The sequence below is a fragment of the Bombina bombina genome, chromosome 5 (assembly GCF_027579735.1).
Source record: "Bombina bombina isolate aBomBom1 chromosome 5, aBomBom1.pri, whole genome shotgun sequence".
NCBI lineage: Eukaryota > Metazoa > Chordata > Amphibia > Anura > Bombinatoridae > Bombina > Bombina bombina.
The window spans coordinates 663873314-664017492 of record NC_069503.1 but is presented as its reverse complement, the minus strand read 5'-3'; the positions used below and the strand labels follow the sequence as shown (position 1 = coordinate 664017492).

The following is a 144179-nucleotide window of genomic DNA, read 5'->3' as shown; positions in this document are numbered from 1 at the left end:
AAAATATTATGTAAGTTCCGCTTAACAGATTTATCTCCAAAAAAAGATACAAATAATTTAAAAGATAATAGGGAGATTATTTATTGCGCTAACCTCTGCTAAATTCCAAAGAAATTCATTAATACATTTATATGTGCCCAGATAAATACTGTTTACCAGATATCCTGCAGGATTAGAGTTACAGATCCAAACCCAGCCATTTCTGCAATAGTATACCCTTCTTATACATTGATCCCACTAATGAGTAGTCCACTTGTGATATTTAGTTGCTTACTAAACTCTATATAAAGAATATTTATCTAAAAGTATATGAAGGACCCTTGCCTTAGAATCTTAGTAACATTAGCAATAAAAGCTGCAGAGTTTTAGCTTAGGGTGGAGCAGAGACTCCCTAACTCTGCCTAGGGTTGTGAGGGGCATTAGTCACCCCTGTCCACACAATTTCCCTATAAAAAATGGGGGGGGGGGGACAGTATATGGAAAAGTTACCACAAATACTATTACAGGAGATGAGACTTAAGATATATGGGTCACTTTTGGGCCTCTAGATTATAAAGTATATATTTGAAAAGCATTTAGTAGGAAGACCAGAGCTTAATAGAAATGAATGAGAAGAGGATCTCTGTCCAAAGTTCACAGGCCAATTGACAGACACACACACTACTATCCCATAATAAAATAAATACTATGACCTCAATGGAGCTCCACATCCCACGACCACATAACACTGTAATAGAAATGTATCTTAGGCTGCTCATCGAGGTCCCTCTTATGTATAGTGTCAAAGCCAGCTGTGAAAAAATAGTAACAACAAGAACGTGCACACTGTTATAGCGTTTAGTAAACCTGCCAAATAGAGGTACAACCTATGTGTCAAAAAAAACAGCCACATACACCTGGGGAGATTGTGGAAATTGTAGGAAGTCAGAGCTGAGAGGCAACAATACCTCATCCATAGGTAACAGTCTTTGGGTGTGTGGCTGCCAAAGTCCTGGTATACTGCAAGCAGGGTTAAATTTTTAGGCGCCGAGGGGACAAATCCAATTGAGCAGCACCTACAGCAAATGCGTCCCTAGAGCTCAACCCTCACCTCTACGCCAAGACAGGATATCGTGGAATGCAGTCTGTGGGTTGTGTAACACATCGTTGTTGCGCACTTGGGAGCCGGCCGCACTCCCAGGCGTCATCCCCCAGGTCTCACTCCAGGACTCCATCAGTAGATATACACTCGTGAACCCACCAAAGTGGTAAAAACACAGCCTTCTGGTCACATCTTCACACGGGAGGGGGCTGAGCAGGGTTACCGCTTTAGGAGAGATAGGCGTATTTTGCTTTGGTCCAGCATTTGTGTCCGGCTCCAAGATGGCCCTCTGCCCCAAGTCAATCTCTAAGACCGCAGGCTTGTCAGGCGCCGCCATCTTTGGCGGGAAGTAAGCATTTGGTTCCCTCATGGGCTGTAGAATCAGGATCAGTTTGTCAATCCTGTTGCAAAGCGACCTTTCAAATTCCTCCATCATTGCTTGAAAGTAAAGATGTATCTCCTCCATGGTCTACGATCTGTAGTACGCTTGGTATCTTAAGATCTGTATGCAAACGTTGCTTCCGAGTATCTTGCCACCAGTTGCAGAGCTTCTTATTCTTAGTCGGCTCTCTTCCTGAAGCCCAGTGCCCCTCCGGACCACCAAAACACTCCAGGAAGGTTATGTATCCCAAAAAAAAAAAATAACTTTAGTGCCTAAATTCAACTTTTATGGTGTATAATGCACGGAGCTCACACATAGTACGTCTGTTTAGTGTGGCAGCTTAACTCCGCCCCCCATGTTTTGCTTTTTTAAAAACAAAATTAGGATTTTATGGTAATTTCTCTCCTATAATGGTATCCTCCTTAAGCAAATGCAGTGCTTATTAATCATTCTTTTAATAGTAACAAAATCAGCACTATAGTCAGTTATAAATGGCACCTTAATTGTGTCTGTTTCATCTTTATCTTTCATTTTGTATTTCAGAAGGGTTTCCCTCTCTACATTTTTGGCTTTCTTTATGGCTTTAATAATGTGTCCTTCATCATACATACATACATTAAATTTATCTGCTAATATAGTTACTTGACTCTCAAAATCGTCTAGTCTATCTAGAACAGTTTTTACGTATGCGTAAGCTCTGGCCAACTGGAATATTATCCTTCCATGCCTTTAAATGACAACTATCAGCATGTATAAAGTTGTTGCAATCCACTTTATTAAAATTTGTTTTGTTCTCCAATCTTTTATTAATCGCCATTATCTCAAGATCCAAAAATATAGCCTGGTCCTTACTATGACTACAAGTAAAATGAAGCCCATAATCATTTTTATTCATACTCTCAAACATTTGTATGAGTTCATGTTCAGGCTCCTTCCAGACCATTAGTAGATCATCTATAGAGCGCTTATAGAGTACAAGGTTTGCACTGTAGCCGCTATCACTGAGAAAAGCTTCTTCCCAGACACCCATAAAAAGATTGGCATAGCTCGGTGCAAACCTCATACCCATAGCATTCCCTTCTACCTGTAAGAAGAATTTCTTATTGAATGAGAAATAATTGTATTCCAATATATTTTAAATACTAGTGAGAATTAATTTCTTATGTTTTTGTTTCATTTCCAGATCTCTCTGTAAAAAGTGATTTATTGCTTGGATTCTCTGTTTGTGATTAATCACAGTATATAAAGATGACACATTGCATGTCGCCAGAATCATGTCCTCTTACCATTCCAATGAGTTCAGAATGTTTAAGACCTGAGAAGAGTCTTTAAGGTGTGAATCTAAGTTCAATACATGTGGCTGTAGTTATCTATCCACATACTGGGATAGATTTGCAGAAATGGAATTGATACCTGAAATTATTGGCGTGCAAGGGGATTAATGAGGCATTTATGGACTTTAGGGAGAAATTAAAAGATGGGAATTTTGGAGAAACTAGGTGTCAAATAGGCAAATTCTTTATCGTTAAGGATTCACTATTTCTTACCATCAATAAGGATTTTATTCAGTATACTCATGAATCTGTTGGTGGGATTATGTTGTAATACTTGTAATATATGTCTTGTTATCATTTAACAGTCTATATGCTTTACACATATACTTATCTGTGTCCATTAGAACAATTCCTCCCCCCTTGTCCACTGGCTTTATAGTGATCTGAGCATTTATTTGTAGTTCACTTAGAATTTTCCTTTCCTTTCTATTTACATTTTGACTCCTAAGTTTAGGGGGATCGCATCTTTTTATTTCTTTCAAAACAATTTTCTCAAATGTTTCTAGATAGTTACTCTTGGAGTGGATGGGATAGAATTTGGATTTAGGTTTAAGATTTGTATGTTGTCCAGTATCTGTTAGTTCAGGTGGGGGTGTCAATTGTCTCTCTAGGGGAATCTTCATAAAAAAATCTTTTTAATATTAGATTTCTAACAAATTTCTTTATTTTTTTTTTATAATTTTCTCTTTATTATGAAACGAGCAAAACATTACATATACAGGAGTATAGACGTAAAACATCAATGGGTATCCATGACAATACATAGCCACATTTGCTTCATTTAACTGCTCAGAATACCTTAAAGTAAGATCCATTGAATAGATATAAGAAAATACTTGTTGTGTCAATGGGTGTGTAAGATGGTGAGGATGAAAAGTAAAACTTAACTGATGTTGGGTGATGAGTGGTAATGACGAGAGAAGAAAAGCAGGGGGTGAAGGAGAGAGGGGGAGAAAAAAAAAGGGGGGGAGAGGAAATCCATCCAGAAGCTAGGCCTACAGCCTCTCAGTGACGCAGTCCCTTCCTCCTAAGCGATCTGTTTCCATTTGTCCCAGATTTGGGCATGCAGGTACAATTTATTGTTTTGTGCAAAAATTGGACTCTCCATAGATTCTAGGTAACTCATAATTTTGGTGACTTCACCCCACGTGGGGGTACCTTTTGTTTCCACAGTCTGGCAATGGACAGCTTTACTGCCATGAACAAATAGACACTAAGGAGGTCTGTGTAAGGTGAGGAGAGTTTGATATATAGGTTAAATAGAATAGTTTGTGGTTTGCCCCTAAGCAGTGGGTCCAGTATGGAGCACCTGTCCGTGAGCAAGTCCTTGAAAGGTTTCAACACTTGGCATTCCCACAATATATGAGCTGGCATCCCCACCATCCCACAATCCCTCCAGCACATAGGGGAATTGATGGGCGAAATTTTGAAGAGTCTTAGAGGTGTGAGGTGCCACTGGATACAGACTTTAATGTATAATTCTAACATAGTGATGCAATAAAGAGCCAGCCTGGTGAGCGCAATGGCCCCTGACCACTCATCCTGGCCCGCGTGAAACTTGAGTGCCCTTTCCCAAGAAATAATGTAGGAAGACTTATAAAATACCGGAGGATTAAGCATGTTCCTATAAGAGACCGAGAGTGCTCCTGGGACTCTCTTCATGAGTGTCCACCTTTTTTCCCAGTTGGTAGGTTGACGTAGGGGTTGTTCAAGGAATCCCCATGATCTTAGACTACAAAATCTCTAGAACTCCAGGTTTCCATTGGGAAAAAGGTCAGCAGTACAATTGATCCCATAGTCACGCCACAAAGATGGATGTGAGTCTTTCAGAGCTTTAAGTAAGCCCAATAGGGAATGGATGGACGAGGGATGTGGGGCAATCTGCGGTAATGATCTAACTTTATCCCAAAAGCGGAGGGCCAACAGGATAATAATGTTTTGGATGTCATAGCAGGACGCCTTTGCCTCCACTTAAGAGTGGCTGTTACATAATTATCATGGCCACCCGCGGGTGTTTATACCTCCAAACATGCCTGTTACTTACTTGCTGAAATTTACCTAATAGAGATTTGTGTATTGGGATGGGGAGGGTCCAGAAGAGGTAAGTGAGCTTTGGAAGCAATACCATCTTAAATGCCGCTATTCTACCTAACCAACAGATACAGGGGACATTCCATCCTTCTGCACTCTTTTGAAATTGCTGTAGAAGTGGGTGAAAGTTGGACTCAATAATGGTGGAAATATTACAAGATAAGAAAACTCCTAAGTGCTTTATTCGCTGTTGTGACCAATTAAAGGGGTATATTTTTCTAAGTTCTGCAAGCTCCCTATAAGAAATATTAATGGTGTAGGCATCAGTTTTGTAAAAACGTATTTGGCTAAACTCATGTAACAGCCTAAAGAGGGCAGGGAGGGACTGGGAGGAATAATCTAGAAATATAGTTAAATCATCAGCGAACAGAGCTGTTTTTTGTGTGGTACCCGCAATTTCAACACCCTTAATAGCCGTACTCATCCTTATTGCCTCTGCTAACGACTCCATGACCAGCGCAAAAATAAGTGGTGACAGGGGGCACCCCTGTCTCATCCCATTTGTGATAGGAAAGGTGGGAAATTGAAACCCCAGACCTCTCACTGACAATGAAGGGGAGGAGTACAGTGCTTTGATACAAGTATGGAAATGTGTGGGAAAGCCAAATTTAGATAAAACCTCAAATAAGTAAGCCCAATTTACGTGGTTGAAGGCTTTTTCTGCGTCTAGTGCTAGTGTTGTGCAGGGGGAGCCAGTTCTTTTAACTTCAAAATAGATATCAAGTATGAGTCACGTATTTTCCAGCCCTTCTCTGCCGGGTGTGAAGCAAACCTGATCCCAGTCTGGCAGCTAAAAGTTTAGCCAGGATCTTCATGTCAGTGTTAATTAGTGATATGGGAAGGAAATGTTCACATACAATAGCTATTTTACCTGGCTTCCAAAAGTTCAGTGGGGAGAGCTCCAGTATGTCTGGCTAATGTGAATACTTGAGTTAGTAAGGGGGAGAGATAGGAACTGAATTTTTGTTAGTAGTATAACCATCAGGCACTGGTGCCTTATGAGGTTTAAGGATTTTAATGGCTAAGTTCACCTCATCTACACCAAAAGGAGAGTCCAAGAATTCCTTTTGGTCCTCTAATAAGGCGGGTAAGGAGAGGGAGTCCATACATTTTTTATGTGCTCTACAGGTGGGGCAGGAGTATCTGGAGAATTTTTTAAATTATACAAGGAGGAGTAGTATTTGGCAAATGCTCTGCCAATGTCAGCAGATAAGCGAACCACGCCCTCTGGGGTTTTAATATATGGGATGCGACCTGCTGCAGTGCGTTGTCTTAATTTGTTAGCTAGCAATCGGTCAGCCTTGTTTCCTTTATCATAATAGGTTTGTTTGAACAGTTGCATCTGCCATTGAAATCTTTTGGTTTCGAGAGATTCTATTTGTGCCTTAACATACTCAATTCAAGTCAGTGTGGTGGGATCTAGTGAATTCATGTGCGCAGAGGTTAAATCACAAAGTTTCACGTGTAGTTGGGCTAAAGTTCCCCCCGCTTGCATCCTATGTTCAGAGTTAATTTTTATAAATTAGCCTCTTACATATGCCTTAAGAGTGCCCCATAAACAATAGTCACTAACAGAGCCATCGTCATTTATTTCTAGGAAGTGCCCAATCTCTTTTTGCATGTGAGTGACATTAGCTGGTAAGGTGAGGAGAAATTTGGGCATCTTCCAAGACGGCCCTGAGGTCAGTGCATTGGGAACATTAATGGTCATCTGAACAGGGGAGTGGTCCGACCATGCACAGCTAGGCATACTCGTGGATTGTATGCCATCTAGCAGATGGGGTTCACAGAAAATATAATCAATTCTAGTGTATGTGTTGTGAGCTGTGGAATAATATGAGTAGTCCCTGGAGGAGGGGTGGTAAGAACGCCAGACATCAAACAGGTTATACTGTGCAATAAGATCATTAAATTGCTTAGCAGTTCTAGCAATAAGGGGATCACATGATTTAAGTTTGGGGGATCGTCTATCTAGTGCAGTATCAAGTATCATATTAAAGTCCCCTGCCAGGAGCAAGTTTTTTGTTTTGTGTGCGGACAATAGCCGTAAAAACTTTCTTAGTGCCCTGATTTGTCCTGAATTAGGGCCATAATAGCATGCCAGAGTAAATGAGACGTCATCTAACTTACAGTTTACTATTAGGAACCTGCCTTTGGGGTCGCCATAGACGTCTAGTCTCTCATACACAAGATTCTTGTGTATTAATATTGCAACTCCTCTAGATTTCCCGGAGAAGGAGGCTGTTTCTACTACTGGGTAAGTTTTAGATTTCAGGGGTATGGGTGAGCCCTCTATCCAGTGAGTCTCTTGGAGAAAAGCTATTTGGGATTTGGCATATAATAAGTATCGCATAAGCCTGCTTCTTTTATTAGGGGTATTGAGGCCCCTAGTATTATGAGATGTGCAAGTCAATGGCATGATTTAGGAGGGGAGAGAAAAGGGGAAGCAAAAGAAAAAAAAAAGGGGGGGGAATAAAAGAAGGGGTGGCAGAGGAGGATTATTCAGTCGACAATATTTTATATAATTAAAGTTAGAACGAGGAGGGTATCTAAAGTTGCGATATTGCCAAGAAAAACAGCTTAGGTAACCCCCCTAGGAAAGGAGGCTAATTACATGGGAGGGGAAGATGTAAGTAGATGTAGGGGTAGACACTGCTCTCTGATGGTATGTTCACAGGAAAGAGAATGGTCGCACAGGAGAGGGGGGAAGGGGAGTGAGGAGGATAAGGACAGAAGGAAATAACTTAGGATGGCCATTTTGCCTCTCTATTGGAGTTGTGGAGTAACGTGAGTAAGTGAGCAATTGTCAGTGTTCAGATGAAGACATCAACAGTAAAAGAAGATTAAATCCAAGAGTATACATATAAAACCAGCTTATCTCAAAACTGAGTTAGCCTGAGTAACATTTTTCAGTCAAACAATAACATACATAAAGAAAAAAGGGTTAGTTTCAGCAACTTTATCTGCATCATATATACACAACATTAAAACAAGGAAAAGAGAGGAAACAGTGCCTGTAAGTATGGACCTCTGAAGGTTTACTAGGAGGCCCCTGGTAACTAACCTGATTTTTAATCTATTAGTGACAAATGTGCTCTCAGTATTCTGAGTTGGAGGAGGCTGTGAAATAGTGGGCTTAGATGCCAGTCCCTATGGTTGTTCTGGACCTCCCCCACTCACTATAACCCTAAGTGGAGCTAGGTTGTGCAATCTATTCTGGGGAAGAAGCACCATTATCTTTCAATGGCATATGTATTATGGGCTCTAGTTTTCAGAACTCAGGGGACAAAGTTCAATTTTCACCTATGTGTATGTATCCAGAGAATCCCCGTGTTCTCGTTTCATCTAATAAAATTATGGGAGGGATCACCAAGATTATAATCTGTGCACCCTTTCAAGACACAGAAAAATTGTTGAAACAATTGAGAATAGTCAATACAACAATATACCAAGTTGTTTTTAATTATTAAGTGTAAGTGGGTTTCATGGAGATCCACGAACATTGCAGCAGAAAATTAAGTAAACAGTAAATGATTGTTAAGCCCTGAGAGTTACACCTAGAACCGGGCTGTCTCAGAACTGGGTTAACCTAAATAACATTAAACATTCAACCCAATGTTAGAGCTAGTAAAAAGAAAAAAAAGTGGTCTCTGCAGCAGGAAATTAAATAATCAGCAGTGAAAGATTGTTTAACCCTGGGATATACAGATAAAACTAGTTTGTCTTGAAACTGAATTAAACTGGATAACATTTCACAAAAAGAACATTTCACACACAAAAAAACTGTAAAAAAAAACAAAACAAAAACAAACAAAGGTATAAGGGTTAGTTTCAGCATATACTTATCAGACCAGTCTCAGTCAAATTGGAGCAGTCCCTTCAAGCATCCCAAAGGACTAGGAGTCCAGAGAGACGAGAAAAAGTTACAGTATGATAAACTGATTCTCCCCTTAGGAATCCGGAGAGCTGGATCTATGTCTTGGAGGTAAGGCTGTCCATCCTCTATTTGCAGCCTGTCTGTGTTGGGTGCGTCGTGGGTTGGCTGATGACCATTCAGAAGTTGAGACTCTAGGATGTGCAGATGAAGCTTGCTGCACATCTGGCTGGGCACCAGACATCCATTCTGAAGCTGTAGCTTTTAGTTGACGGCTTTGCGCGTGCGGGTTGGCACCCTGGGCAGGTAGTAAGTTCCAAGCTTGTAGCAGTTCATACCCTTTGGAAACCTTTAGTATTGTGTGCATTTGATTGTCCTTAAAAATTAACAGCTTGACAGGGTAGCCCCATCTGTATCTGATGTTACTTTTCCTTAGTGTAGAAGTGATTTCTGTTGTAAAGTCTGCATCGATAAATCAGGGAATATCTGTAAATTTTTTAATTTGTCAGGGAGAGCTGGTCTCTGGAAATGGGCTCTCTGGAGTCTCTCTTTGTAGGTAAAGTAATGCAATCAAACTATCACATTACATGGTTGATCATCTGGCAAACCCCTAGGTTTAAGCGAGCAGTGCACTATATCCATCAGATCCTCAGAGTCAGTGGTTGTTGGAGCTAGACAATTAAATAGTTCTTTCAGGAATGGCTGTAGAGCAGACGAGGAGACAGATTCGGGCACACCCCGGATCCTGAGGTTGTTGCGCCGAGATCTATCCTCAATGCCAGCTATCTTATCTTCTACCACGTCAAAGTAATCTGAGAGTTGTTGCATGAAGTTCAGCATGTTTGTTTGCTCAGCAGATAGATCTTCATGATGCCTCTCCAAAGTGTCAATGCGCTAATTCGTGGAAGAAATTTATTTTTTCAATTCAGCAGTTGAAGCCGCCAATTTAGCTGTAAAGGAATCATGATGCTTATCTAGCAGCAACTTTAGGGAGTCTAGAATAAATGTAGGAGTGACTGCTGCACTTGGAGATTAGTGTAGGTCTTGCATGGTGGAAAGTGTAAGCTCAGGTGTAAGCTCAGAAGCTTCTGATCTGGGTGAGTCTGGAATTTCCATTACGTTATGCTGCTCAGCAGTGATGGAGTTAAAATGATCCATTACAGTCTTTTTTGGCACGTACTGTTGCCTGTTTTTCTTTCTAGTAGATTGTGACATATTGCTACAGACAGAGGAGATGAGTAGTTATAGAGTGTTCAATAATAAACCCAGGTAAAATGAAACCCCTAACTGAGGCACCTCTTATATGAGTTGAGAGACCAAGGACTTCTTGTGGAACACTGAGTTGAAGACAAGCAAATGAGGCCTAAAAATGCTTATTCCATTGTAAGTAAATAAGGTCCTTTGAGATGGAAAGAGGAGAAAAGCAAAGTAAAATAAAATAAGATAAGATGAGGGCTGATCTATACACCACCCAGACTTGGTCTTCTTAGGGGCTATGCAATTTTATTCACCCTGTTCTATGGTGCCTATTGAGGCCCTGATCCAGCAACAGAGGATATTTATTTATTTATTTTATTTTAGATCCATTTTCATTGACAGGGAAAAAAAATAATAAAAAAAAAATATATAAATCATAACATTAATACAAAACTTTACTAGTAAATTCCTCATAGAACCTTCTTAAAAGTATTTTTCAAATCGAAAAGAAAAACAAAGTTGTACCACTTAACCATTTATCTTAATGTATAATCTATCATACTATACGATGTCCCCAAAAAAACTGAAAATGGATAATTTTCTATACATATATCTTCATGATTAAAATAAAAACAAATCTAAACAATTCAAAATAAAACGAATCAAGGAAAAATAAAAATTAAAAACTATCCACACCCACAGGGAAAAAAAGGAAAGAAAGGGAGGGAGGGGGAACCCCCACCCCTCTTATACAATGATTAATTTAACCATTTTTCTTAAACAGCCTAAGCAAAGTTTTAAAAGTCAGCCATATGGTTACATTCTTGTATTCCAAAATGCACAGTGTTTTAGTAAGAAAAGATAAAATAGTGAGAGAATTACATTGAAAACAAATAAGCCTATACTCTTCCTTAAGTTATACTTGATTTATCTTAAAGTTGAGCACTGAAAATAGCCTTGTCACTGGAGGGATAATAATGAGCCATTATCTGTGCCATCCCTGGCCCTGTATGCTAAATCTTCCAATCTCTATCACAAATTTAAATAATTTCTTGTTAGAGACCCAGCATCAGGAGAAGAAATTCAGGATGACCAATCCTACCGACCATACATATCACCCCCAAGGAGAAACGGAACCCCCACCAAAGAGGGAAGTGAAGAGGGAAAAAAAAAAACAGTGAAAAGAAATAACTAAGTTTAATCTTGAACAAGGAAGATAACCAGACCCCCCAATAGCACTATCTCTGAATTCCTGAATGGGTAGGTCAGATATTCTATCTCATTAACTGACAGCGTTTCAATAAATACTGACCATTTTTTAAAAAAAAACCTTGAGTATCTACTTCCTTATTCATATTAGTATCCCTTTGTTCAAGCATACACTTCTTCTTTAAACAATTTTTAAGCTCATTTATACTGGGACTCGCACTTCCTTTCCATTTCTTAAAAATTAAATATCCTGCCACTAAAATAATCATGTTAAAAAACCAGTCAACACACTCGATTTGCATGATCAACAAATGCAAGATAACAAGACAATGCAATAGCACTTAGTATGAACTTCAAATTATTCCAAAAATATATAGAAGGTTTGCAGGCTGCACAGTGGAGTAAATGTAAAATTCAAGACTTTATTTCATCCAGTAAAAAACTATTTCCAAGAACACTTCATGGTGAATACACCCTAGCACACATACTATTGACTTTTTCAATATCCTTCCTCTTGAGTATTATTGAGGTATTCTGAAAGACATATAGTAATTTCGGAAGAAGAATCATTTTAAACACAGCAATACGACCTGAAATCGAAAGCGGGAGGTTCTGACATATTTTCAAGCTGTCCCTTATTTCTCTCAAGACTGGCAATATATTGAGCTCATAACAGTTATCAGGATTAGACAAAATCATAATGCCAAGATATCTAAAAGATTATGAGACTCTAAAAGGTATTTCGAGTAAAGAATCTGGATTCTTCCTGACCCAGAGGAGTTCAGATTTTGAAGCATTGATCCGATAGCCAGAGAAGGACCCACATTGATTTATAATTGAAATAAGTATAGGTATGTTAATTCGAGTATTAGAGATATATAGGAGAATATCGTCAGCATATAGCACAATTTTAAGCTCCTTTTTACCTACTTTTATACCTTCCATTTGATATCTAATCATAATTGCCAAGGGTTCAATGGAAATATCAAAGAGAAGAGGAGAGAGAGGGTACCCGTGTCGTGTTCCTCTTTCGAGTAAAATTTTCTTTGTATATGGCTTGTTATAGAAATTATCCACAAGTTTAAGCAGATTCCCTCTAAAGCCAAATTTAAAGACAGAAAATAACAAATGATAAGGGTGAACTGAATCAAATGCTTTTTCGGCATCAATTGAAATAATTGATAGATCTGGAGTATGCCCCCCTCTCCTCTGCTCTGTCCTTTTGATGGACTTGAAATAATCTATTGTGACTAAAACTTCCCTGATTTTAGCTGACGAGTTCCATTTCTGCAGAAACCCTGCTTGATCTTTATGAATTACTTCAAAGAGTACTGATTGTAGTCTCTTAGCTATGATAGAGGTGAGAATCTTATAGTCTGAATTTAACAATGCTATAGGTCTATATGACTCTTTTTTAGTAGGATCCTTCCCTGGTTTAAGAATCAAAGTGGTGTAGGATGCACTAAAATGAGGGAAGACTGCCATTGACATTGCCATTGACATATATATATATATATATATATATATATATATATATATATATATATATATATATATATATATATATATATATATATATATATAATTGAAAAGCTTACTCAAAGATGGGACAATAAGTGGTGTAAGAATTTTAAAAAATTCATTAGGGAGTGCATCTGGTCCTGATGCTTTATTTAATGGGATCCTGAATAACTTTTAAAATTTCTGTCTCAGAGATTTGGGAGTTCACAACTGCAGCTTGTTCACTATTAAGCATAGGATGAGTAATTTTGCTCCAGAATTCATCAGACTGAGATTTGTCTGAGTTTTTAAAAGAATAGATCTCTTGGAAATAATCTGAAAAAAAATATTTGAGATGGCTTCTGAGTTTGTATGGGTTTTCTCTTCAAGGTACAGCTTATCTATCACTGGGGATCTTCTCTCCATTTTTACCAGATTTGCCAGTAACTTCCCAGCCTTATTACCATAACAATATAGTCTCGCCTGGAGTTTTAACTCCTTCTGTGTCTCTCTGTAAACTTTCATTTTTTGATTTAGAATACTTAGCCCAGTTTTCAGAGGAACTATCAAGCAAATAGAGATTATATGAATTAATTATGGATTGTAACACTTCTGTTTCTCTTGTTTTAAGTGTTTTAATTCTATTAGCAGAGTATGCAATTATTCCTCCCCTAAGGACTGCCTTTGCAGCTTCCCAGAAGGTATCCGGATGATTGATGTAAGCTTCATAAAACTCAGCATATTCTTCAAATTTAGATTTTAGCCAATTTTTAAATTTTAGGTCATTTGCAAGCCACGTGGGGAAGAAGAAGCGAAAAGCCCTGGGTCTAAGCTCACTAAATTGAAATTCTACTGTGATAGGGCTATGATCTGATATACAGATGGGGAGAATTCCAGCTTTAACTCACATTTTACAGAGTCTTTCGTCAATAAGAAATAAATCTATCCTGGATAATGTTTTATGGGCTCTGGATAAACAAGTGAAATCTCTTGTATCCGGATTCTGTAATCTCCATATATCCCTGATCATCAGATTTTGAAAAATCTTTTTGAACATCTTAGTCTCCAGACTATCTTGCTTATTTTTCCCCAGCATAGGCTTCTGTCTTAGCCTATCTAAGGGATAATGTGGAGCCATATTGCAAGCCCCGCCTAGGATTACGTACCCTACTGACTCTGTAAGAATTTTTGATTGTAATGTGTCCCAAAATATTGGGTCAAACACATTAGGAGTGTATATATTACAGAGTATGTATAAAATTCCCACTATTTTTAATTTTAAAATGAATTATCTTCCCTCTGGGTCTGTGATAGAGTGCAAGATTTCATAGTTAGTTATTTTCCCTAACAAGATTTCCACACCTCTCTTCCTTTCCACACCTGAGGAAGCAAAAACTTCCTTTACCCAGGAAAATTTTAGTTTTAAGACCTCATCTAAATTTAAATGAGTTTCCTGCAAAAATACTATATTGGTGTCTATTTTTCGGAAGTGAGCTATGATTGAATTTCGTTTGATAGGAGAAGTGAACCCTTCAATGTTCCAGGAAGTTATTTTACATTTATCTACCTTGCTCATTTTTTTAAAAAGGGAACAACCATTAATAAAAAAAAAAAAAAAAGGGAATACCCATGTGAGCCCGCATAAACCCATATTGACCCCCAAGATGTGAATCAAAACTTAGAAGGAGATCTAGAGAATAGGAGATTACTGATTCTTAAATCAACTATTTTCCAGTTCAGCAGCAAATTTTTCTGCTTCCTTAGCAGATTCAAAAAAGTACACTTCACCATTATCTATAACCTTTAATTTAGCAGGGTAAATTAAGGTAGCGCGATAACCCCATTTAATAAGTTTTGTGCAAATTGGAGACAATTCTTTCCTTTTTCCTGCAGTTTCCACGGAAAAGTCTTGAAATAAAAGTATATTTGATGCCCCCAGTGAAATAGGTTGATTCTTACTGTAATATTGAAAGATGACGACTTTATCTTGAAAATGTAGCAGTTTTGGTCTCATATTCCCTTTACCATTGCTTACTTGCCTACCCAGCCTGTTTGCCCTTTCTACCAAGACTGGTGGATAAGAAGGAGGGAGTCCTAGGAGTTGAACTAGAGTTCCAGAGATACATTTTTCTAAATATTCATACTGCTTTCCCTCTGGAAATTGAATTTTGGGTAGTGTTATTTCTGTGGCCTCAAGTTTAGAACTATGAATTGTAATAATATCTTCTAAGTCCAACACTCTCTGTTCAGCTTCTTGGAGCCTATTCGAAAATTGTCTGAATTCATTGGTTAAAGATAAAATATCTTGTTTGATCTCAAGTTTAAGAGAGTCGAATCTAGGAGCCATGGCCTCTGATATGCTATCTACCAGTGTTGGGGTGTCCGGTATTTCCTTGGTATGAGAGAGGTTAATAGAGGCTGGATGAATATCCACCTGACTCTCTATGCTGTTCTTGTTCTTCCTATCTCTATGTCTAGCCTCCATTGCTGTTGAAGGGGTTTTAGTGTGCATGCTAAGAAATTTATTCATGTGATAGGTACACTTGAGGAGGATGGGGGGTAAAAATCCCCAACCATAAAGTGCAAAAGTGACAATAAGGTAGAGGAATTAACCCCTGCCTTAGTGGTAATAAGTGCAAAAAAAATAATTTAGTGAGGGATGAGAAAAAAAAAAGTGGAGGAGGGAAGGAAGGAAGGAGAGAGTGGGGGTGCGAATACTTAAGGTGAAGGTGTAATAATAAAGGGAAAAGGTGATTTATAATAGTTTTACGACCAGCTGTGGAAAATGAATTACCTATATCCTTGAGATAGGATTTATTCTTATGAGTCTAGCACTCGTAACCCTTTATAAGGGCTTAAAAAAGGTTTATTACCAAAATTAGTTCTTCCTAGATGGGACCCTCTATCCCATTAAGGAACTTATCTAAGACCTAAGTGATTAGGCCATATTATTCAGACTTAAACTCCTGATCTCACTGCTGCGCAGTTATTTCTTATAACCTGTGCCTAAGTGTGTATTCTTATAGGAGTTACCTCATAGTAGGGTTAATGGCACCTATATTCATTCAGTTTCCCTTCCCTACTATCCCCTTTAACTTAATTTGACATATGTACAGCTATATGGGGGAAACAAGAATGTTTAATTGCAAACAGCAGACAAGACACAGTGTCCCTAGTTCCTAAAAAGTTAGGGTGTGATTTAGCAAAGTATACTCTATGTATTAGCTCCACTAATACCTGTGTGCCTATACCTTTAGACAAGACAATGCTTTGCATATAAGACAGCAAGAAGTTAATTTGCTAATATGAGTAAGCACGAGCAAAATATCCTTCTGATTTTTTAGATTTTTGCATAAAAAAGCAGAAAATAGACAGGATCAGACAAAAAGGCAAAACAGATAACGTCTGAGAGAGTTAATGGCATATGCAGTAATTCAAAAGAATATAGTTCTTTCCTATTCCAACTGCCTTTTTCCAGGATATGTAAGAGAATTAGTATATGAAGCTCGGCATGGAAGTACCGCTCCCCTTAGAGCAACCTGAGCTCCTCCAGCCCGTGAAATGTGAGAGCCCTGTCTTGCGGAAGCCTTTTTAATTTATTTCCCCTGATGGAAAAATATATTTAGTATTCTAAGGGTTGTACAAGTCTGGCCAATTACACCTTTGCAATAACAGTGCCTTATACCATGCAGCTCAGTGCTCTAGATATATCAGGGCTTAAGATTCCACAATCCCCTTTAACTTAATTTGACATACATACAGATACATGGGAAGAAAATGGTTAGTTACAAACAACAGGCAAGACACAGTGTTCTTAGTTCCTAAAAAGTTAGGATATGATTTAGGAAATTATACTCTATGTATTAGCTCCCCTAGGACCTATGTGTCTATACCTTAAACAAGACAATACTTTGCATATAAAACAACAAGAGTTTAATTTGCCAGTATGAGTAAGCAAGAGCAATATCCCTCTGATTTTTTAAGTTTTTGAACAAAAAGCAGAGAATAGCCATGGTCAGAAAAAAAGGCAAAGCAAATAACAAAGTCTGAGAGAGTTAATGGCACGTGCAGTTAGTGAAAAGCATATAGTTCTCTCCTATTCTAACTGTCTTTCTCCAAGATATGTAAGGGAATTAGAATATGAAGCTCAGCATGGAAATATCGATCTCCTTAGGGTAACCTGAGCTCCTCCCGCCCTTGAACTATGTCTTGCAGGGGCCTTTTAACGTATTTTCCCTGAAGAAAAAATATATTTAGTAGTGTAAGGGCTGTACAACGACTCTTCCCCAGAGTCTGGGCAATTACACCTTTGCAATAACAGAACCTTATACCACGCAGCTCAGTGTGCTAGATATGTCAGTGCTTCAGATTCCACAAGACGTTTTTATCTTGACTGAGTATTTATTTTTTTTTTTTCCAGGGGGCCAGGCCCTATGACAGCTTTCAGTTGCAGGGTAGCTAGTCGACTCTTGCCTGAAATACAAGCCAAGCTTCCACAAACAGCACTGGTGTGCGGAAGATTACGGCTATGCAGCTGTTCCCTACTCTGTGTCAGCAGGCAGCACAACCCCGGAAAGTAAGCATCACTGAACAGCGTCCCATCCACCCCCTCGCGCAGCACCGGTGGGAGGGGTGAGGGAGGGCAGCCGGACTCTCGTTCCTTCACTCCAACAGTGGAGGCATGGTAAGGCTAAGGGGGCCAAAACAATGCGGTGCACTGTAATTGCACCGTTGTGGTACCGGAATCAAGTTTGCCTTCAGATAATCAGCCACCCAGGACAAGGGTTTCGGTGCAGAATTGCCACCAATGGCTAGTATGGGAGTTTAAGAGAGAGAGTTCTCACAGCATGTCCTGCTACCAGTCTCCTCCCCCAGAACCACTCCTCTAGGTTCAACAGGGGATATTTTAATGTATTATTTGGCTAAGAGTATCGTAGAGAGGCTTGATGCTGTCTGTTGTTAGCCCATATAATGATTATAGAGTGAAATGTAGCCTCATCGGGCTCCCCATGTCAGGCAGGATGATTTAATGGTGTCAAGATAAATATTGGGGCCTACAGATACTGGTATAAGTGGGGAGCCCACACTAAGACTTACATTTAGTCTGTCCAACTCAGATCTAAGAGTGGTGCCTCCGGCTAGAAAGAGTGAAAGATGCGGTCTACCGGACCACCGGATACACTGGGTCCTATTGGAGTTAACCGCCACTTAGGCTTCGGCCTTGTCAAGATGGCGCCTCTCACCCAGACACTGAAGCTGTGTAGCGCTCTGCAATCCACTCCGTGTTCTGGGCCAAGGAGAGCTCTGGTGAAGGAGCTCTGATTAGGGAGTCTCCGATGGTGCTCCTTGAGGTGACGACTTCACTGGTCAGTAGTCGGTTCAGTCGCGATCTGCAGCACATGGAAATTGCCTTATGCAGTGTGGGTGTGGAAATGTAGCGGCTACTCAGCTCAGGTTGTCCGCAAGTATCAGCCAGGCTATTGTAAGGTGAGGGGAGTTTGGGGAATGACCTGGTGTAAACTTTTAAGTCCTAAATGCGGGTATGAAGGATAATTTGTTGAGATCTTTGAGGAGCTCTCCCAAAGTGTGACCTGCTTCCTCCCGTGTTGGCTCCGCCCCTCTAACACATTTCTTGACATGGATGTGGGTATGTGTTCATCCTATCTGTAGGAGCAAAGGACAAACCTAAGTTAAGTAATTTCTCTTGCTCATTATTTAGTTGTACTTTGCTCAGGTTAAAGATTCCTTGGCTTGATTTACTCATCTCCATCTTTTTTGCATCCTTTTGAGGTTCCCCCACCCCTCTTTCCTCTAAGCCACATTTTCATCTTAGATTCTGTTTGAGTTCTGGTCTTAGTAGCTCTCTTGATGTGCCCTCCTTTAGAGGGATGTACTCTAAAAATGTTTTCTCTTCTATTGTCAGTGAATAGTCTACAACTGGATTATCTCTTTATGGTTGTATTGCCTAATAAAATGCATACTTTAATGCATATGCTAAAAGCAATAATTGAACTCTTTGCTATTCTTAATAGGTATAATAGTTTATTCACAAAAGAAAATAACAATCTTAAACAATAATGTATAATAACAACATGTTAATATAAAAATAAAGTACTACATCACCAGATTAATGCATCATATATGTTCCACTTTGGCTGGTGATTCCCATCAACTTCAGCCCGAATGATATAGAGGATCTGGGAGTTTCAATATTATTTATAATATATTATGTCCAATGAATCTAAGGTCCCAGATCCTCTAATAATACTAATTTTTACATTAGTTTTTGCAAAACTGTCTATGTGTCTCTTATTCCTGTCCAGATGTATCTGTTGCAACAAATGTCTCAACCCACAGATGAGTCATTTGTTCTTTTAAAATACGTATTGTTTTGGTCAGCATTTATTCAATTTGTTCCTCTGTTTTGGGTATTACCATTCATTAAATCGTTAATCAAGTTCTCTAGGGAAATTATTTTATATCTGTTATGCTGATAGTCATTTCTTTCATTAAATGTTGGGTATCTGTCCCTACCCTGATTAGTATAGAAATAGTTCCTATTGGGATTGTAGTTATATCCATAATTTGATCTTTCATTTTAAAAACTTGCGTCTAGAATAGATTACGAGTCTTGCGTTAGCCTTAAAAAGCAGCGTTAAGGGGTCCTAATGCTGCTTTTTAACGCTGTTGATATTACGAGTCAGGCAGGTACAGCTGTGCCGCTCACTTTTTTTCCGCGATTTTAGCATACCGCAAATCCCCTTACGTCAATTGCATATCCTATCTTTTAAATGGGATTTTCCTAATGCCGTTATTACGATCGCTGGAAAAAGTGAGAGGTAGACCCTCTCCAGACTCCTAACGCATTTAAAAGTCAGTAGTTAAGAGTTTTATGGGCTAATGCCGTAACATAAAGCTCTTAACTAAAGTGCTAAAAAGTACACTAACACCCATGAACTACCTATTAACCCCTAAACCGAGCTCCCCCCTACATCACAAACACTATAATAAAATTATTTAACCCCGAATCTGCCGACCGGACATCGGCGTCACTTTAATAAATGTATTAAACCCGAAACCGCCACACTCCCGCCTCGCAAACACTAGTTAAATTTTATTAACCCCTAATCTGCCATCCCTAACATCGCCGACACCTACCTACATTTATTAACCCCTAATCAGCCGCCCCCAACGTCGCTGCTACTATATTAAATTTATTAACCCCTAAATCTAAATCTAACCCTAACTTAAATATAATTTAAATAAAACAAAATTAAATTACTACAATTAAATAAATGAATCCTATTTAAAACTAAATACTTACCTATAAAATAAACCATAAGATAGCTACAATATAACTAATAGATTCATTTGTATCTATCTTAGGGCCTATTTTTATTTTACAGGCAACTTTCTATTTTTTCAACTAGGTACAATAGTTATTAAATAGTTATTAACTATTTAATAACTACCTAGCTAAAATAAATACAAAAGTACCTGTAAAATAAATCCTAACCTAAGTTACAATTACACCTAACACTACACTATAATTAAACCAACTACCTAAACTACCTACAATTAATTACAATTAAATTAAATAAACTAAATTACGAAAAAAACAAACTCTAAATTACAGAAAATAAAAAAAGAATTACAATTTTTTAAAACTAATTACACCTAATCTAATCCCCCTAATAAAATAAAAAAGCCCCCCAAAATAATAAAATTCCCTACCCTGTAATAAATTACAAATAGCCCTTAAAAGGGCCTTTTGCGGGGCATTGTCAGAAAGTAATCAGCTCTTTCATCTGTAAAAAAAAATACAATACCCCCCAACATTAAAATCCACCACCCACACACCCAACCCTACTCTAAAACCCACCCAATCTCCCCTTAAAAAAACCTACACTACCCCCTTGAAGATCACCCTACCTTGAGATGACTTCACCCATCCGGGCACAAGTGGTCCTTCAGAGGGTCCAAAGTCTTCATCCTATCTGGCCAGAAGAGGACCTCCAGACTGGCAGAAAGACGGCATCTTCAATCTTCATCCTTCCGGAGTGGAGTGGGTCCATCTTCAAGAAATCCGACGTGGAGCATCCTCTTCATCCGACGGCCGACGACTGAATGACTGGTCCTTTAAGTGACGTCATCCAAGATGGCGTCCCTTGAATTCCGATTGGCTTATAGAATCCTATCAGCCAATCGGAATTAAGGTAGGAAAAATCCTATTGGCTGACGCAATCAGCCAATAGGATTGAAATTCAATCCGATTGGTTGATCCAATCAGCCAATAGGATTGAGCTTGCATTCTATTGGCTGTTCCAATCAGCCAATAGAATGCAAGGTCAATTCTATTGGCTGATTGCATCAGCCAATAGGATTTTTCCTACCTTAATTCCGATTGGCTGATAGGATTCTATCAGCCAATCGGAAATTAAGGGACGCCATCTTGGGTGACGTCACTTAAAGGACCAGTCATTCAGTCATCGGCCGTCGGATGAAGAGGATGCTCTGTGTCGGATGTCTTGAAGATGGACCTCTTCTGGCTGGATAGGATGAAGACTTCTGACCCTCTGGAGGACCACTTGTGCCCGGCTGGGTGAAGACGTCTCAAGGTAGGGTGATCTTCAAGGGGGTAGTGTAGGTTTTTTTAAGGGGGATTGGGTGGGTTTTAGAGTAGGGTTGGGTGTGTGGGTGGTGGGTTTTAATGTTGGGGGGTATTGTATTTTTTTTTTTACAGGTGAAAGAGCTGATTACTTTGGGGCAATGCCCAGCAAAAGGCCCTTTTAAGGGCTATTTGTAATTTAATATAGGGTAGGGAATTTTATTATGTTGGGGGGGCTTTTTTATTTTATTAGGGGGATTAGATTAGGTGTAATTAGTTTAAAAAAATTGTAATTCTTTTTTTATTTTCGTAATTTAGTTTATTTAATTTAATTGTAATTAATTGTAGGTAGTTTAGGTAATTAGTTTAATTATAGTGTAGTGTTAGGTGTAAGGGTTTATTTTACAGGTACTTTTGTATTTATTTTAGCTAGGTAGTTATTAAATAGTTAATCACTATTTAATAACTATTCTCCCTAGTTAAAATAAATACAAAGTTGCCTGTAAAATAAAAATAAACCCTAAGGTGGCTACAATGTAACTATTAGTTATATTGTAGCTATCTTATGGTTTATTTTATAGGTAAGTATTTAATTTTAAATAGGATTAATTTATTTAATTATAGTAATTTAATTTTGTTTTATTTAAATTATATTTAAGTTAGGGGGGTTAGGTTTAGAGTTAGGGGTTAATAAATTTATTACAGTGGCGGCGACATTGGCGGCGGCAGATTAGGGGTTAATAAATGTAATATATTTCCGGCAACATTGGGGGGGCAGATTAGGGGTTAATAAATATAATGTAGGTGTCGGCGATGTTGGGGGCATCAGATTAGGGGTTAATAATATAATGTAGGTGTCGGCGATGTTGGGGGAAGCAGATTAGGGGTTAATTAGTGCAAGATTAGGTGTGTTTAGACTCGGGGTTCATGTTAAGGTGTTAGGTGTAGACATAGATTTATTTTCCCATAGGAAATAATGGGGCTGGGTTAGGAGCTGAATGCTGCTTTTTTGCAGGTGTTAGGTTGTTTTCAGCCAGCTCAGCCCCATTGTTTCCTAAGGGGAAATTGTGCACAAGCACGTTCAGCCAGCTTACCGCTGACTTAAGCAACGCTGGTATTGAGGTGAGATGTGGAGCTAAATTTTGCTCAACGCTCACTCAACTCAACTCGTAATACCAGCGTTGTCTTAAGTGAGTGGTGAGAAAAAACTGAGCGTTAGAACCGCACACCATTACCAACAAAAACTCGTAATCTAGCCGTTGGTTTGTAATTATTCCTATTATAAATACTTGAATTGTAGTTATCCCTGTTATAATTATATCCATAGTCATTATGATATCTATAATTACTTTGATATCTCTTATTCTTATTTAGGACATTAGTTTCAGCTCTCTGAGTGTTTTCAGATAGGGGTTTGTTATTCCTAATTTCCCTGTTTTTGCTTGTTCTATATCGTTGATGTCTCTTCCCATCTTTCCCCATTTAGACCTTAATAAGTCTTCTTTTAAATTATCAAGTTTGTTTATTACTTTTTGTCGTTTTTTGTATTCGGTTTCATTTTTCATTACCTTTAGTTTTTCTTTAAGGCTTAACATTTCTGCTTCTATGGTGGTTAGAGTCTCCCTAAGGGACCTTTTTAAGATATCAATTTATTTGAGGCTTTTTTCAGGGTTTCAGACCATTCTTTTTTTAGTTTGCTACTTAAAACAAAGGAACAATTTTTTATTTAAATGAAGCCCCCTTGGGATAATCCCTTTAGATGTATACCTGTTTAGAAAGATCAGTTCCATCTTTTGTTTAAGTTATTTAGTCATAGCCAGCTCTAAATTGGATATTAAATCAGAGGTATTTGCTGAACTTCCAATATAATTACCATTTTGCATGTTCTCCTCCCCCATGTCTAAAAATATCTTATCTCTGAACTCAAATAAATATTCCATACTATAAATAGGTATAAAAGAAATGTAAATCTAAAAAAATAACAGAGAAGTTGGCCCAGCTGCAGCAACTAAATGAAGGAAAAAAATGCAAAGAAGATTTATAAAAAGATAGTGAGATATTAGAGAGATCAGGAAATGAAATACATAAGAAATTAATTCTCACTAGTATTAAATATATATTGGAACTAGTGATGTCGTGAACCTAAAATTTTGTGTTTGCGAACGGCGGACGCGAACTTCAACCACTGTTCGTGAACGGGCGAACCGCCATAGACTTCAAAAGGCAGCCGAATTTTAAAACCCATAGGGACTCTTTCTGGCTACAATAGTGATGGAAAAATTGTTTCAAGGGTACTAACACCTGGGCTGTGGCATGACGGAGGGGGTTCCATGGCAAAACTCCCATGGAAAATTACATAGTTGATACAGAGTCTGGTTTTAATCCATAAAGGGCATAAATCACCTAACATTGCTAAATTGTTTGGAACAACGTGCTTTAAAATATCAGGCAGGCACTTAAACGCACACGTGTGAAGGAAACTGACTGCTATTATTTAAAACAGTCAAAAAAGTTTTGTTTTGTTTTTTTTAAATCTACACTACTGTTACACCAGATATGAGTTGCACTGGGGTGACACTGTGCTCTGGCAGGCAGGCACTTAAACGCACACGTGTGAAGGAAACTGACTGCTATTATTTAACACAGTCAAAAAAGTTTTTTTTTTTTTTTTAAATCTACACTACTGTTACACCAGATATGAGTTGCACTGGGGTGATACTGTTCCCTGACAGACAGGCACTTAAATGCACACGTGTGAAGGAAACTGACTGCTATTATTTAACACAGTCAAGAAAGTGTTGTTTTTTTTAAATCTACACTACTGTTACACCAGATATGAGTTGCACTGGGGTGATACTGTGCCCTGGCAGGCAGGCACCTAAACGCACATGTGTGAAGGAAACTGACTGCTATTATTTAACACAGTCAAAAAAGTGTTGTTTTTTTTAAATCTACACTACTGTTACACCAGATATGAGTTGCACTGGGGTGACACTGTGCCCTGGCAGGCAGGCATTTAAACGCACATGTGTGAAGGAAACTGACTGCTATTATTTAACACAGTCAAAAAAGTGTTGTTTTTTTAAATCTACACTACTGTTACACCAGATATGAGTGGTGGCACTGGGCAAGTGGGAACAGTATACGCTGTGAGCCTGACACACACGCTGGCAGGCAGGCAACTGCAATTATATTACACAGGAAAAAAAAGTAGCCCTAAAAAGGTATTTTGGGGTGCTGTCCTTACAGCAGAGATCAGATGAGTCCTTCAGGACTGTAGTGGACACTGAATACACTAGCCTAGCTATAGATTCCCCAACTAAATCAGCAGCAGCTACACTGTCCCTCCTCTCACTAACAATGCAGCTTCCAAATGAATCTAAAATGGATGCTGTCCAGGAGGTAGGAGGGTCTGGGAGGGAGGGTCTGCTGCTGATTGGCTGGAATGTGCCTGCTGACTGTGAGGTACAGGGTCAAAGTATTACTCAATGATGATGAATAGGGGGCGGATCGAACATCACATATGTTCGCCCGTCGCGGCGAACACGAACATGCTATGTTTGCCGGGAACTATTCGCCGGCGAACAATTCGCGACATCACTAATGGAACACATATTTCTCATTCAATAAGAAATTCTCCTTACAGGTAGAAGGGACCACTATGGGTACGAGGTTTGCACCGAGCTATGCCAATCTTTTTATGGGTGTCTGGGAAAAAGCTTTTTTCAGAGATGGCAGCTACGGTGCAAACCTCATACTCTATAAGCGCTATATAGATGATCTACTAATGGTCTGGAAGGGGCCTGAACATGAACTCATACAAATATTTGAGAGTATGAATAAAAATGAGTATGGGCATAATTTTACTTGTAGTCATAGTAAGGACCAGGCTATATTTTTGGATCTTGAGATAATGGTGATTAATAAAAGATTGGAGACTAAAATACATTTCAAAAAAGTGGATTGCAACAATTTTATACATGCTGATAGTTGTCATTTAAGGTCATGGAAGGATAATATTCCAGTTGGTATTATAGTAGGTAATATATTTGCTTTACTTTTGGATGCTATCCAAAGACTTACTAGGCATATCTAATTCCCAAAGAATCTACAATGTGTCATAGTATGTCCTATGTATACCACCTTAAATTAAGAAATGTCAATACCACCTTTACTCTGAGAAATTGGAAAATCCACCAATAACCTCTCCGCCAATAAAAACTAAGAGAACCATTTAAAAGGAAGCTTTACACTTGCCACTAACACCTTGATAAAGCCCTGATTTGGGTGAAATGCGTTGTTTTTGTGGCATCCAGCATTGTGTGTTAACACAATTATTTGTTTTATCCTAACTTGTTTTAACCCGGGTTATTTACTAACGACTTTGTTATTATCATCCAGCTATACTATAGCCAAAAAACACAGCTATCCACAAGGCCTATCCTGAATGCAGAGCATTAAGTGCAGGAATAAAGGTACACCATTATTATCTGATAGTTCACAGTCAGCCAACGTCTACTACATCGCTACTTGTGAGAATCCCCCATGACGTCAGACGCCATCGGTCATGTAGGGTGAACTCATCTGTGCAAGACCCCTCTCGAGGAAACAGCAGATCACACTTCTGTGTGAGCTAAGAGCCAAATACACTCCAGAAATCACATGGGAACAACAGGAGCACAGGTACCTTTGTTTTTTACAGAGACTGTATCAGCAATCTAATTAAGAGGGATCAAAACCACCTGGAAGGTATTTACTCACAGTAGGATTCAGGAACCAACTGCCAAGAGAGGTAATGACTTTCGTTTACAAATCACAAGATTGGTGGTATACGCCTCAGAGACTATGATTTAAAGAGGCACTTGCAATCATCACTTTTAAATTATTATAATTATTATAATTCAAATAATTATTTGAAAATATTATGTTTACCATGTAGCTCTTTATATATTTTTTGTTTGTTACCAAATAGCTACTATTGTTTTGGCACTTCTGATACTTTATATCTGGGAATTGGTTAGCTTACATCGTATTGTCATATTATATAATAACCGGTACCTTTTCATCCTATGCACTGCATTTTTATATGTTTTATTTATGGCTAAGAGAGACATCCCAGGTTTTTTTATATATTGTTAGAATAACTGTTAGAATTTTTAATACATTGTTATATAACTCACATGAGTAGTTGTTGATATCTTTAGCTATCTTAGCGCCCTCACTTAACTGTTTGTAACCACTTTGTACTGTTTCTTTAAGTGCCCCATTTTGCTAAAAAGGTTGACGATGACTAGTATGGTGTTGTTTTTTTCTGACCTTGGTAGTTCCACTATGATGTCCATAGCTATGTCCTTCCATGGTCTATCTGGAGTTTGTAAAGGTAGAAGTAAGCCGAAAAGGTTTGTAACCACTTCGTACTGTTCCTTTAAGAAAACTAGATCCAACTGCTGAACTGCAGTAGATCCAACTGCTGAACTTACAATTTAGAATTTTAGTGCATAAAGTAATAAGTAATAAAAGCCTTTTAATACTGTGACTCTGTGTATTTCTTTACAGCAAGTAAATTGTTGGTATGTATTCCTGATTTTACACAAACACACTATCATAAGGAAGGTTAACTGGCAACATCCTAGCAGTGTGCTGTACTGTGATCAGGAAAGTTATTCTGATAATAGAGCTTGCTTACTTGTTTTACTGCAACAACAGTACAAACTCGAATCAGTCTGTGAAATCAGTGTGTGACCTGGGTACACACTGGAAGGTTGCAGAGAGACTGCTGCTGTGAGTGACAAGCTGAGCAGGGAACTCCTCCTCCTGGAAGTGTGCTGAATTCCTTAAGCCCCAGTTAAAAAACACAGTGGACAAGTAATATCAGGCAGTCTTAAGCTTAGAAAGGCTTGAGGCAAGTTAGGGAACCTGTAGAAAAACAAGATGAGCAACTGGTTCTGCAGAAAATAAAGTTCCTTTGCAATAATCACAAATTAGGCTTGACAGAGCTGGAGTCCTGTTCTGAGTACAATGAAGACAACAATTAATCAAGCAATGAGATTCAGCAGGTAAGGCATTAAATAGGCATCAGAGACACAACTCCCTCCTCTTAAAGGTACAGACATCACACTGTTTCTGTGTAAATTCTAGCTCTTAAACAACTTGAAGGAGTTGTTTATAGTGAGGAGTGTGGTATTATTTGTCCTAGAGCAACATTATTTTTTTATACACTTTATACTTCCTAGGTATCTTATTAGCCTTAGAAGCCACTGCCCTGCATTGTGCACCCATCTTTAGACTGTTATATACAAGTACTCCCAAATACAATTTCTCATCTTTTTTGCTAAGTTTAGTTTCATTTTAATAGGTTGACTGCTTATTTTTACTTCTAAAATGTAGAACCTTACATTTCCAGTATTAAATCAAATATACCTGCTCATTCTTCTAATTTTTGTAAATCCCACTGTAAAGCAATTTTATCCTGCATTGACCTAATGGCCTTTAACAGCTTTGTATCATCTGCAAAAGTAGAGATGATGGTATTTAATCCTTGCTCCAAGTAATCAATACAAATATTAAGAAGAACAGAGCCCAGCACTGGTCCCTTGGAGACTCCACTGATTACCTTTGTCCAATCTCAGTATTATGCCTTTAAAAGTACTCATTGCTCCCTGTATTTTAACTACTTATTTATACATGAGCTAAAAATTTCAGTTATTCACAGTCCCTTAATTTTGTACATGAATATCAATAGCAAAATCCAAATATATCACATCAACGGATTCCCCTTTATCTGTATTTTTACTTACTTCCTCATAGAATCAAATTAGATTAGTTTGATATGATCTATTTGTCATAAAGCCATGCTGATTTGAACTCAAAATTGTATTTGTATGAATATATCATGAATATATATTCCCTGATAATCCCTCCAAGTATTTTCCCCACTATTGATGTCAGACTGTTTTATAGCTTCCTATACCAGCCCTGCTTCCCTTTTTAAAAAGTGGCATAATACAAGCTTTACGCCAATCTTGGGGTACTATGCCTGAGGATAATGGGTCTTGAAAAATTAGGAGTAAACGTTTCACTTTAATAGTGCTAAATTCCCATAAAACCCTTTGGTGTATTCCATCTGGGCCTGGAGTTTTATATACCTTAATATTATCCATTTTATTTCCCTGATATCCTTTAGAGATAACCTAGGTAATGGTATTGGCTTCTATTTTATAGTTTGTTTCAAAGTATCTCCCATTGGATCCTCTTCAGTGTATACTGAAGAAAATAACTGGTTTAGTACCTCAGAGTTTTTCCTGTAAATCATGCCACCCTTCTCACATTTTAATGTACCTATATTTTTATTCTTAGATTTTTTGCCATTTATGTACTTATAAAACCTTTTAAGGATTTTACTTAGAATCCTTTGCAATTAATCTTTCATTTTCATTAACATTTGGAATGTTGAGTCTGTACTATTTTCTTTGAGTAATTTAAATGTCCTTGGCTGGGATTATTTACTTTTGTGTTGATGTGTATATTTATTTAACAACATTTTAAATGTTATCCATTTATCCTCTGTATTTTTATTAGAGAATACTTTGTCCCAATTTATATTATTTAATGATTTACTTATTTTTCTTCAAATTAAAAGTCTTAGCTGAACCCTTATTACACTGCTTATGGAAAGTGATTTCAAACGTGACCATGTTATGATCACAGTTACTGAAACGTTGTTTGACTTCTATGTTTGATATTATTTCTGTATTGTTTGATAGCACTAAATCTTATATAATTTAATTCCTAGTTGGCTCTTCTACTAATTGTGACATGAAGTTATCTTTGAGAACATTTAAAAGTCTATGGCCTAGATTTGGAGTTTGGCGGTAGCCGTGAAACCAGTGTTAGAGGCTCCTAACGCTGGTTTTAGGCTACCTCCGGTATTTGGAGTCATTAACAAAAGGGTCTAACGCTCACTTTTCAGCCGCGACTTTTCCATACCGCAGATCCCCTTACGTCAATTGCGTATCCTATCTTTTCAATGGGATTTTTCTAACTCCGGTATTTAGAGTCGTGTCTGAAGTGAGCGTTAGAAATCTAACGACAAAACTCCAGCCGCAGAAAAAAGTCAGTAGTTAAGAGCTTTCTGGGCTAACGCCGGTTCATAAAGCTCTTAACTACTGTACTCTAAAGTACACTAACACCCATAAACTACCTATGTACCCCTAAACCGAGGTCCCCCCACATCGCCGCCACTCGATTAAATTTTTTTAACCCCTAATCTGCCGACCGCCACCTACGTTATACTTATGTACCCCTAATCTGCTGCCCCTAACACCGCCGACCCCTATATTATATTTATTAACCCCTAACCTGCCCCCCACAACGTCGCAGCCAGCTACCTACAATAATTAACCCCTAATCTGCCGACCGCAAAGCGCCGCCACCTACGTTATACTTATGTACCCCTAATCTGCTGCCCCTAACACCGCCGACCCCTATATTATATTTATTAACCCCTAATCTGCCCCCCTCAACGTCGCCTCCACCTGCCTACACTTATTAACCCCTAATCTGCCGAGCGGACCGCACCGCTATTATTATAAAGTTATTAACCCCTAATCCGCCTCACTAACCCTATAATAAATAGTATTAACCCCTAATCTGCCCTCCCTAACATCGCCGACACCTAACTTCAATTATTAACCCCTAATCTGCCGACCGGAGCTCACCGCTATTCTAATAAATGTATTAACCCCTAAAGCTAAGTCTAACCCTAACACTAACACCCCCCTAAGTTAAATATAATTTTAATTTAACGAAATTAATTAACTCTTATTAAATAAATTATTCCTATTTAAAGATAAATACTTACCTGTAAAATAAATCCTAATATAGCTACAATATAAATTATAATTATATTATAGCTATTTTAGGATTAATATTTATTTTACAGGTAACTTTGTATTTATTTTAACCAGGTACAATAGCTATTAAATAGTTAAGAACTATTTAATAGCTAAAATAGTTAAAATAATTACAAAATTACCTGTAAAATAAATCCTAACCTAAGTTACAATTAAACCTAACACTATACTATCATTAAATTAATTAAATAAAATACCTACAATTACCTACAATTAAACCTAACACTACACTATCAATACATTAATTAAATACAATACCTACAAATAACTACAATGAAATAAACTAACTAAAGTACAAAAAATAAAAAAGAACTAAGTTACAAAAAATAAAAAAATATTTACAAACATAAGAAAAATATTACAACAATTTTAAACTAATTACACCTACTCTAAGCCCCCCAAAATAAAAAAATGCCCTACCCTATTCTAGATTACTAAAGTTCAAAGCTCTTTTACCTTACCAGCCCTGAACAGGGCCCTTTGCGGGGCATGCCCCAAGAAGTTCAGCTCTTTTGCCTGTAAAAAAAAACATACAATACCCCCCCCCTAACATTACAACCCACCACCCACATACCCCTAATCTAACCCAAACCCCCCTTAAATAAACCTAACACTAAGCCCCTGAAGATCTCCCTACCTTGAGTCGTCTTCACCCAGCCGAGCCAAATTCTTCATCCAAGCGGAGCAAGAAGAGGTCCTCCATCCGGTAGAAGTCTTCACCCAAGCGGGGCAGAAGAGGTCTTCCATCCAATTGAAGTCTTCATCCAAGCGGGATCTTCTATCGTCATCCATCCGGAGCGGAGCGGCAGGATCCTGAAGACCTCCGACGCGGAACATCCATCCTGGCCGACGACTGAACGACGAATGACGGTTCCTTTAAATGACGTCATCCAAGATGGCGTCCCTCGAATTCCGATTGGCTGATAGGATTCTATCAGCCAATCGGAATTAAGGTAGGAATATTCTGATTGGCTGATGGAATCAGCCAATCAGAATCAAGTTAAATCCGATTGAACTTGATTCTGATTGGCTGATTCCATCAGCCAATCAGAATATTCCTACCTTAATTCCGATTGGCTGATAGAATCCTATCAGCCAATCGGAATTCGAGGGACGCCATCTTGGATGACGTCATTTAAAGGAACCGTCATTCGGCTAGTAGGCGTCGGGAGAAGAGGCTGTTCCGCGTTGGATGGAAGATGATGGCTCCCGAAGAAAGAAGATTGAAGATGCTGTTGACAGAAGACTTCATCCGGATCATGGACCTCTTCAGCTCCCGCTTGGATGAAGACTTCAGCCGGATCATGGACCTCTTCAGCTCCCGCTTGGATGATGACTTCAGCTGGATCATGGACCTCTTCAGCCCCCCACTTGGGCTTGGATCAGGACATCGGAGGAGCTCTTCTGGATCGATCAGTGAACCTGGTATGGTGAAGATAAGGTAGGAAGATCTTCAGGGGCTTAGTGTTAGGTTTATTTAAGGGGGGTTTGGGTTAGATTAGGGGTATGTGGGTGGTGGGTTGTAATGTTGGGGGGGTATTGTATGTTTTTTTTTACAGGCAAAAGAGCTGAACTTCTTGGGGCATGCCCCGCAAAGGGCCCTGTTCAGGGCTGGTAAGGTAAAAGAGCTTTGAACTTTAGTAATTTAGAATAGGGTAGGGCATTTTTTTATTTTGGGGGGCTTTGTTATTTTATTAGGGAGCTTAGAGTAGGTGTAATTAGTTTAAAATTGTTGTAATATTTTTCTTATGTTTGTAAATATTTTTTTATTTTTTGTAACTTAGTTCTTTTTTATTTTTTGTACTTTAGAAAGTTTATTTCATTGTAGTTATTTGTAGGTATTGTATTTAATTAATTTATTGATAGTGTAGTGTTAGGTTTAATTGTAGATAATTATAGGTAGTTTATTTAATTAATTTATTGATAGTGTAGTGTTAGGTTTAATTGTAACTTAGGTTAGGATTTATTTTACAGGTAATTTTGTAATTATTTTAACTATTTTAGCTATTAAATAGTTCTTAACTATTTAATAGCTATTGTACCTGGTTAAAATAAATACAAAGTTACCTGTAAAATAAATATTAATCCTAAAATAGCTATAATATAATTATAATTTATATTGTAGCTATATTAGGATTTATTTTACAGGTAAGTATTTATCTTTAAATAGGAATAATTTATTTAATAAGAGTTAATTAATTTCGTTAGATTAAAATTATATTTAATTTAGGGGGGTGTTAGTGTTAGGGTTAGACTTAGCTTTAGGGGTTAATACATTTATTAGAATAGCGGTGAGCTCCGGTCGGCAGATTAGGGGTTAATAATTGAAGTTAGGTGTCGGCGATGTTAGGGAGGGCAGATTAGGGGTTAATACTATTTATTATAGGGTTAGTGAGGCGGATTAGGGGTTAATAACTTTATAATAATAGCGGTGCGGTCCGGTCGGCAGATTAGGGGTTAATAAGTGTAGGCAGGTGGAGGCGACGTTGTGGGGGGCAGATTAGGGGTTAATAAATATAATATAGGGGTCGGCGATGTTAGGGCAGCAGATTAGGGGTACATAGGGATAATGTAAGTAGCGGCGGTTTACGGAGCGGCAGATTAGGGGTTAATAATAATATGCAGGGGTCAGCGATAGCGGGGGCGGCAGATTATGGGTTAATAAGTGTAAGGTTAGGGGTGTTTAGACTCGGGTACATGTTAAAGTGTTAGGTGCAGACGTAGGAAGTGTTTCCCCATAGCAAACAATGGGGCTGCATTAGGAGCTGAACGCGGCTTTTTTGCAGGTTTTAGTTTTTCTTTCAGCTCAAACAGCCCCATTGTTTCCTATGGGGGAATCGTGCACAAGCACATTTTTGAGGCTGGCCGCGTCCGTAAGCAACTCTGGTATCGAGAGTTGCAGTTGCGTTAAATATGCTCTACGCTCCTTTTTTGGAGCCTAACGCTGACATTCTGTGGACTCTCAATACCAGAGTTATTTTTATGGTGCGGCCAGAAAAAAGCCAGCGTTAGCTACGCGGGTCCTTACCAACAAACTCTAAATCTAGCCGTATCTTCCTTAGCCGTATTACCAGTTTTCATCGGCCCAGTTTATGTCGGTGTCAGGGTGCCAGGAATCAGACTGAGACAAGAAGTGCAAAAATAATCACACCTTTATTAATAGCAAAAAATAATAAAAAGTCCAAAAGTCAAATAACAAGCCAGGAATCAAAACCAGAACTGGTAGTCAGACAAGCCAAGTCAGGAGCCATAGCGATTAGTCAGACGAGCCGGAATCAGGATCAAGGAGAACAGCAGAGTCAGGAACAAGCCAGGGATCAGGAACCAGGAGGGACGTCAGACAGCCAGGTAATACACAGGAGCTCTCACAAACAGGTCTGAGACAACGCAAGGGCAAAGCATACTGAACAGAGGCCCTTTAAATAATGTGATGACATCACAATTCTGAGACTGCATCCTGTCTCACACGGATGATGACACCAGTCTGGTCAAAAAAGGAAGTGCAGGAAATGAGCAGCATCACACAGTATGCACCAGGGTCAGCAAGAGAGGTGAGTAAAATGGCTGCCAGCAGCACATGGCAAACTGATCAGTGAAAAACCCTTACAGTACCCTCCCCTCCATGACCCCTCCCCCATGGGAGGACAAAAGGCTTATTGGGTAAATGGGCATGCAAGGCACAGAGGAGGGCGGGAGTATGAACATCAGAGGAGGCTACCCATGAACGCTCCTCTGGACCGTAGCCCCTCCAGTGAACCAAATACTGTACATGGCCCCTGGACATATGAGAGTCAATAATGCTGCTGACCTCATACTCCTCATGGTTGTCAACAAAGATAGGGCGGGGACGAGGCAACACAGTGGTAAACTGATTACAAACCAATGGTTTCAAGAGGGAGACATGAAAAATATTGAATATGCGCATTGCAGGAGGAAGGTCAAGAGCGTAGGCCACAGGATTGACCCATCAGAGTATTTGAAAAGGACAAACATAATGGGGAGCCAGTTTATTGGAAGGCACACAAAGGTTCAAGTTGCGGGAGGACAGTCAAACTCTCTCACCAACCGGGTAGGAAGGCAAGGACAGATGCCTACGATCAGCCTGGAACTGCATAGAACAATGGTGCAGATTCAGGCAATCCTGAATCTGCACCCACGTGGAACGGAGTTGCCGGAGATGCTCCTCCAAAGCCGGAATACCCTGAGACATGAATGAATCGGGCAACAAGGATGGTTGAAACCCATAATTCGCCATGAACGGGGAAAACTTGGAGGAAGCATTAATAGCACTATTATGAGCAAACTCTGCCCAAGGTAACAGTTCAGACCAATTATTGTGGTGATCTGAGACATAGCAATGGAGGAACTGTTCCAGAGCTTGATTAGACCATTCCGCAGCCCCATTGGATTGAGGGTGATATTCCGAGGAGAAGGAAAGCTGGATGCTAGTGATGTCACGAATAGTTCCCCGGCGAATAGTTCCCGGCAAACATAGCTTGTTCGCGTTTGCCGTGGCGGGCGAACATATGCGATGTTCAATCCACCCCCTATTCATCATCATTGAGTAAACTTTGACCCTGTATCTCACAGTCTGCAGACACATTTCAGCCAATCAGCAGCAGACCCTCCCTCCCAGAACCTCCCAGCTCCTGGACAGCAGCCATTTTAGATTCATTCTGATCCTGCATTCTTAGTGAGAGGAGGGATAGTGTAGCTGCTGCTGATTTTATAGGGAAATTGATAGCTAGGCTAGTGTATTCAGTGTCCACTACAGTCCTGAAGGACTCATCTGATCTCTGCTGTAAGGACAGCACCCCAAAAAGCACTTTTTAGGGCTAGAACATCTTTTTTTTTTGCCTCTGTAATTTTGACTGTGAAACATCAGTCTGCTAGTGTAATCTAATTGCAGTTGCCTGCCTGCAGTGCCACCACTCATATCTGTTGTAACAGTAGTGTAAATTTTGTAAAAAAAAAACTTTTTTGACTGTGAAACATCAGTCTGCTAGTGTAATCTATAAGCAGTTGCCTGCCTGCCTGCAAGCGTGTGTGCCAGGCCCACTTGCCAACTAGTGCCACCACACATATCTGTTGTAACAGTAGTGTAAATTTTTTTAAAAAAAACTTTTTTGACTGTGAAACATCAGTCTGCTAGTGTAATCTAATTGCAGTTGCCTGCCTGCCAGCATGTGTGCCAGGCCCACGTGCTAAGTGCCACCACTCATATCTGTTGTAACAGTAGTGTAAATTTTGTAAAAAAAAACTTTTTGGACTGTGAAACATCAGTCTGCTAGTGTAATCTAATTTCAGTTGCCTGCCTGCCAGCGTGTGTGCCAGGCCCACTTGCCAACTAGTGCCACCACTCATATCTGTTGTAACAGTAGTGTAAATTTAAAAAACAAAAAAAATGTTTTCACTGTGAAACATCAGTCTGCTAGTGTAATCTAATTGCAGTTGCCTGCCTGCCAGCGTGTGTGCCAGGCCCACTTGCCAACTAGTGCCACCACTCATATCTGTTGTAACAGTAGTGTAAATTTTTTTAAAAAAAACTTTTTTGACTGTGAAACATCAGTCTGCTAGTGTAATCTAATTGCAGTTGCCTGCCTGCCAGCATGTGTGCCAGGCCCACTTGCTAAGTGCCACCACTCATATCTGTTGTAACAGTAGTGTAAATTTTGTAAAAAAAAACTTTTTGGACTGTGAAACATCAGTCTTCTAGTGTAATCTAATTGCAGTTGCCTGCCTGTCAGCGTGTGTGCCAGGCCCACTTGCCAACTAGTGCCACCACTCATATCTGTTGTAACAGTAGTGTAAATTTAAAAAAAACAAAACTTTTTTGACTGTGAAACATCAGTCTGCTAGTGTAATCTAATTGCAGTTGCCTGCCTGCCAGCGTGTGTCCCAGGCCCACTTGCCAACTAGTGCCACCACTCATATCTGTTGTAACAGTAGTGTAAATTTAAAAAAAACAAAACTTTTTTGACTGTGAAACATCAGTCTGCTAGTGTAATCTAATAGCAGTTGCCTGCCTGCCAGTGTGTGTGCCAGGCCCACTTGCCACCACTCATATCTGTTGTGACAGTAGTGTAAATTTAAAAAAAAAAAAACCTTTTTTGACTGTGAAACATCAGTCTGCTAGTGTAATCTAATAGCAGTTGCCTGCCTGCCAGCGTGTGTGCCAGGCCCACTTGCCCAATGCCACCACTCATATCTGGCCACTTGGTATCCAACCTTGTGCAAATGGGGAATTTGCGGTTGTGCTAATGGAATGTTTGCAGTTGTTTGCGGTGCGTTAAACGGGGAGTTTGGTCTGTCACTGTGAAGCAGGCGTAACCATTACACTATCTGAACGATACAACATCATACCTGATGTTATAAAGCACGTTATTCCAAACAATTTAGGAATTTTTTGTGATTTATGCCCTTTATAGATTAAAAACAGACTCTGCATCAACTATGTAATTTTTCATGGGAGTTTTGCCATGGATCCCCCTCCGTCATGCCACAGTCCAAGTGTTAGTCCCCTTGAAACAACTTTTACATCACTTTTGTGGCCAGAAAGAGTCCCCATGGGTTTTAAAATTTGCCTGCCTATTGAAGTCAATGGCGGTTCGCCCAGTTTGCCCGTTCGCAAACTTTTGCGGAAGCTCACGTTCGCTGTTTGCAAACGCAAAATTTTAGGTTCGCGACATCACTACTGGATGCCCATTTGAGCACAAAAGGAACTCCAAAATCTGGAGACTAACTGGCTACCCCAGTCTGACACTATCTCCTTGGGTAACCCATGTAAATGGAAGACCTCCCGGGCAAAAATTGAAGCAAGCTCCTGAGCGGTAGGCAACTTCTTCAAGAGAATGCAATGTGACATTTTACAAAAACGGTCAACCACCTTAAAGATAACATTATTGCCATTGGAAACATGGAACTTGACAAAAAAGTCCATGGAAAGATGTGTCCAAGGACGCTCACCATTAGCAATAGGTTGAAGAAGACCCACAGGAAGACGTTGAGGAGTCTTATTCTGTGCACAAACTGAGCAGGAGGCAACATATGCAGCAACATCAGAACGAAGAGCTGGCCACCAGAATTGTCGAGTGACAGACCAAATCATTTGGTTCTTGCCTGGGTGACCTGCGGCTTTAGGATAGTGGTAAGTGTGCAAAAGTTTAATTCGAAGACTCTCAAGAACACAACACTTACCACTAGGTTTCTCAGGAGGTGCATAGGTTTGTACAGCCAGGATCTACTCCCCAAGGGAGAAGTCAAATTAGTACGTATATTAGCCAAAATATGGTCAGGAGATATAACTGGAGTAGGTACAGACTCCTCCTTGGGCAGAGGCGAAAATTGTTGAGAGAGCCCTAACATTCTTACTACCAGGCAGATAGGAGACCACATAGTTAAACCAAGACAAAAATAGCACCCATCTGGCCTGTCGGTATGACAAACATTTTGCTTCAGATTTATAAGTTAAATTCTTGTGGTCAGTGAGAATGAGCACTGGCACGCTAGTACCCTCGAGAAGATGCCTCCATTCCTTGAGTGCAAAAATTATGGCCAGTAATTCCCTGTTGCCAATTTCATAATTGCACTCTGCTGGAGACAATTTCTTAGAGAAGAAACCACACGGATGCAAGGAACCATCAGGTGTAGGACGTTGAGACAAGAAGGCACCTACTCCAGTCTCAGACGCATCGACCTCAAGAACGAAAGGCAGGACAGGGTTAGGATGAGCCAGAACTGGAGCGGCAGCAAAGGCAAGACTATCAAAGGCCTTAATGGCAGTAGGTGACCAATGAAGTGGGTCATTCTCTTTACGGGTCATGTCTGTGATAGGTTTGACCAAGGAAGAAAAGTTTTTAATAAACTTTCTATAGTAATTGGCGAACCCCAAAAAACATTGAATAGACCGAAGACCAACTGGGCGAGGCCACTGCAGAACTGCAGATTACGTGTCAGGATCCATGGAGAACCCTGCAACAGAGATAACATAACCTAGGAAGGTTACTTGAGACCGATGGAACTCACATTTCTCAAAACAGGCCATTTGCACGTAGTCTCTGAAGAACCGTGTAACATCAGAATGATGAACCTCAAGTGTGGGTGAGTGTATGAGGATGTCTTCTAAGTACACCACAACACACTGTTGCAATATATCTCGTAGAACATCATTAATAAATTCCTGGAAAACAGCAGGAGCATTACATAGGCCAAAGGGCATTACAAGATATTCATAATGCCCGCTCCTGGTGTTAAATGCTGTTTTACATTCATGGCCCTCCTTGATCCTAACGAGATTGTACGCTCCTTATGCTCCTCTCAAATCAAGTTTAGTAAAGACCGTAGCTCCCTTGAGGCGGCCAAAGAGTTCCGTAATGAGCGGAATAGGGTAAGCATTATTAATGGTAAGACAATTAAGACCCCCTATAATCGATGCATGGTGTTAAGAAGCCAGCCCCTGCAGGAGAGAAGGATTTACGTATGATCCCCGCAACAGAGCATCAACAACATACTCCTCCATAGCACAATTCTCTGCAACAGACAGAGGGTAAACCCGGCCCGAGGAGGAATGGCTCCGGGTTGCAGGTCTATGGCACAACCGTAAGACTGGTGAGGAGGCAACGTACTGGCACGCACCTTGTCAAAAACATCTAGGAACTCTCGGTACTCCTCTGGCAACAGGTCTGAGACAACGCAAGGGCAAAGCATACGGACCAGAGGCCCTTTAAATAATAAGTGATGACATCACAATTCTGAGACTGCATCCTGTCTCACACGGATGATGACACCAGTCTGGCCAATAAAGGAAGTGCAGGAAATGAGCAGCATCACACAGTATGCACCAGGGTCAGCAAGAGAGGTGAGTAAAATGGCTGCCAGCAGCACATGGCAAACAGATCAGGGAAAAAACCCTGACAGTCGGGTTAGTTAAAATTTCCCATTATTACAGCACTGGTATTATTAGCAGCCTATTTCCTATTTGCATTAATAGTTGAGTTTCTTCCATGTCTCTAATGTTGGAGGGCTTCTAGCACTTCCCCCCTCTCTTTTTTTCAACCCACAGCGCCTCTACATTATCACTTGTATCATCCTAAATATATTCCCTTATTGTAGGTTTAAGGTGAAGTTTAATATGCATGCGAATTCCTCCAGCTATTTTATTACTCCTGTCCCTCCTTAATAAAGTATAACCCTCTAAGTTAACTGCACAGTCATTTGAATCATCCCACATGTGAATCATCCTAGGTTTCAGTTATACTGATAATATCATAGTCCTCTTCTGCAACTATGAGCCCAGCTCCCTATTTTACCCATCATGCTTCTTACATTTGCTATCATACATTTTATTTTATATGCATTCTGCTGCTTCTTGGTGCGCTTTCCTCCAAACTTTCTAATTTGACATTTCCTTTGTGCACCCATTCCTTGAGATATTCTAGGTGTTTCATACTCACAGACTGATCTGTCTGTTCTATTATGTTTGGACCGATCCTCCCTCACTTTGACTAATTTAAAAGGTTCTCTAAGCATGCTACCATCCTCACCCTCAAATTTACACCTGCATCCATTCAATTCAGGCGCAATCTATCCTTACTGTACAAATTGTACCCAAGTGAAAAGTTAGCCCAGTGCCCTAAAAATTCAAACCCCTCAATTTTACAATTTTTTGTGTTTTTTTTTTAACAGAAAGAAACTGCCTTTAGCTTATTCTGCCTTACTGGCTTAGCACATGGCACTGGTAACATTTCTGCAAATATTAACTTAGAGGTGCTTGCTTGAAGCTTGCTACCTAATTTCTTAAATAGTTTTTTTAGGACACTCCAGCTCCTGCTGATTCCTTCATTAGTGTCAATTTTCAGTTGCACCATGATTGCAGGATCAGAATCAGATCCTTCTAACAATTTATCAATACATTCTACAATATGCCTAAAACGCACCCCTGGAAGACAGCAAACTGTTCTATTTAAGGGATCTGGATAACAAATTACCTTATCAACCTTTCTAATAATAGAGTCTTCTACAACCAACATCTGCCTCAGGCTCAGGCTAGTAAGCCCCTCTTCTATAACTGACATAACTGAAGGACTGTTCCCTATAGTGTGCTCCTCTTCTATGACTGAAGGACTGTTCACTTTACTAGGCAGAACAGTCCTCTCTGACATTACCACTCCTGAACTGATATTCCCAACATGTTCACTCTATCTGACAAATCTGTTTGGGCGTACCAGCTCAGAAATGGTCTGTCTCCTTACTTTTATTTGCCCTTCTAACTGTGACCCAGCTACTCACCTGAGTCTCCCCATCTGAATTATCTCTATTCACATTGCTAGAACCATGAATAACCTCAGTCATATCTAAAGTATTTCCCTTTCAAGTGTCTGAATATCATGCAGTGTTGCAATTCGTTCCACCAAAACCCTAATACAAGCTTAAAAGAAACCATATGCTCACACTTGGCACAGATATATGATCCCTGAAGTGGCTGCTCAGGTAATGCAAACATATTTATATTCACCCTTGTTTATTCTACTCCCTTAGTGGTCAAACTCTAAACTTAAACAGTGAAACTTACTTTAACATGAAACTTATTATAGCAAGCCTCTCAGAGCGAGGCACACAGAGTAAATGAGATAGATTTATAGGGCAAGATTATATATGCGGCGTTGCCCGTAAAAGCCAGCGACGCAGTTTTTTACGCGGTTTTGGTATCACATATACGGCGTGTATATTTCACCCATCGCCCACAATTTTTACTCCCATAAGCTAACATAGAACCGTGTCGCAAATTGGTATCACATTTTCAACGCAAGGACTTACGCTGCAAAAATTTATACATTTTACTCCATTTTAACCTCACCACACATAGGCAGGCACAGCAAGCCTTATGCTGAAAATTTGACTCCCCGTAACTGCCTGAAAATATTAACTTACACCTAACGCATGCGCAATATCTATCTACCTGTTAACCGCCAACCCCCACAGCAATAACTAATAAAGTATATTAAACCCTAATCCGCCATTAACCCATATTGCAAAAAAACCTAATAAATGTATTAACCCTAATCTGCCATTAACCCACATCGCAATAAACCTAATAAATGTATTAACCTCTAATCCGCTATTAACCCACATCGCAATAAACCTAATAAAGCTATTAATCCTAATCCACCATTAACCCACAACGCAATAAACCTAAAAAAACTATAAACCCCTAATCCGCCGACCGCCAAACCCCCACAATGCAAATAACTATCTAAATTACTAAGCCCCCTAACCTAACACCCCCTAAATTAACCCTAATTACCTAAATTTAAAAATACTAAATTATTATTAAAATTAAAAAAATAAGATTAAATTACTCTAAGATTACAAAAATAAAAAAAGTCTAACATTACATAAAATAATAAACCAAATTATCAAAAATAAAAAAAATAAAACTAATCGCTATGAAAATAAAAAAGAACCCCCAAAATAAAAACACCCCCTAATCTAATACTAAACTACCAACAGCCCTTAAAAGGGCCTTTTGTAGTGAATTGCCCTAAGTAAAACAGCTCTTTTACCTTAAAAAATACTAAGACCCCCTCTAACAGTAACCCCCCACCAAACACAAAAAAATCCTAAACTACCCATTGCCCCTAAAGGGGCATTTGTATGGGCATTGCTCTTAAAAGGGCATTCAGCTCTTTTAATAGTGCCCAATAAATCCCTAATCTAAAAAAATACAAACCCACAAAAAATAAAAAAAAGCCTGTCTAACCCCCAAATAGGTACTCACGGTTCCTGAAGTCCAGAGGAGAAGGTTCTGTTCCAGGAGGTGCAGTCTTTTTCTAAGCGGCCTACATCTTCTTCCAAGCGGGGACCTCTTCCTTCCCTATCCAGTACCAAGCCAGCGCGGAGATAAGCGCAGAGCAGGACCGGCGACCACGGAGATATACCGGAGACCATGGAGCTATGGAGTGTGGAGGATCCTCTTCGTATGATCGCCGCCGTACACTGAATCGTGAATTCAAGGTACGCGTTTAAATATGGCCTCCCTTGCAATCCTATTGGCTGATTTGATTCTTCAAATTCAAATCAGCCAATTTGCTGCAATATTTATCTTAGATCAATAAAAAAAAACATACAAAAAAACTCTGTCAAATGTTTGTGAATGCAATAGTTCTTATTCTCACTTAAACACACCCACACACATACACAAAATCTATTTTACAACGTACACAACATACACACAAATATTAATACTGGGAAAGTTAATGTTGAATTATGCTCTTAATTTTAAATTGCTAGGGCAGTGTTTTTACTTAAAGTAATAATTGCTCAGTTAATTAAAAAAATATTTCATAATATATAGCATTACAGAACTAATTTAATTAAACACATTAATTGCATTACTGCTGAAATCTAATCCTAAATGAGTTGTCGCTGATGTTCTTAAAAGGGATATGATATTAAATTTATAAAAAAAACATAATATAATTTCTACATATTTAAACATGGCAACTAATGTGTCTATAAAAATAAAAACATGCATTAGTATCTGTGTACAATTTGTAATCTTAACTTGATTTCCCTAATTAATTATTTGCTTTGCAACATTAAATGTATTCTCTAATAAACAAGTAATTTCTTCAACAGTGTTATGAATACAGATATCATAATTATGTATAATAAAAACATGCAACATAAGACTCAAAATTATCTTGACAGTAGAATAATATTTTACACTTCTAAAACGTTCAAAGAAAATCCTGTTAGATTGCTGTGTAATTGATTGTCATGTTATTTTTGCACTATATTGCATATATCATAACATGCATAACCATAAAAGATCTGACACAATTAAATAATAATATCTGAGACTATTTTATGTTTGAATGCTGATTTATTTTGCAGATATAAAAAGTTGTTTTGAAATTGGAGTCTTTGAGGGGCACTCAGCAGGAATTAATGTATAACGTTTAATGTAACATACAAGTGCAAAAAGAAAATGATCTAATGTTTAAGAACATTTCTTTATTGTATTATTGCTCATATATAAATATGCAAATAAATTCTGCACTTAAAGTCAGTTCCAGAGCAGCAATGCACTACTGGGAGCTAACTAAACACACCTGGTGAGCCATCAATCACCGGCTAGCTACAATTTGGGCAAAGCTAATCCTGAGCTGATCTGGGTGTGCAACAAAGGATACTAACATATAGAAAAAAACACACAGCAGTAAGCACAGACAAACTAAACTAATCATTAACTAAAAGTACACCACTATAGCCAACCTAAGCAAGCAACAACCACAAAGTATACACCACAATAAACAAAACAAACAGCCAAAAAGAATACAACGTTGTGGTGGTTGTTTGCTTTCAAATCAGTGAATAGAAGGATTTCCATTTTATTCCCTATTGGCTGATTTAAAAAATAGAAATTCTTCTACTTTCTGATTATATATATATATATATATATATATATATATATATATATATATATATATATATATATATATATATATATATCCTGGTCACCCCTTTAAAATGGGGAAACTAACACAAAACAATAGTGTGCAGCTGGACACCATGAAGAGCTAATGCAAGAAGAAGATAAGCTTTTGGCTTTTTGGTTTAAACACTGGACTTTAACACCGTTATGCCGGCATGGAATGTTATTACTGTTATGGCATGCACCTTCTTTCCCATTGCTTCCTGAGTGCTGGATTCGGTTGGGGATATGCCTAGCAATTCAGGCAGACCCCCAGGATCCAATCAGCACTCAGTAGCAGTGACGATCCGTGATTGCAACAATGTAACAACCAATGAGTGGAATCTGCTTCCTCTCTTTCCTCACTGCTATCTCAGTGTGTCTAGCAATACTTTTTCTGCTCTTCAATCTTTTCACTGCTGATCACAGTGGTATTACTGTGATCAGCATGATCAGTACAATAATATTGTTTAGTAGGTTTGGTTTGTTATTTTTTAATTTATTTTTTTATTTGCGGTTTAAACCTTTCCTTCAATTTTAAGTTGTTACCCCTTTCCTGCTTTTCTTGCTTTCCCTGATCACTGCCCTTTGTCTAAGATCCTTCCCTGTTTTTTTTTTTCCTATTCATAGAAGAGGCTTACACCATCCTTGCACAAGATTAAGGGAGCAAAACCCTTTCTGCCTTGTCTGATAGTTAAAGAAACTCTTACAGCATCTGATATAGAAACCCTGAGTGATGCATCTAGTGATTGTACTGCCAGACTTCCACCAACTAAAAGGAGGCGTCCAGCAACATTCGTTCAAAATTGGCTACCCCCAAATTTAACTGCCCCTGAAATACCTCCATTTACTGCAACTCTTGGCATGACAACCAACAGTTTGTGAACCAATTAAGAGCTAGATTACAAGTAGAAAGTAAACGTGATCGCGTAAGCGCAATCCCATTTTACGCTTGAATGATTACCCCCGTCCTTAACATTTTGATTAAAAAAGTGTCACAAAACACAATCAAAAATACATTTAACAGTACAGTTATATTCATAATAATAAAATTTATTCAAAAAAATATTGCACACAAAAGTTATAAGGGTTTAAAGATATGAGGTATCAGGTGTTAGAAAAAAAAGGTAGACAGAGGGAATAAAGGCATGTACAGGTGTGGATATGGTCCTTGCATCCTGTGTAGTTGCATTGATAAAAAAGATAGCTTCACTTGTTCAACTACTGGTAAGCAATTTTCTGTTAGGTCATGTGTGACCTGCAGGATCAAAAATGTTGTGTACCTTATTTGTTGTAGTTGCAACAATAAGCAATATGTAGGATGTACCACCTGTGAGGTAAGGGAGCGGATCAGACAACATTTCTCAGATATTAATAGATCAAAACTAAGCTCTGATTTAGCTAAGCATTTTGTAAAGGTTCACCACAATGACATTTCTTTGCTTAAATGGATGGTTATTGAACAAGTTAAGACCCCAAAATGGGGAGGAGATACTACAAAGCTATTACACAAGAGGGAGGCATTCTGGATCTTCACCCTGGGGACAAGGGTACCACATGGTTTCAATAGCATATATGATGTGATTAACTATTGGGAATAAGAGCCTTCCCCACTAGTTATAATACCCAAAAGATACTCAAAAAGGCCCAAGTCAAAATCCTGATTATATAGTGCCTTAAGTATATGGTGGTTATGATGATGGCAAAGATTAAAGGTACAGTCAAGTCCAATAAAAACTTTCATGGTTTAAACAGGGCATGCAATTTTAAACAACTTCCCAATTTACTTTTATCACCAATTTTGCTTTGTTCTCTTGGTATTCTTATTTGAAAGCTAAACCTAGGAGGTTCATATGCTAATTTCTTAGACCTTGAAGACTGTCTCTAATCTGAATACATTTTGACCACAAGAGGGCATTAGTTCACATGTTTCATATAGATAACATTGAGCTCATGCACGTACAGTGACCTAGCAGTGAGCACTGATTGGCTAAACTGCATGTCTGTCAAAAGAACTGAAATAAGGGGGCAGTTAGCAGAGGCTTAGATACAAGATAATTACAGAGGTAAAACGTGTATTATTCTAACTGTATGGATATGCAAAACTGGGGAATGGGTAATAAAGGGATTATCTTTCTTTTTAAACAACAACAAATCTGGTGTTGACTGTCCCTTTAAGATTATTTCCCACTTTCACTTGAAGCAACCATTCATGGTTAGAACTTTGTCATGTTTTATTTTGCACTTTATGCTCTGATTAGCATTTAATGTTAATTTATTTTATTTTACACTCTGGTTTCTATGATGACTGGTGTTCATTATGACAATCAAAGATAAGAACAGCACAACAGACTGAAAGGTGCAACTCTGTCAAGGGCTCCACACCAGGTCCCAAGTACAATTTCAAACATGTGTGTGTGTGTGTCTATATATGTGTACTTATGTATTTATGTATTTATATGTGTATATATGTATTTACAGACATATATACACATATAAACGCATAAATACATAAGTATACATACTGTATATAGACATATCAAATTTTCATTGGAGCCCTTTGCGTTGAAGTAGATAAAAAAATAAAAAAGCATATTTATGCAATATTCATATTTTCATGTTGGGTTTGTTCATATTAGAATATGCAATTGGGTTTGCGCATATGGAAATATGTGACTGGGTTAGGGCAAATGTGAATGTGTGATCGTGTTTGCGCGAATGTGGGGTGTTAGGCTTTTTTAATTTTTTTTGTCTTCATTTACTTCTATGGGGGTATAAGTGAACATGCACGAAATATTCTAAGTTCTGATTTTTGCACTTGTCAGGTTACAGCTAGAGCGAAAAAACTTTACTTTCAACTCATAATATGAGTGCAACCTGACAAGCACAAAAATCTTAATTCTAGCACAATTAATGCTCTACCATAAGTGCAAAATACCGCTCCACTTGTAATCTGGCCCTAATTATTTAAACCTGTCTGTGACAGATACTATGTTGCTCATTCAAATGTATATGCCAGCCAGTATCTGTTAGAAAATCCACAGTTTCATTATGTCAGAATAAATACGTGGCACCCCACTGACCTATCTGAGATTAAAAGCTTTTGGTTATTGACTTTTTTTAATGGGCATAGTGAAGAAACCCAGCATTTGTTCTTACTCCAACCAGAACCCCATCCTTGCTACCCCTCTTTTTTTCCTCAGGGATTATGAAGAGGGATAAATAAGAATAGTTGTTGCAGTTTCTTCATTTTAACAATAATGCCCAGTGCCCCCAAGAAATGACCCCTTGCATGACAGATTATATAAAATAAGACCCCTTATAAATTACCTGTTCAGAAAATTACACCCCTGTTCAGGACATTTGTATAGATTAATTCCTCATGAAATTTAATGGAAGATTGTTTTTCAAGCAATATATTCCAACTAAGCAGTCATGCTTTATAAACTGTGTAAATGCAGTAAAGAATATACCTGGGCATTTCATAGTTATGAGGGAAAAGATAGCCACCTGATCCACTTGGTTGCCCAGATTCAATTGTCACAAATGTGTGTGGGATCTCATTCCCTTGCTGAACAAAGGGTACCATCTATGGCTTGGTAACTTCTATACCAGCACAGAGCTATTTAAAATATATATTTTATTTTAAAACCCTGGCCTGTGGCACAGTGCAAAAAAAAAAAATCATAAAGGTTTCCCTGAGAAGCTGACACAAAAAAACATAGGGGCACAATTTCAGCTTTGCTCAATGATGAGCTACTGGCCCTTTGGTACACTGACAAAAAAGAAGTGTACATGCTCACCACAATGAACAATAAAACTGCATTGCTATTGTATGTGAAAAAAAAGGAGGCAAAGATCCAAAAAACAAAGTTCATTATGGAGTACAGCAAAAATATGGGTGGAGTAGATATATGCATACAGCCATATCTACTTCAGCGAAAGAACAAAATCTGGTAAAAAAAAAGTAGCCTTTTATGTCATACAGTTTGCAGTGTATAAGGCATATGGCCTCTACAAAAAAGCAGGCACAGGAAAATCAATACACTTTTTTGAAATTTTTGTTAAATATTATATCTATTTTTTTTTAACCAGACCCCCCTCCCACATTTTAGTCAGAAAATATCCAGCAAATCTTCGGCAGGAATTTTCCATCTGGGATCCCACGCCCAGAAAAGCAATGTGCCGAATTTCAATGTAAATGAGCAGGTCCCATATTTTGCCCTGTAACTTCCCGAAACACCATAAAACCTGTACATAGGGGGTAAAGTTATACTCGTGAGACATTGCTGAATACAAATATATGTGTATTATAGCAGTAAAACATGTAAGGATGATGATAAAAACAAGCAAAGTGTTGTATTTGTGTGGAAAAAAAAATACAAAAAAATATATGACCATTAAATTTGGCTACCTGTTATGACTAAGTGGCTAAAAAAGTCTAAACATAACCCTTCTGAAATAACCTGTGTTGTCTACTTTTACAAATGGTATGCCATGATGGGGTAATTTTCATTCCTTGGCTGTCATAATGACTCAAAGGCGACATTGGCTCAGAAAATCAATGGGCCTACTTTTCATGTACATGGGAAGGCCTCATATTTGGCACTGTAACTCCTGAAACACCATAAAACCTGCACATGGGGGTATTGTTGTACCTGTGGTACATCACTGAAAATAAATATGGGTGTGTTATAGAAGTAAAACTTAAAATAATGATATAAACAGCAAAAGGGCAGTGTTAACAGGATTTGATCAACTAAATAAAAAATTATGACCACTGAATTTGGCCAAGAGTTGTGACTAGGTGGCTACAAAAAAACCTAATAAAACAAAGCTCTTTTGGAATACCCTGGATTATCTACTTTTGCAAATGGTTTGCCATGATGGGGTAATTTTCATGACTGGGCTACCATTAAGGGCACCATTTATGAAGCAGCAGATGCTGCTTTGGAGGCCCATCATTTCAGGCTTGCCTGAAATGGAAGTTAAGAAGCAGCGGTCATAAGACCTTTTAGGTGGTGGAGTTAAATCATCCCGATGTGATTGGGATGAATGACAGCCCCTGCTAATAGTCAATTGGCCGCAAGTGAGCAGGGGCCGATTATGCACAAGTATTTCTAGTGAAATGTTAAATGCTGATAGCATAGCTATAGCAAATTATGTCCGCTCAACTTTAAATAAATTTAGCCCAAAATCTCATAAGCCCAGAAAATCAATGTCCAAAATGTATGAAGACTGAAATGGGCAGGCCTCATATTTGGCCCTTTCTTCCCATAACCCCTATAAAGCCTGTTCATGGGGGATATTGTTGTAATTGTAGGATATCACTGAACACACATATGGGTGTTTTATAGCAGTAAAATATATGATAATAAAAATAAACAAAATGCAGTGTTTGTGTTAAAAAACGGAAACAAATATATATATATATGACTAATGAATTTGGCCAGGTGTTGTGACTAAATGACAAAAAAGAATAGACATAGCTCTTCTGGGATACCCTGGGTTGCTTGTTTTACAAATGGTATGCCATAATGAGGTACTTTCCATTCCTGGGCTTCCATAATGTCTCAAAGGCAACATAACTTACATAAGTAAGAAAATCAATGTGCCAAATTTCCATGTAAATGGGCAGGCCCCATGTTTGACCCTGTAACTTTATACATAAATATTTGATTTTAAAGAAATGCCCTATTTGTCCTCTAAAAACCTATATAAAATTAGTGTGAGTGCACTTAATTTTAAAGAGGTAAATTATGGTTGAATAAACACATAGCTCAAATTCTAGGTTTTGTTTACATTCAGAACTTGGACAATTGACATGGTTTGTGTCACACTGCGCAGCTCTAGCTATTGCTAGGGACACAGCGCCTGCTGTTCTGCTCGTTGCCTAGGGTAGAGTCGGCTCCTGTGTGCGTGCGGCAGTGACATCATCACAGCATGCTCCTTTCATTCTGAAGCCGGTCAGGATCTCCTGTTGTGCAAATCTTGCGCCTATGTAAGTTGATAATTTTCTATCTATCACTGCCCAAATATAGGTGTTACTTAGTGTGCTCCTGGGTGTGATTGTTACTCTATACTGGATTGTCATAACGTTATTGAACTCTGCCTGTCTGACTTCTCTGCTTGCTTAACCCCTAAAGTACTGGATTGACATTCTGATATTGAGCTCTGCCTGTCTGACTACTCTGCTTGCTTAACCCCTAAAGTACTGGATTGCCATTCTGTTATTGAACTCTGCCTGTTTGACTACTCTGCTTGCTTAACCCCTAAAGTACTGGTTTGCCATAACATTTTTGAGTACTGCATGTTTGACTACTCTGTTTGCTTAACCCCTAAAGTACTGGATTGCCATACTGTTATTGAACTCTGCCTGTCTGACTACTCTGCTTGCTTAACCCTAAAATACTGGATTGCAATACAGTTGCTGAACTCTGCCTGTCTGACCACTCTGCCTGTTTAACCCTTGAACCATTGGATTGCTTTTCTGTTACCCAACTCTGCCTACCTGGTCATTCTATTGGTTTATTTCTGAACTGTAATTATTGGATTCCATTTGCTGCCGATTCATGCCTGTTTCTGGACCTTCTATTGGTTTCCCTTGAACTGCCATACCACTAGATTCCCTACCTGTTGCCGCCAAAGACTACCCTGCCTATTGTGAGTACCACCTACCTCATTTTGCGAACTTTCTCTACTCTGGGATATTCCCTATCATTTCAGCTTGATGCCGGGATAAGAAGACTACTGGCCAAGTTTGGTCTAATAGTGGAATATCCCACAAGCATTACAGTTTGTTTCTTGTTAGCATTTTGTTTAATGTTTGTTTACTTTGTGGTATTTTTTTTTTTTTAATCTTTGTTTACTTAGTGGTTGTTGTTTGCTTATGTTGGCATTGTCTAATTTTCTTTAATGTTTGTTTAATTTGTGGTAATTTTGTGTAATGTTTACGTTGTGGATGTTGTTTGCTTTGTTTATTGTGGTTTTCTTTTGTTTATTGTGTTGTATACATTATGGTTGTTGTTTTCTTTGGTTGGTTATTGTGGTTTATTTTTGCTTAATGGTTAGTTAATTTGTTCATGTGTTTTTATATGTTAATCTTGTGACATGTTGCTTTATGTTTTTTGGTTTTTTTTTTTTTGCTTTTTTTAGAATGAAGATGTATTTTTAGTGATAATAGTATGTCACAGAAGACAGTATCTGGGAATTTAGGCCTAGATTTGGAGTTTGGCGGTAGCCGTGAAAACCAGCGTTAGAGGCTCCTAACGCTGGTTTTAGGCTGCCTCCGGTATTTGGAGTCACTCAAAAAAGGGTCTAACGCTCACTTTTCAGCCGCGACTTTTCCATACCGCAGATCCCCTTACGTCAATTGCGTATCCTATCTTTTCCGGTATTTAGAGTCATGTCTGAAGTGAGCGTTAGAATTCTAACGACAAAACTCCAGCCGCAGAAAAAAGTCAGTAGTTAAGAGCTTTCTGGGCTAACGCCGGTTCATAAAACTCTTAACTACTGTACTCTAAAGTACACTAACACCCATAAACTACCTATGTACCCCTAAACCGAGGCACCCCCACATCGCCGCCACTCGATTAATTTTTTTTAACCCCTAATCTGCCGACCGCCACCTACGTTATCCTTATGTAACCCTAATCTGCTGCCCCTAACACCGCCGACCCCTATATTATATTTATTAACCCCTAACTTGCCCCCCACAACGTCGCAGCCAGCTACCTACAATTATTAACCCCTAATCTGCCGACCGCAAAGCGCCGCTACTTAAGTTATCCTTTTGTACCCCTAATCTGCTGCCCCTAACACCGCCGACCCCTATATTATATTTATTAACCCCTAATCTGCTCCCCTCAACGTCGCCTCCACCTGCCTACACTTATTAACCCCTAATCTGCCGACCGGAGCTCACCGCTATTCTAATAAATGTATTAACCCCTAAAGCTAAGTCTAACCCTAACACTAACACCCCCTAACTTAAATATAATTTAAATCTAACAAAATTAATTAACTCTTATTAAATAAATTATTCCTATTTAAAGCTAAATACTTACCTGTAAAATAAATCCTAATATAGCTACAATATAAATTATAATTATATTATAGCTATTTTAGGATTAATATTTATTTTACAGGTAACTTTGTATTTATTTTAACCAGGTACAATAGCTATTAAATAGTTAAGAACTATTTAATAGCTAAAATAGTTAAAATAATTACAAAATTACCTGTAAAATAAATCCTAACCTAAGTTACAATTAAACCTAACACTATACTATCATTAAATTAATTAAATAAAATACCTACAATTACCTACAATTAAACCTAACACTACACTATCAATACATTAATTAAATACAATACCTACAAATAACTACAATGAAATAACTACAATGATTGGCTCATTCTGATCAGCCAATCAGAATCAAGTTCAATCCGATTGGCTGATCAATCAGCCAATCAGATTGAGCTCGCATTCTATTGGCTGTTCTGATCAGCCAATAGAATGCGAGCTCAATCTGATTGGCTGATTGGATCAGCCAATTGGATTGATCTTGATTCTGATTGCCTGATTCTATCAGCCAATCAGAATTTTCCTACCTTAATTCCGATTGGCTGATAGAATCCTATCAGCCAATCGGAATTCGAGGGACGCCATCTTGGATGACGTCCCTTAAAGGAACCGTCATTCTTCAGTTGGACGTCGCCGGATGAAGATGGGTCCGCGGTGGAGGTCTTCAGGATGGAGCCGGTCCTCATCGGATGAAGATAGAAGATGCCGCTTGGAAGATGATGGTTGCCGGTCCGGATCTACTCTTCTTCCCGGATAGGATGAAGACTTTGGAGCCTCTTCTGGACCTCTTCAGCCACCGGATGATGGATCGCCAGCCCCCGCTTGGGTTGGATGAAGATTTTGGAGCCAGGACCAATCAGTGATACCCGGTGAGGTGAAGACAAGGTAGGATGATCTTCAGGGGCTTAGTGTTAGGTTTATTTAAAGGGGGTTTGGGTTAGATTAGGGATATGTGGGAGGTGGGTTGTAATGTTGGGGGGGGGTATTGTATGTTTTTTTTTACAGGCAAAAGAGCTGAACTTCTTGGGGCATGCCCCGCAAAGGGCCCTGTTCAGGGCTGGTAAGGTAAAAGAGCTTTGAACTTTAGTAATTTAGAATAGGGTAGGGCATGTTTTATTTTGGGGGTCTTTGTTATTTTATTAGGGGGCTTAGAGTAGGTGTAATTAGTTTAAAATTGTTGTAATATTTTTCTTATGTTTGTAAATATTTTTTTATTTTTTGTAACTTAGTTCTTTTTTATTTTTTTGTACTTTAGTTAGTTTATTTCATTGTAGTTATTTGTAGGTATTGTATTTAATTAATGTATTGATAGTGTAGTGTTAGGTTTAATTGTAGGTAATTGTAGGTATTTTATTTAATTAATTTAATGATAGTATAGTGTTAGGTTTAATTGTAACTTAGGTTAGGATTTATTTTACAGGTAATTTTGTAATTATTTTAACTATTTTAGCTATTAAATAGTTCTTAACTATTTAATAGCTATTGTACCTGGTTAAAATAAATACAAAGTTACCTGTAAAATAAATATTAATCCTAAAATAGCTATAATATAATTATAATTTATATTGTAGCTATATTATGATTTATTTTACAGGTAAGTATTTAGCTTTAAATAGGAATAATTTATTTAATAAGAGTTAATTAATTTCGTTAGATTTAAATTATATTTAAGTTAGGGGGGTGTTAGTGTTAGGGTTAGACTTAGCTTTAGGGGTTAATACATTTATTAGAATAGCTGTGAGCTCCGGTCGGCAGATTAGGGGTTAATAATTGAAGTTAGGTGTCGGCGATGTTAGGGAGGGCAGATTAGGGGTTAATACTATTTATTATAGGGTTAGTGAGGCGGATTAGGGGTTAATAACTTTATTATGATAGTGGTGTGGTCCGCTCGGCAGATTAGGGGTTAATAAGTGTAGGCAGGTGGAGGCGACGTTGTTGGGGGCAGATTAGGGGTTAATAAATATAATATAGGGGTCGGCGGTGTTAGGGGCAGCAGATTAGGGGTACATAAGGATAATGTAAGTAGCTGCGGTTTACGGAGCGGCAGATTAGGGGTTAAAAATAATATGCAGGGGTCAGCGATAGCGGGGGCGGCAGAATATGGGTTAATAAGTGTAAGGTTAGGGGTGTTTAGACTTGGGGTACATGTTAGGGTGTTAGGTACAGACGTAGGAAGTGTTTCCCCATAGCAAACAATGGGGCTGCGTTAGGCGCTGAACACGGCTTTTTTGCAGGTGTTAGGTTTTTTTTTCAGCTCAAACAGCCCCATTGTTTCCTATGGGGGAATCGTGCACGAGCACGTTTTTGAGGCTGGCCGCGTCCGTAAGCAACTCTGGTATCGAGAGTTGAAGCTGCGTTAAATATGCTCTACGCTCCTTTTTTGGAGCCTAACGCAGCCTTTATGTGGACTCTCAATACCAGAGTTATTTTTATGGTGCGGCCAGAAAAAAGCACGCGTTAGCTACGCGGGTCCTTACCGACAAAACTCTAAATCTAGTCGTTAGAGTTTTACATAACTGGCTTTATTTAACTTTGCAATGTTAAAAATAGTGCAGTTATATAAAACTATAAACTGTCTTCTATGACATATTAATATCACTAAGCATAAATCTTCATCCTAAAAAAAACATGCAGAAAGAAAAATAACACCTTTTTAAATTCACAACACTTAAAATACATATGATTACATTATACAATACATGTATATACATGTTTCCCACAGCTCCTATAGGTTTGATAGGTAGTTTTTTTTCTCTTTATTAGCAAGCTAGATTGCAGACATGCAATTTATAGTTTCTCTATTGGCGTTTAAAGGGACAGTCAAGTCCAAAAAACTGTCATTTTTCAAATAGGGCATGTCATTTTAAACAAATTTCCAATTTATTTGTATCAACAATTTTGCTTTGTTCTCTTGGTATTCTAGTTGAAAGCAAACCTAGGAAGGCTCATATGATAATTTCTAAGCCCTTGAAGGCCGCCTCTATTTTATTTACTTTTCACAGCAGGGGAGAGCAAGCTCATGCAGGCCATATAGATAGTATTGTGATCACGCTCGTGGCTAATGGCAGACACTGCACTAATTGGCTAAAATGCAAGTCAATAAATAATAACTAAAAGTCATGTGATTAGGGGCTGTCAGATGATGCTTAGATACAAGTTAGTCACAGAAGTATAAAGTGTATTAATATAACAGTAAATTGCAAAAGAAATCCAGCAAACCTCCCAGGCGTGAGTTCAAATTTTAAATTTTATTTGAAAGACCGTGCAAAATAAAAAAGTAAAATACAAAAATAGTCCCTGCAACCTGGAACAAAATAAGGAATCGTTTCCTTATTTTGTTCCAGGTTGCTGGGACTTTTTTAGTATTTTACTTTTTTTGTATTTTGCACGGTCTTTCCAATAAAATGTAAAATATGAACTCACGCCTGGGAGGTTTGCTGGATTTCTTTTGCTATTTATTGTTGTCTAAAAACCAGCTTAAACCTCGGCGTATCCAGGACCAGAGGCACACAGTACCCGGCTTACTGACCGGCTGATGACGTCATTGCAGAACGGCTGAGCGTGTAAACAGGATCTCACAAGGCAGTTCAGACTGACCTTACCACTTGGATTTGCAGCAGCAGTCAAAGGTGCTTCGTACCGGCCCGGGGACCCACGAAGTGGTGAACGATCCGGCGGCTGAATGGGCTGCTCAGATAATGCAAAGAATAATAAGCGCTGGTGAGTTTTGACGATACCATCTTACCTTTCTCTAAGGATTGAAGCTGCTGGGTTTACACCGTATTAGTCTTGAGCTGTCTAAAGGGGGATTGATTGTATTTTAATATAACAGCGTTGGTTATGCAAAACTGGGGAATGGGTAATAAAGGGATTATCTATCTTTTTAAACAACAAAAATTCTGGTGTTGACTGTCCCTTTAAGGGTGTTCCATGGGAGTAACTTGTATTGTAATGGGGACACATCATTGTGAGTTTGTAATATTCAAAGCACTTCCCTCCATATTACATACACATTTCAGCCATACTAGTCATGCCAGCTATTCAGTGGCAAGAATTTCCAGTGTTTGAAATCAAGTGACTGTATAGTGAAAATTAGTTTACTTATGCATTATCTAAAGTGTTTCTACACAGAAACCGTTTTTTTGTTTACACAAACACTGAGTCTATGGGCTAGATAATGAGTGGAGCACTATTTATCGCTCCCACTTGCGCAGAGTTAGTGCACAAGCGGGAGTGATAAATAGTGCTCCACTCGTGATCTAGCGGGTACCAAGTAATACAAGTTGAAAGTAAAAATGTTTTGTTTGCACAAGGCCCCATGAGAGCCAAAAGCCAAAGTTAGAATATTGTGACCACATTAACGTATTCCCCATTAGTCTTCAGTGGAGTGCAAAAAGTGGAAAAGAACACCCTTACTCACATTCAAACTTGATCGCATTTTGTCAAGTGCGTTAACCAATATTAATATTTAACATTCCAATGTTCTTCGCATAGAAGTATATGTTTTATTTATTTATAAACTCATATTTCTATCTATCTATCTATCTATCTATCTATCTATCTATCCTGTATATATATATATATATATATATATATATATATATCCTATATAATAAAAGTCCAAGTGTGTTTGTCCGAAGCTGTCATGCGCAGTAGAGACATCATGTGGACAAACACACCTGGCCTTTGAGTCCCTAGCTGATCTGCGGCAGAAGTGGGCGTGCGGAGGAGGCATGGTTGACGTGAAGGGGGCATGGCCGGGCATTAAGGGGGCATGGCCGGGCACAGTCGAGCGATAGAAGGGAGAGAGATAGAGAGCGGGAGAGATAGAGAGGGGAGAGAGATAAAGAGGGGGAGGAGAGAGAAGGGGGAGAGAGAGGAGAGAGAAGGGGGAGAGAGAGGGGAGAGAGAGGGGAAGGGAGAGAGAGGAGGGGAGAGAAAGAGCTCAAAAGAGAGGGGGAGAGAGAACAGAAGAGGGTGAATAGAGAGAGCAAAAGAGGGGGATAGAGAGAGGGAGAGAGAGACAGCAAAAGAGAGAGGGGGAGAGAGACAGCAAAAGAGAGGGGGGAGAGAGAGTGCAAAAGAGAGGGGTGGAAAGAGCGCAAAAGCGAGGGGGGAGAGAGTGCAAAAGAGAGGGGTGGAGAGAGCGCAAAAGAGAGGGGGGAGAGAGAGCGCAAAAGAGAGGGGAGAGAAAGAGCGCAAAAGAGAGGGGGGAGAGAGAGCGTAAATGAGGGGGGGAGAGAGAGAGCGCAAAAGAGAGGGGGAAGAGCACAAAAGAGAGGGGAAAGAGAAAGCGCAAAAGAGAGGGGTGGAGAGAGCGCAAAAGAGAGGGGGGAGAAAGAGCGCAAAAGAGAGGGGGAGAGAGAGCACAAAAGAGAGGGGAGAGAGAGCGCAAAAGAGAGGGGAGAGAGAGAGTGCAAAAGAGAGGGGAGAGAGAGCACAAAAGAGAGGGGAGAGAGAGAGCACAAAAGAGAAGGGGAGAGCACAAAAGAGATGGGGGAGAGAGAGAGCGCAAAAGAGATGGGGAGAGAGCTTGCAAAAGAGAGGGGGAGAGAGCACAAAAGAGAGGGGAGAGAGAGCGCAAAAGAGAGCGGGAGAGGGAGAGCATAAAAGAGAGAGGGAGAGAGAGAGCGCAAAAGAGAGGGGGGAGAAAGAGCGCAAAAGAGAGAGGGAGAGAGCGCAAAAGAGCGGGGGAGAGAGAGAGCTCAAAAGAGAGGGGGAGAGTGAGAGAGAGCAAAAGAGAGGGGGGAGAGAGAGCGTAAAAGAGAGGGGGGACAGAGAGAGTGCAAAAGAGAGGGGGAGAGAGAGTGCAAAAGAGAGGGGGGACAGAGAGAGTGCAAAAGAGAGGGGAGAGAGCGCAAAAGAAAGGGGGGAGAGAGAGAGCTTAAAAGAGAGGGAGGAGAGAGAAAGCTCAAAAGAGAGGGGGAGAGAGAGAGCAAAAGCGAGGAGAGAGAGAGCAAAAGAGAGGGGGAGGGAGAGAGCGCAAGGGGTGGGATCGCTGTACTGCAAAAAATGGCCCATGTGAATGGGCTTTAGGACTGGTATATATATATATATATATATATATATATATATATATATATATATATATGATTTTTTTGGTAAAACATATATTTATACCTCTATATAGATGGTGTTATATATATATATATTTATTTATATATATATATATATATATATATACATACAGTATATATACGTTGGTTGAATTAGCCGTGTTAGTCCAGAGATTTAGATATCAAAATAACAAGAGTATTGCATTGAGCAATAGTACTTTCTTTATTGGACTAACTATACATTTATAAGTAGACATGCTTTCGGAAGGAAAAGTCCAATAAAAAAAGTATTATTGCTCAATGCAATTATTTTGTTATTTTGATATATATATATATATATATATATATATATATATATATATATATATATATATATATATATATATGTGAATGTGTCAGAAAAGAAAGGGTTTTTGTGATGTGAGCTGTATCTAAGTACAGGTCACACTGGAGGCGCAAAGATAATATTAACACCTAAACGAGATAAGCAGCTGGGGTGAACAGAGCAGTATGGTCACACTACCCTTATAAATGAACAAACTGAATTTTATGAGCAAAGAAAGAGTTGTTCACTTCACAGCGCTAATCTAACCAAATCTCGTGTACTATTACGGTACACCTAATGTATCAAATGTAATTGCATTAATGTATTCAAACAGTGATTCCGTAAACAGTGTACATCGCTATAATATATATATATATACACACTAGGAAAATGATCCTGCTAATTAAATATTAGCTATTGTTGTTTCAATATTAAGTGGATAATACAAGGAGAAAATCTATAGTTCTCAAATATGTTGATCGAGTCTATAAAATGCAGGATTGTTCTATCTTCAGAAAGTGAACGATCAACCTTGCAAGCATGAAATTACAGCAACCCCCAGAATGGTTTAACAGGCTACTCACAATAGGTGACCTCAATCAAATGAGGTAAGGAGCGGGCGTTGTTAATGTGTCAGGTCCCAGCACTGATTCACAAGTAGCGGGCTTAGAGTCCTAAGCGCTGTCCCTTGAAGATTCTCTGTTTGTCCGGTACTCCAATATTGTTGTCCGCAACCGGTCAGGGTGTCTTTGATAACTCCAACGTGTTTATGTAAAGGGAACAAACACGGCACATAGCATAATACTGTTTTAAAAGTAGTACGAATTTATTGCAACATAAGAATGGTACTCACAAACGAGACCTCAGTTTATATGAGGTATCAATACAGCATCACAATAAAAAGGACAGTCGTCCCACACTATGATAAAAGATTCCACTTCGATCGTAAGTGTTATGTATAAAAAATCTTTAAGGATGAGCAGCCAGATTCAACACTCAGCCTATATATATATATATATATATAGAGAGAGAGAGAGAGAGAGAGAGAGAGAGAGATGTACAGTTTAAAAAATATCTATTTAAAAATACTTAAAACATATTCATGTGAAGAACATTGAAATGTGAAATATTTACAGTACAAACACAGTTAAACACTATTAAATGTGACAATTACATAAATCTATCTGTAAATACATATATACACATATAAATACATATGTACACATATATAAACATATATGTGTACATACATATAAATATGTAGACGTATATGTATGTATCTCCAGGATAAAGTGAAGGTAAACTTTGATAAATGAAAGCCCATTTTTTTAAAAATACTATTAAAAACAGGGGCACTTTCATTCATCAAAGTTTAGAAGGCAGCCGTTTTGATTAAAAACTTACCTTTGTTTTTTTTTTTTTCACAGCCAGAGCAGCTTCCCTCACCCGGAGATCCTCTTTTCACATGTCATCAATGACTAATCCAGCTTCCTCCAATCACGGCATGGCATCAGGCAATGACTACCCTGGGGGGTAAGCCGTGATTGGAGGAAGCTGTATTAGTCATTGATGACATCTGATGAGAGGATCTCCGGGTGGGGGAAGCTGCTCTGGCTGTACAAAAAAGAGAGGTAAGTTTTTAATCAAAACGGCTGCTTTGTAAACTATGATGAATGAAAGTGCCCCTGTTTTTAATAGTATTTTTAAAAAAACGGGCTTTCCTTCATCAAAGTTTACCTTCACTTTAAAGTAATTTGCAGGCTTTTTTTTCTAACTCCTGACACCTCATATCTTTGAGCCCTTATATCTTTTTATTGCAATTTTTTTTAAAATATTATTATTAGTGTAACTGTACTTTTTATTCCAAGTTCTTTTTATTGAGAATAAATTATGCATATTACAAGCCATGGAAATTGGTTCATATGGAAAAAAGCATACAAGAAAAAGAATAAATAACATGATCCAATTTGGCATAAACAAGTAAAGTAGATGAAGTTTCACAAGTAATTCTCGTATCTTATATTAAGTAAGTGAAATGAATTGTGCCTTCAAGCCCCTTCAGGGGTTGCATATTATTCTAGGATTTGCCAAACAGCATACCCAATACAAGCAAAATGTATAAAAACTCTAAATTTAACATAAAAGTAGTTCTAACTCTTCCCATTAATTGTTCACCAAGGGTCATCTCAACTGCGGCATGTCCGCTCCGGGTCTCTAGTCTATGTCTAGTCTCTTATTTATATGCAATAAGTAGAGGTCCCAGAGAGCTTGGGCCTCTATAAATGGTTCTCTCTTGTTGTTTTTGTATGAGCTAAACTCCTCAAGTTCAATTAAGTCTGATACTTTATCTCTCCATCTCTGAGGGTCTGGGGATGTGTGTAGTTTCCAATGTTTGGCTATAATGGACTTATCAACACCTATCTGGGAGCGACGGATTTAGTCTGTGTAAGCGTTTGGGAGTGAGATACCAGTTATGTAGTATTTTATAATTTAGTTCAACCAGGTATGCTGAAGAGGAAGAGGACTTGGTATTTCTGAAAATATCGACTGCTATATGAGGGAGGATTATAGTTCCCAGTTCTCTTTCCCACGATTCAATTGAAGGGGGAAGGTCGCCTGGTGGCGGTTGTGTCAGGATAGAATGTATCCTGGATAGTGTGTTTCTTTGTGTGTTTTGCCGTGTATAGTTTCTCAAGGTTCGTGAGGGGTCTTAACATGTTATTGCTGCTTTTATGGGTCAGTATGTAATGACGTGTCCGTCTGTAATTGAACCAGTTCTGAAATATCAAAAGTCCCTGTTCCTGTAGCTGTGTTTGGGATAGTAATTGGTCATGATTAGACACCTGGTGCAATTCTATTTCTACAATATCTCCATCCTGCTCTCGGGCCCCACCAATATAAGTAACTGAAAATTCATTGTTATAGGTCAGTGATGTCAGAGGTGAAGGGTTGGATGAAAGAAATGGGTTTATTTTGTTTGCAGAATACCACTGCTCTAATGTTTCTCTGGTTATCGGATTAACTGTGTTCCTGACCATGGAGTGGAAGCTAGGATGCCAGCAGATGGCTGAAAGAGGTGTCCCTGGGTTTAGGGTTTGTTCTATCTCTATCCATCTCTTTTGTGTTTTATGGATCCTCCAATCCAATATGCGTTGGAGGAAAATAGCTGTCCTATAAAGTGCTATGTCTGTAACTCCCAACCCTCCCTGTTCTCTAGAGCGCATTATTGTCTTTTTATATATTCTAGGTTGCTTACCTTTCCAAATAAAGGAATGGAATAGCTGTTGAATCTGAGCAATATATCTAGTTGGGAGTGGTATAGGTAAAGTCTGCAGGATGCAGAGTAATCTAGGAAAGGCATTCATTTTGATAGTGTTAATCCTCCCCAGCCACGTCAGTCTCCTAGAGTTCCAAGAGGAGAGGTCCCTAGCCAGGGCCACCCTGATTGGAATATAATTTAATTTGTATATCTTGTCCATGTCCTCTGCCAAGTGGATTCCCAAGTATTTTATGGATTTCTCACACCATCTAAATGAGCAATTTTGTGCGATCTGGAGTGCCATCCGTTCTGGGAGAGAGACTCCAAGAATTTCAGATTTAGTATGGTTAATAAGGAAGTTTGTGAGTTTGTTGAATGTCTTTAACTCTCCCATCAACGGAGACATGGACCGAACAGGGCTAGTAAGGGAGAATAGGATATCGTCAGCGAACAGGGACAGTTTGTACTCCCTTTCTCCAACAAAGGGAGGAGAGGTCCCTAGCCAGGGCCACCCTGATTGGAATATAATTTAATTTGTATATCTTGTCCATGTCCTCTGCCAAGTGGATTCCCAAGTATTTTATGGATTTCTCACACCATCTAAATGGGCAATTTTGTGCGATCTGGAGTGCCATCCGTTCTGGGAGAGAGACTCCAAGAATTTCAGATTTAGTATGGTTAATAAGGAAGTTTGTGAGTTTGTTGAATGTCTTTAACTCTCCCATCAACGGAGACATGGACCGAACAGGGCTAGTAAGGGAGAATAGGATATCGTCAGCGAACAGGGACAGTTTGTACTCCCTTTCTCCAACAATAATACCTGTGATGTCTTTATTAAGTCTAATTCTGGTAGCTAGGGTCTCCAGCAGGCAGACAAATAGCAAGGGGGAGAGGGGGCATCCCTGACGTGTACCATTAGATATCCGGAAGGGCTGCAAGAGAATGCCATTTTAGCACTAGGGCTCGAGTACAGAGCAAAAATTCTCTGTAACATAATATCTCTAATTCCAAATGACCGCAGTGTCATGTTGAGGAATAGCCAACTTACTTGGTCGAAGGCCTTCTCCGCATCTGTGGATAACCACACCGCGGGAATGCCCTCGACTTTAGCATGCCAAATTAAGTGCATATTGCAGACCTTATTGTCCTTGGCTTCTCTGTTTAGTATGAAACCAATGGTGTATTATGGAGGGAAGGATTCGGTTTAGTCTGGTGGCCAGTACTTTAGCGTAAATTTTAATGTCGCAATTTAATAGCGATATTGGCCTATAGTTGGGAATGAAGTCTGGTGATTTGCCTGGTTTTGGGATAACCGTAATGTGGGCTTGTAGAGCTAAGGGAGAAAAGGGCTTTTTTATCATCTATGTCCTGGATATAGGACAATAGATGGGGGGCCAGAGTGTTTTTGAATTTATTGTAGTATGCAGTTCCAAAACCGTTCGGTCCTGGGGCTTTACCTATCGGAAATGAGGATATGGCATCTTTGACCTCTTTAAGGGTAATTGGCAAGTCAAGGTCTGTCTGTTGTTCTGTGGTGAGGGATGGGAGGTGTAGTTGGGATAGGTAGGTGGATATTTCCTGCTCAGTAGAACTGGGCCTTTCGTCCTCTAGGTTGTATAACCCTTCATAATATTTTCTAAATTGGTCAGCTATGTCCCTTGACGTCGACCAGGTCTTCCCTTTGTGGTCTTTTATTGTCATTATTTGACGTTTGTTGTTGCCCTGTTTATTGTATCCTTCATAAAACATTTTTTTTTAGAAACAGCGCTGCACGTTTGGTTTCTTGACCAAGGAGCAGGTTGAGCTGGTCTCTTTTGTGTTGTAGGCTAGCAAGGAGGGATAAGTTACCCGGAAATTTTTTATGTATTTCTTGCAGTTTGCCCAAATCTTCTAGTAGGACAGTCAAGAGTCAGGTTCTTTGTTTTTTTCTTGCTGCTTTTAGTGCAATAATCTCCCCTCTAATCACGCACTTATGTGCCTCCCATATAATTTGCGTGTTAATATTGTGTGTGCAGTTTGTGGTAAAATAGTCAGTCAGTGCTTTATTAATCTGTGTGCATATGATCGGGTCATTAAGTAGGGTCTCGTCAAGTTTCCAAGTCTTGTCATGTCTCTGTGAGGTGGGCCACCTAAGGGAGCAAATGGCCATGGCGTGGTCTGACCATGTTATGGGGGAGATGTCTGTATGAATGACTAGTTCTAAGCCAGTTACATCTATGAATATGTAATCTATTCATGTGTAGACCCGGTGAGAGTGAGAGTAGAATGTGTAGTCTTTTGTGGAGGGGTAGGACAATCTCCACGCGTCGTGTACTGCCAAGTCGGCTAAGTGGGACCTGAATGATCGTAAGATTTTCTGTGAGACTGAGGAAACTCCTCTAGAACAATCTAAATCCGGGTCAATTGCTAAATTAAAATCCCCACCCATAATTAAGCTACCTTTGGCGCAATCCAAAATGGCTTTTTTGATGGTGGAGTAAAATTGCAGTGTGGCGACATTAGGGGCATATATACTCATGAACGTCACCATTTTATTATATAGCCTGCCCGTCAATACAAGGAACCTCCCTCCCTTATCTTTATGCACCTTTATTGGGTGAAAGGGGATATTCTTTTTGATAATAATGCCTACTCCGTTGTGTTTAGTGGAGTTTGATGCTAGAAACACCTGCCCAAATATATCGAGTGACATTGTGGGTTCTCTTCCTCTTCTAAAATGAGTCTCCTGTATAAGGACTATATCACATTGGAGTCTCCTATATTCTCTAATTGCCATGGACCTTTTTTGGGGGGAGTTCAAACCCTTAACATTGTGAGAGATTATTTTAATTTGCAATGGGTCATATGTCATAGTGCATGAGTGAAGTTAGTTTGTGCATAATGTGTACTGTGAAAGACCCAGAGCATGAAATACCTTGCATCAAGACTTCCCAGAGCGGACATTACTGAATTAGGCCATTTGGTATAAGAAGAGCGAGCATTATTCCTTTGAGAATCATTACCTGAAGAGAGATAACAACAACATCTTAAAAACACATATCTATCTTGTGAACTACTTTTAACTAATACTATAAGGGTTATATCTGTAACATTGTAAACACTTATTTTCATACTTAGAAAAGAACATATTCCTAAACATATTCCTGAATTGTATTTGTTTAACATCTGATACACCATTTGCTAGGGGGACGAATGGTGTCAGTTAACCATCAGAGTTTGTCTATAGTAGTCTCTGATTTTTGTGCAAAAACTGGGGAGGTTATAATACGGAACATAAGTAACATTTAGAACAGAGTTTAAGGGGTAGACCACCATAAATTTTGTAAATACCTGAGATTAACTCATTTGTCCGCAGGTGTGCTCCTAAGGAGCACTTTAAAATTGTTTTGACCCTACTGAAGGGACCTGCGGTTACAAAGCAATAAAATAAGTTAAGACAGATTTTAAATAATACGAGCATAAATTATCTTGCCACCTTTAGTAAATATATCACAGTCCACAAAAGTCCCCTCTTATATTTAGGTCTCAAGTCCCCTGTGGGGGAGCTGGGCCAGTTTTCATTCTTTTTTCGGGAACTTTAGACCAGGTAGGCCGCTGCTCCTTAGGTCTTTCTTCGATCTTCAAGTGGTACCTGGATGTCCAGAACTTTTTCTGAAGGAACCTCAAAGGTTATATTAAGCTTTTTGGATAGTGTGTCTAGGTCGTTGAAGCTTTTATAAACTATTTGGGACCCATTATGGTGGATGATGAGGCTAAAGGGGTAGCCCCACCTATATCTAATATTATTCTCCTGAAGTTTTGAGGTGATGAATCTAACTTCTCTCCTTCTCTAGATGGTTTGAGGGCATAAGTCCTGGAAAATTTGTAATGAATGGTTGTGAAAGGAGATAGAATGCCTGGTTCTGGTTGCCTGCCATATTTCTTCCCTTGAGGTGAATTTCAGCAGTCGAAGAATAACATCCCTAGGTGGTGCTGGGGGTTTCTGGGGGGGCCTCAGTGCCCAATGTATCCTTTTGATGTCTTCAGAAGCCAGCGGGGTGGATCTAGGAAGTAAAAACTGGAACAGTTCTTTAACGTAAGATTTTAGGTGCTCTTGGGGAATCTCCTCAGGGATGCCTCTTATTCTTAAGTTATTCCTCCTCCCTCTGTTATCTAGGTCCTCCAGTTTATCCTGTAAGGTTTGAATAATGGAATCTTATATAGAAAGCTGTTGGATGTTTGAGCTGACCAGATAGTTTAGATTGTCTTGGCCATCTTCTAGGTAGTCAATCCTAGATCCCATTTCGTTTAGATCTTTTTTGAGATCTCTTATTTCCTCTTTAATAAAGTATTTGAGTGACTCGATATCCGTCTTGGAGGGTAAACTTGCTATCTGAGACTGAATGGAAAGCAGGGAGTCTCTCTGTATTCCTGCACTGTCTGTAGATATATCTGCTGAGTTGACCTCTGGATTCTGCTGTGTTTCTGGTCCATGGCCTTCCTGTGTCTGAAAAAATGTGGAGACCGAAGGAGTCAGGGCAGGGGTTTTATTTGATTTTTCTGGCTTGCTGCCTTTCTTGGAAGTAATATTCTTTATTTGTAATGGGCTGTGTAGTGATGGAGAGCCGAAGTGGTAGATCTTTAAATAGGATAGCCTCTTTTCTGACTCTTTAGTAAAAGTGCTGCGCTTGTACTTGGATTAGGTTGGTTCAAACCGTGTTTCAGCAAATCTCAGTCACATATAAAGTTATCAGTTCCGGAGCAGCAAGATAAATAGGTGAGCCTGATCTGATCTGAGTTTCACCCCAGACCTCCAGCCACAATCCCAGCTGCTATTTGTATTTTTTGTTGGTTTAATTCAGGATGCTATGGTATGCAGCTTCCAAACATCCATTCTAGTTTAAGTGCAATGTCTCTTTTGCTCATATTTGTTTCCCCTGTGCTGCGAGCTGTGTAGGTGGGCCAGGAAAACTGTGTGTGTCGTATTTGACTATATGGGCCTAATTCATCTGTAGATCAGCCTTCCGAAATAAAACCATGTGGGTATTATTAGTGTGAAATGCACGAAAGCTATGTAAGGCTTCTAATTTTCAGGGTTAATGTCCTCATTCAGGGTACGCTCCCTTATCTCTTTTGAGGCCTAAAGTGAAAGCAGCACTATACTGTGGCGGCGACACCCACGATGGCCGTTATGGCTTAATGACAGTGGGCTTTCCCGGGCCTGTTGATTAACTTGATGACTAAAGTCAAGAGCGTGGCCTCCCCCAGAACACCCCAATTGTATTATCCAAGTTTTAGGACATGTCCCGCAGGCTCATATGCATATCCCTTGTTACCTTCGTTGCCGGGCAGTACCTGTGGCCTCTAGCTGCGGCTACCCCTCCGATCCGACTGCCTGCAGATCACCTCCTCAACACTCGGTTCCCACTTCAGGGCAAACCAAGATTTCGATAACGCTGTGGGCCGTATAATTGTGTAGCGGTGCTATGGCTGTGGTGCCTTGTTATAGACTGCTTGCGGAGCGGGTTTTCAAGATGGCGCCCGCTTCAATTATGCCTCTTTATTTCTCTCTGTGCAGGGACTGTTAAGTTCACCTCCATGCCCCATAACATGACCGGTAGTGTTCCCGGGCTCTCCCACACTCAGTGTGATGTAATTTGTCCCCAGATTTCGCTTGTCCTTAGGCTCTGATGGACTGACAGCAACGGAGCACTCTCACTCTGCTGCCATGTCCCAGCACGGCGTAGCTCCGCCCTGTAACTGTACTTTTTAATGTATTTTTTATGTAATCTGAGCATTTTTTAATTTAAGCTTAACAGTTAACCAGAGCACTGAAGTTGCACTAACCGGATGCGCATTAAATTCAATTGCACTCGAGGTAAGCTGTTTACTTTTAACTTGTAATACGTGCGGTACATCCATCACACGCTAACTTCCTGCGATAAACCCCTTATCACTCATGCACAACTGTTAACGTGCCACTTCTAATCTAGTCCTATGATGTATAGGAAAATTCAAATACAGCCCGGGCTGAGAACGCAGATGTGGGTGGACTCTTGCTGTAGCTGCGATCCCTATTGTTTCCTATGGGATATACATCACAACTCCTTAGAACAGAGGCTTCCAGACCACTTTTTTTAATATTTCACCAGACCCACGGATTCCAAGACAGACAGGGCAAAAAGGCAATTTCTTGTGGGTCTGACGATGTATTGATTACCAGGGCCAGAGAGAGAGTGAGATGCATCTGCATCCCCATTTTTTCCATTTAGTTTTATTTACACTTTTTTTAAAATAGAAGATTATCTGACTCTAAATTTATACCAGGTCAGCTAGACAAAACAAATGTTCAGTGTTATAAATGTAATTCACACTCATTAGAAACAGTAATATAAATTATAGGGATATAGTTTTCTGCCTGGTTATATAAATAAACTATGGTATCAAAGTTCAACAGAAAGAATTAATCTACAAATAAGCTACAGACAAGAATAAGCATTCAAACATTCAAATATGATACAAATTAAAGGTACGCAGCTTAGTTTAGTTTAAGAATTTGCTATTATATGTATAAAATATGTGGATGTGTGTATATGTGGAGTTTATATGTGGAGTTTATGTGGTGTCCACTGCCATTTTATGTAACTGTGAGTATTATTTTTATGTGTTTAGTGTGTGTGTGGTATGTGTAGTGTGAGTGTGTTTTTTTACCCCTTAAATTAGTTTTATTAGTTATAAGATATTTCTCTCAAATTTGATTTATCTTTTTGGGAGATAAGCAATTGATATCAAGTAGAAATAGATAGAAGTCTGTTTTTAGCCAGCACAATCCAATCCTCAATTTTACCCCAGTGCCAACTCCAGCCATACTCCACATCTACTTTAGAGGTATAATGTCTGACTTGAAAATATGCAAAGAAGTCTTTATTCGGGAGGTTAAATTTATGACTCAAGGTGTTAAACATTTTAACTGCTTGGTTCTCTGTTTCTAATAACTGAAAGATCCTACTTAACCCAGAGTTATTCCATCTCTGAAACACGGTTGACTGGGTACCTTGTTGAAATTCTGGGTTTCCAAGAATAGTTTGGAATTTGGAAATATTAGCCCTAATTGCTAAAATTGCAAGAATCTTACGCCAGGCTAATATAGGGGTATATTTGGATTTAAGTTGTTATACATGTTTAGGTATTTTATTAGGTCCTCAGTGTATCAGAGATACCAGGAAAAATAGATAGATCATATTTTTTTCAAAAGCATTATTAGTAAAGTAATCTAAGTTCAAGATCCAATCCACCGCTATCCGAGCCAAAAATACTAAGTTATATGAACGAACATCAGGTAGTGCTAAAACCTCCGGATTTTTTTGGATAGAAAAAGTTTTTTAAGTGAGAATTTTGATTTACTATTTTGCCAAATAAACCTTATAAGTGAGGCTAAAAAAACTGGGGTGTTTTGCAAAATATATAAGTTTTTTGGTAAAAGAACCATTTTAAACAAAGCTGTCCATTCTGATATGGAAAGTGGAAAATGTTGACAATTTTTCATGTATTCTTTAACTCTATCAAGTATCATGTATTCTTTAACTCTATCAAGTAAAGGGAGTATATAAAGACTTGTAACAGTTCTTTGGATAAAGAGATATAACAATACCTAAGTATTTAATGGAGTTAGATACCACTTTAAAATGAGTTACACCAACTGAATCCCTATATTCCCTAATCCATAAAATCTCAGATTTTGAAGCATTAACTTTCTAGCCAGAAAAAGACCCAAATACCTCAATAATGGATATAACTTTTGGAATATTTTTCTTAGTATTTGACATGTATAAGAAAATATCATCTGCATACAAAGCAATCTTTAATTTCTTGTGTCCAACTTTAATACCCATCTGATATTGTCTTATCATGCTAGCCAAGGATTCAATTGAAATATTGAAGAGAAAAGGAGATAAAGGGCATCCTTGGCACGTGCCTCTTTTAAGAGTTATGTCAGATGATACAATATAATTCACTATTACTTTTGTGATGGAGATGCTATATTGGTTATGAATAAATTTAACAAAGCTTTATTTAAATCTGAATTTAAGTAAAGAAAATATCAGATGATTATTGTGGACCGAATCAAAAGCTTTTTCAGCATCAATCGATATTATCGCTAAGTCAGAAGAGATTATCTTTTCCTGCATAGAAGGTCCCTTTAAGAAATTATAATAATCAATAGTTAAAAAAGTCTCCCTAACCTTAGCAGCAGAGTTTTTTTAATACATAAACCCTGCCTGATCTTTATGTATAATATTAGGCGATATGGTTTGTATGGCTGGCAAGAATAAAAGTAAGTAATTTAAAATCGGAATTAAGGAGTTAATGAGTGATATAGGTCTATAAGATTCTTTTTTTGCAGGATCCTTTCCTGGCTTCAAAATCAACGTGGTCATAAACGCAGATAAATTAGGGGGATATGTTTATTTTCAATATAAAAATAATTCAAAAGATTTTCCAAGAAAGGTGTAATATTTTGGGCTAAGATTTTATAAAAATTCATTGGGGATTGCATCTGGCCCAGGTGCTTTATCCATTGTTTAATTTTTTTATAGCTTTTTTTATTTCATTTTCAGTAATGGGGGCACTCATATTCATACTTAATTCAGAGGATAGGGTAGGATTCTTAACCTTCCCCCAAAATTCATCCCTATTTTGCATGTTAGATTCCTGAGAGGAGTATAAATTATTATATATTATTTTGTAAAGAATTGCAACACCTCTTCTGGAGTTGTAGCAAATGTTCCTTCATTTTGAATTCTTTTAATTACTGGGGGTTTATTAATATTCTTAACTAGAACAGCTAACAAGTTTCTCGATGTATTTCCATGTTTATAGAACTTAGCTTGTGATCTTATTTCATATTGTGTTGCCTTGTGGATTAGAAAAGTATCCCTTTCTTTTTTTCTCTCTATTATAGGTATCCCAGTTTTCTGTGAATCTCTCTAACAAGTATTGATTATATGGCTTGGTTAAAAAGTTTAAAACTTCATGTTCTCTTTTTCCTATTTTTTTCTGTAATGCTAAATTGTATGCTATAATTTCCCCCTTAACACCGCCTTGGCCGTTTCCCAAAATACCACTGGTTTCACCCTATAGTCCCAGTTAAACTGTAAGAATTCATCAAACTTCTTTTTAACATACTTTGGGATAAGGAGGTGTAGGACTACGGCTTGAGGTGTCAACTAGGAGAGAGATTGGAGCATGATCTGAAAGGCAAATAGTTTGTATATCTTCTTTCATTTGAAACTTAGTTTTTTTTTGTCTAATAAAAATTAATCGATTCTGAAAAGTGATTTATATACTTTGGACAGGCACGTGGATTCTCTAATATCCAAATTCTGTGTCCTTCAAATATCCCTAACTGCCAGGTTTAGAAAAATATTTCTAAACAATTTAGTCTCTAAAGCATCTCTTTTAGTTTTGACTAAAGGGACTTTTTTTCTGTCCCTGTCCAAAGGATATTGAGGAACTATATTGAAGTTTCCTCCAATAATAACATAACCCTCCGAACATTGTAATATCTTCACCTGGACAGAATCCCAAAAGTTTGAACTGATAGCATTTGGGGCATAGATATTACAGAATGTATAGATAAAGTTGGCTATTTTTTATTTCAGGAGAAGATATCTGCCCTCTGGGTCTGTATACGCATGTAATATCTGATTATTAATAATCTAAGTGCTCAGAGCAGGCAGACAGGTTATGGAGCAGCGGTCTGCAGGCTCGCCAGAATCACGGGGCATCAAGCTCCATTCGGAGCTTGATACATATGCCCCTATACATTTATTTTATGTATATATCATGACACGTGGGAAATCATGTTGTTTTTTTGTTTTTTTTTAAGTATATTTTTATTCAAATTTTAATAAACCAGGTTGTAAAAAATAGTGTGTGTGTGTGTGTGTTTTTCTAAACTCTGTTGTAAAAAGAAGTAGGGGTTATCCACATATAATTCAGCACAAATCGTGGGAATAAAGAGAAGATTTCCATTAAAGAATGCGATTCAGCACTCACTGCCATGACTACTAGTCAGAGATAAAGGTCAACTAAATTAAAACATAACTTTTAATAATACACTATAAAATTAGGTAAAGAATTTTAAACAGCAAGAGAAAAAAGACCAATGTACTCCTGGCTAAAAATCTATTGATAATGAAACATACAGTCTTGGTGTTAATTGGAGTTAGAGAGTACCTCTGTGTTAGTGGAACACATTCAAGTATGTTGTCTTTTCTCTGGTCCACTGGCCCTCTTGCCTCCTTACCAGAATTTCAAGACATGGGCAGCGCTTAAGCTGACTCCAAATGCCTCTGGTGTGGCTGGCGTCCTTGTGGATCCTAGTTAGATGACTCCTCCTTCCAACACATGGTTGCCATGGTGACACATATTCACTCAGTCACTCGGTTTTAGCGGATCTGGCTGGATTTGAATATCTTCCTCTGGTTTACTCGTGCTCCAGCCCTCTTACCGGTATGGTCCAGACACGGACAGTACATCTGCCAGCTCGAAGTGTCTCCAGGATGGCGTCCATACGGATCTTGGCTCCTCTTACCAGCATATAGTTCCTATAAAAACACCTGCTTTAGACCTCACTGCATACAAAGTTCTTGGCAAATCAGCTGGTAAAAGTCATAGCATGAAAATCTGAAAAATGTATTGTTTACAAGTAAAATATAACAAACAGTCTTGGGGATACTGCAACCCAAAAAAAGGACAACATGCTTACAGGTAGCATAGCACAAAGTGGCTTACGTGCTTCATCTCACAAAAGCCGTAGTCATAGCCTGTCAGTGCATACATTTGTGTAAGTTTAAAAAGACCTTATTGGCCCCTGATTGGTTAAGAAAAACAATGCTTCCATTTGCCTTGTCCAATTATAATAAGCCTATTTGTTTAATACACTATACAGCAGCTGAAGCCATATCTAACTGCACTATAATGTGAATGTCTTATTCTCGTTGATCCTCAATACTGTGTTAAATATATATAAGCCTAAAGGACTCCCTTTGATATACAATTACTACAAATGCATGATTACACTTGTGCTTAAGGTGCTTCTATGACCTGGGCATAACTCATAATGTAGGCTCTCTGTGATCACTTATCTCCTAATCCCTATTGTTGGGTCCTAGTGTCCTAATATCAGAGGAACCTGGTAAGTGTCGGAAAGCCTATAATGGGTAGGAAAAATACATAATAATTATTAAATTACATGTGCCTCCAACACATAGGTAATTCAAGTATCTATAGTAGGTAAATGTAAATGTATCGAGGAAAATGGGTGAAGGAAAATACCCTGCCCCGTTCTAAATGGGCTTCTAATAGATAAACATATCAGTGAAGAAGCACCAAATTAAGGCTTGAATTAACATTATTACTAAACCACCCTTAACAGACCTCTGAGCAAGGTTACTACTTGTGGATATATCTATAAACAGATTATATAAAGAATCATTAAAACGATATTATGGCTGATATAAGAAAGACTTTCTTCCCATTATTCCCAAATGGTTCATTACATCGTATCTTGAATTGAGACCCATTGGAATCCAGGTCTCCAAGGTAAATATCCAATAGGCTTCCCTTTTTGATAAAAGATTATCTAGGTCCCTACCCCTTTTAGGTCTCACAACTTTTTCTATTACACACCAAGAAAATGTGTAAAGATTACCTTTATGGAAAATTCCAAATTTTGGACTATAGGGGTAGTTGATCTGGTGGTCTTTAAGGATGAAAAATGCTCCCTAATCCTTGTGTTAACATCTTTAGATGTGAGACCCATGTACTGGATCCTACATTGGGTACATTCAATAAGGTACACAACATATTAGGAAGCACAGTTCAAACAGGCACCAATAAGGTAAACCTTATTTGTTACATAGCTCTCAAAAGTATTGGTGACCTTGACATATTCACAGGATTTGCACTTGTTTTTTCCACATTTGAACATACCCACATGTATGAGCCATGAACTGTTGGTCTGTTTTTTGGTTGGGAGTAGAGTTGGTGATAGAATAGATTCCAATGTTGGACTCTTTCTATATTAAAATTCCACGCCTTTTTTGACTGTATCTATTAGTTTGTCATCAGCCTTTAGTATTGGAAAGTGTTTGCGTATTATATCGCAGATGTGACTATATAGCGCACTGTGACAAAAGTTACACCAGTAAATTATTTTGTTTTAGCTTGATTTAACTCTAAACGATTTTCTCTGTACTTCTTTGAAACTGACCATTTAGCTTGCTGATTGCTGAATTGCTTTGTGGGGATATTTTCTGTCTCTCAATCTTTGTTCTAGGTCCCCAGACAGTCTCTCAAAATCACTTGGGTCAGAAAGGTTTCTTTTTAGCCTAGTAAATTCCCCTTTGGCTATAGCTAAGGGAACATATCTTGGATGGCAGCTAGTGCAATGGAGAACTGAATTCCCTGATATAGGCTTCTGATACACCAAGGATTTGATGGACCCATTCTCTGATCCCACTAATGTGAGATCAAGATAACTGATTTCCTTGGGGTTATGTTCAGAGGTAAGACCAAGGCCTATTTTTTTGTAATTGAGATACTGCATAAAAGGACTGATAGTTTCTACTGGTCCTTGCCAAATAAACAACAGATCATCGATATATCATTTGAACATAGCTATATGATGTCTGTAGGGGTTACTATCTCCAAAGATGTGGAAAAACTCCCAGCAACTGAGGAACAGGTTTGCATAGGAAAGGGCAAACTTCGCTCCCATAGCTGTTCCACACCTTTGGAGATAGTATATCCCCTCAAATTGGAAATAATTATGGGTGAGTAGAAACCCAACTACTTTAATGATATAAACTTTGAAGTCTACCGAGAAATCAGTAAAATTCTCCAAAAAGAAACCAATCGCCTCTAGACCTTTGTCATGGGGAATACTGGAATAGAGGGAGATTGCATCCAACTGGAGCCCTCCATCTACTTGTTAGCCAACTGGAGCCCTCCATCTACTTCACACTCTTAATTAGTTGGAGAACATGTTTAGTGTCTCTGAGGTATGAAGGAAGAGTGGTAACCAGAGGCTGAAAGATGCAGTCTACCCATTGCGAAAGATTGGAAAGGAGGGAGTCTATGCCACTCGCAATAGGGCGTCCTTTTTTGTTATCTAAAGATTTATGGACTTTTGGGAAATGGTGGAACAGGGGAGTCCGAGAAGAATTGGGTAAAAGGTATTCAGCAGTTGCTGCGTCAAGGAACCTCTGTTCCATTCCCTCGTCCAGTATATCTTTTATCTCTACTACAAAAATAGGGGTGGGATCCCCTTTAAGGACTGAGTATTCTTTGGGGTTAGTGAGTTCACGAAGACCTTTGCCACATATTGTTCCCTTTCCATGGCAACCACCATGCCCCCTTATCAGCTTTCCTTATAGTTACAGTTCTAATCAATCTATTTAAATCTATCATAGTTTGAAAGACATCAAAATCTTTGGGGGAGAAGCTTAGGCCAAGACTAAGTACTTTTATCTGTTCTCCACTCAAAGAAAAATATGAAATATTAATGACATACGTTGTTAATCATAGTTGTAAAGAATAATACTAGTGGCCATGGTAAATATTAGTTTAAAAAAGTTTAGAATTAAAGATTGCAGCTCTTTAGTTTTTATATTAGGCATTAAAGGTTTTTGTGTATATTTAAACGTTATATCAGGAGTAGTATTCCAATAATCTTTTCGCTTTATACCACAGCCTAATTACCACTCACGGAAAGCGATATCAAAACAATTGTGTTGTGAATATTATCCTTATTATTATTATTATAAATTTTATTATTATTTCAACAGTGTACACACAAAGTGTATTATGTGTTTAGACACAATAAATATTATGGAACCTCTATATCATTCTGATAATGTAGCTCATTATATATATATAATAGAGGTTACCGACTTTGCAGGGGCAATGTGTGTAATTTAATAACACTCTGAATTATATCATTTGCAAAGGATAATAGATATAAACCTGAATCCTTTTAGTTTTGATTTGTCTATTAATTAAACTGAGACCAGATCAATAAGCAAACTTACAGCTACGAGTTGTGCGTTAGGGTAAATAAAGCAGCATTAACAGGTCCTAACGCTGCTTTTTTATGCCCGCTGCTATTACGAGTCTTGAAGGTTTAGGGTCACCGCACACTTTTTTGGCCTTACCGCAAACCGACTTATGTAAACTTCGTAAAATCTTTTTTCTATGGGACTTCCATAGCGCCGGTATTATGAGTCTGTCCTGGGAGGCCAAAAAGAGAGCAGTACACCCTACCCCGTCAAGAGTCCTAACGCATTTAAAAGTCAGTAGTTAAGAGTTTTATGGTACAACGCCGTAACATAAAACTCATAACTAAAGTGCTAAAAAGTACACTAACACCCATAAACTACCTATTAACCCCTAAACCGAGGCCCTCCCGCATCACAAACACTATAATACAATTTTTAACCCCTAATCTGCCGCTCCGGACATCGCCGCAACTATAATAAACATATTAACCCCTAAACCGCCGCACTCCGCCTTGCAAACAATAGTTAAATATTATTAACCCCTAATCTGCCACCCCCAATGTCGTTGCCATCTATCTACATTTATTAACCCCTAATCTGCCGCCCCCAACGTCGCCGCCACTATACTAAATGTATTAACCCCTAAACCTAAGTCTAACCCTAACACCCCCTAACTTAAATATAATTTAAATACTTCTAAATAAAAATTACTATAATTAACTAAATTATTCCTATTTAAAACGAAATACTTACCTATAAAATAAACCCTAAGCTAGCTACAATATAACTAATAGTTACATAGGGCTCTATTTATCAAGGTCTGGCAAAACTGATCCGACACTGCAGATCAGGTCCGCCAGACCTCGCTGAATACGCCAGCAGGGGGGTGTCAATCCACCCGATCGTACTCGATGGCGATGTGTGCGATGTGTGTCCGCCTGCTCAGAGCAGGCTGACAGGTTATGGAGCAGCGGTCTTTCTGACCGCTGCTTCATAACTGCTGTTTCTGGTGAGTCTGAAGACTTGTTAGAAACATGGCCCTTCAAGCTCCGTATGGAGCTTGATAAATATGGGCCATTGTATCTAGCTTAGGGTTTATTTTTATTTTACAGGCAAGTTTGTATTTATTTTATCTAGGTATAATAGTTATTAAATAGTTATTAACTATTTAATAACTAGCTAGCTAAAATAAATATAAAAGTACCTGTAAAATAAAACCTAACCTAAGTTACAATAACACCTAACACTACACTATAATTAAATAAATTAACTAAATTAAATACAATTACCTAAATTAAATTAAATTAGCTAAAGTGCAAAAAAACACTAAATTACAGAAAATAATAAACAAATTACACCTAATCTAATAGCCCTATCAAAATAAAAAATCCCACCCAAAATAAAAAAAAACCCCTAGCCTAAACTAAACTAAACTACAAATTGCCCCAAAGAAATCAGCTCTTTTACCTGTAAAAAAAAATACAAACAACCCCCAACAGTATAAAATATAATGTAGGTGGCGGCGATGTTGGGGGCAGCAGATTAGGGTTTCATAACTATAATGTAGGTGGCGGCGGTGTCTGGAGCGGAAGATTAGGGGTTAAAAAATATAATGCAGGTGTCGGTGATGTCAGAGGCGGCAGGTTAGGGGTTAATAAGTGTAAGATTAGGGGTGTTTAGACTCGGGGTTCATGTTAGGGTGTTAGGTGTAGACATAAATTTTACGCTGCTTTTTTGCAGGTGTTGGATTTTTTCTCAGCCGACTCTCCCTGTTGATTCCTATGAGGAAATTGTGCACGAGCACGTACGACCAGCTCACTACTGACTTAAGCTGCGCTGGTATTGGATTGCGGTAAGGAGCAAAATTTTGCTCAACGCTCACTTCTTGCATTTTAACGCCGGAAATGTAAAAAAACGTAATACCAGAGCTGCAGGTAAGTGAGTGGTGAGAGAAAACTGCTTGTTAGCTCAACACAGCTCAAAATGAAAAACTTGTAATCTAGCCGTTAGTTTATTAAAAGAATTATTAGAAATAATAAGCAATATTTGAATAAAGCAAATCAATAATATTACAATGATTTAATGATTATCAGGTTAAAACCGATTAAAACAATCACTAACACCTAGATTTAGAGTTCTGCATTAGCCTTAAAAAGCAGCGTTAAGGGGTCCTAATGCTGCTTTTTAACGCCCGCTGGTATTACGAGTCTGACAGGTACAGGTGTACCGCTCACTTTTTTCCGTGGCTCGAGGCTACCGCAAATCCCCTTACGTCAATTGCGTATCCTATCTTTTTAATGGGATTTGCCTAACGCCGGTATTACGAGTCTTGGAAGAAGTGAGCGGTAAAGCCTCTACTACCTCCAAGACTCCTACCACATAAAAAAGTCAGTAGTTAAGAGTTTTATGTGCTAACGGCGGAACATAAAGCTCTTAACTACAGTGCTACAAAGTACACTAACACCCATAAACTACCTATGAACCCCTAAACCGATGCCCCCCACATCGCAAACACTATAATAAAATTATTTAACCCCTAATCTGCCGACCGGACACCGCCGCCACCTACATTATAGCTATGAACCCCTAATCTGCTGTCCCTAACATCGCTGACACCTATATTATATTTATTAACCCCTAATCTGCTGACCGGACATCGCCCGCCACTATAATAAATGTATTAACCCCTAAACCGCTGCACTCCCGCCTTGCAAACACTATAATAAATTTTATTAACCCCTAATCTGCCCTCCCTAACATCGCCGCCACCTACCTACACTTATTAACCCCTAATCTGCTGACCGGACATCGCCCGCCACTATAATAAATGTATTAACCCCTAAACCGCTGCACTCCCGCTTTGCAAACACTATAATAAATTTTATTAACCCCTAATCTGCCCTCCCTAACATCGCCCCCACCTACCTACAATTATTAACCCCTAATCTGCTGCCCCCAAAGTCGCTGCTACTATAATAAAGTTATTAACCCCTAAACCTAAGTCTAACCCTAACCCTAACACCCCCCCAGTTAAATATAATTTAAATAAAACAAAATAAAATTAATATAATTAAATAAATTAATCCTATTTAAAACTAAATACTTACCTATAAAATAAACCCTAATATAGCTACAATATAACTAATAGTTACATTGTAGCTATTTTAGGATTTATATTTATTTTACAGGCAACTTTGTATTTATTTTAACTAGGTAGACTAGTTAGTAAATAATTATTAACTATTTAATAGTTACCTAGTTAAAATAATTACAAAATTACCTGTAAAATAAATCCTAACCTAAGTTACAAATACACCTAACACTACACTATCAATAAATTAATTAAATAAATTACCTACAATTATCTAAACTAAAATACAATTCAATAAGCTAAACTATAATACAAAAAAAACCCCACTAAATTACAAAAAATAAAAAAAATATTACAAGAATTTTAATCTAATTACACCTAATCTAAGACCCCTTATAAAATAAAAAAGCCCCCCAAAATAATAAAATTAGGGGTTAATAATATAATGTAGGTGTCAGCGATAGCGGGGGCGGCAGATTAGGGGTTAATAAGTGTAAGGTTAGGGGTGTTTAGACTCGGGGTTCATGTTAGGGTGTTAGGTGTAGACTTGGAAAGTGTTTACCCATAGGAAACAATGAGGCTGCGTTAGGAGCTGAACGCTGCTTTTTTGCAGGTGTTAGTTTTTTTTCCCGCCAGCTCAGCCCCATTGTATCCTATGGCGAAATCGTGCACGAGCACGTTTTTCCAGCTTACCGCTACCGTAAGCAACGCTGGTATTGAGGGTAGAAGTGGAGCTAAATTTGGCTCAACGCTCACTTTTCTAAAGCTAACGCAGCCATTCAGAAAACTCGTAATACCAGCGTTGTCTTAAGGGTGCACTGGAAAAAAAGGCTTTACCAACAAATTCCAAATCTAGGCGTAAATTATTTTACTTGCAGTAGCTTGCATGTATAATAGAGAAACAGAAACTTTTGTTATTTAAATTCTCAGCATAGCTGGCAAGCATCAGGTAAACTAATAATCGTGGCAAACCATAAGAAAATGATTTTATTACCAGATTTCTGATTGACCCAGTGTTATTGTCAACAGATAAGACCAGGTTAACAGGAATTGCCAAACAAAAATATTTGTGACTATAAAGGGCAAACCAGAACTGATTAACTCACCTGAATCAATAATAAAACTTTGAATATAAATGTAAAGAGCATAAATCATATTAATAAAACAGTTTCATATAGGTTTGTTTCATACTTATCAACATTAATTTGTGGGATCCTTCACTGGGGTTCAGTGTAAAAAGACCCTCTTAGGTTACCTCTGGACCCTCTCTTTCCATTATCCTGACTTGTCTATCTGGTCAGCTTAGCCTCCCATCTCCTCTGGATCGGGTGTGGTCATCATGCATGCTCAGTGTGGCCCCTTGTGTCATCTGCTTGTGTCCCCTTCTCCCCCTTTTGTGGTGAGTGTGTATTTTATGGAAAACGCTTAACTCCATCCCAACTGATTAGGTTAGGTTCACATAAATGATTGTCTAACACTAATTACAGATTAATTATTATTTTTGTTAATAAGCTAAGATTTAGCAGCTAGAATATTTTTCCCTCAGAAGATGGCACTTGTCACTAAGCTATAACAGACAAATATGTCAGTATCTCTATTTGACCATTAACCAAGGTTGAACCCCACTAATGTTTATAGAAAAATAGACTTACTGGAACCATGTATGACAAACATGGGGATATTTGGGGATATTTATACCAGTAATATAATGATAGGAATCATGCAGCTATGTCAGGGACCTTGAATATCATAGTAACTAAACATGAATTATTTTGATAAAGTACAAAAACTTCACAGTAAGCAATTATATACTGACAAACAACACTGGCTAATAGCTGCATATTAATACTGATAAATAATATATACTGTATGTGTATGTGTATGTGTACCTGAATCTATAAGTGAATACACATGGACAATTTTACCCCTATATTATATAGCACATACATACAGTATGTGATTAATATGCAATATCAAAATGGTGAATTTTCCCAGACAATTGTCCTGACAATTGTAATATAAATATTATATCAACTCCAATGCTATACTATTCACAACTCCTGTCCCAATAAAAGAGAGCCTCCATAAGCTCTTAATAAGCTTCCTGATGCGTTTCGCCCCTCTGGGCTTTATCAAAAGCGGCAAGCTGCCCGTACTGTGGGAATATAAACCCGGTATTGACCGGAAGTTCTGCCTCTATTTAATTCTGATAGGAGGATATTGCTGTCCATCAAAAATAAAGTTGTCCCATAATTGGATATTTGTTGCGTATGTTTTGGACAATTTAAGGTGGATTACGATAATTCAAGTGCAATATAATTTAAGATGGATTTCTTTTTTTACTCCGTATACCTGATTGTAAATCATAACATCATGATCATATATATATATATACTGTACTGTTACAAATGCTTATCACAATATAAAGAAGCCTTTGTAAATAATTAAAAATACTGCCCTTTATTTGTAACTCAACATCTAGGTTATTATATTATATAGACTTGATGAACATTCTGTATCCATAAAAAATTGTGTATTAGATCTTATTTATGTACACCACATACTTATTATAATGTTATTTTAGACCCAATGAGCTGTTAATCTTATTGTACTATATACATATTATTATTTACGCATTCTTTACTGTACTATCAGGATAGTTTACTTCCATAAAATAATTAGATTTCTGTAAAATAGTTAGGATCAGTTGTATTTCAATGATGTTATATTCATGTTACTGTCTGGTATAAGTTCCCTAATAGGCTTCCATATAAACTTGGATGCCATTAGTCCCTACATTAATTGTGGTTCATAGCCCCACTGTCATTAAATAAAGTTGGATCTGGTAAATATAAATTGCAAATACCTAGGGAATGTGTTATAAGCTGTGAGCCTAAACTGTGAATACAGAAATTATTATGTTATACTCATAGATCAGGTGTAATTTTTCTAATACAAAAGATATTTACAAAGAAAAACTTGAAATTGAAAATCAAATGTGAATACTGTGAATTTAGAAAGATTGAAAAGTGGAAAATAAAAATAATAATAATAAACAATAAATAATAATAAAGCTGTCCGTTACTTTCTGGAACAGAAGTCGGAAGAGGACCAAGAGCATGAAAACTTCATCATAAAACTATTGGAATTTGTATTAAAAAATAACTTTTTTACCTTCGACAACCAGTATTGCCTACAGACCAGTGGCACGACCATGGGCACAGCATGCACCCTAACGTATGCAAATTTATTCTTGGGGTGGTGGGAGGCAGAAGAAGTTTTTACTGATATCAACACACTATATACAGACCTGATACCTATGTGGTTAAGGTATATAGACAACATCTTATTTATATGGGAGGGCACATATGAAGAATTATTACAATTATATTAAATAAAAACAACCTTAATATTAAATTAACATATGAGACTTGTCAAAGTAACATTAACTTTCTGGATTTAACACTAAAGAAAGACATCAATGGTTCTATCCAGACTGATTTATACAGAAAGCAGACGGCCACAGATTTCAACACTAAGTGCACATGCACTAGGAACCATCAGAGGGTACATAGAAATTGAGGAGAGCACATTCCAACATCGAGCTAATCAGTTAACAACACGATTGACAGAAAGAGGTTATAGTAAAAGAAGTACAAAAAGAGAGAAATTAAAAGCTCAACAAACCAATAGACAAGAACTTCTTTACAAAAAAACAAAAACCAAGAATGATATGCCTAGACTCATCCTTGTCAGGTAGTGTTGCATATTACACTTGTCCAGTCCACACCGCTTGTAATGGTATGTGCTGAGGTGTTTTCATTCCACTCCACTCGCAATATTATGTGCTTCCAAAACACTTGTAATTTTGCTAACATTATTTGCTGTCTGCTCTGTCTGTGTTTCACAGATGCTTCCTGTTTCCTAACCACAATGTTCAGAGCTAAGTCCCATGACCTATATGTTGCATATATTATTCTGTAACTACAAACATTCATTTTTCTTTCACTTTCTTGCAACAAATATTATGTTATGCTAAGTACCAAATAAGGCTATAAGGTTATAAGGGTATTTGCTTAGCCAATAGTATTTTGTTACGTATCGGATACCTGAGTGTACCCATGGCTATATAACTTACTGTTGTACCCATAATAAACAAGCATTTGCTAATGACAACCTGCCTGGTGTGTTATTTTGGTAATTGTTCCCGGGATTCCGAAAGATCCTTGTTTTTCCAAGACTCAGCATCCAAGAATTGTCCCGGGATATTCCCAATTCCCAACAGTCTGTTGTCAGAAGTGGGATTGACCAGGAGCTCCCCCTTATGGGGTAAGCAATTTTGTCTATAAATTGTGACTTTGTTTCTGTACCCTGTGGGGAGCCCATTAAGGTCAATCCACTTATTTAGGGGAATTAGTCTATGGTAGACCTCGTGTTGATAAATTGTCTTTGGGAGACCTCCGGAGTTAAAGTTAAGGTATAATTTGGCCCTCTGAAGTTTTGGTTAAAATCAGTATCTTACTGCTTGCTATTTGTGTTATATGCTGCTTGCCATTTGTGTTATATGCTGCTTGCCATTTGTTATATGTTGCTTGCTATTCGTGTTATATGTTTTTCTTGTCTCATTGTTGCTATTCTATTATCAGTACGTAGACGCAGGTGTAAGACGCCCCATTCACATACGTGGATGATAGAAAGTGACACCTGTATGTAATGTTCACTATCGCTTAATATTGTAACTACTGTGTTATTTGTGCTGTATATATTGTACTCTTTATTGCTACCCTATTATAAGGACATAGAGACACACTAGGTAAAACCTGTGTCCTATATTCACTATCGCATACCATTTCTTATTGTATATGTATTGTATATTTTATTGCTGCTACTCTATTATAAGGACATAAGTACTTATATGCAAAATGATAGCCAGTGGCATTTAAGTCCTGTGTCTACTATCGCATGAGCTAGTGGAGACAACAACTAACTTTAAGGGCTGATACTCATCCTAACAAGCAGTTTTGAAGACTACACGTAACTGTGTATGAAACAGCTGTTGTTAGTGACAGATTAGTTGGAACTTGCCTCCATTAGACGCTAAATCCTTTTGATTGTGTGTGTGTGTCAAATAATATTATTGGCCAAGGATCATGGGGACTAGTCAAAGTAAACAGCAAATTTCGGGAGAAACATGTAAAGAATATGTGGCCAGGCAGGAAGATATAGGTTGGGCAATGGTGGACCCGTTTGTGGATAATGTGGCTGGCTGGACAGAGTCAATAGACCCCAGTACTGCATTTCCAAGGGATGGTGACAATTGTAACGTTCATAAGGACATGCTAAAGGGTTTATGTTTAGGGGATGAGAAAGCATTTAATTGGTATACAGGGGATCCCAATTGGGACATGCGGTACATGAGCGCAGCAGCCCAATACTGGTTAAAATATTGTGATGGATATAAATCCACCACCAATAAGAAACACAAAATAGACAAATCTAAACCCCCAATCTATCGCCCCCCCCCACAATTTACCCTAAACATGTCCCAAATACTATGCCCACTGCCCCACCCCCATTAGCCCCACCACCACCATATACGGGATTATATCCCAGTATTACTAAGCATAAGGACAATGATATAATTGTGGCTTATACTACAACTAGATCACGTCCCCTTAATCAAAATTTACCCCCTCCCCTTAATCAAAACCTACAAGGGGCCGAGGCACCTGATGATGTAAATGTCCAGGAACCTCCTAAAAATGACCCAGAGCCTGAACCCCAAGTATTAGTCCATGGTGTTGACATGCCCGAGTCTCCGGACGTACCTGTCCGCGATAAATCAACCCAACAACGGCAGCCTGTACAAAAGTACACTAACGCAAACTGGGGAGACCCCTGCTTTAGTCCCGGTACCAGTACTTCAAGTACTATGCCATATTTAATTGCTGGGGACCAAATGATTATTAAACCCCTTACGGCAGGTGAATTAAGTGATATTACTAAAGACTGTCCCGACCCTTTAAGACAGCCTGCTGCCTGTATCCTTCACCTTAAGCGATACTTACAGGGAGCCATGTATACACAGACTGACATTAGAATGATAATTGATAAATTGTACAATTATCATGAAAACGATAAATGGGATTGGACTAAAGTTACTACGATTGACGTAAATGACGCTAGTACTTCAGTTACCTCATATGGTCTAGCAAATCCAGATACTAGGGCTACTATGTGGCATGAATTAGAGCATGAAATACTATGCTGTAGTAAGACCCGACAATCCATGAGTGCAGTTTTAGCATGTAAACAGAAGCCCGGTGAGGCAATTTTAGATTTTGTTAAAAGATTCTTTAAATGTTGGGCAGAGGAAGGAGACTTATCCTCTGGAGCTGACATGGCTATATTAAAGAATCCATGAAATATTCCAGGAGTTTTGTACCTGGCTACTTTAGTTATACAAAACCTTGAATGTAGCTATCTTCAAAGTTCTTATGTGTGTTTAGGATAGATTAATAAGTCGGTTACCTGACTTTGGCGTTCTAGATATGGTTCTATTGTCAGTGGATGAAAAAAATGTGTGGACTGTGGTTCAGATCAGACCAATGTGATGTGTAACAATAAACAATATATCAACTTTCAAATAAACATTAAAATCTCAGAACATGATGGTGTAAAAACATTCGTTCAAACTTCAATATAAAATTAAAAAAATAATGCAATAATCAAAGGCGTGTGAGATCCATTACCGGACCAAGTGGAGGAGGGGCTGTGAAAGAACGTGACGTTGATGCAAAAAGTAGGTGTTTAACCCCAGAGAAATGTGAATCCACACTAGCGCTAGTGAGAAAAAAAAAATTTCAAAAAGAAAAACATATAAAAAATATATATAAAAATAAAGAAATATAGAAAAATAGATATATAGTTCAATGTAGATCAATCTTGAACAGATGAAAAAATGTGAGACAGATGAAAATAATGTGAATCTTCAAAAATAAATGAATAATCCCCTTGAAAAATAAAACAAAATTATCCGCAATCCAAAAGTGTAAAATTACGTAAAACAAATATAAATTTTGATGGGCAAAAGTCTAAATTGGCAGAGATTCTATATAGGTGCTCCTAAACACAGAGCCGCTTCAGCACCCTAGGTGCCAGATCCGGAGGTCGTAGTTACCAACTGGTAAGTGATATTGTTAGTGTCTATGATGGAAGTCCATATAGTATATATAGAAATGTTGTTCATAAAGTCAATATCACAAAAATGTAAAAATATAAAATGATGAAAAGCCTGAAAGAGAAAAAAAGAAACAATAGTGCAACACTGTATATTAGGGACAACGCGTTTCGGCCATTTATTTTTGAAGATTCACATTATTTTCATCTGTCTCACATTTTTTCATCTGTTCAAGATTGATCTACATTGAACTATATATATATTTTTCTATATTTCTTTATTTTTATATATATTTTTTATATGTTTTTCTTTTTGAAATTTTTTTTTTTTCTCACTAGCGCTAGTGTGGATTCACATTTCTCTGGGGTTAAACACCTACTTTTTGCATCAACGTCACGTTCTTTCACAGCCCCTCCTCCACTTGGTCCGGTAACGGATCTCACACGCCTTTGATTATTGCATTATTTTTTTAATTTTATATTGAAGTTTGAACGAATATTTTTACACCATCATGTGCTGAGATTTTAATGTTTATTTGAAAGTTGATATATTGTTTATTGTTTATTGTTACACATCACATTGGTCTGATCTGAACCACAGTCCACACATTTTTTTCATCCACTGACAATAGAACCATATCTAGAACGCCAAAGTCAGGTAACCGACTTATTAATCTATCCTAAACACACATAAGAACTTTGAAGATAGCTACATTCAAGGTTTTGTATAACTAAAGTAGCCAGGTACAAAACTCCTGGAATATTTCATGGATCCATGAACAGAATTTTACTGTATTTATATATGAACATTGTGTTTTAACATTTTATCTGTGATTTTAATTTGAATGTATATGGAATAAATTATTCGCCAGAATTTAGTTTCCAGCCTTTTAAGCTATTCAGCGCTTACTATCGCCCCCTATTCTGTTACCTACTATTTAGCCTGCTAGGAGGCTAATCTGTTAGTAAGCTTAAGGCCTTTTTATAAACTTTAGTGCTCGGTACACATACCTAACTATATATTAAAGAATCCGACTATGTTAGGATGTATGACAGCCTCTGACAGCCTTTTGGTAAAACAACTCATACCTGACTGGCCCACAATGACCCCAAAACAATTATTAACATCTATTGAATCCCGTCATGCTGCAGGATGTTTTGATAAGGGCGTTAAGGGTGCATATGTCCAGTTTAATGACAATACACTTCCACCACAACGTAACAGACAAAGAGGGGCCAGAGGTAATCAGGACATTTGTTTTAATTGTGGGGAAACAGGACATTGGAAAAATGAATGTCCCCACCCACCCCGTAGGGGCTGGGATAACTCTCACCCCAAAGACAGTAACCAACCACATTCACCCCCCCAGACATGACAATTGACCCCCACAACACAGAATACAATGGCCATAGCGAGGCCCGGAGGGATGCACCCTACTCTTACCCAAGGTTACATCGCATTATTGTTGTGAGCCCTATGTTACCCTTAACATAGAAGGCTCAGAATTATGGTTCCTCGTGGATACAGGAGCAACTTGCTCCACAATCTAAGGCGAATCTAACGATGGACCCTTGCGAGAGTCTGATCCCTCTGTGGGAATCATTGGTGTGCCAATTCCTACCTTCCGTACCCCACTCCTCACAGTCCAAATACCCGACTCTCCCAACACCCTGTCCCACTCATTCCACGTCATCCGAGGTTGCCCCTTGAATCTCCTAGGTCGAGATTTGATGGGTAAGCTGGGAATAATGATGACTATCTCTCGGAACGGTGACATGACTGTCGACTTTGACCTCAGTGAATCTGGCGAATCGCCCCGGGATTCACTGTCGTCGGAGACGGCCCAGTTAAATGATAAAATAAACCACATTATCGACTATAACCTACACAATCTGACCTCCCCCTTCATGACTGTATTGCACTCATCCACTCCAGCACAACCCCCCGTCCTGACCTCTGGGACACCCCTCTTCCGGGGGTCCCTGATATCTTTGTAGACCGGTCATGTAGCCGCCCAGACGACCACACGTACCTTGCAGGATATGCAGTGGTCCGACTCCCCGACATTATCCTTGAGTCCGGTTCTGTCATGCATAATTCCGCTCAAGCAGCTGAATTAATAGCTCTCACTCGGGCCTGTGAACTTTTTGCTGATGCCTCCGTAAATATCTATACCGACTCTTGATATGCCTTTGGGGTGGTACATGATTTCGGCATGATTTGGAAACAAAGAGGTTTCAAGTCCCCCGACGGTAAAGGTATTAGTCACAACACACTCATCACAGAGCTCTTACAAGCCATCCTACTCCCAAAAGAAATAGCTGTCATACACTGCCGCACGCACACTAACCTTAACAATCCTGCTGCTAGAGTTAATGCACTAGCTGACATAGTAGCCAAACAAGCAGCCAAGGTATCCCCATTGCAAGACCCTGTTTACCCCATCCTCATTGCACCTTCTCTGGTCGACAATGTGCTCACTTCCTCTCTCCAACAATTTGCCACCACCTCCGATATCAAATATTGGGTCTCCCAGAAACTTGAATTAAACCCCAAGGGTTTTAATCAAAAGAGGGGAAAGGTGGGACGATCATTGGTATTCCTGAAGCCAGTGCACCTATTTTTATTTCCCAAGCCCACGGTGTCAGTCACCTGAGCATCCACAACACTCTAGCGTTAATCAAACCTTACTTCTGCATACAAAACCTACAGTTACATGTACAATCTTACATTGACCGTTGTATCACTTGTCTCCAAACCAAACACAACAATAAACCCGCAAAACATGACCACCTAACACCACCAGCAGCACCCTTCATTCACCTACAGATAGACTTCACACACATCCCTAAAACAGGAGCCAAACAGTTTTACCTACTGGTCATAATTGACCAATTTTCTCGCTGGCCTTAGGCCTTCCGTACTACTAGGGAAGATGCAAAAACAGTAGTGAAACACCTTTGCACTGACGTCATTCCCCGATTTGGCTGCCCCCTGCAGATTAACTCAGACAATGGCCCTGCCTTTGTTAGTAAGGTATTGCAGGAATTGGTATCTCACCTACAGATAAAATGGAAGTTTCACATACCATACCACCCCCAGAGCTCAGGGGTGGTAGAAAGAATGAACCGGACCATTAAGGAAAAACTCCTTAAGGCCACTGGAGGGAACTGGGTCAAATGGCAGGATCATTTACCTGCAGTATTAGCTGAGGTATGGATGTCCCCAAGCAAATCCACTCAGCTGTCCCATTTTGAGATTTTAATGGGTCAACCTTTCCCCACCCCCTTGGCCAGGACCCCACACATAGTCACTGGTGATTTAGACTTAATTCGAGAACGATATGTACATGAACTGATCTCTGTTTTGAATGGAAACTATGGTGAAGTGGCTTCTCGTTTTCCTCTTCCCTCACAGGAACCAACCCACAGCTTCAAGGTCAGAGACACAGTGTGCATCAGACAGCTGAATAAAGCAAAGAAAGGAGGATTTCCATACGGCCCACCCACCAAAGTTGTGGCCATCACCTGTACTGCCATCCTCACAGCCCAGGAGCCCATCTGGATCCATGCATCTAGGGTAAAGCTCTGTCCAAAGAGGGGTGAAGCTGGCTGTCTAGTCCCTTCTGAAACATCTATACCGCCCGTCCAGAATGATCCAGGACAACAATTGTGCCTAAAGAGGGGTGAAGTGTTCACAAAGTCCCTTCTGTAACACCTATATCATCCTCAACTGCCAGTCCAAAGAGGGGTGAAGTTGGTCGCATAGTCCCTTCTGTAACATCTATATCCACAGCACATAACCGCAACACAATGATCACTATTCAGGGTTCTCCCTGCTTGGTGTATCTCTTCCTCCTCTCCTCAGTGCTCTTGGTTGCAGTACCAGCATGGATAATAGCCTCCTGCTATTATGAGACGCCGGACGAACAGCATATTATTGCCCCTGCTTGTAATTACCTCACCCCTCCCCCTGACTCACCCCCGGAACAAAACACAACCAAGAACTTAACAACTCCGCCAGCACCACCCGTTCCAGCTCTCCGTAGGACCCAGAGATCATCCCCTATTAAGATGACCACGTACCTTACCATGACAGCCTCACAAGTGGCCATTACACAAACCACAACACAACCTTTCCGTACGACTTTTTGGTATAATCTTCCAACACCCATGTTGCCTCTTACTCCTTTGACTTTTGTAACATTGTTTCATGCCCCCCTGTACCATGGCAGTGTAACTTATACCAAAAGATCCCTTCCCGGTCTATCTATATTTGTGTAGAGGATAATTATTGGGGCAAGGACTGTAAGTATTGGGAATCGGTGGGATGGAATACAGGGCCAGGCCCTGACTGGGGATATAAACCCAAGAGTGCATTAGACAGGAAGGATAAAAATGGTAAATCCTTAATTAGTAGAATGACCCTTTTCAAGTCCGGGTCCTGCCTTAACACAGGCAGGACCGGACACAGTATGAGACTAACCTTGACCATTGAAAACCCCAGTCCATACGATAGTGGCTCTTATATTCTCTCCGTATGGGCAAGGGGTGGGGCAGGCTCCCCCAAGGGTAGATTTCATATCAAAGATATGGTTAATTCTTCTAAATGGGGCAAAATTGCCTCTGCACTTAACAACAAAACCCCAACTGAATCCCAGTCCCAATCACAAACTATGGTTGCTATAGCTGATCCCTCACCAAGGGATACTATGGCCGCAGAAACAGGTTACTCAGACCGAAACCTTTGGTTAGAATGGATGGCCTTTTCAGCCAAACAATATAATAAGTCAAATTGTTATGTCTGTGGTAATCCCCGCCCCCATTTAGGTACTGTCCCCCTTAACATCCCCAGTAGCACTGAGTCCTGTTTGCTCAGCCTTTATACTAAGACCTTTGTCAATCAGTCAGCCTGTGCCACCTGGAAAGAGGAATACCCCACCCTTACTAAAACCCCACACCCTGGTGAGGGCATTACTATATATTCTGGTAACTACACTTGCTATAGGGGCAAAGGTAAGGGTAGATTCCTAGGTAACTTCACATCTAATTACTGCTCTAAGTATAGTAATCTCACCACTCAAAATCACACTCAGTCCTTAGGTGACATATATTGGATTTGCGGGGATATGAAAATCCTCACTAGGTTAGAGGGACAGTGGTCTGGGAAATGTGGTTTGGGGAACACATACACACACACTCACCCCACCTCCTCTCACCGTACATGGTGAGAGGCTATCCCAGGTAGTTTTGACCCCCATGTATACATAGACGCTATAGGGGTCCCAAGTGGGGTCCCAGATGAATTTAAGGCCCGTGACCAGGTCAAAGCTGAATTTGAATCCATCTTCCCCATCATAACTGCTAATAAAAATGTTTACTGGATAAATAATATATTTTATAATCAACAGCGTTTTGTTAATTACACCAGAGATGCCCTTAAGGGTATAGCTGAACAACTTGGCCCAACCTCTTACATGACATTCCAAAGCCGCATGGCTTTAGATATGCTCTTAGCAGAGAAAGGAAGGGTTTGTAAAGTCATTGATGCCCAAACTGGTGGGTCCTGCTATACGTTTATCCCTGATAACACAGAACCCACAGGAAAGGTTACGCTTGCTATTAAAAAATTAGAAGAATTATCCATTGAATTAAAGAAAAACTCTGGCATTGATAACCCCTGGGATAAATTCTTCACTGGTGTGGGTCTGTTAGATTGGCTAAAAAATATTGGTACCATTATTGTTTTTATTGCTCTCCTTATCCTTTTCTGTTATTGTGGTTTTAAAATATTTGTTTCATGCATTGCTAAGTGTACTGCAAAGCCTGCTACTTCTAATTCCCATTGTCCGCAATATCTGCATGTTTGACCGTCCACACATGCCTCTGTACCATACCTCAATGTCCCACTCCATCCCAGACGCTAGCCCTAAGGTAGTCATTGTTATGACTAAAGAGGGGAATTGTCAGGTAGTGTTGCATATTACACTTGTCCACTCCACACCGCTTGTAATGCTGTGTGCTGATGTGTTTTCATTCCACTCCACTCGCAATATTATGTGCTTCCACAAAATCCCATGACCTATATGTTGCATATATTATTCTGTAACTACAAATGTTCATTTTTCTTTCACTTTCTTGCAACAAATATTATGTTATGCTAAGTACCAAATAAGGCTATAAGGTTATAAGGGTATTTGCTTAGCCAATAGTATTTTGTTACATATCGGATGCCTGAGTGTACCCATGGCTATATAACTTACTGCTGTACCCATAATAAACGAGCATTTGCTAATGACAACCTGCCTGGTGTGTTATTTTGATAATTGTTCCCGGGATTCCGAAAGATCCTTGTTTTTCCAAGACTCAGCATCCAAGAATTGTCCAGGGATATTCCCAATTCCCAACAATCCTCACATACAACTCTCATAAATTGTGGAGATAATATCAAAACACTGAGAGATCCTGATGACAGATCCATCATTGAAGACTAGTTTAGGAGATAAACCAGCCATAAGTTATAGATGTTCCAAAAATTTGAAAGATCTCATAACTATTAGCCAAATTGAGGACACGACACATGGAACATCTAAGAAACATTAAAAATGCAGTCAGAGACAAAGAAGAAGGTAAAACTCTTACAAGTGTAGCTACACATTTTTTGGAATACCATAACTCCAAACAAGAAGATATACAATGCTGGGGAATTGAAAAAGGTGGAGACTTGGAAACGGCCTTACTCAAGGCAGAAAGATCTATCTGTTCAATTCAGTACAGCCATTTGGATTAAACGAACAAACTAACTACTATGTAGTTCTTTGAAAATTTGTTCTCAAAAAACACCTTAATATGCTATTACATACAATACTCCATCTTGGACATAATTTTGGAGTCACATAACATTAAGATCTGTGTAAAGTAAATCAAATCTGAAATCAGAATAATTGCTGGGATTATAGAGGACAATAGAAAATTGTCACTCTTATTAGCATAATTGTTTCCCTATATAAATACTACACATAATGGAGTAGTAATAATGTAAAAATTATCCCACTTAAAATTTAATGTTGGTTTTAAATATTATATCAATATCTAGGACATAATATTTACTAGTGGGTAGAATCAACACATATTGGTTCACACACAGGGTAGATGATAATAGCACTTACACCTAATTTGGGTTTGTGAACTTAACCCCTTCCTTTCACTACTGTATCTAATTTATTTGTGGGCACTATTTAATTGGTGGGCACACTAATAAGCTTCACATGAAATATTACAATCAGTCACACACACTTTATTTATTATTATTATTTTTATTTTCCACTGTTCAGTCTTTCTAAATTCACAGTATTCACATTTGATTTTTACTTTAACGTTTTCTTTGTAAATATTTTTTTGTTTTAGAATTACTACACCTGATCTATGAGTATAACATAATAATTTCTGTATTCACAGTTTAGGCTCACAACTTGTAACACATTCCCTAGGTATTTGCAATTTATATTTATCAGATCCAACTTTATGTAGGAACAGTGGGGCTATGAACCACAATTAATGTAGGGACTAATGGCATCCAAGTTTATATGGAAGCCTATTAGGGAACTTATACCAGACGGTAAATTGATTATAACATCATTTCAATACAACTGATCCTAACTATTTTACAGAAATCTAATTATTTTATGGAAGTAAACTATCCTGATAGTACAGTAAAGAATGTGTAAATAATATGTATATAGTACAATAAACTTAACAGCTCATTAGGGCTAAAATAACATAATAATAAGTATGTGGTGTAAATAAATAAGATCTAATAAACAATTTTTTATGGATACAGAATGTTCATCAAGTCTATATTATATAATAACCTGGATTTTCAGTTACAAATAAAGTTTAGTATTTTTAATTATTTACACAGGCTTCTGTATACTGTATTATAATAAGCATTTGTAACAGTATATAAATATTATCATGATGTTATGATTTAAAACCAGGTATACAGAGTAAGAAAGAAATCCATCTTAAATCATATGGCACTGGAATAATTGTAATCCACCTTAAATTGTCCAAAACATACGCAATGAATATCCAATTACAAGACGACTTCATTTTTAACGGACAGCAATGTGCTCCTATAAGAATTCAAAAGAGGCAAAACTTCCGGTCCATACCGGGTTTATATTCCCACAGTACAGGTGGCTCGCCACCTTTGATAAAACCCAGAGGGGCAAAATGGATCAGGGAGCTTTTTGAGAGCTTATGGGGGCTCTCTTTTAATGGGAAAGGAGTTGTGAATAGTAAAGCATTGGAGTTGATATAATCTTTATATTATAATTGTTTTGATAGCGCTTTCCGTGAGTGGTAATTAGGCTGTGGTATTGTAATATTAGTGGGATACTCCTCTATCAGACCAAACTCAGCCAGTAGTCTTGTTATCCCAGCATCGAGCTGGAATGATATGGAATATTCCAGAGCAGAGAAAGTTAGTAAGATGAGGAGGGAGGCACTCACCACAGGCAGGACAGTCCCTAGCGACAATGGCAGAGCAGTCCAAGGCAAATCACTAGAATGGTCAGACAAGCAAGATTTGGCAGCAGTAAAGCAGTCCAAGGGCAAACCACTAGAATGGTCAGGCAGTCAGGGTTTGGCAATGGTTAAAGCAGTCCAAGGGCACACCACTAGAATGGACAGGCAGTCAGGGTTCAGCAACACAGAGACAGAACAACAGGGGTTAAATAGGCAGAATAGTCAGACAGGCAGTGTTCAGCAGCAATATATCAATCCAGCAATTTATGGGTTAAACTGGCAAAGTAGTCAGACGGGCAGGGTTCAGCAGCAGTATATCAATCCAGCAATTTAGGGGTTAAACAGGCAGAGTTGTCAGACAGGCAGAGTTCAGCAGCAGAATATCAATCCAGAAATTTAGGGGTATAACAGGCAGAGTAGTAAGACAGGCAGGGTTAAAACACATAAAGGCAATACAGTAGTAACGATCTATCACACCCAAGAGCACACAAAGTAACACCTATACTTGGGCAGTGATAGATCATTATTGAGCAACTTACATAGGCGCAGGATTCATGCCAGAGGAATCTGGACCGGTAACTAAGAGAGAGGAGCGTGCGACGATGACGTCAGCGCCACACACATCCGGACATGACACAGCCCCTGGCAACAGGCAGGGAAGGAGACGCCACGCCCCTAGCAATGGCTAGAGCGGCATGGCGTCATAGCCCCCTTCTCAATGGTTCCCTCCGGAAAACAGAGTCGGCCTCAAAGGATGAGCAGCATGGAATCTGGAGACCAAAGAAGGAGCATGCACATCACAGGCAGGAACCCAGGAATGATTTGCCACAGAGTAACCCTTCCAGTGTATCAGATACTGCAGTTGTCTGCACCTGTATCTGGAGTCCAGGATCTTAGCTACCTCATATTCAGGGTCACCACAGACTAGGAACGGAGGAGGAGAAGCTTAGAGCTGGGTATATCTATTCTTGATGTAATGCTTCAGTAGTGAGATATGGAAGACTGGGTGTATGTGCAGGGTATTGGGTAAGACCACTTTGTAGGCAACAGGAGACAATCTTTTCAGGATCTTGTAAGGGCCGATAAACCTAGGCCCCAATTTGTGACAGGGTTGATGTAGACGAATATGTTGAGTAGAGACCCAAACACGTTCACCCACTGGGATGGCACGTACAGAAGCTCTATGATGATCAGCAAACTTTTTTTATATCTAGAAACAGCTGAACGTAGCTGAGAGCTTATATGTTGTCAATCAGTAGTGAGTCCAGTGACGTGTCAGTCTGCAGCAGGAACCCCAGTGGACTGAGCAGAAAGAGGGAAGACACAACATTGATACCCTGCTGTAGCATGAAATGGAGAACATCAAAGAGAAGAGTGCCAATGAGTGTTTCTTGCCAGCTCAGCTAGGGGTAACATCTGAGACCAGTTGGTATGGCAAGCGTTGACAAAGACTCTATGGTAGGCTTCAAGATCCTGGTTTACTCTCTCAGTTAGTCCATTGGTCTGAGGATGGTAACCAGAAGACAAGAAAACAGTGGTTTCAATCAAGTTACAAAAGGTTCTTCAAAAGGTAGAGATGAACTGTGGACCTCAGCCGTAAACAATATTCACAGGAATGCAATGAAATCATACCACATGCAAGAGAAAAAGAGATGATAATTCTTGGGCAGAAGGCAGTTTGGTTAGGGGTACAAAATGACCCAGTCTGGAAAAGCGAACCACCACAACCCAGATAACTGTATGGTGGTCAGAAGGAGGAAGGTCCACAATGAAGTCCATTGTTATATGTGACCTCAGCCGTAAACAATATTCACAGGAATGCAATGAAATCATACCACATGCAAGAGAAAAAGAGATGAAAATTCTTGGGCAGAAGGCAGTTTGGTTAGGGGTACAAAATGACCCAGTCTGGAAAAGCGAACCACCACAACCCAGATAACTGTATGGTGGTCAGAAGGAGGAAGGTCCACAATGAAGTCCATTGTTATATGTGTCCATGGTTGTTTGGGAATGGACAATGGTTGGAGCAAGCCAGGAGGCAAGGATCTGGGGAATTTTGTTGGCAGCACAAGTTGTGCAGGCTTTCACATTATCCTGAGTGTCAGACTTCATAGTAGGCCACCATACGTATTGGGAAAGATGCTTAAAAGTACTAGTCAAACCAGAATGTCCTGAGAGTTTACTATCATACGCCCAGGATAGCACAGGGGTGTGTAGGTTCAGAGGTACAAAGAGGATATCAGAGGCCACAGGGACTCCAGGAGGTTTACTAGATTGGGCACATTGCAATCTTGTTCCTATATAGGAACATTTTGAAATTTCTTATAGACAAGAACCTATATTATACACCAGGAAGCAGTTGCCTTACATATTCTATGAGATTGTTTATCTCCCTTTTCAGTCAAAGGGGCATCTTATAGATCCTAGCAGTGCTACCCTTTCATAGACATTATGTTCATTACTTACTTTAGTGATTTGGATTGAACTGCATGGATGACGCTTTACTTTAGTCCAATTAGGATCACAATATATCCTTAGAATATATTAACCTTCTAGTATTTACCCGTGCTTCCTATTTAACCCAGTAAGTAACATCAGAGGCTACCTAACCTCAGAAGCCCATTGAGGAAATTATTTAACTTTACGGTTAGCATTACCTCACTTCCCTGTCCATGGTTTTAAAATTCTATGTTTTAATTTAGTTGACCTTTATCTCTGCCTAGTAGTCAGGGCAGTGAGTGCTGAATGGCATTCTTTAGTGGGAATCTTCTCTTTATTCCCACGGTTTGTGCTGAATTATAAAGTTGTGCGAAGCACTCCTCCCTATAACATTACATGTTACAGTATTACTTTAATGAGAACATAAAATCGCCATCTAGGGAGTTTGCCCCCTAGTGGTGGCATTGCTCTAAATCAATATTTATTTGTGATCCACATATAAACACTGCCCTTTGTGTACATGTTAGTCATGAATAAGCGAGGACACCAAAATGCTGTTAAGGTCACTTTTTATTAAATAAACTTATACTAATACGAAGTGATCACTGTATTCACACATAAGAGGAACTTCATCTCCTCAGGCAACATAAACATTTTTGGAAGTCTCATCTCAACAGCTGCTTGTTTAATTCTTTTTTCTTTTCGGAAGCAGCTCTTCTATGTTTAGTTAAATTTCCTATTCAATTTTATTTGAACACAAATTTAATCAATCTGTGCTTACAAAGTGTGGAACACATCCCACTAGCATCTAGACTAGAGGCAAAATTCATAAAACTTTGCTGGGTTAGAAGTGGTTTTCCAAGCCTACACTTGGAGGTGCTGACCTCATGGAATTATATTAAAGAAGTGTTTCTCGCCGCAATTGGAGGGATGTCCCCCATAGAAAGTAATGGTAATCCTTAGAATGGAAAACTTCAGTAGGGAGAGCTAAGCTAGCAGGGAGCAATTGCCGCACTTTTAAAATTCTACAGTCAATACAAATCAAATTACTCTTATGCAGTGTATATCTTACAACTGACTCTATTTTAACTTGCAGGTGTACTTATATGAAAGTAATCAGTGATTTGAGTATTTTGACACAGTCTCACCACCTTTTTGTTTGCAAGAAATGAACTGCAAGATCTGCAGGGGGAAATGTTTACAGAATACGCCAGATCTGGCAGATGAATTTCGGCTACACCCATGGAATGACACCCATAGAGGTCTACTTATCAAGTCGTCAACTGTGCTGCATTCGACGGCACCAATATGCTCGCCTGACATTGCCTAATATCGCGGCCGTGGTCCTGAATACGCTCTCCATATTTAACAAAAAATCTGTCAAAAAGCCACGCACCAAGTACGGGGCAATGAGCAGCAGACTGTTGTTAACTAACAGTCATTGATCTCGCTGCTATTCAGCTTTTTCACAGCTGTATTTGTATACTGTCACTAAACATCGCCACTATACTAAACTGTTTAACCCCTATCCCGCTGCTCCCAAAGCCCACTGCAAATAAATAAAGTTATTAACCCCTATCCCGCTGCTCCCCTGGAGCTCACCGCAACTCTAAAAAACTTATCCTGCCGCTCCCGGACCCCGCCAGCATCTACATTATGCTCTTAACCCCTAATCTGCCGTCCCCTACACCGCCGCCAGCTACATTATGTTATTAACCCCTATCCCACCGCTCATGGAGCCCACCGCAACTAAATAAAGTTATTAACCCCTAAATTGTCAGCCCCCACATCTCCATAAACTAAATTAACCTATTAACCCCTAAACCTAACAACCGCTAACTTTATATAAATATTACCTCATCCCTATCTTATAATAAATTTAAACTTACCTTTAGATTTAAATTAAACTATATTAAACTAATAATTAACCTACCCTAACTATTATCCTACAATTACATTAAACTATATTAAACTATTAATTAATCTACCCTAACTGTTATACTAAAATTACATTAAACTATATTAAACTAATAATTAATCTACCCTAACTGTTATACTAAAATTACATTAAACTACATTAAACTAATAATTAATCTACCCTAATTGTTATACTAAAATTGCATTAAACTATATTAAATTAATAATTAACCTACCCTAACTATTATCCTACAATTACATTAAACTATATTAAACTATTAATTAATCTACCCTAACTGTTATACTAAAATTACATTAAACTATATTAAACTAATAATTAATCTACCCTAACTGTTATACTAAAATTACATTAAACTATATTAAATTAATAATTAATCTACCCTAACTGTAATACTAAAATGACATTAAACTACAAATGAAATTAACTATATTATATATTTAAAAACCAAACCCTACTCACATAATTTAAATCTACACTAAAAAATTACTAAGTTACAAAAAAATAACTAAGTTACAAAAACTAACTAAGTTACAAAAACTAAAAAACACTAAGTTACAAAAAAAAAAAACACTGTTACACCATGAAAAAATCCTATTGGCTGTTGCAATCAGCCAATAGGATTGAGCTTTCATCCTATTGGCTGATGGATGAAGATAGAAGTTGCCGTCTTGGTGAAGACTTCTGCGGGCTTAGGTGGTGGTGGTGTTTGGACGGCAGACTAGGGGTTAATAAGTATAATGTAGTTGGCGGCGGTGGTGGGCAGCAGCTTAGGGGTTAATAAGTATAATGTAGGTGGCGGCAGTGTAGGGGGCAGCAGATTAGGGGTTAATAAGTATAATGTAGGTGATGGCGCGGCGGTGTCGGGGCGGCAGATTAGTGGTGTTTAGATTTGGGGGTTATGTTAGGTTGTTAGGTGTAAACATAACTTTTATTCTCCCATGGGAATCAATGGGATATCTGGCAGCAGCGAACATGAGCTTTCGCTGCTTTCAGACTCCCATTTATTCCTATGGCATCTGCCGCCTCCAGGGCGGCAGATTGAAAACCAGGTACGCTGGGCAGGAATGGTGGCGAGCGTACCTGCTAGGAATTTGTTAACTAGCAAAAGTAGTCAGATAGTGACAAATTTGCATTCAGAACATCTGTAGTGATGTAACCATCGATCTGTGTCGGACTGAGACCGGCGGATCGTATGTTACGTCACAAATTTCAACTTTTGCCGGTCTGTAGGCTTTGATAACTAAGGGGAATCAGACTCTCCACAATTATGCTGCGGAATTCCAGTGTATTTGCGGTATGAACCTGTTCAGCTCTCTACCAGAGGGGGGGGGGGAATTCACTAAGAATAATAATATAGTTTAATATACTATGGGCCAGATTACAAGTCATGCGGTAAATCTAAATTTACAGTTACGGAAAACACTGAATAGTTTTTGCGATTCTCGGGATCCGCTGTTCTTTCAAGTAGAAATTATTTTTTTTTAGCGTTAGTCCGAGAATCGCAAACATCACTAGCGGAGTTTTAGCATGTGCGTGCATGTTTATGTACAGAAAAATGCAAAGAGTGTTGTATAAAAGACTGATTGCCAGACTCCAAGTGAATATTATTGAAAAGGTAAGGTATCAAAAAAATATTTATAATTACCAACCAAGATAACTTTATTATGCATGAATAGAGAATAAAGTACACAAACACACACACACTAGTCAAAAGTGCTTAAACTCAGAGAGTTCATGAGATTATTTTAGTGGTCACAATGGTAACTCAGAGTAATAGTTTACAATACTGCTGCTGTGAGGTGGCACTATGGGTATCAACTTGTTATAAAGTATTGCCTCTATTTATTATACTAAGCGATAATGTTAACAACCTATCATAAGATATGAAGTGCTACAGTAACGCAACAGTATTACTGCTATAGAAAGCAACTATGACAGTATTGGTATGTAAAGTTACTGATAATTATAATATGTGGACCGTCGCGTACCCCACCTAGGAAGCGTGAATCAGGGGCACTCTCACAAGGTCACAGTACGTCACTTTTTATCCCATTTGCAGTTGTGAAGTGTTCGGCAAGGTCAGCTGCGACATTGGTGGTCCTCTTCAGAGCATTGTCAGGAAGCTCCTCTTCATGCAGATATAAATATAGGCAGTGTACACTGAATCCTTAGCGTTATGGATGCAACAGGCTATCATATATTCATGGATAAGCATAAAAGGAGATTGTCATTGTGGCAATTAATACTTAGTGAGAAAAAGATTAGTAGTGAAGCAATAGTATTCATCCTCTATTCACAATTATCTTGCTAGTAAGCGATAACAATAGCAATAAAGCATATTAGTGTCAACAACCATCCACACTGAGGAATAATCATATCGGATATCAGCAGGCTAATATCATGTACATATCCTGACAGCAATGTATTAACAACATATACAGGTATAGCAAGGGGGTATAGCAAGGGTTAACGTGTCATAAGACAAGACATACTCCTCACTCAGAGGTACTCAAGATACATCCCATAATTTCCAGGTCCTCACTAAGGATGAAGAATGATCTCACCCCTTGGTGTAATTCCTTTTGCCGGGAATCTAAGCTGTCAAATTTTGGTTCCATATGTATTACTCTTCCTTTTTTGGTTCCCATCTCTTACATTCTCGGGAGGGATTAAGAGAATCAGCACAGTCGCGCCATGGATAAACTGCATTGAATTAGCCTGAGCGGTGAAACATGTGTAGCGTGATTGTATACCTCATTTTTGCTATAATCCACCTCATTACTTTTTTGTTTTTTATTTTTAATCTCAGTAATTTCCTTCTGATACTCATCAGAGGTTTTTATGTTTTGTGTGTTTGAATGAGAATACTCACTATGGTCTTTCAGTAATTCAAGTTGTTTCTATATCCTTATCTACTTCATCTACCAATTTTTGTCTGTGTGATATCAACAAATCTATTGGCTTAAATAAGCATTCATCAAGAGTAGTGTACCATTTTTGTTACAATTCCTCGTCGTTCTTGAAAGAACAAATTTAAACATTCTCAATCCTCTAGGTATTTGTTGTTTCTCTTTATATTTCTTAAGATAATCTAGATCCTACCAGTGTCTATGTTCAATTTTCAATAACTCCTCCAATTTGGAGAACAGACTCCCAATAGATTGTTTAGGTGATGGATCTGTATTATCATTTCCATTAATAGGTACAATAAAGAACTCCTCTTGAGAGATCTTTCAGATATAGACAACATATTAGCATCACCCCTATATCTTATAAACACAAGAACAAGCAGTTAAAAATACTATACATAGATAGATTAGTGTTAATCACACAAGGAGGCAAAGAGCATAAATATAAATATATGTAATCTTAATGATTGCACAAGTGATAGTTTTCCAAAGTCTCTCTGGTCATACAGTTCAGCAAGAGAAAATCTCATCAGTAAGAAGCAGAGGTCGCTGCTGCTCTTCTGTAAATTGGGAGGAGGTGGGCCACTTCGCGCATTCAGAAAAGAATTTAAGAACAGAGGAAACATCTACTGGCTGTCGGCAGCCTGAATTTGTATGATTATTGTGAAACTTGGCCTACGGGGACACCTACACCCTGCGAGCTGGGATCGTGCCTGTTAATGCTAAACCGTATGATCAGAAAGACTTTGGAAAACTAGCATTTGTTTAATCATTAAGATTATATATAATTTTATGTATGCTATTTGCCTCTTGTGTGATTATCCCTAATCTATCTATCTTTTGTGATAGTTTCAAAAGGTCATAGCGCCCCCTACTCTAAACTGTCATTATTTTTTGTGCTCCTTTTTCCTGGAACTCAACTCCATGGTTTTTCTAATTTTTAAAAGTGAACTGGAAGTTCATACTCCAGTTTCCCACACGTAGTCCTACTACAATCTAGTCAATGTAAAAGCTCATTAACTGTATATCTGGTCCTTAAGTGGCTTCAGCAGGGTAATAAGAGTATTTAGGAACTTGACCGGTGTGTTAACCTATTTCAAGACTGTTAAAAAAACTTGTTATTACAAAGGGCTACAGTATATTATAAGTGGCACACTAACTTTTGAGTGCACAATGTTAAATGTTGCACCTTCATTAACCTGTGCGCTTATTACAATTGAAAGTAAACACTACTGCGCAAGCGCAAACTAAATGTGTGCTCATCGGGTTAGCACAACTCAAGACCTTGCATAAAGGGTTAATGGTAAATTAAATTTGCATTAAATAAAAGACATTTTTTATAAGGGTTAAAAGGTATATACATATATATATATATATATATATATATATATATATATATATATATATATATATATATATATATATATATATATATATACATACATACTGTACATACATACACAAATATATACATATGTATGTATACTTTGAAACCATTTCCAATCAAATACCTTGAAAGCAAGAAAAATCTTTACATTTTTAAAAAGTTGTCTGCTCAATTTGTGGCATACGGGCAGCCGGTGATCAGGATCTGTTGCCCATTTGTATCATAACACAGTCAAGTGAGTGTGTAAAGCCCACCCCTTCTCTCACACAAACTATCATGTGAGAGAAGGGACTGTCAATCACCCCAAGTGATCAAGCTCTCAAAGATTTCCCTCTAATGACCACTGCTTCTTACATTGTGGGAAGCAGGCTTGTGCAATCCTTCTTTATACATGGAGCCATTAGTGTATATTTTTTTTTAGTTTTAAAACAAGCTTTATTAAGATTGACAAGAGAAACATTCAACATTAGTCAATGTACATTGTTTGGTAAATCATTAAGCAGAGGTCTTGTACACAATACAAAGTAGCAGACTTTCCCTTAGCAATACCAACAGTAAGAGTTTTGTACATTATGTTCAGAGGGAAAGTGCTGTAAATAAAGTGGTCCGAAAGTTCTCTTTGTCTCTTGCCTTCTTAACTTTGGGAACAGTGTCATGGTCTTGAGCTTGTTTCGATGAGCTTAACAGCTCATGGTATTATATAAATAACGTAATCAGCTAAAACATAAACTTAGGAATTTGACATCAGATATTTAGACAGGTTTAAACAAATTTGTTCTCAGCGCGCTTGTGTCATGCGGCTGAGGACATCCCAAGGTCTGACGTCTTTGCTCATGCAGAGTAACAAGAGCAGAACTCTTAGTAGGAAAGGGAAAGTCACAGCAGGACTCTTAGTAGGTAAGAAAAGTCATATTAGAGAGATGGAAGCGAGTAGAGGAGAGAAAAAAAAAAAAAAAAGGGGGGGGGGGTGGGAGAGGGGGGAGGTGAAGGGAGGTGAATGGAGGGAAATTACATAGGGGTTTTTTCTATCCTTCTTTTCTCTGTTTCTGGATGTTGTTTCAGGGTTGTATGAAAGGCGGTCACAGTTTTTTACCCTCCCATGTTAATGTCATCTCGTGGGTGGCAAGCTTTCCAGTTTTAAGGAAGTGGTAACGCTCTAGCTTGAGCAGGTCTCCCACTTTGTGTTTCCATTCCTGCACAGTCGGGACCTGAGGAGACTACAAGTGTGCCGGAATGAGCCCCTTCGCACCTCCCAACATTATAAGGAAGAGTATGTGCCTATCCACTCCCACCACTTTAGGTAATTCGTGAGAGATCAAGTATGTAGGTTTGGGGGGTATGATGAGTCCGAGAATTTTGCTAATTTCTCCCAGCACCTCCTCCCAAAATGGCCTTATTCGTGGGCAGTGCCACCATACGTGAAGAAGAGATCCCTCCTCTCCGCAGCCCCTCCAGCACCTTCCGTCAGTGTTAGGGTAAATCTTCCGCAATCGTTGAGGTGTTAGGTACCACCTGCTAAGTAGCTTATAGTGCATCTCCAGTGTTCTCGCTAAAACAGAGGCCTTCTTGATCTTTTTAAAGATCTTCAGCCACTCCTCATTGGAAATATCCACCTGCTAATGTTAGCAAGACATCGTCAGCGTACATTGAGAGTTTATGTTCAGTGGCGCCCACGCTCAGACCCCTTACTGCCGAGTTGGCCCTGATCTTGTTTGCAAGGACCTCAATCGCGAGGACGAACAGGAGAGGCGACAGGGGACACCCCTGTCTTGTCCCGTTCTTGATCAAAAATGTCTCCGAGAGGGTGCCATTCACTCTCACACACGCATTTGGTGTTGAGTAAAGGGACATGACAACATTAATAAAACCAGGTCCGAAACCGAATCTGCCCAGCGTGAGTCGGATAAACTGCCAGCTAACCCGATCAAACGCTTTTTCCACGTCAGTTGTGACCAGGGCAAGCGGCAGGTTATGTATATGGGCATATGTTATTAATTGTTGCACTTTGAGGGTATTGTCCCTAGCCTCTCGGGCAGGTACAAAGCCTACCTGATCAGCCGAGATTAGCTCAGGGAGGAGTTTATTCAAACGCGTAGCCATAACTTTCGCCAAGATTTTCACGTCAGAATTGAGGAGAGAAATAGGCCTGAAATTTTCAGGCCTATCAGGGGTCTTCCCAGGCTTGGGTATTACTGCAATATACGCTGCTAACATTGAGCCCGGGAGCCCAGGAGACTCCGACAGGGAGGCAAACAGGTTTGTCATTTCCGGGACAAGGACATCAGAGTAGAGTTTGTAATATTTCAGACCAAATCCATCGGGTCCAGGGCTCTTGCCTGATGGAAGGACTTTGATAGCTTTCTGAACCTCCTCTGTTGTGATTGGAAGCTCTAGATGCCTCCTATCTTCCTCCGAGATCACTGGGAGGTCAGCGGCCTGAAGGTAGTCACGAATGCCCTCATCTTCTCGCAGGTGTGCGGAGAGGGCCTCCCCGTCCCCCGCAAGGTTTTCCAGGTTGTATAGAGATTCATAGTATCTCCTGAAACCTGCAGCGATAGAGTCTGCATCTACCCGGGTACTTCCATCCGCATCTACTATGTAATGGACGTAGGTCTTACTCTTTTCCTATTGTTAAAGTGAAATTAGAGGCGCCCTCATATACTGGCTGTAGTTAGATTGCCAGTATTTATGTGCTATGTGCTACAATAAAGTAATAAAAAAGTTAAACTTGTCACTAATGGTGTTTATATTGACAATACAATGTATGATGTAACAAGCAAAATAACAACCTACATATATAAATATAACTTGTTAGACTCAAAGTATCTTATTGTAATAAAGTATACTACAATGGATTGACTATCTCTCTATCAGTATAAAGTTAGATAGTCCACACTCTCAGAGGTGTTTAAAATCTCCAGGCAGCAGACTCATTCCAGAAAAATGTTGGCAATCACAGGTTCTGTTCAAAAAGAGAAAAGAGAAGAGGCGCCAAATGGTGTGTATCGTTTTGAATTCAGTAGGCCATGCCCCCAAATAAAAACTACTTACAAAATTTCCAGCACTTGAGAAGTGCCACAAATGCCTTCTGAACTGTTAGCAGCCGTCCAGCTAGCTGAATTGAATCAGTACTGCTTCAATATTGTGCTGTGTAAGACAAAAAACACAAAAGTGCCACAATAGTGTGTATCAGTGTGATCACTTGCAAAAGCGCAACAATTGAAATGTACTCACAGGATATAGGGCACTTGAGAAGTGCCACAAAAGCCTCCTGGACACTTGTCAGCTGTCCAGCTCACTGATTTCACCGATATCCTCTGGGTTCACTCGTTCAGATCACAAAAGGGCTCCAATACAGCACCCTGGGATATACCTGCAGATCAGTGTCCTAATAAGTGCATGTATGGCTAACAATGTTAAATGCCAAAAAATGCCGTGCTACTTGTACTTGTCAAATAAAAAGATATTTAATAAAAACAATGTTACACTACGCGTTTCCCGGTTACTCAGACCGCTTCCTCAGGTGTAAATGCAAATACAAAGTAGCAAAGTTTTATAGCCCATTGTCGGCGTCTATCCCGACCTAGGGCGCATGCGTGAGCAACTAAAAAATCATTAGCCAATCCGTGCCTTAGTTAAATTTATCTCTGGTATAATAGGTTCCCTTTTGGGGCTTGGCCAGTGACGTTACCCACTATCACATATGTATATTGATTGACATCGGGTCCCGATGTGCTGCAGTGTCGGCCAATACTGATAAATAAACACATCGTAAGTGTTTTGTACCTATTGAAAAAATTGATGTTGATGTGTCTCCCCAATAATTACAATATTTCTCGGTTAGGCACAAATTGGACTAAAGTTAGTTGATCAAGCATTTACAAATTGTAAAAACAATAACAAATACAAATATTGCTTCTTAGTGCTTATTTCTAGACATCTAAATACATTTACTAAATATAAAGCCACTATATTCGGACAATCTTTCTCGTTCTTGTAACTAAACTGAAATTAGCATGTACTGATTCATCAATTTCCAGTATCTATATCGTTCATCTAATTCCTTACAAAATTATAAAAAAGTAACAATAATAATTAAAATTAAAATTAAAATTAAAAATAGAGATGAAAATTAAAATTTACAATGTTGTATTACTACTAAAGTGATGAACCTAGAATGAAATTAACATTAATATCGATGTATTGTGATATCTATTAAATATTGTCCATGCTCATGATCACTATCATGATGCTAGACAATACATTGCGATAATATAATAAGAAATATATAAAATATATATATATGATGATTCGTATTAAAGATGTTCTTGTCAGTGAAATGTCTTATCGACAAATCTATGGTTTAAAATGTATATGACTTATAACCTATTTGTTATGTTGTACCAATTACTAAATATATATGAACTTGTTAAAATTCTATTTAGTCTAATGTGACTGATGATGTTGTTATCATTATCAACAACAACATCAACAGATAGGATGTATTACTATATTTATATGTCCTAAACCTTAATTAAAAGCGGCCATGTCTATATTCTCATTTAAGCCATATGGTTGGAGAGTCTTGAGTTTCCAAATCCAAAATGTCTCTCTCTGTCTCAGATGGATCAACCTATTTCTACCCCATTTGGGAGCAATGTGTTCTAAAGGAAAAATGTTAAATAAGTTTGTTTGTCCATCATGACAGTTTAAACTATGTCTTGGGACACTATGATTGACAACCCCATTTTTTATGTTTCTATTATGTTCTCCCCACCTTTTCTTTAGGGGTCTTGAGGACCTACCAATATATTGAATTCCACATTGGCACTCAAGGAGATATACCACATAACTAGAATCACAAGTGAATCTAGAGGTTATCTCAAATTCTTCCTTAGTGGAAGCAGATTGAAATTTTATCCTATTTCCTGATGTGTACTTACATAGGCCACAATTAGGACGATTGCATTTAAAAAAAAACCTTTTACCCATTGGCCAGTTATCTTTAATAATTTTTGTATTACCCCCTTTAATATATTTATTCATTACCACCTTACTCGGTGCTAATTTATTTTTTAGAGTTGGAGCTCTCTTGAAAGTGCATGTGGGGAACTCCTCTAAGATGTTTTTAAGGATACAATCATTTTGTAAAATGTACCAATGTTTGCACAAAATGTGTTTAATTTTATTGTGGTTACTGTTGAATTTGGTGATAAATCTTAGATTATTAAATTTGGACTTTGTATTTTTGGATTCTTTCCCTCTAGTATCATTATCATTTTCAGTGCCTTCATGTTTCTTTTTAAAATTAAAAAACTCATCTCTATCTTTAGTCCTGGCTTTTCTATAGCCTTCTTCTATCAAGTCTCTGGGGTAACCTTTTTCTAGAAATCTTGACCTTAGAATCTCTGCCTGATCATCAAAACTGTTTAAAGATGTACAATTTCTACGAATCCTCGAAAACTGGTTATATGGTATATTCTTTACCCAGGCTTTATAATGATTGCTTTTATAATTTAAATAGCTGTTTGTGTCAACTGATTTAAAAAAAGTTTTGGTGGTTACTCGTCCATTCACATCCCAGCTTAAGACTAAATCCAGATATCTGTTCACTTAAATTGATAGACCTATTAATAGAATTTAGGAGTACTCTTCTAAATAATATAGAGATTGAGATTGAGAAATTGCAATCACTATTAAACAAATATGAACAACATCCAGAGTATGCTGCTAAAATCAAGGAGGTTACAGAAAAATCTGATGCATTCCAAAAAAAACTAATTAAAATAAAAATAAAAAAATTAGCAAGAGATGAAAAAGATTATCTGGAGGGTTGCATCTATAAAACCCAACAAATAGACAACATAGATGAAACAACAGTGCCCAATATAGAGAGCAATCCCATACTGATAAATCAAAGAGACCAGTCAGCGGTGAATTCCCCCAATTGGGAAAAGGTAAACTATTACAAAAAACCTAAAGACAAAAAGAAAAATATAAATTTTAAAGGGAATTACAACTTCAAAAATGAGAATAATTGGCAAAAAAGTCACCAACTAGGGAATAGTTATAGATGAGAATACACTGAGAAAAGGAAGGGATCAGAAAGTCATATGGGGAATTTTTATTCCAATAATCATAGAAGGAGAACTGAATCCCCTAATGTTCACCAGGAATATAGAGAGTCTAATAATGGTAATCCCATGAAGGAATCTAGAAATTATGAGGAACAAAATAGATTTCATCACACATACAATCATAGATCTGATAATGGAGAAGATTTTTTTGAACCTGGAAACTCTCAGGTTTTTCAGTTGCACAAACGACAGAATTTTTTTCAGTCGAACCAGAGAAGGTTACCTATGCACCTGAAACAATTAGACAGAACACCCATAAGAGAAGAATACATTCCAGTATCAACCCCAAGAAAGAGAAGCTACGCAAGCGTGGCTGCAGAGGTAGAGCCAAATCAACCAAAAAACAAAAACTTGCGAAAATGAAAGAAGGTATCTTCAATTTATCTAGTCATACATTAACTAATGAGGAAATCTGTATTTTAAGTAGAGGACTTTCATTTTGTCCCTCCAACAAACACAACATGTTTGAGTTATTTGTTGACCTGAATAGGTTTATCAGAAAGTTAAATTTACAAAGGTATTTTTGTGACAAAAAATTAAAGTCAACAAATCAAATTCCCATCATCACAAATGACATGCCCGAAAGACCCACTAGGGAAATTGTTTATTGTGAACCTGAAGAATTCTGTGAATCATTATTTGATGATTACATACACTCTAATCTTGCACCTAGATCCAGTTTTAATCCCCCCACCACATGTCCGAATATCACTCTTTTTCAAAATTTAGTACTAGAAGAGTTTGGAACAATGAACCTTGAAATTAACAATCATAATTTAAATAAGTTTGAATACAAGGCTCTTGTCAACTTGGCTAATAACAAATATATAGTCATCAGACAGGCGGACAAGGGGGGAGGGGTAGTTCTACAAGATATGCCAGATTATATTGCAGAAGCCAATAAAATCCTGTTAGATCCATGTTATTATAGGGAATTGACTTTTAACCCCACATCAACATATATGGCTAAACTCACCAAACTAATAGATAAAGGCTTTTCAGAAGGGATTCTTAACAAAAAAGAGAGAGATTATCTGGTACCTACATCCCCCAATTTGGCCTATTATTACCACCTTCCGAAAATACACAAAGACCCAAAGTGTCCACCAGGGAGACCCATTATTTCTGGTATTGGAAATCTCACTTGCAATTTATCTGAATATGTAGACACCTATCTCAAAAAAACTGTTATGGGCCTAGAATCTTATATCAAAGATACCCCAGACCTTATATCTAAGATCTCTAAAATTGAAAAAGCAGGGCGTAATCTTATTTGGTGTACATGCGATGTATCCTCCTTATATTCAAATATATGTCACGATCTGGGCTTGGAAGCAATAGATGACTTTTTAAAAAGAGATCAATATCTACCTTCCAATCAAAGGCAGTTTGTATTTGAGGCCATATTTTTTGTGTTAAAACACAATTATTTTGTATATCAGGAAAGGTTTTTTCTACAAATCAAGGGAACGGCCATGGGCACCAGGTTTGCCCCCAGTTTCGCAAATTTGTTTATGGGGATATTTGAGGAGCAATATATTTACAAGTTTCCTTTGGGGGCAAGCCTGGTGTACTATGGCCGTTTTATTGATGACCTGTTATTAGTATGGGATGGTACAGAAGAATCTGCAAAGGAATTCATCTCATCTTTAAATAACAATAATATGGGCCTAAAACTAACATCTAATATAAATAGAAACACCATAGAATATCTGGATTTAGTCTTAAGCTGGGATGTGAATGGACGAGTAACCACCAAAACTTTTTTTAAATCAGTTGACACAAACAGCTATTTAAATTATAAAAGCAATCATTATAAAGCCTGGGTAAAGAATGTACCATATAACCAGTTTTCGAGGATTCGTAGAAATTGTACATCTTTAAACAGTTTTGATGATCAGGCAGAGATTCTAAGGTCAAGATTTCTAGAAAAAGGTTACCCCAGAGACTTGATAGAAGAAGGCTATAGAAAAGCCAGGACTAACGATAGAGATGAGTTTTTTAATTTTAAAAAGAAACATGAAGGCACTGAAAATGATAATGATACTAGAGGGAAAGAATCCAAAAATACAAAGTCCAAATTTAATAATCTAAGATTTATCACCAAATTCAACAGTAACCACAATAAAATTAAACACATTTTGTGCAAACATTGGTACATTTTACGAAATGATTGTATCCTTAAAAACATCTTAGAGGAGTTCCCCACATGCACTTTCAAGAGAGCTCCAACTCTAAAAAATAAATTAGCACCGAGTAAGGTGGTAATGAATAAATATATTAAAGGGGGTAATACAAAAATTATTAAAGATAACTGGCCAATGGGTAAAAGGTTTTTTTTTAAATGCAATCGTCCTAATTGTGGCCTATGTAAGTACACATCAGGAAATAGGATAAAATTTCAATCTGCTTCCACTAAGGAAGAATTTGAGATAACCTCTAGATTCACTTGTGATTCTAGTTATGTGGTATATCTCCTTGAGTGCCAATGTGGAATTCAATATATTGGTAGGTCCTCAAGACCCCTAAAGAAAAGGTGGGGAGAACATAATAGAAACATAAAAAATAGGGTTGTCAATCATAGTGTCCCAAGACATAGTTTAAACTGTCATGATGGACAAACAAACTTATTTAACATTTTTCCTTTAGAACACATTGCTCCCAAATGGGGTAGAAATAGGTTGATCCATCTGAGACAGAGAGAGACATTTTGGATTTGGAAACTCAAGACTCTCCAACCATATGGCTTAAACGAGAATATAGACATGGCCGCTTTTAATTAAGGTTTAGGACATATAAATATAGTAATACATCCTATCTGTTGATGTTGTTGTTGATAATGATAACAACATCATCAGTCACATTAGACTAAATAGAATTTTAACAAGTTCATATATATTTAGTAATTGGTACAACATAACAAATAGGTTATAAGTCATATACATTTTAAACCATAGATTTGTCGATGAGACATTTCACTGACAAGAACATCTTTAATACGAATCATCATATATATATATTTTATATATTTCTTATTATATTATCGCAATGTATTGTCTAGCATCATGATAGTGATCATGAGCATGGACAATATTTAATAGATATCACAATACATCGATATTAATGTTAATTTCATTCTAGGTTCATCACTTTAGTAGTAATACAACATTGTAAATTTTAATTTTCATCTCTATTTTTAATTTTAATTTTAATTTTAATTATTATTGTTACTTTTTTATAATTTTGTAAGGAATTAGATGAACGATATAGATACTGGAAATTGATGAATCAGTACATGCTAATTTCAGTTTAGTTACAAGAACGAGAAAGATTGTCCGAATATAGTGGCTTTATATTTAGTAAATGTATTTAGATGTCTAGAAATAAGCACTAAGAAGCAATATTTGTATTTGTTATTGTTTTTACAATTTGTAAATGCTTGATCAACTAACTTTAGTCCAATTTGTGCCTAACCGAGAAATATTGTAATTATTGGGGAGACACATCAACATCAATTTTTTCAATAGGTACAAAACACTTACGATGTGTTTATTTATCAGTATTGGCCGACACTGCAGCACATCGGGACCCGATGTCAATCAATATACATATGTGATAGTGGGTAACGTCACTGGCCAAGCCCCAAAAGGGAACCTATTATACCAGAGATAAATTTAACTAAGGCACGGATTGGCTAATGATTTTTTAGTTGCTCACGCATACGCCCTAGGTCGGGATAGACGCCGACAATGGGCTATAAAACTTTGCTACTTTGTATTTGCATTTACACCTGAGGAAGCGGTCTGAGTAACCGGGAAACGCGTAGTGTAACATTGTTTTTATTAAATATCTTTTTATTTGACAAGTACAAGTAGCACGGCATTTTTTGGCATTTAACATTGTTAGCCATACATGCACTTATTAGGACACTGAGCTGCAGGTATATCCCAGGGTGCTGTATTGGAGCCCTTTTGTGACCTGAACGAGTGAACCCAGAGGATATCGGTGAAATCAGTGAGCTGGACAGCTGACAAGTGTCCAGGAGGCTTTTGTGGCACTTCTCAAGTGCCCTATATCCTGTGAGTACATTTCAATTGTTGCACTTTTGCAAGTGATCACACTGATACACACTATTGTGGCACTTTTGTGTTTTTTGTCTTACACAGCACAATATTGAAGCAGTACTGATTCAATTCAGCTAGCTGGACGGCTGCTAACAGTTCAGAAGGCATTTGTGGCACTTCTCAAGTGCTGGAAATTTTGTAAGTAGTTTTTATTTGGGGGCATGGCCTACTGAATTCAAAACGATACACACCATTTGGCGCCTCTTCTCTTTTCTCTTTTTGAACTTACTCTTTTCCTGGCTATTGCCCAATCTCCCAGGTTTATCGCCTTGTTCGTAGTACAGCTGTCTCAGCTGAAGGGCTTGCTTTTGATAATCCTCTTGTAAGAACTGCAGGAGATCCTTCCTGACTGCATTTAGACACGTTAGTCCCAGTTCATCATGTGGGGACTGTTTATGATATTGTTCTAAGTCTTCCACTTGTTTCAAGAGATTATCATATCGCTCTCTCCGCATCATTTTAAGTCTCGCTTTACGCTCTATCAGGAGGCCTCTCACGGTGCACTTATGCGCTTCCCATATAATGGGACTATCTATTTCTTCGTTCGCGTTTAAGCAGAAGAATTCAATCAAGGACTTCCTAATGTCCACGTTAAACCCAGGGTCATCTAGAAGCGTATCGTCGAGTCTCCACACAAAGGGAGTGATTGGCGTGTTAGGCCATTGAATGGAACAACCCACTGGGGCATGATCAGACCATGTGATAGATGATATTTTGCTAGTTTTAGTGATGGTTAAACCTATGGAGTCCGTGAATAAATAATCTATCCTGGAGTATTTACGGTGTGGGTTAGAGTAGAAAGTGAAGTTTTTGTCCGTTGGATGGTGTGTACGCCAGATGTCATGAATCCCCAGGTCTGCCAATGAGGCGGACATCCGCTTAAGTGTTTTGTGCGGGGCACTGGAGAGGCCATTGGAGGTATCAAGAGTGGGGCTAAGAGGTGCATTAAAATCTCCTCCTAGGTACAGAATTCCCATTTGCATTTCAAGGACTTTTCTAGAGACCTTTTGAAGAAAGAGGTGCTGAGAGGTGTTCGGGAAATATATGTTGGCTAGTGTTATGGGCCTGCTGTGTATGGTGCCTGTGAGTACTAAGAATCTACCCTCAGGGTCACTGTAACTCTTTGTAAGTTGAAAGGGTACCCCTGCACAAAAGAGGATCCCAACTCCATTTTGTTTTTTAGAGGCCGATGCAAAAAAGGCTAGGGGGTATTGTCGGCTGTACCATTTAGGTTCGTGTGCAACGTCAAAATGCGTTTCCTGTATAAAAACTATGTCCCCACCCATTCTATATAGGTCTCTTATCACTATAGCACATTTGGAGGGGCTATTAAGTCCTTTTGCGTTAATCGTTAGGAGTTCTATCGGATGCGATTTACGTCTAGTGCTCAGATTCGCCATGATCCCCCAGGAGCCCTGTTATAGGTCGGGTAGGGAAGGTGCAGAGGGAGATGGGGGAAGAAAAAAAAAAAGAGGGGCAAGAGGTAGAGCAGAAAAGGTTACAAGAGAGAAAAAGAGGAAAGTCTTGCCTAGCAAGACAAGAACAACAATTATTGAGTATTGCCTATTGTGAACTGTACAACAAATTTGAGAGCAACAGAAACAATCAATAACAGCTCAACCGTTAACAAATACTACAACAACTACTTAAATATCTCAGGGGTAGTTGTCCCTGTGTGTATCGCATGGAAATATAAACATTTAACAAAATTTGTAGAAACCTAACTGACCCTTAGTTTCTAGTTAAAGTTATTAAAGCACTCTCCCTGTGCTGTGAGCAATGATGTTATCTGTAGAAGAACCCTACGTAACTGTGCTGCCGTCTTATCTCATTACTAGTTAGCATCTGGATTGTCCCTTACATTCGGTCTGTTAGTGTGTTGGTTATGAGGAGAAAAAAAAAAAAAAAAAAAAAAGGGGGGAGGGGAATATCCTGTGGCTACTCTCGCAAGGGCAGGTGCGGTCAATGCAGTATAGCCTATTGGGTATTATGTGTTGTGAGTAATTAATGAGAACCAACTCCTGTTCATTTTGCTGTTCCCTATATTGGGGGATTCAAGTAGCTGTCAACGTGGGTCCCTTCAGGCTGCCTGTCCAGTTCGTCATTAAATCCCTTATCCTCTCGCCTGCGCAGGCTTACCCATAATCCTTACTATGGTAAAAATTGAAATATTGATAAATAATCTAAGCATGCATGTGGAGTTGGGCAAACGAAAAGCATGCAGGAATGCTACAACAGTATGATAGTTACTTCCATCAGGCTAAGGCGGTTCCGTCTGTGAGCATATTAATAACAACACAAGCAAATTAAACAGTAATATTAAGAACCCTACATAACTTGCATTGCCGTTCTATCCTACAGCTAGTTAGTTCTGAGTTGTCTCTTACATTCATTTTGTTGAAGTGATGGTTAGGTCAATGCATCATGATATATTAGCCACTATGTGTTTTTAGGTATCTAGTAATAGCCAACTTCAGCGCATTTTGCTGTTCCCTGTATTAGAGGATTTAGGTATTTGTTAGCCCAATCCTCTTCAGGCTGTCTGTCAGGGTTATACAATGCTATTGGTCTAGGGTTAACCTTTTGTGTGTCATTAAGTCCCCTATCCCCTTATATAAGCAAGTTTGTGCATCAACCTTGTAGCAGTAAAAATTGAAATAATGGTAAATAATTTGAGGGCGTATGCGGGGGAGAGCAAACAGAAAGCATGCAGGAACACTATCTCAGTATAATAGTTACAGTTATTAAAGTAAGGCGGCATCATCTATGGACACATTTAAAAAAACATAACATACAAGTAATTCAAACAGTATTAAGATAACATGTTAAATACGACCTGAAAGTTCTTCAGAAGAGCATAAGGAATTAGACATAAGTCCAATAGGTGTCAATGTTTTTACAAGTCCGACAGGAGCATCCTAGAAAAGGGAGAGAGAGAGATAGAACACAAGCTCTGGAGTTTTTTATCTTTTTATTTCACACATGGTGTTGCTGGGCATCTCCATTGTCCATGTCGACAGGAGCTCTGCGTGCAGAGTCCTCGTGGCGTGGGGGTTCAATAACTAGGCCCAAGGCCTGGCTAAAGCCAGGAAGGTCATCCGGACATCTGAGGGTGTATGAGACATTATTTTTTGTAGCGATCAGGCACGTGGGGAACCCCCATCTGTATGTGATCTTTTTATCCTTCAACACTGAGGTAATATATCTCATGTCTCTCCGCTTCTGTAATGTTGTGGGACATAAGTCCGAGTACAGTTGAACTTCCGTGCCTCTGAAGGTGATTGGGTGCCTTGTTCTTGCCAGTTTGAGTACTTCTTCTTTGTCCCGGAATGATAAAAATTTTATTATTATGTCCCTGGGAGGGGCCCTATTTGGCGGTTTTGGGTGCAAGGCCCTGTGTGCTCGCTCTATTTGTATATCCTGTGCCGTGGAATTGTTTTTCAAGTGCCTGATAAACTCTTGAATGTATTGTTGTAGTTCTCTAAAAAATAAATTAGCACCGAGTAAGGTGGTAATGAATAAATATATTAAAGGGGGTAATACAAAAATTATTAAAGATAACTGGCCAATGGGTAAAAGGTTTTTTTTTAAATGCAATCGTCCTAATTGTGGCCTATGTAAGTACACATCAGGAAATAGGATAAAATTTCAATCTGCTTCCACTAAGGAAGAATTTGAGATAACCTCTAGATTCACTTGTGATTCTAGTTATGTGGTATATCTCCTTGAGTGCCAATGTGGAATTCAATTTATTGGTAGGTCCTCAAGACCCCTAAAGAAAAGGTGGGGAGAACATAATAGAAACATAAAAAATAGGGTTGTCAATCATAGTGTCCCAAGACATAGTTTAAACTGTCATGATGGACAAACAAACTTATTTAACATTTTTCCTTTAGAACACATTGCTCCCAAATGGGGTAGAAATAGGTTGATCCATCTGAGACAGAGAGAGACATTTTGGATTTGGAAACTCAAGACTCTCCAACCATATGGCTTAAACGAGAATATAGACATGGCCGCTTTTAATTAAGGTTTAGGACATATAAATATAGTAATACATCCTATCTGTTGATGTTGTTGTTGATAATGATAACAACATCATCAGTCACATTAGACTAAATAGAATTTTAACAAGTTCATATATATTTAGTAATTGGTACAACATAACAAATAGGTTATAAGTCATATACATTTTAAACCATAGATTTGTCGATGAGACATTTCACTGACAAGAACATCTTTAATACGAATCATCATATATATATATTTTATATATTTCTTATTATATTATCGCAATGTATTGTCTAGCATCATGATAGTGATCATGAGCATGGACAATATTTAATAGATATCACAATACATCGATATTAATGTTAATTTCATTCTAGGTTCATCACTTTAGTAGTAATACAACATTGTAAATTTTAATTTTCATCTCTATTTTTAATTTTAATTTTAATTTTAATTATTATTGTTACTTTTTTATAATTTTGTAAGGAATTAGATGAACGATATAGATACTGGAAATTGATGAATCAGTACATGCTAATTTCAGTTTAGTTACAAGAACGAGAAAGATTGTCCGAATATAGTGGCTTTATATTTAGTAAATGTATTTAGATGTCTAGAAATAAGCACTAAGAAGCAATATTTGTATTTGTTATTGTTTTTACAATTTGTAAATGCTTGATCAACTAACTTTAGTCCAATTTGTGCCTAACCGAGAAATATTGTAATTATTGGGGAGACACATCAACATCAATTTTTTCAATAGGTACAAAACACTTACGATGTGTTTATTTATCAGTATTGGCCGACACTGCAGCACATCGGGACCCGATGTCAATCAATATACATATGTGATAGTGGGTAACGTCACTGGCCAAGCCCCAAAAGGGAACCTATTATACCAGAGATAAATTTAACTAAGGCACGGATTGGCTAATGATTTTTTAGTTGCTCACGCATGCGCCCTAGGTCGGGATAGACGCCGACAATGGGCTATAAAACTTTGCTACTTTGTATTTGCATTTACACCTGAGGAAGCGGTCTGAGTAACCGGGAAACGCGTAGTGTAACATTGTTTTTATTAAATATCTTTTTATTTGACAAGTACAAGTAGCACGGCATTTTTTGGCATTTAACATTGTTAGCCATACATGCACTTATTAGGACACTGAGCTGCAGGTATATCCCAGGGTGCTGTATTGGAGCCCTTTTGTGACCTGAACGAGTGAACCCAGAGGATATCGGTGAAATCAGTGAGCTGGACAGCTGACAAGTGTCCAGGAGGCTTTTGTGGCACTTCTCAAGTGCCCTATATCCTGTGAGTACATTTCAATTGTTGCGCTTTTGCAAGTGATCACACTGATACACACTATTGTGGCACTTTTGTGTTTTTTGTCTTACACAGCCAAATATTGAAGCAGTACTGATTCAATTCAGCTAGCTGGACGGCTGCTAACAGTTCAGAAGGCATTTGTGGCACTTCTCAAGTGCTGGAAATTTTGTAAGTAGTTTTTATTTGGGGGCATGGCCTACTGAATTCAAAACGATACACACCATTTGGCGCCTCTTCTCTTTTCTCTTTTTGAACTTACTCTTTTCCTGGCTATTGCCCAATCTCCCAGGTTTATCGCCTTGTTCGTAGTACAGCTGTCTCAGCTGAAGGGCTTGCTTTTGATAATCCTCTTGTAAGAACTGCAGGAGATCCTTCCTGACTGCATTTAGACACGTTAGTCCCAGTTCGTCATGTGGGGACTGTTTATGATATTGTTCTAAGTCTTCCACTTGTTTCAAGAGATTATCATATCGCTCTCTCCGCATCATTTTAAGTCTCGCTTTACGCTCTATCAGGAGGCCTCTCACGGTGCACTTATGCGCTTCCCATATAATGGGACTATCTATTTCTTCGTTCGCGTTTAAGCAGAAGAATTCAATCAAGGACTTCCTAATGTCCACGTTAAACCCAGGGTCATCTAGAAGCGTATCGTCGAGTCTCCACACAAAGGGAGTGATTGGCGTGTTAGGCCATTGAATGGAACAACCCACTGGGGCATGATCAGACCATGTGATAGATGATATTTTGCTAGTTTTAGTGATGGTTAAACCTATGGAGTCCGTGAATAAATAATCTATCCTGGAGTATTTACGGTGTGGGTTAGAGTAGAAAGTGAAGTTTTTGTCCGTTGGATGGTGTGTACGCCAGATGTCATGAATCCCCAGGTCTGCCAATGAGGCGGACATCCGCTTAAGTGTTTTGTGCGGGGCACTGGAGAGGCCATTGGAGGTATCAAGAGTGGGGCTAAGAGGTGCATTAAAATCTCCTCCTAGGTACAGAATTCCCATTTGCATTTCAAGGACTTTTCTAGAGACCTTTTGAAGAAAGAGGTGCTGAGAGGTGTTCGGGAAATATATGTTGGCTAGTGTTATGGGCCTGCTGTGTATGGTGCCTGTGAGTACTAAGAATCTACCCTCAGGGTCACTGTAACTCTTTGTAAGTTGAAAGGGTACCCCTGCACAAAAGAGGATCCCAACTCCATTTTGTTTTTTAGAGGCCGATGCAAAAAAGGCTAGGGGGTATTGTCGGCTGTACCATTTAGGTTCGTGTGCAACGTCAAAATGCGTTTCCTGTATAAAAACTATGTCCCCACCCATTCTATATAGGTCTCTTATCACTATTGCACATTTGGAGGGGCTATTAAGTCCTTTTGCGTTAATCGTTAGGAGTTCTATCGGATGCGATTTACGTGTAGTGCTCAGATTCGCCATGATCCCCCAGGAGCCCTGTTATAGGTCGGGTAGGGAAGGTGCAGAGGGAGATGGGGGAAGAAAAAAAAAAAGAGGGGCAAGAGGTAGAGCAGAAAAGGTTACAAGAGAGAAAAAGAGGAAAGTCTTGCCTAGCAAGACAAGAACAACAATTATTGAGTATTGCCTATTGTGAACTGTACAACAAATTTGAGAGCAACAGAAACAATCAATAACAGCTCAACCGTTAACAAATACTACAACAACTACTTAAATATCTCAGGGGTAGTTGTCCCTGTGTGTATCGCATGGAAATATAAACATTTAACAAAATTTGTAGAAACCTAACTGACCCTTAGTTTCTAGTTAAAGTTATTAAAGCACTCTCCCTGTGCTGTGAGCAATGATGTTATCTGTAGAAGAACCCTACGTAACTGTGCTGCCGTCTTATCTCATTACTAGTTAGCATCTGGATTGTCCCTTACATTCGGTCTGTTAGTGTGTTGGTTATGAGAAGAAAAAAAAAAAAAAAAAAAAAGGGGGGAGGGGAATATCCTGTGGCTACTCTCGCAAGGGCAGGTGCGGTCAATGCAGTATAGCCTATTGGGTATTATGTGTTGTGAGTAATTAATGAGAACCAACTCCTGTTCATTTTGCTGTTCCCTATATTGGGGGATTCAAGTAGCTGTCAACGTGGGTCCCTTCAGGCTGCCTGTCCAGTTCGTCATTAAATCCCTTATCCTCTCGCCTGCGCAGGCTTACCCATAATCCTTACTATGGTAAAAATTGAAATATTGATAAATAATCTAAGCATGCATGTGGAGTTGGGCAAACGAAAAGCATGCAGGAATGCTACAACAGTATGATAGTTACTTCCATCAGGCTAAGGCGGTTCCGTCTGTGAGCATATTAATAACAACACAAGCAAATTAAACAGTAATATTAAGAACCCTACATAACTTGCATTGCCGTTCTATCCTACAGCTAGTTAGTTCTGAGTTGTCTCTTACATTCATTTTGTTGAAGTGATGGTTAGGTCAATGCATCATGATATATTAGCCACTATGTGTTTTTAGGTATCTAGTAATAGCCAACTTCAGCGCATTTTGCTGTTCCCTGTATTAGAGGATTTAGGTATTTGTTAGCCCAATCCTCTTCAGGCTGTCTGTCAGGGTTATACAATGCTATTGGTCTAGGGTTAACCTTTTGTGTGTCATTAAGTCCCCTATCCCCTTATATAAGCAAGTTTGTGCATCAACCTTGTAGCAGTAAAAATTGAAATAATGGTAAATAATTTGAGGGCGTATGCGGGGGAGAGCAAACAGAAAGCATGCAGGAACACTATCTCAGTATAATAGTTACAGTTATTAAAGTAAGGCGGCATCATCTATGGACACATTTAAAAAAACATAACATACAAGTAATTCAAACAGTATTAAGATAACATGTTAAATACGACCTGAAAGTTCTTCAGAAGAGCATAAGGAATTAGACATAAGTCCAATAGGTGTCAATGTTTTTACAAGTCCGACAGGAGCATCCTAGAAAAGGGAGAGAGAGAGATAGAACACAAGCTCTGGAGTTTTTTATCTTTTTATTTCACACATGGTGTTGCTGGGCATCTCCATTGTCCATGTCGACAGGAGCTCTGCGTGCAGAGTCCTCGTGGCGTGGGGGTTCAATAACTAGGCCCAAGGCCTGGCTAAAGCCAGGAAGGTCATCCGGACATCTGAGGGTGTATGAGACATTATTTTTTGTAGCGATCAGGCACGTGGGGAACCCCCATCTGTATGTGATCTTTTTATCCTTCAACACTGAGGTAATATATCTCATGTCTCTCCGCTTCTGTAATGTTGTGGGACATAAGTCCGAGTACAGTTGAACTTCCGTGCCTCTGAAGGTGATTGGGTGCCTTGTTCTTGCCAGTTTGAGTACTTCTTCTTTGTCCCGGAATGATAAAAATTTTATTATTATGTCCCTGGGAGGGGCCCTATTTGGCGGTTTTGGGTGCAAGGCCCTGTGTGCTCGCTCTGTTTGTATATCCTGTGCCGTGGAATTGTTTTTCAAGTGCCTGATAAACTCTTGAATGTATTGTTGTAGTTCTGGGGGATCAACCCTCTCTGGCACTCCACGGAGACGCAAATTGCTCCTCCTGCTCCGGTTTTCTAAGTCTTCTATACGGTCCATAAGAGTCTGAACCGTTCCTTCTTGTGCTTGCAGGAGACTAGCTTGGTGCTGCACATCCGAATTAAGTGATTCCTGTTTTTCTTCTACCTGTATAACCCGGTGATTTAAGGCCCCCATGTCCCTTTTGAGTTCCCCAAACATGCTTTTAAAATCCTGCATGGCATTTTTAATATCCTCTTTGGAGGATAAGTGAGAGATGTCATCCTTTGTGAGATAACTGTGTGGATTCATGCTGGGTCTGTGCTCGTGGGCCTGGGCCGCTATCAATGGGCCTTGTGGGTCCTGGGCTGATTTATTAGAGGATTGAGCAGGGTCAGCAGGTATCAGGTAGTTCTCCATTATAGAAGGCTGTGAGCTTTTGGGAGGTTTAGTGTTTCTTTTGCTAGACATTGCAGATATGAAGTCTCAGTTTTCATATACAGAATCTCCTATGGCCATAAAGTAAATGCTTTATCTTGCACAAGGTTTAGATGAAGCTGCAGGAGTTTGTTTGTCTGCAGTTATCTTCTACGTGCAGAATGTCTGTGAGCTTGTTCGATTAATTATATTAGTGTGTGGGGTTCATTTAGAGCCTACTCTCCTTTTCTCCACTGTTTCTTTTTATGGGCTTCCCTGTGTATCTATTCGTGTGGGGGCAATCAATTTATCTGTTTCTGGTGCCAATAAGTCCAATTGTTTGCCCTAACTTAAGTCTGTGTCCCAGTTTTCAAGTTTTCAAGGCAGGGCAGAGATGCGACTGCAACCCACTTCTAGCTAGCAACACACAGGCCCAAGGCCAGACTCACCCCCACTCCACTAACGATCTCCTCTCTAGGCCGCAAGATCCCTCCACAGGCAGGAGGCCTGATCTCCCTGGCGTGTGTTCTGGCTGATGATCCCGGTGAACTGAGAGTTCTGAGTGTCAGTGGTACACAAGCCACTGACTCCGCTCTGTTCCTGAGGCCACGTGGTCGCGGCCTTATCACCGCTAATGGAAGAGGATTTGCGCGGCTCACCCGCTGATGCCCCGGTGTCACTTCAGGGATCTAGGGCAGGTATTTACCCTGCAGCAGAGTCTGTGGTGCTCTCCTGGTGTATGTTCCTGAGGCCACGTGGTCGCGGCCTTATCACAGCTAATGGAGGAGGATTTGCGTGGCTCACCCGCTGATGCCCCGGTGTCACTTCAGGGATCTAGGGCAGGTATTTCCCCCGCAGCAGAGTCTGTGGTGCTCTCCTGATGTATTTGCACTTGGGGTCTGTGTAGCTGCCTGCTCCACGGTCAGGTCCGGTGCTCGTTAGGCGGGTCCGTTTGCTTCTGAATAAGCAAGGGGCAACACTCACCCCCTCCTTCCAAAAGTGACAGTTCTTGACTTCCAAGGGCTATGAAATCAATATTTGCACTAGTGATGGCTTAAAATGATGATGGGTCAGTTAGTTTTTAAGCGATACTACACAAGGGACTACAGAGCTCTATTAATTAGCAGCCATCTCGGATGGTGGCCAGACTCCGCCCCCCGCCATTAGTGTATATTTAATGTAAATATTTATTCCAATGTTCTTCACATAGGGTAAAATGTTGTATGCATTTTTAAATAGATATTCCTATATATATATATATATATGTATATACCTATACCTGCATATATTCATATATATAGGTATAGAAATATATTTTACAAAAAAATATATCATATATATATATATATATATATATATATATATATATATGTATAAAAACAAACAGTTTCATGTATCTTTAAGTCTTTAAGTCAGTCAGTATATATTTTCCTTATCTCTTTCTACAAATCCACCATGTTTCTTGAGCTTTACTTGAGCTTTTCTATTTTTACATTTTTATTTTATTTATTTTTTTTACATTTTGTCACCATCTTTTACTGAATGTACTTCCTTTTTATATATGTTTAATTTGCTTTACTGAACTGCTTTGTTTTAAATCAAAGCTATGTTAATATAATGAAGCAGTAAAATGTAAGCAAATGTAAATTTAGTGTATTCTATAAGGGCTGATGCTGTATCTGGTAGTTCCAACCCCTTACAAACAACTTAACATAACTACTTAACTTATAAATAAAGACACGACACAGATAGCTGGGATTTAAAGACCATAACGATGGTCATATTTATTAACTTGACTTCAACGGAAGTCATTCAAATATTTAACGTGTGGCGGCATTCGAGGCCTAGTAAACTATTAGCTCCATATGACAAGAAGTCGCAGCCAGATGTTGTGGAATTGCAAATGCCAAGGGTGGGCACAAATGTGGCCCCACCCCATTCCGTCTAATAGGCGCAGACGTCCTCCCGCCATTAGGAGATACGTGGATGTTATGATGCGCTTCAGCCTCTAAGGCACTGGTATGGCCAAGCCCTGCAGCAAAGCTCATCCAGGAAGCAAATAAATTACAGCTAAGGTCTTACCAAGACTAGGTCAACTAACCCCATCCCTGCCTTTCGCATCTAAAGGACCAGCAACCCGTCCGGGAAGCCATCTGCCTGAATGACGCCTAAAAATGTTGCAATAGCAACTACTTAATTAACCATTTAACAATAGGGTTGGGAGGGAGGGAAACTTTCTCCTTGCAAAATCCCAGGTGGAAGAGGCCAGATTGTTCCAGAACTTCCTTTATAATAGGTGAGCCTAAGACCTCCCCTCACTTTGCAACATTGTTGCTACTACACTACACTGGGATTTTCCACTAGCCTGTCAGCTCATCCCTTAACTCCATTACAGGAGACTCTGCTACCTTTCATTCCCCTAAGGGCTGATGCTGTATCTGGTAGTTCCAACCCCTTACAAACAACTTAACATAACTACTTAACTTATAAATAAAGACACGACACAGATAGCTGGGATTTAAAGACCATAACGATGGTCATATTTATTAACTTGACTTCAACGGAAGTCATTCAAATATTTAACGTGTGGCGGCATTCGAGGCCTAGTAAACTATTAGCTCCATATGACAAGAAGTCGCAGCCAGATGTTGTGGAATTGCAAATGCCAAGGGTGGGCACAAATGTGGCCCCACCCCATTCCGTCTAATAGGCGCGGACGTCCTAAAGGATCTTCAGCCAGCAGACCCGCGGGGCGGGGCCCCCCAGGTCACGACCTGAGGACATCACCCCCGCCCATTAGCCCGACTGTCACCTCTACAGACTCCGCCCTCAATTGTTGATGGCTACGACCTCCCGCCACAAGAGACAGGCACTCCCACATAAGCCGGGCTCTTGCCGCCACCCGCTAAATATTACTAACCAGAGCCGTTTTGAGGTCCGCCAGGAAGATCGCCAGCCCTTCGTCGGACAGGTGCACCCCGTCCGGGCGATACAGCCCTTTTTTGTCCGCTGAGATCAGTTCATGGCGGACCACAAAACCCCCTACCTCTAGTACTGCTCTACCCAGCTCCCTGTTAACTTTTTTTCTAACCCTATATGCTATCCTCGGTGTGGGAAAATATCTCCAACGCAGCCGGGGGATTATGTTGGACCAGGCCAACCTAACCCCCGGAAACGTGGTACAGATCCACCTGACATCTGACCTCATCGCATTGATGAGATCCAGAGCAGGTGCACTCCCTATATCATTTCCCCCCATGTGAAGGAGGATGATGTGGGGCTGTCCCCATCTATGTCTGGCATTCTGGAGGAGGGCAGGCAAACCATCCCACTGTAAGCCTCTACGGCCCAACCACCGTATTGATGCCTTAGACGTCGGAATCCCCAACTGCTGCCCCTCGGGAAGAGAATGGGCCTTCAGTGCCGCCCAGTGCACGTAGGAGTGCCCTATTATCCAGATGCGAGAAGGACCTGTAGCCACACCTGAAAAACGGATTACATAGTCAATCACCTTAGACTAAAATTAAACAACACAACCAAAACAACTGTAAAACGCCAGTTTCCTTCCTCCTACACCGAATACCCCTTAGACCTCAGCTGGGGGGCGCACGTAAGCCTTGTAACATTGAGACCTCCATCGGCCCAACTTCTGTATGCGATCTCCTTTCCAACCTAGCGCCGCCGCGCTGGTGGCAGCCCCTATTCGGAAGGAATGGGGGGTGATTCTACACTTCCCCAAACCTGCTGCAAGCGCTACCTTTCTGAGCACAGCTGCGAACTGGTACTGGGAGAGATTCGATCCGTCGGAATGCACTAAGAACTGGGCGGGGCCCCGCGTTCGCTGCGCCAAGTAGGCCCTTGTACTCACAACCGGGCAGACGCCCGATGCCGAGGGAGTCAGAGTGATCCACACCCCTTTCCCCTCCTGGTCAGTCTTCGAGTGCGGGATAAACAATAACAAATTATCGCCCGCCAATTTGACATGAGCCAACTGCATACCCGTGTTAACCGCAGCCTTTGAGGTTGCGACCAGCTCGCCCGGCCTGAGGGCCGCAAAGAACGCCAAGGAGAATACGCACTGAAACAGTTCTCTTTCACCGGGTTCGACGCAAATGCCCTCGATTGCGTCCACCAGCCTGGCTAGCCTACAAAATGTGATAGGTTCGCGCGCATCTTTCGCTCTACCCTCGAGCCTACCCCAGCCCTTAATCACTTGCTTCACCAGGAAACCTTTCGTGATATTGGGCCACTCCAGCATATTGCAAAAGAAGGAGATTGCAGCTATTCTATTGGATATAGCGCCCTTCGAAGTCCCTTGCCCGTGTTTCTCTGCCAGCCACTCCAAGAACAGATCCCTCGAGACCCTGTCCGGCGCTGCGCCCTGTGCGTAACAGTAACTTACCCACTCGCCCCAGTGCTGTGAATAAGCTCTCCACGTGTTCTGCGCCAGGGATGCCCTCACTAGGTGCCCTATGGACCTCCCTGCCCCGCCAACTGCCAAATAGAGTGGGGACAAGGTAAGCCAACTGCTGCTGCGTTAGGGGCCAGTCTGCGAAACTGTTCCCATTGAAACCTCGAGAGTGCGTCCGCCAGGGTGTTGTTGACCCCGGGAACGTGCCTCGCGGAAAACTGAATATTGTATTGCAAGCACCTCAGCACTAGCTGTCGCAAGTATCTAACAACTACCGGTGACGACGCGGACAACCTATTTATGGCGAACACAACGCTAGCGTTGTCCGTCCAAAACACTATGTAGCGATCCTTTAACGCCGGCCCCCAGAGCTCCATAGCCACAACTATGGGAAAGAGCTCCAGAAGTGTCAGGTTCCTTGTCAGTCCGGCTCGGACCCATGACAAGGGCCATGGCTCGGCGCTCCATTGCCCATCCAAATAGGCGCCATAACCTGCTGCTCCCGCTGCATCCGTCAGCAGGTGCACTGTCTGACTGGAAACCCTAGGAGCGCGCCACAGCAGTGTTCCATTGAAGCCTTGCAGGAAGAGTTCCCATACCTTCAAATCTTCCCGCATGTCTTCCGAAACCAACACTTTACGTGTGCCGTGCGGACTGGAAAGTAAAGCTTCCATCCTCCTGTTAAACGCGCGACCCAAGGGTATAATTTTGCACGCAAAATTGAGTAAGCCTAGCACTGACTGAAGCTCCCTCAGGGGCATGCTCTTCGCTACCCTGGCTTTGCGCACCGCCGAGAGCATTGCTTCCACCTTATCGGCTGGGAGACGACATAGCCTTGCAGCAGTGTCAATTTCGATCCCCAAGTACGTGAGTCTTGTACATGGGCCCTGTGTTTTTTCCTCGGCCAGTGGCACTCCAAATTTCGACATTAGCCTACGCATTACTGCGATCAGTCGATCGCATTCGCGTGTGTTCGCGGCGCCAACCAGCAGGAAGTCGTCCAGGTAATGAGCGACTATTCCCCCGCCGGCCGCCGTGATGATGGCCCAGTGCAAGAATGAGCTAAACTCTTCAAAATAAGCACACGATAGCGAGCAACCCATGGGCAAACATTTGTCTACAAAATAATTCCCCTCGAATTTACACCCCATCAGTCTGAAAGACGCTGGGTGTATGGGGAGTAACCGAAAAGCAGATTCGATGTCCATTTTGGCTAGCAGCGCGCCCGGACCCGCCGCCACCACCAATTCCAACGCCTGGTCAAACGATTGGTAAGACACCAAGCTTATCAGTGGGTCTATTGCGTCATTGACAGAACCCCCTTTCGGATAGGACAAATGCTGAATCAGGCGGAACTTCCCTGGTTCCTTTTTGGGAACCACCCCTAAAGGGGAAATAACCAGGTCAGGGATGGGAGGTTGTTCAAATGGACCAGCAAATCTTCCCAGAGCAATTTCTTTGCTCAGTTTCGCCCTAACTTCGCCCGGCATTTCGTAAGCCGACTTCAGATTCTTGTGCGACGAGGACCCCATTACCAACCCCAATGTTGGTATCTTGAAACCTTCGCCAATCCCTGCTAGTAGGTTGGCAGCCGACACCCTGTCTGGGTAGGCCGCCAGCCAAGGTCTAATGGCGTCCAGCTTCAGGGGTGTTGGAGCTCTTTTGTCCAGCCCCCCCCGATTTTGCCCCACGGAAGGCTCCTCCGTCCCTCCGCTTCGGGCATTCAACACCTGGGTGTTGACCGCTGCAGTACATGCAAGCATGCCGAAAGGAACAGGAAGCTCCTTTGTCACACTGCTTCTCATTGTATTTCCAGCACTCCCTACCTCTCCGCTTGATGGGGCCCGTTGGCCTCTGGGGCCCTGACCGCAGCAAGGAAACTCCTGCCCCCCCCTTTTCCGGTATGAGCAGGGACCACAGGTCTAAGTCTTTTACCCCAAAGTTCAAGACCGGGTTATCGACCATCTTCCGCCTAAATTCGCTATCATAAGCACGCCACATGCCTTCCCCATATCTATTATAGATACATTCAATGATTTCCGCGTACTTAATTACATCGACCGCGGCCTCCGGCCTCTGTTCGATGTAGCAGGAGGAGAATACCCGAAAGCACTTCCTCCACTCCTCAAATGTGTCTGGGCGCTGGATCTTCTTTGGCCCAGTCCCATCCTCACTACGCTCTTTGTCTCGCTGCGCCTCAAGGGACAGCTCGAACATATTGACGTATTTATGATCGCGGATTTTCTGTACCGTCTTGGGTTTGAGATGTGCATGGAGGCAGTGGATCTTGCAGGGATAAGAGTCCCCCTGCAATGCCACCCTCCTGGTACTGACTGACATGTCCTGCAGCTGCGCAGCGCTCTCGCTTCCCTGGCCATTGCCTTTGGATATTGCCGCTGTGTTTTGCCCCGCTATCGGCGCAGCCTGCTCCATGTTACCTAAACCTCTAGCCTGATTACGCTCAGCCACCAATAGCCTTAACATTTTGAACATGCGACGCTGCCCCTTACTGTTAAGCCCTAATTTCTTCCCACCATCTGAGTCTGAATCAGTGCTATAGTCGGTGTCAGTGATGCGTGACAAATTAAATACATTTCTCTCACCAACTGCCGATGTTGAAGGGGTAGATGTTCCTGGTGCAGCTGCCACTGATCCGCCTGCCGGCTGTACAGATAGTCCTACTCCCGTTGTACCCGGGCCTTCTGTCCTCTGCGGTGTAGGCACCATGTCCTGTGGGGGAGAAACAAACGAGAGGGGAGTATCCAGGCCAGCCATGTGTCCCCCTTGACTGCCGCCCCCAATCGGGGTAGAAGTACTGCCCCCGGCCCTGTCTGGGACCCCTCTAGCCCTCTCGCCATTCATATCACCACTCCATTCATTCGCTGGCCCTGCCACATAGGGGGATTCTCTGACCACACGCTCCCTGACTGAAAGAACGCTCCGAGCACCTGCCGCAACAAGCCCTTGGCCTCCCTGGACCCCTGCAGTTATTGTGCATAGCGACTCGCCCTGTGCCCCGTCAGTGGGCGCATTCTCCCTTGTTTGGGGTACATAGTTGCTGCTGGCACCCCCCCTGCTATACCACTGGCGCTCCAGCAATGCGCTTCTAGCTCTCCCATAAGCCTGCTTGCTAACATTGGACCCCCTGAGCCTCCCTCGCCGCACGCCGCGGCCCCTCTGTAAGAGACTTGCTCTGTTTGCCATGCTAGCTATTGCAGAGTGTCGCGCAGCGGAGCAGGCCCGCCCGGATACTCCCCCCTCACCTGTGGAGAGTACCCGGCTAGGCCTCTTGCGCGCTCGCTGAATGCGTCCCTCCGATCCAGGTTCCGGCCGTGTGACTACCGCGGCGCCGGAAGTGACGTCACGCGTGTCACCTGACCGGCCGGAAATGGACGCGGCGGACGCAAGGCCGCAACCGGAGCCTGCACTGGTAGTTGCAGGCTCCGACTGAGCCACCAATGAAAGCGGCGGTCTGGTGAGTGGGCGAGTACCCGCAGGCCCCGCTCCAGTAGCCGACTGAGCCACCAATGAGGCATCCGGGCCGGGCCCTAGGGACCCGGCCGGATGATTTACAATACTGGGCCCTGCCTGATGAGGGTCACTAGGCCCCTGGCCCACTTGAGGGGAATGATGAGGGGCGGTAGGCCCCGGTTCCACCCGGCTTGCCACCGGAGGCAGAACGGCGGCCGTGAGGGCCTTAAACATGCCCACTATGGCCGCCGCCGCCTCAGGAGACATTCCGGAGGCCGTAAGGGCCCCCAGGCCTGCCTCCAAAGCCGTGTCTAGGCCGGATGGGCCAGCGCTCACTGCACCCGCCTGTCCCGCAACCATAACAGTACCGGGCCCGGCGGGTGCCAGTTCAGGGGCTGGGGGGTTAATGACCACCACATTAGGAGTTAAAGCAGATGATACTGGCCTTGTTTTCTCCGGAGTTGGTGGCACCACATCCTCATCCTCCTCTTCAATTACAGGTGCACTCCTCAAGGATCTCCCAGGGGACTCCCTGAAGCGAATGGGCACCGCAGCACTTCTCTTAGATCTAGACATTTTCACTTGAAGAATGGCAAAACTTTCTCCTTGCAAAATCCCAGGTGGAAGAGGCCAGATTGTTCCAGAACTTCCTTTATAATAGGTGAGCCTAAGACCTCCCCTCACTTTGCAACATTGTTGCTACTACACTACACTGGGATTTTCCACTAGCCTGTCAGCTCATCCCTTAACTCCATTACAGGAGACTCTGCTACCTTTCATTCCCCTTTTGTATAATACTCATACTATATATTTTAAATAACATATTTTGTGGTTAACTAGGAAACCATTTAAAAAAAAAAAAAGCTCTGATATGTTAAATGAGTTTGGATGTCTGTATAGATATCGGAAAATAAATCAAAAGCATCTGACAAGTCTCTTTATTTATAAAACAGTTCATGGTTTGAAGTACATTTTTAGTTATTGGACCATTAAAATGTGCTGTTATATTGGCAGTATTTTTCAGATATATAATTTTTATTTTTTATTTTTGCATGTTCTCTTAGCCTTGAAATTATTGTGAATTCCCATGATATTTGAGGTTTCATGAAAACATTTTTCTTAACTTAAAATAGCCATGTGTTTGTGAAAAGGTCTCACTTCATTAGCAACTTAAAATCTCAGAGCAATGGATCTATTTTCAAACACTTTTTAGAAGAGAAGAACATTTTGATCTGTATAGAAGCCCTTAACTTAAAAGAATAATTTCTTATCAATTTATTAAAGCTTTGCCACTGGAGAAATGTAGAAAATAGTTTGAATTTTTTTCTACATAGTGATATTATATTTCCTATAAATGTTATCTTCAAAATGTTGCACACTAGAAAATATCAGTTTCTTATTATCAGTTAATGTTGACAAAAAGTAATTGGTCTGGAAAAAGATACAAGAAATATTCATGAGAATGTTTTATTCTTCAAACATATGTGGTTATATTAATTTATTTTTGGACCATATGAGAAGAAGAATCAGTACCTCCTGGTGAGTTTATAAAATGTATATTAAAAGCACCAAGCAATCTGAAATACATCTATATGTTGTGTTAGTTTTTAGATCCCTTATTCAAAAGTTAAAATATTATTTGAAAGGACACTAAAGGAATATTAAACTTTGATTATTCAGATAGAGCATGCAGTTTTATTAGACTTTCTAAATTACTTTTACTACCAAATTGTACTCAGTCTTTTAAATGCACAATTTGTGAGGCAAAAGCTGAATTAAAATACTGTTAGATTATTACACACAGTGCACAAACAAAATACCACATATGAGCCAAAAAATGAGGTTAGATGGATTCAAGAGTCTTTTTATTCTGCAACATTTCTTCAATCATCATAAGCAACTACAAAGGATCATAGTGGACTCTTACCTTACCTCTTGTTTGTTCATTGTGGGTGCATATAATTATACAATTCTATTGTACTGTAATTAATGGTCCTTCAAAAACATTCAAATAATGGCTAAAATTTGCTGCATTTTATTTTATTATGATAATGTTTAAAAGGCAATATCTTGTAAACACAGAAATTAAAATGTAATGTCTTAAATAGAAAATTTAAGAGAAAACTGTTAAAAAATCTAAGTAAACTATAATGATACTTTCTTACACATTATCGAGTATGACAAGTTTATTCATATAACTAATTTATTTGTATATGAAATTATAATAAATGTATAAATATAACATGGACTTTGGCCAATGCCAGGATATTGTTATTACTATGGTGATAATTTACAGTTATATGGACTATATGGTATGCTACCTATTTTAATTGAAGGGTCTTAGTATATGGGGATAGTATAAGTTTACTATAGAGTCACCAGTCAGGGTGCTGTGAGGTATTTTTTCTCATGTTCGTCTATTTATTGTGGTGAGCAACTGAGAGACTACCATATACCCCATGATTATGCTTCAAATGTGTTCACCAATTTTATTTGAAATTAATGTTTACGTTATATTCTCCTATGATACTTTGAAAGAGGAAAGCTTTCTGCTTCAAATTAGGGTTTATTTGCCTCATTTTATTTCTTAGATTGGCTTGTTAGGATTCCTGAGGCTACTAAAAGTTATTTAGTATGCAGGTAATTAGAATTCCTATGGCAATTGCCTACTAGCCGAAGGAGCCTAAGACCTCACATCTGAAAAAATGTAATCTCCTTTTTCATATAAGGAGTATTTATATATATATATATATATACTATATATATAGTCACCCTCTTTTCAAAGTGAATTTTTTTATAGATCCTGGAGCAGATACTAAAATTACCTTGGCTTCTAAAAATGTTATTTTAGTTTTACTTGTTTACCCAATCATAAGTGGTACAAAGGTCTCTTAAACCTTCTTACCATATCATACCCCATGGTATATATACATCTGTACCCACACATATATATATAGCTAGGCCTAAAATAATAGGCTAGTGATTAAATGTTTATTTAATGCAAGGAATATAACTAATACTTAAACAGAATCAGATTTAAAGTGTTTAATTCATTATATTCAAAGAAACCTGAAAAATATTCTAAATTAAATTAATTAAATTAAACCATGATAAACTCTATCTAATTGCTACTTTATAACAACAATGCACACTAATTGCATATATATATATATATATATATATATATATATATATATATATATATATATGTATATATATATATACAGTATATATATATATATATATTTATTTATTTATTTATATTTATAGTTTAACAAGAAAAGCAACCAATCATGTCACAAAGAGGGGTGGACTCTTTCAGAAGGACTTTGTCCAGTCACATGTTGGCGACGATAGCTATCAGTTGTGTGTTAAAAGTTTAACCCCAGAGTGGAACTTGCTGTTTTTAATGCACATATGTGATTGTTACAAAATAGTAGAGCCCTCTGTACCTGGGACTCTCCTTTAAATTCAAATCAGCCAATAGGATGGGAGCTACTGAAATCCTATTGGCTGTTAAAATCAGCCAAAAGGATGAGAGCTACTGAAATTCTATTGGCTGATTATTATTTTTTTGTGGGTTTCGGGGGGGGGGGGGTTAGTAATGTTAGTGGGACTTTGTATTTTTTTCCCAGGTAAAAGAGCTGTTTAACTTAGAGCAATGCCCTACAAAAGGCCATTTTAAGGGCTATTGGTAGTTTATTATAGATTAGTTTTTTGATTTGGGGTGTTTTTTTTTTAAATGGGTATTAGAATAGGAATATTTTTTATTATTTTTGATAATTTGTTTGTTATTTTGTGTTATGTTTTATTTTCGTTTTAGAGTGGGTTTTTATTTTTAGGTTAGGGGTTGGGCATTTTATAAAAGAGCTGAATGTCCTTTTAAGGGCAGGAAAAAGAGCTGAATGCCCTTTTAAGGGCAATGCCCCTACAAATGCCCTTTTTATGGTAATGGGTAGATTAGGTTTTACTTTATTTTTATTTTGTGGGTTTGGGGGGTGGGGGTTTGTATACTGTTAGAGGGTGTTTGTTTTGTAGAAAAAGAGCTGTTAACTTTAGGGCAATGCCCTACAAAATGACCTTTAAGGGCCCACAAAAGGACCCTTTTAAGGACCCTTGGTAGTTTTTTAATTTTTTAAAAGGGTATTAGAATAGGAATAATTTTTATTATTTTGGATAATTTTGTTTGTTATTTTTTGTAATGTTAGTTATAATTTTTGTAATGTTAGGTTTTAGTGTAAGGCAGCTTAGGTTTTATTTCACAGGTAAGTTTGTATTTATTTTAAATAGGTAGTTAGTAAACAGTTAATAACTATTACCAACTAGTCTACCAAGTTAAAATAAATACAAACTTACCTGTGACATAAAAATAAAACCCAAGCTAGCTACACTATAACTATTAGTTATATTGTAGCTAGTTTAGGTTTTATTTCACAGGTAAGTATGTAGTTAGTTTTAAATAGGTAGTTAGTTAATAGTGATGTCGCGAATAGTTCGCCAGCGAATAGTTCCCGGTGAACATAGCATGTTTGCGTTCGCCGTGGCGGTCGAACATATGCGATGTTCGATCCGCCCCCTTTTCGTCATCATTGAGTAAACTTTGACCCTGTACCTCACAGTCAGAAGACACATTACAGCCAATCAGCAGCAGACCCAGCTCCCAGACCCTCCCACCTCCTGGACAGCATCCTTTTTAGATTAATTTGGAAGCTGCATTCTTAGTGAGAGGAGGGACAGTGTAGCTGCTGCTGATTTAATAGGGAAATCGATAGCTAGGCTAGTGTATTCAGTGTCCACTACAGTCCTGAAGGACTCATCTGATCTCTGCTGTAAGGACAGCACCCCAAAAAGCCCTTTTTAGGGCTAGAACATCATTTTTTCCTGTGTTATCTAATTGCAGTTGCCTGCCTGCCAGCGTGTGTGTCAGGCTCACAGCGTATACTGTGCCCACTTGCCCAGTACCACCACTCATATCTGGTGTAACAGTACTGTAAATTTAAAAAAAACAACACTTTTTTGACTGTGAAATAATAGCAGACAGCTGCCAGTACCCAAGATGGCCGCCAATAAGGCAGATGGGGAGGGTTAGAGAGCTGTTTTCGGGGGGAACAGGGAGGTTGGGGGCTAAGGGGGGATGCTACACCACAGCATATGTAAATATGCTAAAAAAATTAAAACATTTTTAAAAACCTTTTATTTTATTACTGGCAGACTTTCTGCCAGTACTTAAGATGGCGGGGACAATTGTGGGTGGGGGAGGGAAGGGAGCTGTTTGGGAGGGATCAGGGGGTCTGATGTGTCAGGTGGGAGGCTGATCTCTACACTAAAGCTAAAATTAACCCTGCAAGCTCCCTACAAACTACCTAATTAACCCCTTCACTGCTAGCCATAATACACGTGTGGTGCGCAGCGGCATTTAGCAGCCTTTTAATTACCAAAAAGTAACGCCAAAGCCATATAAGTCTGCTTCCCAAAGAAGCATTTACAACCATTTATGCCATAATTGCATAAGTTGTTTGTAAATAATTTCTGTGAGAAACCTAAAGTTTGTGAAAAAGTGAACAATTTTTTTTTTATTTGATCGCATTTGGCGGTGAAATGGTGGCATGAAATATACCAAAAAGGGCCTAGATCAATACTTTGGGTTGTCTACTACACTACACTTAAGCTAAAATTAACTCTACAAGCTGCCTACATGCTCCCTAATTAACCCCTTCACTGCTGGGCATAAAACATGTGTGGTGCGCAGTGGCATTTAGCAGCCTTCTAATTACCAAAAAGCAACGCCAAAGCCATATAAGTCTGCTATAATGGCATGTCTGGCACACAGTGTTGGGGCAAGGGTCCATCTGACCACTGATACCTGATCTGCAAAGCATGGTCAGGGCAGGTATATCACCTACACTGCGCACTGTGAAGCGGGTGTAACTCTTACACTACCTGATCGATACAACATCATACCTGATGTTTTAAAGCACATTATTCCAAACAATTTAGGAATGTTAGGTGATTTATGCCCTTTATGTATTAAAACCAGACTCTGCATCAACTATGTAATTTTCCATGGGAGTTTTGCCATGGATCCCCCTCCGGCATGCCAAAGTCCAGGTGTTAGTCCCCTTGAAACAACTTTTCCATCACTATTATGGTCAGAAAGAGTCCCTGTGGGTTTTAAAATTCGCCTGCCTATTGAAGTCTATGGCGGTTCGCCCGGTTCGCCCGTTCGCGAACAGTTGTGGAAGTTTGCGTTCGCCGTTCGCGAACCCAAATTTTTAGGTTTGCGACATCACTATTAGTTAATAATTGTAACTTTAATGTAGCTCTATTTTAATTATGTTAAAGTTAGGGGGTGTTAGGGTTTATTATAGTGTGGGGGATGTTGGGGTGCATGGGAATAGAAGGTAATAACTTTAGTATAGTGGCGGCAATATCGGTAGCAGCAGATTAGGGGTTAATAGATTTATTTAGGTGGCGGCGAAATCAGGAGCGGCAGATTAGGGGTTAATAACATTATGTAGGTGGCAGCAATGTCGGGGGCAGCAGATTAGGGTTGTTTAGACTTAAGCTTTATGTTAGGGTGTTAGGTTTAAACATAGTTTTTTTTCCCTCCATAGACGTCAATGGGGCTGCGTTACGGAGCTTTTCTTTTCACGATCACAGGTGTTAGGTTTTTTCTAACCCACTCTCCCCATTGATATCGATGGGGAAAGTGTGTATGAGCACTTCAAAACAGCGCTTGCATTTTGTGCGGTATGGAGCTTAAAACCCCCCATATCGCACACACGCACAAGCCGGCTGTTTGAAAACTTGTGATGGCTGTGCTATAGAGGGTTAAATAACGCAACTTTTGTTGCGTTCATTAAATTACCTATAGCGCGCATAACTTGTAATTTACCTGTTAGTTTGTTATCATTGACAAAAACTCCTACTATACTGCCCTTAACCTCTCAAAGCAGGACAACTTCTCTACTCTTATCTCTACTCTTTCTTCAAACCTATAACACCCTTCTCCGCCCACAACACCTCTTATTTTCACTTCTCTCTCAGCTCAAGATTTTACCATTCACCTCACAACAATAGATTCCATCAGAAACAAAATCATCTCCCAACTCAGCTTTTTTGATTCTGCTACTGAGGAAGAAGTTTCTGCCCTTATATCCTCCTCTCACCTCACTCCCTGCCCTCCCTCTCACCTACTCTTTCTCCTATCCTCACATATATTTGTAATCTCTCCCTCAACTCTGTTATTTTTCCCTTATCCCTTAAACATGCACTAATTCCACCTATCCTCAAAAAATCTTTTCTTGATCCATCATCCCCATCCAACTACTTCCCTATTTCCCTACTCTCCTTTGCTTCAAAACTTCTGGAAAGGATCGTATATACATGTTTATCATATTTCCTCACATTAAATTCCCTCCTTGATCCATTGCAATCTGGATTTTGCCCACAACACTCCACAGAAACTTCAATCATTGAGGTTACTAATGACCTAATTACAACAAAATCTGAAGGCCACTTTTCTTTGTTTATGCTTCTTGATCTGTCTGCAACCTTTGACATGTTTGACCACACTTTCTTGCTCCAAACCCTTCAATCTTTCAGCATCTGTGACACAGCTCTCTCGTAGCTCTCCTCTTACCTGTCTAACCTGATCTTTAGCGTTACCTTCTCTGGAACATCCTCTGACTCTTTACCACTTTCTTTTTTGGTACCACAAGGCTCTGTCCTTGGCCCCCTTCTCTTCTCAATGCATACATCATCCTTAGGTTCCTTAATACAGTCCCATGGGTTTCAATACAATGTGTATGCTGATAATACTCAAATCTACATATCTTTAGCAGACTTATCCCCTTCCTTTCTAACTTGAGTCACTTACTGTCTTTCTAATATTTTATCTTGGATGTATTCTCATTACCTTAAGCTAAATCTCTCAAAAAATGACCTTCTTATTTTCCTCCCTTCTTCCTAAATACCTACCCCCCAACTTTCTCTAACTGTTGATAATAACATCATTACCCCAACCCCGCATGCTGATTTTTTGGGACACACTTGACTCAGATCTATCTTTTCCTCCCCACATCCATTCTCTGGCCAATTATTGCCGCCTCCACCTTAAAAACACCTTAAAAACAAAATTTGCCACTTCCTCACACAATACACAACTAAGGGCTTGTTTCCATTGAGCTGTAATAAGGTCTGCGTGCACTCGCAAAACGATAAATATGTTGTCATGAGCAATTTCGTTCATCGACTGCTTCCAATGGCCGTTATACCTCAATTTCAGCAACCGGACTCCGGCTGCCGAAAACATATTTGTGTCCCATAGAAAGTATCATAAGCCGCTAATCTATAAATAATACTAGGTTTCTAATGACAGCGCAAACTGTTAAAACACTGTCTTAGGCTGTCGATACATTGATAAAAATTAAACCTAGCTCAACTAGGTGTAAAAGAGGGAAAAGGAGCTTTTTGATGCCTGGTTCCCATTGAAATCTAACCCGCATCCCAAAAATACACCTGACATGTCAAATCCCCTCTGTCCGCCATCCCCCCACATCGCAACTAACCCTATTAGAATGTTAGCCTACAAGCCTATTAGCTTTGTAGATCACTTTCATGAGAGATGATTTACAACAGTGAAACTCCTGAAAGGGCCCTCTATCCCTTTGTCTCTCATAAATCTTGCCTTGCATATTAGACCCATGTCTTTAGAGCTGCAGAACCTGTCGGTGCTCTACAAATAGCTGATAATAATAATCAACCTAGACACCTATAATAAAGCAAAAAGTTAAAAAGAACTGGAAATGCTCAATACTAGCTACCTGTTTGGGGAAAACATGCCTATAAAGCAGATATGGTATAAATAACACCATATGAAACTACATTTCCTAACCAGTTCTGGCTTTTCTTACAGGTAACACCTGAATTTGCTAACAAGGAAGTGAATCTGTTATATCTAAATGTGACACTGAGGCAATGCAGTTATGAGGCACAGTAACATAATAGAAAAAAAGACCATCCAGTTCAACCTATGCAAATCTTAATATACTTACATTAAAAGTTTGAGTTGAGCTTAAATGTATAACATTAAAAAAGTAACCCATTTAATCATAGCCCTGAGTTCTGTTACTAGCCAGAAATGTTTCTAAATCATTTTTAAATGCATCTAAGGTATTGACACCTTTCCATTCTGATATCTACCTCTGGATAAGACTTATCTGCACACTTTTTTCATTTTCCCTTTTGAGACATGGAGGTCGATTTATTATAGTGTAAGTGGACATGATACGATGTAATGCCGAAAGCATACGCTTGTGAACTACTTGTGCAATGCCGCCCCCTGCAGATTCGCGGCCAATAGTCCGCTAGCATGGGTGTCAATCAGCCTGATCATATAGGATTGGGTGGATTGATGTCCGCAGCCTCAGAGCAGGCAGACCAGTTATGAAGCAACAATCCATTTGGAGCTTAATAATTCGGCCCCTAGGTTTTGGACTCCCTTTTTTCAATATATCTCGCATTCAAAGACTTTCTTTTTTTACCATTTCGATTTTACCTTTGATTTTCCTATATCCCTCAGGTTTTTTTTTTGTTTTTTTTTTAATTTTTTTATTGAAGTCATAAACACATACAAAATATAGGGTATGCCCAAAAGCATTTACAGTTCAATGTATACGCAGTACAATTAACAATATAATGTGTTCAAATATCTCAAGTGATACTATAAAATGTGAGCTTTCTCAAGGAGAGACTTCAATTTTAATTTTAGAGTATCATGACTGTAAGATAAACTGGTATGGTCCTCTCCCAGCTATGTGAGAAGAAGGTAAGGGTATCTATTCAAATAAGGTTAGGGCTGGAGAGGAGGTAGCTCTATAGTTTTATGAGGAAGGGGGATGCAGCGGACGAGAGCCGCTCAAAATAGAGTAGGAGGGGTGGGGGGCGGAGCCAATTAGTATGTCAAATTTGTAAATGAACTGAGACCTCAGAGCTTTAAGATAGACTACGACATAGAATTGTCCTCTATTTACAACGTGAATAAATTTAAGCTAGGGCATGTGAAAGTAAGGGTAGCTTCCCAAGTAGGATATAGACAGGGGGGATAACTAGGTATATGAAAAACTAGAGATAAACAGAGCACCCACATAGCCATACATCTCTAATACCATGTACACTGTTAGCTACTACATATATACCTCAGACTAAAATCACTAATTTATCTGACATGCCGAGCCGTGCTTTCCCAGCTAACACGGCCCAGCAGTATCGATTAGAACATGTATTGAGATACCACAATGTATCAAAAGTAGTCCCTCAAACTGAAAAGCGATGAGTTCAGCTTAGGGTCTGCTCTCTAAAGGACTCAGTATTTCTAGTGTGGGCGATACGGCGAGTTGTAGAGTTATATATCTGAGTATTCCCCATATAACCCTGTTATATGAAAAGTGACGCTATCTCTTATGACATTTGTAACAGGTATCTAGTGGGAAGCTTTATAAAGATATAATATAGAGGTGTTAAGTAGGTATATAAATTCTTGTCAACATGATGCATAGAGTCCCTCTGTTTAACCTGCTACCTTAAGAGTTATAGAGGAAGTAGGGCTAAATATAGTAGGAAGTAGTCTCGGCATCATGCAGCAGGTCAGATACAGAAATAACATACAATGGCATATATCATTGTCATTAAGGGACATAATAATGTACAAGAGAGCAATAGCAATAATATATAGTAACCCTAGGTTGTATGTCATAATAGTGTATAAAGGTTTCTTTAAACTAAATATCAAGAGGAGTAGATTAGAAAGGTATAAATACTTTTTGACTGGTCCGGTAAACCTGTGATTAAATTATTAACTTGTTAGATTTTCCTCAGGCCCCTATCAGACAGAATGAGTCAGAGTGTGACACAGATCCTAAACAGAAATTAGGCACCACGTAACATATAGTGTCATGATATAGCTAACTAACGCACATACACAAAATATAACAATAAATAAGGATGATTGTGAGCTGGTTTACCATTACATAACTATGAGACCAAAATGACAAAATTTAAATATATAAGTTATGTGAACTTCAAAAACCTAAAACAATAAGGATAAACAAGCTTGCATATGATACGTAATAAGGTGGGATAGTTGTTTGTATTTATATTGCTAGTACAGGCTAGTAACTTGCCTAGGCATAATAGTCTGGGTTATAAAGTAGTAGAACTTGTACTGTACCGTAGAGCTAGTTCTGCTGAGAATATTATATAACAGTAGATCCCTACTAGCAATAACCAATAAGAAAAACAAGCATAAACATTATATTAACCCACCAAAACTTCCTGCAGAGCCCAGTAAAGTAAGGGTTCATCTTAAAATAAAATATAATGCTAACTGGGTCCATCTCTAAAAAAAAAAAGATAAACACAGTAATAGTGACTTAAACAGAACCATATTACCCTCAAACATCAATTAGAGGTGAACAAATATTAATAACTTAGGTGAATATCTAATGACTCTACATGGAGATCTCACAACTAGTGCAGGGGGAGGCTTTCTGAAGTTGCGTGAGGTGTAGAGAGGGTATCCCTACAGTATATGAGACATAAATATTACAAGTAGTTAAACTGTTATCAAAAAGTCACAGAACATATAACTTTTTTAGCTATAGGGTTATAAGCATAAAACGCAAGTTTAAGTGACTGGTATGCAGAGCTGGGAGATAAGTTCATTGCCGGGCAAGATGGTGTCTCTCTGCATATGTAAGTGTTGTTAGCCTATCCCAATCCGGATCCACTCTTGTATACTTCGCGCTGTGGAGATCTGGGCCTGAAAATGATGCCTGTCCCTAGAGGGTGCCCCAAGAGCAGAATTCCGGACTCGGTGTAGAGAGATCCTATAGTAGATGATAGGTAAGTAAGGGCTCTGGAAGGCAGTGAAATCACACAAGTCCTGGTTTGGTTTATCTCTGTGCCAAGGTAGCTTGCAGTGCGGTAAGTGCTCCGGCTCGTTGCTCATATCACTAGGCCGCAGCTTAAGCCATTTACAAAAGCCTGCTGCTCACGCTAGATGCCGTTCTCTCCCCTCTATATCGGTCTCCACTTTAAGAAGGGGCGGGTGCGGAGCTGTTAAGTCCCAGACATCGGAAGGAACATCTTCGATGATGGTAGACGGAGTTGAGTTTACCTCTACCCCTACCTCGGCCGGCCGCTCCAAGGCAGAAGTCAGGCAAGTAACGGAGGGTCCACATGTGACTGTAGACTGTCGGGGGAGAACAATGATGTCCGGGTTAGCCGCATCAGCCATCGAGTCCTGCCAGTATGTAGCCTCAGTCCAAGGGTGAAAGATGTTAATATCTCCATCTGTTATATCAGGAGATGTCTCCAACCTTAGCGTTATGCACTTGGATAAAATGCTGAAAAGCATGGCTAAGGCTTCGATGATCTCAGAGTCCATCATCCTGGGTTAATATGAGGTCCGGTCAATCTCCCAAGTGTGGGTTGTTATGCTTATGATAAGGACTGGTGTCACCTTTGCTGGAGTAATGTTTTAGGGTGATTTAGTAGTTTTTAAAGATTATTAAAGATTGTTAAGGCAGGAGCTCACAAAACCTGTGTCTGCACTGTTCGATAGTTGGCTCCACCCCCCTATCCCTCAGGTTTTTAATGAAATGTGTTATATGTATAATAAATACTATTCTTTATGTACACGTAGGATATGATTTTAGTTTATATCTACTTTTAGCACTTTAACCCTTTTAAGTTTCTGTAAAACTCCTTGAGTGTATTCCATTTGTGCATGGAGTTTTATTTACCTTAATATTAACCATTTTTTTCCTGATATCCCCTAGCGATAACATAGTTAATCATATGGGCTTCCTCTCTTGTGTATACTGAAGAAAAGAACTGGTTTAATACCTCAGCCTTCTCCCTATTACTGCTAATCATGCTACCCTTCCCACATTTTAATGTACCTATATTTTCCTTATTTCTTTCCTTTTTTTGCTATTTATGTACTTACAAAACATTTTAGGGTTTGACTTAGAATCCTTTGCAATGAATCTTTTGTTTTGAATTTTTGCTAATTTGATCGCTTTTTTGCATAGTTTGTTACATTACTTATATATTTGTAATGTTGAGCCTTTACAATTTTCTTTGAATAATTTAAATGCCCTATGGATTTTCCTAATATTTATTTAGCCACATTGGCTTGGATTTATTTTAGGTTTAGAACCATGTCTTTATCTGTTGATATGAATATTTATTTAAGAAAGTTTTAAATGTTATCCATTTATACTCTATATTTATACTTTTATTAGAAAATAATTTGTCCCAATTTATGTTATTTAAAGGGACAGTCTAGGCCAAAATAAACTTTCATGATTCAGATAGAGCATGCAATTTAAAACAATTTTCCAATTTACTTTTATCACCAATTTTGCTTTGTTCTCTTGGTATTCTTAGTTGAAAGCTTAACCTAGGAGGTTCATATGCTAATTTCTTAGACCTTGAAGCCTACCTCTTTCAGATTGCATTTTAACAGTTTTTCACCACTAGAGAGTGTAAGTTCACATATTTCATATAGATAACACTGTGCTCATGCAAGTGAAGTAATCTGGGAGCAGGCACTGATTGGCTAGACTGCAAGTCTGTCAAAAGAACTGAAAAATGGGCAGTTTACAGAGGCTTAGATACAAGATAATCACAGAGGTTAAAAGTATATTATTATAACTGTGTTGGTTATGCAAAACTGGTAAATGGGTAATAAAGGGATTATCTATCTTTTAAAACAATAAAAATTCTGTTGTAGACTGTCCCTTTAACAATTTTCTTAAATCATTGAATTTTGCTTTCTTAAAATTAAAAGTCTTA

General features: G+C 39.2%; 2 long non-coding RNA genes across 2 annotated transcripts; one reads left to right on the top strand and one right to left on the bottom strand.

Annotated features, from left to right (window-relative positions):
• The first annotated feature begins 27251 nt into the window (after positions 1 to 27251).
• Positions 27252 to 92001, top strand: LOC128659462 (uncharacterized). Its single transcript, XR_008402397.1, has 2 exons — positions 27252 to 27332; positions 89119 to 92001. It is a non-coding gene; the product is annotated as an uncharacterized LOC128659462 (long non-coding RNA).
• Positions 92002 to 124946: 32945 nt separating this feature from the next.
• LOC128659461 (uncharacterized) lies at positions 124947 to 129571 on the bottom strand. Its single transcript, XR_008402396.1, has 2 exons — positions 129449 to 129571; positions 124947 to 125917 (listed from the first exon to the last, which is right to left on the bottom strand). It is a non-coding gene; the product is annotated as an uncharacterized LOC128659461 (long non-coding RNA).
• Positions 129572 to 144179: the final 14608 nt, after the last annotated feature.